This window comes from Dromiciops gliroides, chromosome 3, assembly GCF_019393635.1.
Source record: "Dromiciops gliroides isolate mDroGli1 chromosome 3, mDroGli1.pri, whole genome shotgun sequence".
Taxonomy (NCBI): domain Eukaryota; kingdom Metazoa; phylum Chordata; class Mammalia; order Microbiotheria; family Microbiotheriidae; genus Dromiciops; species Dromiciops gliroides.
The window spans coordinates 16,544,570-16,688,748 of NC_057863.1; the positions used below are offsets into that span (position 1 = coordinate 16,544,570).

Below are 144,179 nucleotides of genomic sequence, written 5' to 3' on the forward strand. Positions count from 1 at the left end.
CTTGTTTGTACATAGTCGTTTTCATGTCTCCTCCATTAAACTATGAGCTCTTTGAAAACAAGGACTGCGTTTTTCTTTCTTTTTGCTTGTTTTTGTTTCCCTAGTGCTCAGCTCACTACCTGGCAAAAAGTATATGCTTAATAAATGATTATTGATTTAACACCACAAGCCCCCATAACTCTTGATGCTTTTGGTATTTAAAGATTATGCCTATGGTATATGTCCCTTTAAATCTATGTGGGCTAGCCAGAAGGGTCTATTTGCAGGAATTTTTATTGATCATTTCAAGTAGTCTATAGCCTAGCTTCTTAAGCTATGGGTCAAGACCCCTTATAGGGTCATGTGTCAGAATATGGGGGTTGTGAAAAATGTGGCAACAGTAAAAGGTTATTAAGTATACCTGTTTTATATCCCTAAATACCTGGGGTAGTGTAAAAATTTCTCTGGTGAAAAGGAGTCTACAGTGCCAAAAGTTTAAGAAGCCCTGATCTATAGAAACCACCCATCCATGAACAAATGCAGGCTATTCTCCGGGTCTTATTAAACTTATTCTCTAACATACCTTCCCTATCCAGCAAATTTATGTTCTTTTTTGTAACTGCCTATTATGTTCTAATGGTGTGCAAGAAGTCATGTTACCCCTTTAAGTTGAGGGAGAATATAAAAGACTGATTACCATTTTTGAAGGAAAAAAATTAATATTATGTCCTGTGTTGTAGGCACAAGTCTTTCACTAACACATTTTTTATTAATTTATCGTTAATCCAAGCATTGTTCTACTCAGAGAAATGTCTAAACTCACAGTCCCCTTTTGCCCTTGGATATCTCTTCACAAAAGTCTCTTAAAAATACTTTTATATTTTTGTTCTGAACTTAACAATTTTTTTTTTTTTGGCAGGGCAGTGAAGGTTAAGTGACTTGCTCAGGTTCACACAGCTAGTAAGTGTCAAGTGTCTGAGGTTGGATTTAAACTCAGGTCCTCCTGAATCCAGGGCTGGTGCTTTATCCACTGCACCACCTACCTGCCTCTCAACCTAACAAATGTTAAGCAAAGTAGAAATTTACATTTACATAGTGGGCAGAAAAAGAGAATTGTACAGGAAACTGCAGATCTTGATTGTATGCAGCTTGCTTTTCTTTTAAGTACATGGTTTCCCAAAAGTCTTAGTGCAGTTTTAAGCTTTAGAAACTAAGTCTTTTGGGCCTCTCTGTATATAATAAGTTTAACTTATGGCTTTCCACATTAATGTTTGTTCACCTTCTGTTTTCTTCTTTGCATTTTAAAGACAGATGCCTCCATGATCTCTCCTTTTTTTTTTTTTTTTTTGCTACTCCATCACCACTCAACCATCTTTTCACCCCAACATTGGAAAGAAAAGAAAAATCACTGCCTTGCCCTGGGCCAAGGCAATCATAGTCAAGCAAAACAAATTCTCATATTAGCTGTGTTCAAAAGCGTATTTCTCATTCTGGGTTTTGAGGCTATCACCTCTCTGTCAAGAGCTAGGTATAGTGCATCATTATCAGGTGGGAGGTCTGGGCTCCAGAACCGGGCCACCCCTTCCCCCTCAGCGTCTAGGGATACCCCTCAGGAGTTGGGGGAATTCTTCAATGCCATCATTAGAATAACCACATATGTGCTTCCCCACTAAGATAATCAGTTAAGAATGCTTAGCCAGCCACCCATAAGCAGCTTTTAGAAAGGGTATTTAGGAAGTGGAATCGATGTGGCTCAGCAGCTAGAAGTAGGGCCTAGCTCTCCCACCACATCTTCATAAACATATTGTGTATGATTGTGATGGAATACTACTCTGCAGTAAGCAATGATGGTGACATTGATTTTAGAAAAACATGGAAATAATTACATGAAACAATGAAGAAATGGTCAAAACCAAGAGAACATTGTATACAGTGACAACAACCTTGTTCAAAGAATAACTCTGAAGGACTAAGCTATTCTGAATATTATAAATATTCAAATCAACTACAGAGGATCTATTAAGGTAGATGCTATCTACCTCCAGAGAAAGAACTGATAAATAAAAGTATGCGTGGTATGGTTTTACACACACACACACACACACACATATACATTTGACCAGGTAGATAGATACATACATATATATATAAATAAACACATATCTACCTGGTCAAATGTTGGCCTTCCCTAATGGAGGGGGCAGGGAGGGAGGAAGGGAAGAAGACAGCTTGGAACTTAAAATGTTTTTGCAATAAATTTTCAAAAAAGTAAAGAGATCCTGCTCTCCCATTTACTATTAATGTTTGTTCAATTGAATTGAATGACTTCCTCTGCTTCTTAAAGCAATGGGAAATCCTGGTGAAAAAATCTATCTGCAGCTAGGTGGCACAGTGGCCAGGCCTGGAGTCAGGAAGGCTGCCACAGACACTAGCTGTAACCCTGGGTAAGTCACTTCACCCTGCTTGCCTCAATTTCTTCATCTATAAAATGAGCTGGAGAAGGAAATGGCAAACCACTCTAGTATCTTTGCCAAAAAAAAAACCCAAATGGGGTCACGGAGTTGGACACCACTGAAACAACCAAACAATAACAGTAACAACGGGACGTTGCTTTGTATCAACCATAGCTGCGCAGAATTGTCTAAATGCTCAGGAAAAGGAAACTTTTTATCTATTAAGAGAACTTTGCAACAGCAGGAAAAGATCACTCGGAGAGCTGTATACCAGGAAAATAACAATTTAATTTTGTTTTGTCTTTTTCTTAATGAGATGTAAAACTTTCAGCTCATCTGCTGTCACATCCCTGTCCCTGGAGTGTAGCAATTGTTGTAACATAGTAGGCAACAGAGTAGTACACTTATCCTCTCTTCAGTCCCTTTTGTTGTACGCTAGCAGAGTTGAATGGGGAAGTGAACATGAAGAACATGCTAAGATTCATCTGAGGTGTTCAGCAGAAGCTTGTGGTTAAAACACATTATTGGCTATATTTTGAGACTTACACTTATATAAATTTTATGATGCCTATTATCATAATACCTAATTCACAGACATGGTGTGAAGATAAATGATGTAATGCATAGGAAACAGCTTGAGGTCCTAAGAATAAATGTACCATGTAATTTCAAGGTGTTATCATTATTGGTACAAGAATAGAAAGGCAAACCCCATCTCATAAACAGGCATGCTTCATTTCCTTCACATTCATTAGCTCTATGAGTCGTCATATTCTTTTTTTTCCTTGTCCCCTCTTTTTTTACTATATGAACAAAAGTTGAATTTGCTTAATGAATTTGATTAAAGCATTGCAATCAAAATCAGTTCACGCTGATCAACATGGCAACTTGGAGACAAATAGCAGTGTTGATAGAAGCTATTTCCTTGACGCTAATTGCATCTGTAAAGTTTTGAAAATCTAGGGCAAGAGTTTTGGATAGCTCAGTTTTCTGTCTTTGGATCCATCATTACTTAATTAATTACTGGGATGTATTGAATACTGTCATTAGTTATTTTTTTCCTTATATTTTCATTTCTACCCATACAGAAACTATTGACTCATTCAAACATATGATGAAACTATTGACTCTTAAGTTCTTGGCCTCCTATCCAACTTATTGTAGTCTAATGAGATCTAGTCTATAAGTAGAATGGTGCTTTTGTTGATTATTGCATCATTTGCATCTTTTGTACATTACCAGTTCAATTTTTTTTTTTTTTTTTTGCGGAGCAGTGGGGTTAAGTGACTTGCCCACAGTCACACAGCTAGTAAGTGTCAACTGTCTGAGGCCGGATTTGAACTCAGGTACTCCTGAATCCAGGGCCGGTGCTTTATCCACTGCGCCACCTAGCTGCCCCTATTACCAGTTCAACTTAACATTTATTAAGCACCCAGTACCCAACACCTTAAATTACTGAAGTAACCTGTCACCCCAATATCTTGATTTTTTTTTTGTGGGGCAGTGAGGGTTAAGTGACTTGCCCAGGGTCACACAGCTAGTAAGTGTCAAGTGTCTGAGGTCGGAATTGAACTCAGGTCCTTCTGAATCTGGGCTGGTGATTTATCCATTGCGCCACCTAGCTGCCCCCGATCCCAATATCTTATGTATAATTCTTCATTATCCAGCCCTTGATTCAGGAGGACCTGAGTTAAAATCTGGCCTCAGACACTTGACACTAGCTGTGTGACCCTGGGCAAGTCACTTAACCCGCATTGCCCCCCCCCCAAAAAAAGAATTCATTATGTGACAAATATGAGAGATATAATTCTGGTCATTTAATCATCTTATTAATAGGCTGGCAGGTTATTAATAAAAGGAGGCCTATTGGCCATCTCTATCAGGCCAAAGACCCCTAAAGCCAGTGGGGTTTCAGTTCATATACCCTTACAACTGTAGGAAATCCATCACATGGCAATCATATATAATTGGTTATCAACAATCAAATCTAAGTGGTTAACATGATTGGAGGTGGGTTATATTAAAATGAAGTCGGGGCAGCTAGGTGGCACAGTAGATTGAGCACCGGCCCTGGATTCAGGAGGACTTGAGTTCAAATCCAGCCTCAGACACTTAACACTTACTAGCTGTGTGACCCTGGGCAAGTCACTTAACCCCAATTGCCCAGCAAAAACAAAAAAAAAAAAAAAAGAAGAAGAAATCTAGGGATAGTGACTTAGGTCACTCATATCTTGATACCAGAGAAGAAATGTGGACCCCTCACCCCAAATAATTTCCATCTAGGTGTGGTTATGCAGCCCAAAGTCCTTCAACTATTTGGACACAATTTGTCTTCACCAAAGGCTCCTTTGACCCAAATGAATCTTCCTTTTTTTTTCTTTTGTTTTGTTCTGTTTTATGAATCTTACTTTCAAGGAGAACTTAGACCTTGGAGTGGGGAAGGAAAAAAGGACTAAGAAAGAAAAGGAAATCACTAGGTCCTCCAATATATCAATGATTAATAATTATTTTTCATAATTATGCAAGCATACATGAAGATTCTATATATCTTCTTCCATGAAAGATTGAGAGACTTGCTAGCTTCTGCTGTTCATTGTGGACCAATATTTGGATATATAGATCACTGAGAGTAACACTGTAGAGTTTCTGTCCCAATTTTCATGGGCCTTTCCTCATTGCTCAACTCTTTGTTTATGCAGATAATTCTGATCTAGGTCATGGCCTGCCAGAGTTGGTGACCAAATTAAATGTATTCCACAACCTCCCAGACTTCCAGGTCATCTCTGTGCACTGTGCATCTTGAAGACTGCTTAATCTTAATCTTGAAGACTGTTCAATCTGGAAAATTCAAGTTGCATTTCTGTGGAAGCTTTTTATCTTAGGTAGGCAGATGCATTTTTTTTTAGTTTTTTTTTTATTTTTTATTTTTTAGTGAGGCAGTTGGGGCTAAGTGACTTGCCCAGGGTCACACAGCTAGTAATTGTTAAGTGTCTGAGGCCGGATTTGAACTCAGGTCCTCCTGACTCCAGGGCCGGTGCTCTATCCACTGCGCCACCTAGCTGCCCCCAGATGCATATTTTTAAAAGTGATCTAATATTCAAATATCTTACATTTCACTAGAGGCTATTTACCTTTCAAAAGTTGGGTGATGAGGGCAGCTAGGTGGCACAGTGGATGAAGTACTGGCCCTGGATTCAGGAGGACCTGAGTTCAAATCCGACCTCAGACACTTGACACTAGCTGTGTGACCCTGGGGAAGTCATTTAACCCTCATTGCCAGGCAAAAAAAAAAAAAAGTTGGGTAGGGAGGTTCCTGTTTCTGTTTTTCAATATTTCTTGGACAAATGGATATACCACATAAACGTCACAATTTGCTGTCACTTGCCAAAGCAGTGGGAAAAGGGATGCCAGGCAGTAGCCACTGAAGATTACCTTCATGGTGAGATGTCTTCATTGTCCCCAGTGCAGAAGCTAATGGGGTCATTGTCTTATAGCCATGATGTACAGGTATAGTCTGCTTTAAGAAAACCTGATGATATTCAGAAATTGGAACTTGTAATGTTGGAAATTACATAATGGGAGTTCACATTATAAAATGTTGCTTAGCAAAATGATTCATCATTTACTTACATAGCCATTCTTTATTGAATTGGAAAAGATTCAATTTGTCAATTGTAGTGCATCATAATATAAAGCATAAACTATCTTTATTCATATCAAACTTATTTTTTCTGATGCTTATCACTATAAAAATGTACAAATAATATTATCAAGTGGGTTAATACATGATGACTGAAAACTCAAATATTACAATTTTAACATCATATCGATTTCTGTAGAAATTTTTATTTTCCATTTTAAAATTTCATTGCATTTTATTGGGGAAAACTCCATAAAGATCAGCAGCCACCCCTAGTGGAAATAATTGAAATTACATGAAAGCTTGAATCCTGTATCTGTTAGTATTTTTCTTCATTAATATACATTGGACAAATTATAAAATCATCTATTGTGAGAGTAATTATATTTTAATAATATGATTATAAATACTATTATTAATTATTCTTGAACATGATTAACCAGAAAAGTATTGTGTGTGTGTGTGTTGTTCTTGTTCAGTTGTTTTCATTTGTGTCTGACTCTTTGTGACCCAATTTGGGGTTTTCTTGAAAGAGATAGTGAAGTGGTTTGCTATTTCTTTTTCCCTCTCATTTGACAGATGAGGAAACTGAGGCAAACAAGGTCAAGTGACTTGCCCAGGGTCATACAACTAGTAAGTGTCTGAGGCCAGAGTTGAACTCAGGAAGGTGAGTCTTCCAGATTCCAGGCCTGGTACTCTATCCGCTATGCCAGTAAAGAATGATTTTGAGATTGATTAACTAAATGGCACTTAACTAGATTTAATAAGTTAATTTAGTTAACATGGAATGTGAGTGTGAGACCAGGGAATGTGCAAAGGAGTAGCATTAGATGTAGTCACTCTTATAAAGTGAGACTGCTTTTTAGCAGTTCCAAATGTTTCCCTAATCTTCAGTCTCTCCCGATCTCCTGGTCCAGGTCTTCCCCATCCATAAAAAATCCTCACTTGGCCCTCCCAGCCTTTTCCTTTTCAGAGCCAAACTCCTAGAAAACACTGCTTCCACTTCTACGCTTGCTCCCTTCCTAACCTAACTGCTCTTTACAAAGTTACCAGTGTTCCCATTAATTGCTAGCACTAATAGCCTTTTCTCAATCTTTATCCTGGACCTCTCTGCATAATTGACACAGTTAACTGCCCTATTCTCCTGGATATTTCTGTCTGGGTTTTTTTAAACACTGATTTATCTTCATACTACCTGGCTTTTTGATTGTTTCTTGTAATTGTTATTCATTCATTTCAGTCATGTCTGACTCTTCATGGCCTTATTTGGGTTTTTCTTGGCAGAGACACTGGAATTGTTTGCCATTTCTTTCTCCAGTTCATTTTACAGGTTAGGAAACTTAGGCAAACTGGGTTAAGTGACTTGCCCAGGGTCATACAGCTAGTAAGTGTTGATGATCAGACTTGAACTCAGGTCTTCTTGATTACAGACCCTGTGCTCTATGAGTTGTACCACCTAGCTTCCCTAAGGGCCTTCCCCCTTACCACTTGGTATAAGTCAAGGAATCAGTTTTCCCCTCAAACTCAAATGCTTCAAAAAGCCCCAGCTGATGCCCAGTCAGACCATCTTGAAGGTGCTTGCAGTTCCTCTTCCTCAGTCAATGGAAAAAGGTTCTTCCCAAACATGTGCTCGACCAGTGCAAAGAATCCATGCATGTTCCATTCTTTCAGGCGACTGAGGATTCTGATTGCTACATTATGAGGAAGAATGATAACTTCTGGGGACTGGGGGGGCCAGAGAGGGAGGTTTTGATTTGGACAGTTACAGGAGAAGTAGAAAGGCTGGGGATTGATACAGAGGCATCTCAAGGTTTGGGATGAGGGAGGAGGCTCACTTTGGTTGACCCTTCTTTTCTCCATAAAGAAGAGAGTTCTCCTTAAAAGGAGAAGGTAGAGAGGTAATCTGGAGGCTGGAGAAGAGAAGATTTTGAATGGCTCATGTGGGGAATGTTAGTTGGGAAAGAATTAGAGACCTGCCACAAAGCAATGAGAGCCCATCTGGGATTAGATAAATCTGGAGTGAAGCCAGTTGGTCCTTAGGTGTTAATGGGCCCAGGAACTTCAAGGGTAAAGAATAAGGAAGAGTTACATTGATCAGTCATTGAATCAGCACTGAAAAGGGAGGCCAGAGCAGGGGGGTTCCATTTAAAGTTGTTGTTGTTTGTCCTGCATTCTTTTTTTTTTTAATAGTTTATTTCTGTCAAAGAAACTACCATCCTTCCACCATCCTCCAGGTGCATTGCCTTGGAGTCATCTTCCTTCCTCCTTCTCATCTCCCATATCAAATCAGTATCATCTTCTCAATTATATCTTTTTTGTTTGTTTTCATTTTTTTTGCAGGGCAATGAGGGTTAAGTGACTTGCCCAGGGTCACACAGCTAGTAAGTATCAAGTATCTGAGGTCAGATTTGAACTCAGGTACTCCTGAATCCAGGGCCAGTGCTTTATCCACTGTACCACCTAGCTGCCCCCATTTGTCCTGAATTCTTGAAGAAGACCATGACAGATGTCATGACTTGCGCTGGATTGAATTCAAGTGAGGGAGGGCTGTACAAGGTCACCAGCCTCACTCTCTCCTCCAGAGCCATCTGGGTCCATTTGCTAGATATATATCAAGAGGACTGGAGATGGCCCCTTATGTTTAAGGCAATCAGGGTTAAGTGACTTGCCTAGGGTCACACAGCCAGTGTCTGAGGTGAGATTGAACTGAGGTCCTCCTGACTCCAGGGCCAGTGCTCTATCCCACTGCGCCACCTAGCTGCCCAGACTCTCTGATAAACGATAAAATCCAATGGCCAGGAGACTATGACAAGACCTTAGATGGGACAAAATGACGGACTTAGAAGCAGAGGGCATCAATGGCTCTGCTGCTCCTTAGCACGGGTTCTTAACCTGAAATCTGTGAAGGTTTTTGGGGTTTTTCTTAAGTAGTTAGGCAACTATTTCAGTATAATTGGTTTCCTTTGTAATCCTGTTGTTTCATTTTATGCTTTTAGAACCATTCTGAAATCAATTAGGCTTCACCAGATTGCCAAAGGCATCCAGGACCCCCCAAAAGGTTAAGAGCTCATGCTTTAGACTGTACGTGGTGTACAATATCTTCTATCTCTACAATATCTTGTCACTCCACCTTTCTAACAGTCTCTGATGAGGTGGCCCCCTCCTACCCAAGGAGAACACCTCTACATGTGCTCTTCACCCCATCTCTTCCTGTCTTCTCCAACAGATTGCCTCCTTAAGCATAGCCTTCTCTTTCTCTAATCTTCAGCCTCTTCCTATCTATTGGTTTCTTCTCTACTTCCTTCAAACATGCTTAGGTCTCCCCATTATTATGGGAGAAATATGTCTTCTCTGTATGATGGGTGACTGTTGCCTACCACAATACAGAAATTCTGGAAGTAAAAAGCTGGGTTTTATTATTATGCTTAATATAAGTTTATGCCTCAGAGAAAACCTGCGCAATCCTGAGGATTCTAACAAGGCTTCTTTTAGACAAAATTATGTCAAAGTGACAGAAAATAATTTTTATAGATTGCAATCTTGTACATTCCTCTTAGACCATAAAAAGTTACAGAAGATAGATCCATACATAATCCCATACTTTCTTCAGTTTCATAAAAGTTGAACAAACTTAATTATACAGAGTAATAATCTCACACGTTCCCATAGGAAATAAATTTTGTCAAACAAACTCTATAGGTAAACTAAATCAGATTACAGATTAAAATAGAGAATTCATAAATGTTGCTTGTCCTTCATTGTCTAAAAGGACCAGTGACATCATGGGGTGATGCCTTGCCTCTGATTCAGTGAGGCAAAGTTGCATAGTCATCAGCCTCATTCTCTCTTCCAGTCACTGAAGTCCAGTGGCAAGACAAAAGTCAGGACCACTGGTGATGGCCTGGGATGCTGTGTCTTTAATGTCTGACCAAGGTCCACAGCACCTCCCTCAACCTCCTTCATAGCTGTTAGAACAAATTGTTCTCATCCTCCCATTCTGCCAGGAGAAATCTTCACATGCTTGGAGTAGACATCCCCGTGACTCACCAATGGGTTTGAGGCCTGTGGCCACCGTGGCGGCTCCAGTTTCTTGGAGCCACAGGCAAGAGTTGGGTGAGAGGTGGACCCTAAAGGTGGATTAGCAGCCCTCCCTCCAGAGGGGCTTGGCCTCAGGAACTCCCTCCATACCTCACAAATAGGCTAATTGAGGAAGTCTGGTATAGTTGAGTCTTCCTCTAGCTTCTTATCTAAGAGTGCGCAAGGCTATGAAATCAGTTCTTAGATCCTGTGTTTTCATAGGGTGAGGTAAATGTTAACCAGAAGTAGCAGGAGGAATAAAAGAAAATCAAAGATTTCCATAATACCATCCTTAAAAATCCCAAACAAGCCTCACTGGACCCTTCACCACCTTTATCTCCTCTTGTTCATTATCTTCCCCTCTAAACTTTCCCTCCCCTCCTACGATCCTTCCGGCAAATACCTGAGCCTCCTGGGGGTGGGGGTGGACGTCATCTGGGACTCCTCATTATCTGGCCTCCACCCCCACCGCACCCCAGCTCCAAGCTATTGCCAAGGCCATTTACAGCCTCTTTTCTCTGGTCCCTGCACTCAGCCTGCAGGCTCTCATTAACTCTCCAATCCTTCCTCCACTCAAAGTGATTTTCCTCTTGTCATCTCCCTACTCAGTAGACTCCAGTGGTTCCCTTTTGCCTCTAGGAGCAAATACAAAATGCTCAGGCATTCAAAGGCCCTCATGACCAGGGCCCAGCATCCCTTTCCTGTTTTCTTATACCTGACTAGCCACCACGCACTCTTCTATCCAGTGACACTGACTTCCTGGCTCTTCCATGAACCACACCCTCCATCTCTCAGCTCAGAGAATTCTCTCTGGCTGCATCCTCAGCTCCTTGGCTTACTTCAGGTTTCAGCTAAAATCCCATTTTTTACTGGAAGCTTTTCCCAATTCCTCTTAATTCCAGTGCTTTAGGAAATATCACTTTGCCCTCAAAGCAAGGGATGGAGTGGAGAGAGACTTGGGGCAGGCTGACCCACCAGCCGCTATTGCATTAGTCCAGGTGTGAAGTCAGGGTCAGTACCAGGCTTGGGGCAATGTCAGAGAAGAGAGAGGGGTGTGTTTGCAGAGGTGAAATTGACCTGACCAGAGATGCTAAGGAAGTGGAAGCAACTAGAGGTGTTGCCAGAAGTGAAATTGACAAGCCTTGGCAACAGCTTGGATATTGATGTGGGTGTGGGGGGGGGGAGGGGAGGGTGAGAAAGAGTGAACAACCCAGGACGATATCTAGGGTGGGAGCCTGAGGGACTGGGAGGATGGCACTGCCTTCCACAGAAGTTGGGGTCAGGATAGGTGGATTTAAGAATCACCAGCAATAGAGACAGTAATTAAATCCTTGGGAGCTGAAGAGATAACCAAGTAGAGGGAGAAGAGGACCCAGGACATCCCTAGGACACCAACTGTTGTTTGTACTTTGTTTTCAAAGAGGGCCAGTCCTGCTTCTAGCATCAATTGGATTGTAGAGACGCACAAAATTGTGGGTTTTTTCCACACCATACACATATTTTTTTATCGATTTTTAAAATTAATGTTTTACTTTTTGCTTGCAGTAGTCTCAAAAATTATTTTATATTTACACTTGACAGAAACTCGATCTTCAAACTCTATATTCATGCTGATTCATCTTTGCTTAACTGCAGCCATTCTTATTCTCAGAGTGATCTTTCCAATTTCTTCAGTTATTGCAGCATTTGTTCCTTAGCTACATTTTTTAAAAAGTTCAGACGTTTTTGGGGGCTAGAAGCATTTATCTCTATGCAGATTCAAATCAAGATTTCATTGGGGACCTGTTATGTGTATAGTACTCTGCTTGGTGCTTGGGTAATTAAGAGTTTAGATAAGATGGGGTTCCCATCCTCAAAATGTATTATACTTCTAGGGTTAGGACACAAACAGATACTTCTTTATAAGATTACATCATGTCCTTGCATTGAGCTGGGCCTGGAGTCAGGAAGGCCTGAGTTCAAATGTAACTTCTGATGGTCTAGCTGTGTGACCCTGGGCAAGTCACTTTACCCTGTTGGCCTCAGTTTCCTCATCTGTCAAACGAGCCAGAGAAGGACATGGCAAACCACTCCAGTATCTTTGTGAAGAAAACCCCCAAGGGGGTCACGGAAGAGTTGGGCACAAGTGAACAACAGCCTTGCATTGAGATGTCTCATGAAAGGGCGCTGGATTCTGGGGTCTTACTTAGAATTGGAAGGAACCTTCCAGGTCAGGAGGACTTTGCTTTAAATCTTACCTCTAATACGGAAGCAGCATGTGACTGTGGGGTCTGTCGTATAATTGCATGTCTAAAACGAGGTAATACATCTAAAAATGCACCGGAAATGTCAAATAGCTGTCCTTAATTAGAGTTGCAAAACAAGGGGCTATGTCAGCTAGTCAGCGAGTGATTAGAAAGCCTGTACCACGGGCTGAAAACGAGGCTGAGCCGGGTAGATACAAAGAAAAGCAGCCCCTGCCCTCAAGAAGCTCGCATTTTAATGGAGGAGCCCACACAAGAGAAAACGAATAGACGAGATTATAGAGACTGTATACGGTGGGACTGGAAGGTCATTTTCGAGGGAAGGCATGGGGGGGGCGGTGAGCTTTGAGAGCCCCAGGATCACGAAAACGAATAACCCGCAGTCATTGTCCGCGTGGGCAGGCTCCCGCGTCCGAACCGGGCTTCCCAAGCTCCGAGGAGATGTCCTTCCCTAGGGTGAGGATTTAGAACATGTGTCCGTTAGCAGCAGGTGGTCGACCCCCTCCCCCACCGAACCCCCACCCCCGGCTCTTTCGCAGGAGCCTTGGGGTCCCGCATGCCCAATTTGGGGCTCAGGAAAGGTCTCCCCTCAGTATCAGGGGGCCAGAACATGGGGGGGGGAGGCGGCCCCGGGCCGAGCTCGGGCTCCTCCCAGCGGCGGCCCCGGGAGGCGGCGGCTGCGTGCAGGAAGCTCCGCCCCGCCCCCACTCCTCCTTCCCCTCCCCTTGCCCCTCCCCCTCCTCTTCCTCCAGCCCGCCCCCTCCCGCCAGGGCCCAGAGAGACGCGGACGGAGCGCCGCCGCCGCCCGCCCCCCGCCGCCTCTGCCGCCCGCGCCCGAGCCCGCACTCATGGCTCTGTGCAACGGAGACTCCAAGGTCAGTCAGTGGAGCCGCGGCCGCCCGGGGCGTGCGGCCCCGGCCCGGGCTTCTCGGGCAGCCGCACCGGGAGAGTCCCCGGTCGGGGCCTGCCGCACTTCCCGCCGCCGCCGCTTTGTTGGGGCGCGAGTGTGCGCGCGTGTGTGTGAGAGTGTGTGAGTGTGCGTGTGTGTATGTCTGGACGTGTGTGGGGAGGGTCGTGCCTGGCGCGCGCGCCCTGGGCCCGCGGGGGCAGCACTCGGTGCCCGCGGGTGCCCGGGAGCGAGCGCGCGGCGGGGGGCACGGGGCGGACAGACTAGGGGGAGGGGGCAAGGCTGCCGCCGGGGCCCCCTTCCCCCTTGGTCCGCTTTGTCCGACCGGTCGGGGGATGAAGGGCCCCAGCGGCTCGTCCCGGCCCACGTGCGGAGCGCCGCCCTACCCGCGGCCCCACGTGTCTGCCCAGCTTTGGCCTGGGCACGTGGGTGGGGGCCGGAACCCGGACCCATCGGGGGAGAGGAGAGGAGAGGGGGCCACAAAACTTCCCTACTTGATACGATACGCCTAGAGTGCAGAAAGGATCAGCCTCCCCCCCCCCCCCCCTCCCCAGCCCCTCCATCAGATCCCACATCCTCCAGGGCTATCACCTGCTCACCGTGGGATCGGGTCCTCCTTCCCCCATCACATTCCCTCCACTCCCACCCCCGCTTTCTGGGGTTTACTTGCTCTCCGTGGTATCACATCCTCTCCCCCACCCCGTGGGATCAGATCATTTGTCCTCCCTCGATTCCTCCCCCGAGGGATCGCACCCTCCCCCTCTTCTCCCCGAGATCGGGTTACCCCTGTCATCGGATTCCCCCACACCCCAGGGGCGGACTCTCCTTCCCCTTGGCCCCCTTTGCCCTCGAGCTTTCTGTGCGTTGTGGGCACCCCGGCCCCTTCCTCTCCGAAGCAGGGCCTTTCCTTCTTTCCTGCGTTTTCTCCTCCGTGGGCCAGAATTTGAACCCTAGCCTGAGAGTTAGTGTTGTGTCCAGTCTGGGCTTCTTGGCCAAGAGGATCCCTCCCTTCACCCTTGAAACTGCTTTGAAAAGCGGCTCCAGCCTCCAGTTCTGCCACTCCCGGTGCCAAGGCTTCTCACACAGTCATAGCCCACCAGGCACTTAACGAGAAAGGAAATTTAATTCGTATACTGAAAAAATATTTGAGAAGGCAAAGCAGTGTGGGGGACTGGGTAGGTAGCACCGTGAAGCTTAGATATGTCTGCTCTCTCACTAACCTGGAAAATGGAAAATAAATGTCTGCTCAGTCATCGGAAAAGATGTGGGGTCCAGTCCCACCTTGTGTCTTTGCTGTCCGATAAGCTTGGCCAGTCATCACTTCTTTGACCTCAGTTTGCTCATCTGTAATGTGGGGATCATGGTAGTGTGTGGTACATACTTCCCAAGGTTACAACATAGGATCATAGATCTGAGGTCATAGAGGCCAAACCTTTCATTATTTTACAGAATTGTAATCTGGGGCCCTGGAAAGTTAAGTTACCACCCACAGCTTTAGGGGCAGCATTCAAACAGAAGTCCTGCCTCTAGGGTGAGTTCAGAAAATGTACATAACTTGCTTTGAAAATCTTAAACAAAACATTATTTCCATAGGTTTAAAGAAAAACTTTAATGTCCAATTTATATTCCAAGTCATTTCAGTAAGAATTTTAGGTGCATCTATACTTAAAGATGGATCTTTTTGCTCCAAGCATCAGGTTCACCCCCTTCCCTCCAACAGCAGAATGATATTATTGGTTTAATCTAACTTCTAAAACTCCCCCTCAATGCAAACGCTTGTAGCGTTTTTCCTTCCTGTTTTGGGATGTTCCTGCTTCTTAGGGGCTCCCTCTGGAGATTCATGGGGTCTGAGGGTGGCAGGGACAAGGCTTGATCAGGTTGAGGTGTGCATGGCTTACAGTTATTATTGATGTGCCTTGGAAGGTTTGCAAAGTGTTAGAAGTGAGCAGTACAGGCAGTTTTGCCCTAAATTTTTTTTGGGGGGTAGGGCATTGAGGGTTAAGTGACTTGTCCAAGGTCACAAAGCTGGTAAGTGTCCAGTGTCTGAGGCTGGATTTGAGCTCAGGTCCTCCTGAATCCAGGGCTGGTGCTTTATCCACTGCGCCACCTAGCTGCCCCCAGTTTTGCCTTACTTTTTTTTTTTTTTTTGTGAGGCAATTGGGGTTAAGTGACTTGCCCAGGGTCACACAGCTAGTAAGTGTCAAGTGTCTGAGGCTGGATTTGAATTCAGGTCCTCCTGAATCCAGGACCATTGCTCTATCCACTGCGCCACTTAGCTGCCCCTTTGCCTTAATTTTTACAGATAAACCAACTGGGAATCTGAGAGCTTAAATGATTAGGGCCTATAGATTTACAGTGGGAAGGAATTTTAGTGGTCATCTAGTTCAGCCCTTTCATTTTACAAATGAGGAAGTCAAAGCTCAGAGGTATAGTGACTTCTAGAATCATGTAGTTAGTGTCAGGAGGCAGAATTTGAACCCAAGTCCTCTGACTTATGCTCGGTCCACTGTGTGATTAATGTGCTGATCATACAGCTAGGAAATCCTAATTTAGGGGGGATTCCAGCAGAGCCCTCCTCCCTCCAAATGCTGCTCTGTTCACTCTTTCCTATCTGCTGAGTAAGGGAAATGAGTTTTAAACACTGGAGACCCCAATTCAATCATTTTGAAATAGTTGTGTCTCAGTGGAATTGTTCATTTCTCTCTATATTCTCTCCTTTGTTACATCATACATAGTATTAAAGCCTGGCTTTACTGCCGGATAGGACGTGAACTTCTTTGGGACTAGTTCTCTGATGCTTATTACTAAATAAGTCTTAGATGTCAGAATGGGAACACGTGTCCCGCCATTGCCCCCCACCCCCAAAAATGAACTATCATTACTAACTCATTTTACCTTTGTGCTCCTAAAGTTGGTTCTCACTTAACTCATATTTAAAATGCCTATTTAAAAAATTATTTAAAAGGAAGTTGGTGGTGAATTGTTTAGTAAAATGACCCATAGTGGGTTTTTAGTCATTATTTATTGAATAGATTCCATAGAGCTTTCAGAGATGTGAAAACATGTTTTAGAAGTTCACCTTTTTCTGTTCATTTCAATAAACTAGCACTATAAATACAACACTTCCGTGTTTACTCTGTGCTGGTCCGTTGGGGGTGGTGGCACAGTACTAAGTAAGTAATCCTTTCTTCTGGGGAGGCTGAGGCTGGTGGATCGCTGGAGCTCAGCAGTGCTAGAGTGGGGTGGCCACTAAGCCCAGGAACTAGTGTGATGAACCCCCTGCCGGAGTGGGGGGCCCCCAGGCTGCCTAAAACCCCAGTCAGAAACGGCAGGTGAAGGCTTCTCCATCGGTTTACAGTGTGATGGACTGACATGAGTTGGTGGTGGTTTTTCTCTGTGGGCAAGACGGGAATTTCCAGTCTCAGATTAAACCAAGATAAAACACTTGTGTTCCAGGTACTGACAGAAACGACAGTGCCATGTAGTTCATACAGAGGAGGAAACTGAGTCCTGGGTCTCTCACCACAGAGGTGAGGCCTCCACCATTTAGATGAAGGGGAGTGGTGGGGCCCTTTCAAGCCAGAGAGGTTCTGAGATGGTGGGAGCTCAGGCAAGTCTCTGTTGTAGGCCCCTGTACTTTCTCCCAGTCACATGCAAGTAGTGAATGCTCTTAAGGGGCTACTGTAATTCAGTGACATTTCTGTCAGGTCTTCCTTTGAATTACCATGCAACTTTGTTCTTTGTAATTTCCACAAAATGGTTGTTTTAGTAGAAAGGCCAGGAGTTAAGTGGCCTGGATTTCTTACTTAGTTTGGGTAAACAGACAGTTAGGCCATTGTGCGGGCCTTCTGGAGATGACTTACTTCTGCTAGCATTTTGGTATGTAGTGTAAAGATTCTTGTAGCTTTGGGGATGAAAGGCTTTAGAAATATGCACTGATGAATTGCGTGTGTGTGTGTGTGTGTGTGTGTGTGTGTGTGTGTGTGTGTGTGTGTGTAGTCCAAGGGCCTTTTAAAATTAGATATTTAAATTAAGTATTCCTTGAATAGAGAGCTTATAGGTGAGTGATGGCCTGTAAGAGTTTTGAGCTGCTTAATCTCAAAATGAAAGGCCAGTGTGACCTGTGAGTTAGGAAGAGGTAGGTTCACGGAGGGCCTCTAAGACATACTCCACTAATGCCTCAGTGTGGAAGTTCTTCACCAGGGGCTTCTGTCTATACTATCACAGGTCTGGTGGGGGAAAAAAACTTCTGCAAGTAATAGAAACTTTACATTCTGCCCAGTACCAGAAAGTGTAACACATACAAACTCTTATTCTGGTGACATAATCCATGTAGTCACGTGTATGTCAGAGGTAGGAAGTCTAAATATTATCAAATACATCTTTATAGAGAGAAAACTGCCATTTGGAGGTTAAGCAGTATTTATTTCGTGCCTGCTATGTTCCAAGCACTCTGCTGATTGCAGAGTATTGGCTCATCTGAGCCTCACAACAGCCCTGGGAGGTAGGTGCTATTGTGACCCTCATTTGAGGAAACTCAGGCAGACAGAGGTTAGTATGACCCAGGGTCACACAGCTGGTAAGCATCCGAGGCTGTATTTGAGCTTGGTTCTTGACTAAGCCCACAGTTCTGTTTATTGCGCTGCCCCTTAGGTGCCCAAAGTGAGTTGCCCACGATGGAGGTAGGATTGTGCTGAGATTCCAAGTCATGTCCCAAAGATTTGCTGCTTTAGTCTTGCCTTAGACTTCGTTTTCAAAGATTCCCAGCTGGTGTGATGCTTGGGAGTAGGTATGTAATAAAGATTTATTGAATCCAGCACCTGTTGAAAAGACACAAGGAATATGCTGCTGTTGGTTTTTCAGTTGCCTTATGTTTGGAAACTGAAAATTCTCCAGGTAAGAGGGTATTATTGAATGACAAAGACAAACTTCTTACTGAAGAAGCATTCTCTCTTCCTCTCTCCCCCCCTTTCCCCCCTCCCTCCACCCCTCCCTCTCCCTCTCTTTTTCTTCCAAAGGACAAATGTTTCCTTTTAGGTATTGAAGACTTTTGAGGGTCCTACTTAATAAAATACAAAGTAATTCATAACAAAGAGTTGTGGGAAACCACGATGAAATCTTCCCGCCCTCTAATGGTGTAAGGAGTAAATTGTTAGAACGATCCCTTGATGTGAATCATGATGAATGACTTGAAGGCACTGTAGACTACCTCCCCATGGGCCTTCTGAATCTCCCTCTTCCTCCCTTTTCTCCACAAGAAAAGCTTGGTCAGTTTGGTTCTGACAGACTGGGAAGAGGGCTTCTTGGCTCTCAGCTCTGATCTCACTACCCTTCTCTGTGGAAAAGTCATTTGACTTCTGGTTCTTAGTTTCCTTATCTGTAAAAAATGAGAATAGTAATTCTCACCTTTCCTACCTTGGGTACTGTGAGGAAAGACCTTTGTAAAGAAAGTACTCTAAAAATGGGAGCCATGATCAAGTCCAAGAGGCACTTATTAAATGCCTCCTGTGTACCATGCTGGCCAGCAATACCAAGAAAGGCAAAATCCGTCCCTACCTTCATGCTCTTTGCCAGTTCCCAGTCAAATGAAATACTCTGTTCTTCAAGCATGATATTTAATGAAATCTAATTTGATTAAAATTCAGAACGGTGAGATTATTTGAATGTAATGACAGTGAACCAGTCACTTACACTTGGCAACACTTAGTGTCTATTCTGAACCCCCTGCAGAATCAGCCTCCAGGGTTCATCCCCTTGGTTGCAGACAATTCTACCATATGTAGTTCTGGTCAACTTCATTTGTTTTTATATCTGAATGTATGTTGTGGCACTGAGCTCCTTAAAATGGCACCAAGAAGTTTAACCCAGGTTTGTTTGAGCTTTATTTTTGTTTTTAAAAATCAGGCTAGTGGTGTTGAACTGCCTTACTCTCTATTTCCTAATTGTTAGCATTTCCTACCTATTTTAAACTCTATAGCATTTAAAATGCTCTGTGTCATCTCTTGGGAAGTGAAGTCTCCAAAAGCCATGGAAGATTTCTCTTTATGCATATACGGTCTCAGTTTTGAAGGTTAGAGAAATGAATTCAAAATCTTGGCACCCATACCTGAATCTCTGTTGTCTGCCAACCTCCAAGACACTCCTCTTCTTTCTTAATGAGTTTAGTGCCTGCTTCACAGTCTTTTTGTCTTCCAGAGTTCTTGACCTTATAATGGATATAATAATACTCCCTTAAACACTAATTTCACAGTTCAACGAAATCATTTCCCATGATCTCTTCCTCTACTCCATCTCAGCTTCGTACAACGATGGTCATACCCACCCTTCATCCATCACCCTCAAATGCACTGCTTCCATGTTCATGAGCCAGTTGGCATCCTATCTCTCCCTCTGCCTTGCAACCCCAAACCTTCTTCCCTGGGTCACCCTTGCACTAGGTACATTCTATCCCTTCTCCATCATGACTTTTTGGTGAACCAGTTCAGTCTTATATTGTCCTCTGGGGTCCCTTCTTACTTATATTGCTGATCTCGCCCTGCTAAATCTCAGCCTTGGATCACTCCCACCCTACACAAGTGCTGCTGAATGAAGCTGGAGAAAAGTCACTGAACCATGTTGATTGGGTCCTCTAGAAATTTGTTCCATGACCTCAGCTGGGCCCTCACTGTGGCAAGGCAGTCCTTATCCACCTTATCCCAGTGCTTTTGCCAAACGTTTCCATCCTTCCAAAAACCTGCTATGGCTCCCTGTTCTCACCCTCTCCTTGGAGAACCTTCATGGTTTATAGGGGAGAAAAATGAGGCCAGCTCACTATGAGCTCCCTCTTCATTTCTTCATTTCATCTCATTCCTAAGCCTCTGCTGAAGTCTCCCCTTCATCCCTGTCTCCCAAGGTGAGCTGGCCTTTTTCTTTGCCCAAGGCAAAACCTTCTGTAGCCATGAGGAATGCCATTCTGTCTCATTTTCCCCAGTATTTACTTTGTAAAGCACTTGGGAGGCACAAGCACTTATCCTAGTAGAGCTTGTTACTTTGGGTAGAATGTAAACCCTTGGGTTTTGGTAATTCCGCTGGCTGTCCACAGAGTGGGGGATTGTTGATGGATTATTTGGATATGTGCTTTCTGATAGGCTTCTGTGAGAAAAGAATTATTAGTGACCAATAGCATGGGAAACTTTGGATTCCCCCTTTGTGTTTATTAAATGCTGTCAGCCAGACTTGCTTCCCCCTCAAGACCACTCCCAGATAGAGGCAAGCTTGCTGGCTGAATCTGGGTAGGGGCTGATTTCTTTGGATTGCTTACCATGTATAGAGATATTGTCCCTAATCTAAAGGAAGCTCAGTTCTTTTGATCTGTAAATTTAATTACGTGAACCAACTAGATTTGGTTGGTGTATAATGATCGACCTCCTATCAAAAGCGATAAAAACCTGAAAAAGTGACCACTTAGACTCTTTGGACCAGGAGAGGCTAGGGAGCCCTTTTGTTCATCCCTAGGAGATTGATAAATTGATAACAAGCTTGCCCCAAACTTGTTTCTCTCACAATTATTTTAATCATCACAATTGCCATAAAGTTTTAGGCCCACGCTCTTATGATTCAAATGAAATAGCCTGAAAGCTAGACTGATTTTGTTGTATTTTTACTTCTTGCTTCCTAGTACAATAACTCATTCATTTGGATTGGGGTTGCAAGTCTGTTGCTACAGAATAATTTTAAAGAAATGCAGTTTTATCCTTTCAGGTAGTTTGTATAATGAAAACTACTGTATAAGTGGGTAAATGAAAAATTAATAAGAACTTGAATTCCCAACAGGACTCTCTCTCTCTTTTTTTTTTAATATATTTGTCTCTCTATGTATATATCTCCTTAGTCTGAGACCTTTTCTTCATAGCAGTTAAACGCTGGACCTGGACACATTGAAAAAATTCTTAGTTTCTTTTTTTTTAAATCATAAAAATATTTTATTAAATTTCCCAGTTACAGGTAAAAATAGTTTTCAACATCTGCCTTCATAAGTGTATGGGACTATTTCCTGTTTACTTAAATAATTCGAGGAGACCTCCGAGTCAGGCAGAGACAGATTTATTTCATTCTCATGAGAATGGGCGACCCCAGTCAAGGAATAAGGAGCCAGCCCAATAACCTCCTGAGGTGGGTTTTTATAGAAGTTTGAGGGGGCATTCCCTTTGTGTACCAGGTAAGCTTGCTATCTAACATCCAATCCTGTCCCAACCTGGTACTTGTGTTGAGCTTGTGATCAGGGTATGGGAGACATGTTTAGTTAGGTCTGGGGGAAGGGGAGGGGGAAAGGGCAGGTGGTTATGAAAGGATCCCACCCGTATGAGGAGGGGGAAGGTGTTTTCGAAACCACTGAAGAGAAAGGGCTGGTACCAGGAGCTAGGGGGCTTTGGAATGCAAGAAGGGAGGGGTGGTACCAGTGTGGGGTTACACTAACAGGAGACAGCAAGGAGGAGGGGTCTGGGGTACATATACCATGTTCAATAAGACACAAAACATGTGTCTCTCAGGGAGATTGCTACAACACCCTGTTTGGCCAAAGAACAAGGGGGTGTGGGGGGTGGGAGAGGTGTGTTTTAGCAACGGGATGAAATATGGTCAGACTGGTCTAGCAATAACAGGAACTGGGTGTTGGGGGTACTTTCCAGACCCCAGCCTCAGAGTCTGAGCTGACTCAAGTCCACTATATCCCACTCAATAAGATTTTTAGTTCCGAATTTTTCTCCCACCCTTCCCACCCTCCCTTCCCCCTCCCCAAGACATAAAACAATCTGATATAGGTCATATATGCACAATCACATTAAACACATTTCTGCATTAGTCATGTTGTGAAAGAAGAATCAGAAGAAAAGGGAAAGACCTCAAAATGAGAGAAAAACAACTACCAAAAAGTAGAAAACAGTATGGTTCAATCTGCATTCAGAATCACAGTTCTTTTTTCTGGACGTGGAGAACATTTTCCATCATGAGTTCTTTGGAATTGTCTTGGGTCATTGCACTGCTGAGAAGATCCAGCTGAGAAGTCTGTCACAGTTGATAATCACACGGTGTTGCTGTTAGGTACAGTGTTCTCTCGGTTCTGCACATTTCACTCAGCATCAGTGCACTTAAGTCTTTACAGGTTTTTCTGAAATCTTCCTGCTCATCATTTCTTATAGCACAATAGTATTCCATTACATTCATATACCGCAAGTTGTTCAGCCATTCTCCAATTGATGGGCATTCCCTCAATTTCCAATTCTTCGCCATCACAAGGAGAGCTGCTATAAATATTTTAGAACATCTAGAAATCCTTAATTTCTTAAAGCCTATTTGAAAAAATATACTTTCCTCCCTTAGAGAGCTTTTTAAAATCAGGCAACTAACTTCTCTGGGGGAAAGTGGTTTGATTTTTTTTTTTAAATAAGAACTTGATGTGGATCTTCTCTGACAATTTCATGATTTTGAAAAGTGACTGGCTCCGGTGGGCTTTGAGGTCCTTATTGTGGTGGCCCTCATGTAGCGAGTGGTAGAAGGGAGAACTTAATGCAGTTAGTGCTGCAATGGACTTGAAAAAAATACTGCATCATGCTGCTGCCTTAACAGCATTGAGGATATGTTAAGCAAATATTGGCTTTTCAGCTTTAATAGGAATAACACATAGGTTATTGCTAGGGTAAGAAAGTTCATATTTTTATAAGCTTATGATAGTTACACGATCATAAAACCTCTTAATCAGCAGACCACCCTGAAAGGGAAGGGAGGAAAGCTTTAGTTGAGTGATACAATCTGGAGGAATGGTGTCAAACCCCAGTAGAAATGGGCATCGGGAAAGTATGCATAAGGATCTATGCAGGCCATAGATTAACTTAGAAACACAATCTTGTTGCTGCTTTAATGTATTTTTCATAATTTAAATAAATATTTCCCAGAAAAATTGGAACACTAATGCATTGTTGGTGGAGCTGTGAACTGATCCAACCATTCTGGAGAGCAGTTTGGAACTATCCCTAAAGGGCTATGGGACTGTTCATACCCTTTGACCCAGTGGTACCCCTATTAGGTCTGTAACCCAAAGAGATCATAAAAAAGGGAAAAGGACCCACATGTACAAAAATATTTATAGCTGCTCTTATTGTGGTGGCAAAGAATTGGAAATTGAGGGGCTGCCCATCAATTGGGGAATGGCTGAACAAGTTGCGGTATATGAATGCAATGAAATTGTGCTGTGAGAAACAATGAGCAGGTGGATTTCAGAGAAACCTTACATGAACTGATGCTGAGTGAGATGAGCAGAACCAGGAGAACATTGTACATAGTAACAGCAGCATTGTGTGATGATCAGCTGTGATAGACTTGACTCTTCTCAGCAATACAATGGTACAAGATAGTGCCAAGGGACTCATGATGGAAAATGCACCAGAAAAAAAGAACTGTGGCATCTAGATGCAGATCGAACCATACTATTTCTGCTTTTGTTTTTCTTTCTTGAGGTTTTTTTCTTTTGCTCTGATTCTTCTCTTATAACATGACTAATGCAGAAATGTTTAATGTGATGGTACATATATAACCTATACCAGATTACTTTCTGTCTTGGGGAGGGGGGAGGGATGGGAGGGAGGGAGAAAAAATTGAAACTAGAAATCTTATAAAAAGAAATGTTGAAAACTGTTTCTACATGTAACTAGAAAATAATGAAATACTTTTATGATCAAAAAATAAGTTAAAAATATATTTCCCAGGTACATTTCAGTGTAATTCAGGTGCCCTTGGCAGTGTTGTGGGCTTCACTTCAGGTCTGGCACCTCTGGGCTAGGTGTGCATCCACTGGTGTGGATGCCACTCACTAACTAAGTGGGCCAAGAAAGTCCTGCTGCTGCTTTCTGGAGTCTGAGTTCTAACTAGTAGGGTCTGAGAAGTGATTTTGAATTCAGGATGAGGATGTCAGCTCATTTTTGGCGGTGTGTGTGTGTGTGTGTGTGTGTGTGTGTGTGTGTGTGTGTGTGTGTGTGAGGCAATTGGGGTTAAGGGACTTGCCTAGGGTCACACAGCTAGTAAGTGTTAAGTGTCCGAGGCCGGATTTGAACTCAGGTCCTCCTAAATCCAGGGAGTTCATTTTTTAAGATGAGGCAGCTCACCATGTAGTGGGAAAGCGCCTTCAGAAAGCCACAAGCTGTATGGAGTTATTGCATTTTTCAGCACATGATCCCTCTTGGACTGTCTCACTCTCAGCAGAATGGTGGTGATTTATAGAATCTAATAGTATCGCTTGTAAAAATGGACTCAAAAGTTTATCATCTTTGTGAAAACTTGCAAGTTTCACTCCTGCTTTAACTTGTAAGCTAAGTTTTTTCCTTTCTTTCAAGAGAAATTCCTCAGTCATTTCTCAGCTTGAGTAATGTATGAAAGTATTTTCTTTTTTTTTCTTTTCTTTCTTTCTTTCTTTTTTTTCTGAGGCAATTGGGGTTAAGTGACTTGCTCAGGGTCACACAGCCAGTAAGTGTTAAGTGTCTGAGACCCGACCTGAACTCAGGTCCTCCTGAATCCAGGGCTGGTACTCCATCCACTGTGCCATCTAGCTGCCCCCTGTATGAAAGTATTTTCAGGAACACTGGCTTCCTTCAGACCTGAGACAAGTACAACAAAAGTATGTCACACGTTCAGCAGGTTTGGGACAAAAAGAAGAGCCTAGACCTACATTTTGTCTCTCTACGTTGTTCCTTTCTATCTAATAGCACCCAGATGTACAGCTGTATAATGAATAAGAATCAGAGCAATGGCTGACATTGATATCATGCCTACTATGTGCCCAGCACTTTGTAAGTGTTGTCTCAATGGATCCTTACAACAACCCTGGGAGGAAGATGCTCTTGTTATTTCCACTTTACAGATGAGGAAAGTGAGGTTATATGACTTGCACAGGGTCACACAGCTACTAAGAGATGTAGGATTTGAACTCAGGTCTTCCTGACTCTAGGCCCAGTACTCTGTGCACTGTAGTGTCATGTAGCTGCCTGTATTTTACTTTTCGGTATAAATATCCTTCTAATTTTAAGGTGAGTTTATTTATTTCAAATCATGGCTTTCTATTGATCTGAAACTGTATGTTTCAAAGGACATTCTTCTCTTTAAAAGAACTGTCTTCTCAGATGTAATAGAAATGCCTGGCACAAAACTATAGAAAGTCAGTTTTGAAGAAGCGTTGATTTTTAATAGAAAGCAAGTATTCAGAATGTCATAATGTGAATGCAAAGCAACCATGATTGTTTTTTATATTTGGCAAACTCAAAAGTCTAAAGAAAAAGCCAGTGCCCGCTGCTTAACTTAACAGAACCCAGTGACTGAGTGAGCTCTGGCCAAGCCTCCTCCCTGACAGGCTCTGCTCTCCTTGCACTGTGCGCTTCCCAGTGGGTTGCTCCCACCCTTTTCTCAGCACTTAATGGAAGGTTGAATGGGCCAAGTTGTGCTAAGAGAATAAAATGAACATTCAACAGAGGCAGCAACTCAGATTGTCCTGGGAATGATCAGATGGGGACAGGGCATCTACTGAAACCTGAGCCCCAGACATATTGAAAAGAAGCTAAAAGAGGTCTTTAAAGTATTATATAACAATTACCTGACTTTAATCTAAGAAGGCTAAATTTTTACATATAGTAAAATCTTAATTACTTGTAATCTGTAATTAATGGATTTTTTTCCCATTTAGCTTTTTTTGAGAGATAAGAAACAAAAGGCTAAAACCAAAAACATTTTCTAATTAATCTTCAGTTAACTTAAAAAATTAATTTAATCAAAATACTCTTTTCCTTGAACATTCTAGTTGATAATTGTATTTAGGTTTTTAAATTTATTATTGCGTTATCTTGTTATATATTTCTTGAAGAAATGTGCAGATTTTTTCAAGGTTGCATTTTTAAGCACACAAAAAGATAAATGGAATGAATTAATAATTTTGAATTTGAATGTATTCAGAGAAAAACTTTTCGTGCTCTGTCCCATTAAACTTGGCTGGTTACTTGACTGGTAATTTTAGATGCTTCCCACAGTAGGTTGATACATTGAATGGGAATAGTCTGCTTTGCATGCCACCTAGTTGCACATTTGTGGGTAGCAGGGACTTATACAAGGTCTCATAGGTAGGTAAGTAGCTGAACTGCAGTTAAATTTTTGTCTTTTGTCTTCTATTATAGATGTTCTAGCTATGTTCTCCCAATAAATGATTATTGGTGAAGTGATAAATAAGAATATACCTTGAAGTGGTAAGGAACCATTCATTTAAAAAATTTATTTAATATTTTATTTTCCCCCAATTAGATATAAAAACAATTTACAACATTTTTCTTGAAACTTTGAATTCTAAATTTTCTTCTTCCCTCTCACAGCAGTCTGACATAGGCTGAACATGTGCAATCATGCAAAACATATTTCCACATTAGTCACATTGTGAAAGAAAACACAGACCAGAAAAGCCCCAAGAAAAATAAAGAAAGCAAAAAAAAGTGTGCTTTGATTTGTACTTTCTTTGGAGATGGATAGCATTTTACATTATAAAATTATAAATCCTTAGGAATTATCTCAGATGATTATATTGCTGAGAATAGCTAAATCATTTGCAGCTGATTATCATACAATATTGCTGTTACTGTTTATAATGTTCTCCTGGTTCTGCTCACTTCACTTCGGTTCATGTAAATCTTTCATGGTTTTTCTGAGAGGATCCTGCTCATGGTTTCTTATAGTACAATAGTATTCCATTACAATTATATACTGCAGTTTTGTTAGCCATTTCTCAATTGATAGTGCGCCCTCAATTTCTAATTCTTTTCCACTAAAAGATATGCCATAAATATTTTTTTACATATAGTTGCTTTTCTTTTTTGTTTTTTTATTTCTTTCATTCACAGTATTATAATCCTTTGGACATAGTTCCAAATTGCTCTCCAGATTGGTTGAATCAGTTCACAACTCCATTGACAATGCATTAGTGTCTCAATTTCCTTACATCACTTCCCACATTTTTCATTTTCTTTTTCTCTGATATCCAGTCTGATAAGTGGGAGGTGCTACCTCAGACTTGTTTTAATTTGCATTTCTGTAATTAATAATGATTTAGAGCATTTTTTAATATGACATAGATTTTATCACTTTGAAAACTACCTGCTCATATCCTTTGACCATTTATCAGTTGGGGAATGGCTCTTATTTTTATAAATTTGACTCAGTTTTCTATGTACTTGAGAAATGAGGACTTTATCAGGGATGCTTGTAGTTATGATTATTATTTATTTCTATCCATACTATCCCCACACCCCAGTTTCTCCTCCTTTCACCCTGTCCAACCTCAGAAGTGTTTTGCTTCTGACTAAAGCCTCCTCCACTTTGCCCCCCCAGTGCCCTCCCCTACCCAATCTCTTTCCCCATCTACTTTCCTGTAGGGTAAGATAGATTTCTATACCCAACTGAATGTATATGTTATTTTCTCTTTGAGTCATTTCCAATGAGAGTAAGGTTCAAATGCTCCTGCCTATGTCCCCCATCTTCCACTGTAAAAGCTCTTTCATGAAGATTATGAGATAATTTATCCCATTTTACCTCTCTTTCCCCCTTCTCCTGGTGCATTCGTCTTTCTCACCCCTTTATTTTTTAGATATCATTTCATCATATTCAGCTCACACCCGTGCCATTTGTTTGTGTATACTCCTAACTGCTCCAGTAATAAGAAAGGTCTTAGGAGTTAGAAGTATCATCTGCCCCTGTAGGAATATAAATGGTTTAACTTTATTTAATTCCTTATGATTTATTTCTCTTTCTTGTTTACCTTTTTATACTTCTCTTGAGTCTTATATTTGAAAGTCAGATTTTCTATTCAGCTTTGATCTTTTTATCAGGGAGGCTTGAAAGTCTTTTTCATTAAATGTCCATTTTTTTCCCCTGAAAGATTATATTCAGTTTTGCTGGTGTCAAATTTAGTATATGAAGAGTATTTCATTGACTCATTTGGGAGGGGCCACACCTGGCTCCTCCCAAATGAGTCAGTGAAATTCTAATAATTTTACCACACTGGGTAGGTGATTCTTGGTTGTATGCTAGCTCCTTTGCCCTCTGGAATATCATATTCCAAGTCCTCTGATCCTTTAATATAAAACTTGCTAAAGCTTAGGTCATCCTGACTATGGCTCCATGATATTTGAGTCGTTTCTTTCTGGCTACTGGCAGTATTTTCTCCTTGACCTGGTAGCTCTGCAATTTGACTATAATACTCCTAAGTGTTTTCATTTTAATTCGAATGTCAGGTTAGTTTTCCTTGGTAATTTCTTGAAATTTTTTGCTCATGGCTTTCAAGTATTCCAGCAAGTTTCTCCTGGATTTTTTTTATAGGTCATTTTTTTAAACCAGTCACTTTTTTCTTTTTTTTCATTCTTTTGATTTTGTTTTATTGTCATTAGCTCCAACTTGCCCAGTTCTAATTTTTAAGGAATTATTTTGCTCAGTGTGTGTTTGTACCTCCTTTTCCATTTGGCTCATTCTTTTTTTTTTTTTTTTTTAGTGAGGCAATTGGGGTTAAGTGACTTGCCTAGGGTCACACAGCTAGTAAGTGTTAAGTGTCTGAGGCCGGATTTGAACTCAGGTACTAGGTACTCCTGACTCCAGAGCCAGTGCTCTATCCACTGCGCCACCTAGCCACCCCTCATTCTGCTTTTTAAGAAGTTCTTTTCTTCACTGAATTTTTGTACATAGTTTTCCATTTGGCCCATTCTGCTGCTTCTTTGGGGGGGGGGCAATGAGGGTTAAGTGACTTGCCCAGGATCACACAGCTAGTAAGTGTCTCCATTCTGCTTTTTAAGGAGTTCTCATCAGTGGATTTTTATGTCTCATTTTACCATTTGGTCTATTCTGTTTTTAAGGTGTTATTTTCTTCAGTATTTTTTTTTTTGTGCCTCCTTTTCCAAGCTATTGATTCTTTTTTCATGATTTTCTTGCATCACTGTCGTTTCTTTTCCCAATTTTTCTTCTACTTCTCTCATTTGATTTTTTTTTTTTTGCGGGACAATTGGGGTTAAGTGACTTGCCCAGGGTCACATAGCTAGTGTCAAGTGTCTGAGGTCGGATTTGAACTCAGGTACTCCTGAATCCAGGGCCAGTGCTTTATCCACTGCGCCACCTAGCTGCCCCTCATTTGATTTTTAAAATACTTTTTGAGCTCTTTCAGGGCCTAAGATAATTCACATTTTTCTTTGAGGCCTTGAATGTAGTAGTTTTGATTTGGTTGCCTTCTTGCGAATTTGTGTTTTGAGCTTCCTTCTCACCACAGCAACTTGTTGTTCGGGATCTTTTTTTATTGTCTGCTTATTTTTCCAGCCTTTTTCTTGACTTTTACCTTCAAGTCAGACTCTGCTCCTGGGGTGGAGAGGGCACTGTCCCAAGCTTCAGATTTTTTGTGCAACTGTTTTCAGAGCTAGTTCTTCCAAGATAGTATGAACTAAGGAGAGGTGTGGTCACTGCTCTTCTGGCTTGTGCTGTGGTCTGTGAGCAAACACAAGCTCTTTTTTACCCTGGTACTGTGACCAGGGTTTCAACTCCCCTGAAGCTGTGAGTATTCGTATGCTAGTATTCCTCTTTGGCCTGGCACTGTGACCGTGACCTGAATATAGGTAATGCAGCGTTGTCCTGCCCCCGGTGCCAGCAAAGGGACCCCTGCAATCTTCAGAACAGTTGCCTGTCTGTCCCCCTTACTGTCTGTAGGCTGAGAGTCCAGAAGCAGCTGCTGCCCCCAAGGCCTGCTTCTGGTCTTCTGTGATGCAGCCTGGACTGGAGCAGCCTTTGATGGACTGAGCCCCACTCTCAGCCCAGTGTGACGGAGCTTCACTGCAGACCATCAGAATTGTCTTGGGCTAGAAAACTGTTCTACCCCGTTCTTTCGTGCTTCTGGCTGCCCAGAAGTTGTTTGGAGGGGAACTGGGGAGAGCTCAGGAGAGTCCCTGCCTTTTCTCCTCCATCTTGGCTCTCCCGCTGATGGTTCTGGAGGGATGTCAGGGATGTGGCTAAGTTGTTCCTAGGTAGACTGTTTTCTCTACTGTAAAATGAGGGGTTGGGCCAGCTGATCTCTCAAGTCTCTTCCAGCTCCCGGTCTGTGATCCCATAAATGCTGGGTCAGAGTTGGGCTTCTTGGCAAAGTCAGGTGACTGCTTTGGGAGCCAAGTTTTCTTATCTGAATGAGAAGGCTTAGGAGAGACTTTCTAAGGTCTCTTCCGGCTCTCAGTTCAATTAGAGTTAAAAATCTTTCCTCTCTGCTTTCCTCATGAGAAGCCAAGAGGCAGCCTCAGGCAGCCCCCACCCCTGGCACTCCTAAATGCCTTAGTTAACATGGAAATTCACATTGTACTATCCTGTAATTTCTATTGCAAATGCCTTTCGTATCATGAGGAGATTTCTGGGTACTGCCATGGTGCCATGGTGCCTTGGTGCTAGGATTTGTAGAATTTTCTTTTAAGGTAGCTTCTGTCTGAAAGATTGCTGAGGCTCTAGAATCAGCATGGACCCAGTAAGGTACCATTTGGATATTAGTTTAAAGTTTCCTGAACCATAAGCTGCGACAGTCTTATCAAATATACTGATCTTAAAGTTTTATTGTGCTTACTTTTTTTTTTTGTTAATTTGTTTTCAGTAAGTAAAAGTTTTATCAAGAGATGCTTCTGCAAAAGAATCAAAGTAGGTTGATGTGAGTGTCTGGGGATGGCTCCTGACCAGTGGGGCCTCCTTCACTTTCTCCCCCTGTTCTGACTCCTGGCAGTCTGACACTGGCTTCTTCTCCCACCAGGGAGGCAGGGCCAAAGGAAAAGGAATCCACCCAATTCTGCACCTTAATAGTGATAGGCCTTTCCTGTGAGAGAATGGAGACTGAGCTTACTCTGGCTTTTGAATTTTCTGGAGGTTTGGCCCAGATAAATTTGAGTATCTCCTATTCCCCTGAATGCAGTTGCCCATAGCCTGTGCAGGTCACACCTCCTGCACCGAAACCTCAGTGGATTTGAAGACTAGGCTGCCTGGTTAAAAATAAATGCAGTTTTATTATATATACACAAGGTAACAAAATGAATAAAAAGATAAGCTTCTGTCATGATTGAACAACAGTGCTTTCTCTAGTGCTTCCTTTAAATCAGGATTTTTCAGACCCAACTGTGCATTGTATCAAGATGACCCAGGAGAATGTGTCAATACTAGTGACATATTCTCCCTTCTAAAATAATGTATAAAAGTGGCTGAATGTCAAGTTTTCAGGATGAAAATCAGCTTTATTTCTCCTGAGGTCCTTTCCAACTCACAGAGTGCACGTGTGTGTGTGTGTGTGTGTGTGTGTGAGAGAGAGAGAAAGAGAGAGAGAGAGAGAGAGAGAGAGAGAGAGAGAGAGAGAGAGAGAGATTGATGATTGATGATTGATTCCTTTTTCCCCAGAGAATTTCCTCTACACTGTATCTACCTTGTCCCCCCCCCCCCCATCCTGGGAGTAGTGCATAGGCTTCTCCCTGGCTTTAGGATTCAAAGGTTCTAGCTGTATATTTGAAACTGCAAACTATTGTGTAGCCAGAACACCATCTTAAATACACTCATCATGTTGTTGTTTTTTAGTGAGGCAATTGGGGTTAAGTGACTTGCCCAGGGTCATACAGCTAGTAAGTGTCAAGTGTCTGAGGCTGCATTTGTTTTTGCTTTGTTTTTTGCGAGGCTATGGGGGAAGTGACTTGCCCAGGGTCACACAGCTAGTAAGTGTCAAGTGTCTGAGGCCGCATTTGAACTCAGGTCCTCCTGACTCCAGGGCCAGTGCTCTATCCACCGTGCCACCTAGCTGCCCCAAATACATTCATCATGGCCCTGAAGTCCTGTTTGTATCGTGCTTAGAAAACGGTTATTCCACAGGCAACAGGAGGTCAGTTGTGTTCAGGTTATTAAGAATTCTAAATTGGACTTGCTCTGTGTAACTGAAAAGGTTTCTGAGCCCTCTCGGTGGCTCACTTCTCTCAAAAACCCAGCTGAGCAACTAGGACTTGTTCTCTCCCGTCTTCCTTCCCTTCCTCCTCTCTGCAGCAAGGTGGCTCAGTGGGTGGAGCACTGACCCTGGAGTCAGAAGGACCTGTGTTCAAATCTCACCTCAGACACGTACTAGCTATGTGACCCTGGACAAGTCACTCAACACTAGTTGCCTTCAGCATCTGAGGCCATCTCCAATTGTCCTGATGTCTATCTTGCCACTGGACCCAGATGGCTTTGGAGGAGAGAGTGAGGTTCGTGACCTTGCACACCTCTCCCTCATTTGAATCCAGTTCAGTGGAAATCCTGACATCACCTCGAAAACAGCAGCAGCCTCTGACACTGTTCTTCACCCTCTTTTCCTGGTTACTTTCTTTGCTAAGGTCTCCTGGCGTTCCTCACTCCTGGCTCTGCCCCTTTGCTGGATCCTCAGCCAGGTTGTACTCACTAAAAATGGGCCTCAAGGCTCTTTCAGAGAACTCGATCTGGCTTAAACGATCTCCTGAGCTTCTGGTCTCCCATCTCTGGCCTCTTATTGGGCATCTCTAGTGGGATCTCTCACAGGAGCAAGACCGTGAGGAGAGCCTGTTTGATTCCCAAACCTTTTCTGGTTTAGCCTTGAAGCTCAGCTCCAGGCTTTGTTGGCTCAGGGCTCAGCAATTTTCATCAGCCCAGAGCTGCCTTTGACTGAACCAGGTCCAGATCTCTCTGTTCTTGTTTGGTGATTGACACATCTGATAGAACTCTATAAAAAGCTTAGTTATATTGTATGTCTTCGTAATCCATAGTAACAGTAGCTAACATTTATATAGCACCTACTGCATGCCAGCCACTGTGCAAAAGCACCTTACAAGTATGGCTTTCTTTGACCCTCACAACAGCTCTGGGAGTTAGGTGCTATTACTATTCCCAATTTATAGTTGAGGAAATTGAGGCAAAAAGAAGTTAACTGATTAGCCATAGTCACATAGCCAGTAAGTGTCTGAAGCCAGATTTGAACTTGGGTCTTTCTGACTCGAGGCCTCTATCTACTGTACCAGCTAGCAGGCGTATAATTCATATGGCAGCTCTGGTTTTTTAATTGTTCCTGAGCAGAGATTAAGCAATTAAGTAATAAATATAAGACTTACAGGGGGAATGATCATAGAATATTAATGTGTCTACCGGGAGTTTAATAAATATTTTTAAAAATTTTGATGTCTCTGGTTTAACAGGCATGTTTTCAATGTCTACTGAGTGGATTGTGCCAATATGCTGTGTTGGTGGTTAATAATTGAGTTTTCTATTCCATAACATACTCTTATACTTTTATGTCTGGGGATTCTAGTCTGAATTGCGTGACCTGGATTGTTGTCGTGTACATGAAAGCAGTTGTTAACATGTCAAACAAAGGAAATGATTATTTACATTTAGTTTATTTGCATAATTTCCTTCCTTTCCCCATAGTAATGTTCTAAAATAGAATGAAACCTTAGGATTATGTGAACTTCTGAGTCCTGCTTTTGACCATAACCCTCAACTCAGAGAAAACATCCTTTAAGTGATGAATTTAAACATTTAAATGAAGAATTCCTTTAGAGACTTGGCTTTTGTGTATGATAGCATGCACATGAGAGGATCAGGAAAGGTCCTGGCAGGAGTGATCCAGGACAAGCACTTGGATGTGATCAGTTAGTAAGCATTTATGAAGCACTTGCTGTATGCCAGGCCATGTGCTAGGCTCTGCGTATACTAGGAGAAAGCATGAAGCAGCCCCTGCTGTCTGGCCAGAAGCCTGTCTGGTAGTGCCCTAGTCCTGGGCCAGCAGCTGCCTGCATTCTGAGGGGAGACACCACAGGGACGGGGAGGAGTACAAAGAGAACAAATGCAAGTAGATACAAGATAATTTGAGGGTGAAAACCTGAGCAATTGAGGAGATCGGGATTTCAGGGCCAGAGCTTCCTTTCTTCTTGTTTTTCTGCTTTGGTTGAAGGGGAAAGTGACCAGGTTGGCCTCCTGCCCATCTTCTTTCTTCCTTCTCTTCCTCTGGGGTTAGAGATGTTAAGATAGCTCAGGGAAGGTAGAGAGAAGAGAAGCAGATAAAGTGACAAAGGAGAAAGACCTTGGGCCCTTAACAGAGTGATATGGTGGGAAATGGGGTACGGGGTTAGGGTTCTTAGGAATTCCTCTTTAAAGAATTACACCCTCTTGCACACAAAACGTAGTTAGAATAAGGTGGCAGTTTATTTAGGAGCAAGGGAAAGGAAGAGTGGGGGGAGGGAAACCATGAAAGAAATCCTTGGACTTTTCATGGGGAGATTTGGCATAAAGTACATGGCTCAGAGGTACCAAATCTCCTCCAACAGGAGACTGGAAGGTACTTTTATAGAGGACTGATGGGGGTGGACCATCTGCCCGTGAAAAGTTCCTTTAGTGAGAGAGGACTATCCCCCACTGGTGGTAGCTGGGGGAATTGGGTGAGGAGTGGAGGACCATCCCCCACTGGTAGTGACTAAAGGAATTGGGTGAGGGGTGGCTACAGATCCCTCTTCAGAACACAAAGGCGGCAATCACACCCAAATTTATCTCCCCAGGGTAAGGGAGACCAGAATGAAGAGTAGGAATCCGAAGCTAGCTCAGTCCGATTTGGTTCAGCTTATCTAGGCGTTATCTGTCCTCTGGTTTAGTTTCTCAAGAAGATTCCTTGGTGTGCCCCAGAGAACTTCTGGGGTGCTCTGCACCCCATGACAAGAGGGAGTGCTAGCTGGCTTGCTTAGGCCTCCTTTCCTCTTCATGGCTTGTGTCAAGCATCCACGTGCTGTGCCTCTATGGTGCCAAGGTTCAAAGTTCTGCCTCCTTAATGGAAGAGTTGCCTGGGAAACTTGGGCATCTCAGTCAGTGACTCCCTCAGGTGTGAAGGTGGCTGTGGATGTGCATGTGAGGGCTAGATGGGCTAAGAGGATTTTAGGGGACATTCTTTGAATAGGACACAGGCAGGATACAGTGGGGTCTTAGCCATCTACATCCTTCAGGGAGGAGTGTTCTGGATCAATGAGGTTTTAGGGAACAGTGCCGTTGTAGCACAGAGACTGGAAGGAACCCATCTCAAAGATTGGCTGCATTATCCGGCCTTTTCCAAAAGAGTGTGTGCTGATCACCACGAACTATTTTAGTTATCATTGGAATCGCCAATTACTGTTTGTCCTTTCAGTGAGGGAGGGCTGTGAAGTCACCAGCCTCACTCTCTCCTCCAGAGCCATCTGGGTCCAGTGGTAAGATAAACATCAGGACAACTGGAGATGGCCCCGGGTGTTTGTAGTGATAGGCCTTCCTCCAATGGTCTCCATAGTTTGGCTTTTTTGGGGTACCTATTTGAATGGTATCTTTGATTACTGGAATGTTTGTGTTGTGTCTGCTTTTAATTGTTTTCTTTGTTTATTTGCCTTCAGGCTTTGGGCTTTGCTGTCTGGATGCTTGGTCCCCTTGTCTTTCAGTTTTGCTGCTTGTTATCTGCTGTTTATCTAACCCAACTTGGTTGAACAGAACAAGAATAAGTCAGCTCTGTAGGAGGGCCTGAGGATAACCCAGGCTCTGTGTGGGGCAAGGATTTTGTGCCAGCTGCTGATTTTGAGGGGCTCAATGGTGTTCTTGCATAGATAATTAAGTGACAGGGTAATAAAACTTAAGACAGCAATGTGGCACTTTGTAAAAGTGCCAGATCTCTACCTTAAGTTTTATTATTTAATTTTTTTTAAATTGTGGACATTTGTAATTTTTTTTCCAGTTATTTAGATCTGATTTTATTTGTGTGAAAAGTGTTTTGCAATTGTTTTCATAGAGTTCCTGGATTTGTCTTGGCAGGTAGACTCCCAAATATTTTATATTGTCTAGTTACTTTAAATGGAATTTCCCTTTCTATCTCTTGCTGCTGAGCTTTGTTGGTCATGTATAGAAATGCTGATGATTTATATGGATTTATTTTATATCCTGCAACTTTGCTAAAGTTGTTAATTGTTTCAAGTAGTTTTTTAGTTGATTCCCTAGGGTTCTCTAAGTATACCATCATAGGGGCAGCTAGGTGGTGCAGTGGATAGAGCACCGGCCCTGGAGTCAGGAGTACCTGGGTTCAAATCCGGCCTCAGACACTTATCACTTACTAGTTGTGTCACCCTGGGCAAGTCACTTAACCCTAATTGCCTCACTAAAAAAATAATAATAATAATAAAAAACAAGTATACCATCATATCATCTGCAAAGAGTGACAGTTTTGTTCCCTCCTTGCCTATTCTAATTCCTTTAATTCCTTTTTCTTCTCTTATTGTTAAAGCTAACATTTCTAGTACAATATTAAATAATAGAGGTGATAATGGATGTCCCTATTTCATCCTGATCTTTTTTGGGGGGGGTTAAGTGACTTGCCCAGGGTCACACAGCTAGTGTCAAGTGTCTGAGGCCGGATTTGAACTCAGGTCCTCCTGAATCCAGGGTCAGTGCTTTATCACTGTGCCACCTACCTGCCCCATCTAGTGTTTTTAATAGAAATGAGTGCCGTATTGTGTCAAAAATTTTTCTCTACATCTATTGAGATAATCATATGATTTGGGTTAGTTTTGTTATTAATGTGGTTGATTATATTGATAGTTTTCCTAATGTTGAACCAGTCCTGCATTCCTGGTATAAATTCCATCTGGTCATAGTGCATTATCCTGGTGATTAATTGCTGTAATTTCGTTGCTGATATGTTATTTAAGATTTTTTGCATTGATATTAATTAGGGAAATTTGTCTATAATTTTCTTTCTCTATTTTGGTTCTGCCTGGTTTAGGTATCAACACCACATTTGTGTCATAAAAAGAATTTTGTAGAACTCCTTCACCTATTTTTCCAAGTAATTTGTATAGTATTGGAATTAATTGTTCTTTAAACGTTTGGTAGAATTCACTCGTAAACCCATTTGGCCCTGGAGATTTTTTAGGGAGTTCATTGATGGCATGTTCAATTTCTTTTTCTAAAATGGACTTATTTAAGGATTCTATTTCCTTTTCTGTTCATTTGTGCAGTTTATATTTTTGTAAATATTCATCCATTTCATTTATTGTAGAAAATTAAGTATTTTTTATTTTCCTGTCTCCTACAAAAAACCCCCCAATAAACAAGATCAGAGAAATTAATTTTCTAATATCTCCTACAAAAGAAAAAAACATATCAGAGAACATGTGTCCTGCAGGACAAAACCAGATCAGAGACAGACAGGAAAAACATAATACCAATTTATTTTGTCCCAAGAAGAAACATGATCATGTGGAGACCCCCTTCTAAGAAGGGAGCTTGGGGACTCCCTCTTTCTGAGTGTATGTAATGTGTTTTTTTTTTTTTTGTCCACTGGTTACAGTGTTATCAGTTTCAATAGTATGAATCAACCCAGAAACAAAAGCAGTTTAACAATTTCAGTTATAACAAGTATGGAGGAAATACAGAAGCATCATGATAAGATTACAGGATTCCAAAAAAGGGTTTGGCAAGGATGAGGGCACCCAGATTTCTCCATAAGATAGGAACTTAATATCTTGAGGAAAGAAGTCACCAGGTAGGGACTTGTATCTGCTAGCTATCTGGGTTCAGTTTGGAATTCAGTTGAAGGATATTTGGCTCCTATTAACCCAGAGTTTCATAAAAAATACTTTTAAATAACAAGGCACCTCCATCAAATCCAGGTGATCCATATATTTATATTAACGCAGTTGAGTAAAATAGCTCCTAATGATTGCTTTATTTTCCCCTTCATTGGTGGTAAATTCACCCCTTTCATTTTTGATAACTGGTAATTTGGTTTTCTTCTTTCTTTTTAAAATCAAATTAACCAAAGGTTTATCTATTTTATTGATTTTTTTCATAAAACCAGCGTTTAGTTAACTGATTAAAATTCTATAGTTATCTTACTTTCAATTTTATTAATCTCTCCTTTGATTTTCAGGATTTCTAATTTAGTATTTAATTGGAAATTCTGGATATGTTCTTTTTCTAGCTTTTTTAGTTGCATGCCCAGTTCATTGATCTTCTCTTTCTCTATTTTATTCATGTAAGCATTTAAAGATACAAAATTTCCTCTTAAGAACTGCTTTGGCTGCATCCCATAAGTTTTGGTATGTTGTGTCTTTGTCATTCTCTTAGATGAAGTTACTGATTGTTTCTATGATTTGTTGTTTGACCCACTCATTCTTTAGGATGAGATTGTTTAGTTTCCAATTAATTTTCAGTTTATCTTTCCATGGCAATTATTATTGCATCACGATCTGAGAAGGATGAATTCACCATTTCTGCCTTTCTACATTTGACTGTGAGGTTTTTGTGCCCTAATACATGGTCAGTTTTTGTGTATGTATCATGTACTACTGAGAAAAAGGTATATTCCTTTCTATCCCTCTAGTCTACCATCTTTTGTTTTTTGTGTGTTATAATACTCAGGATAACTTAGTCATTCACAGTTATTCTACGAACAATATTGCTATTACTATATACAACACTTAGTTCTGCTCATTTTGTTCTTTATTATTTCATGCAAGTCTTTCCCTATCTTTAAATTTACATTTATTTACTTATTTATCTGAATCCAGGCACAGTGCTTTATCCACTGTGCGACCTAGCTGCCATTTCCCTGTTTTTTAAAAAATCAGCCTGCTTGGACCAGGAGAACATTATACATAGTGAATGCAACATTGTATGATGATCAACTGTGATAGATTTGCCCGGGGGGGGGGGGGGGGCAGTGAGGGTTAAGTGACTTGCCCAGGGTCACACAGTTAGTAAGTGTCAAGTGTCTGAGGCTGGATTTAAACTGAAGTCCTCCTCCAGGACTAGTGCTTTATCCTCTGCGCCACCTAGCTGCCCTCAACTGTGATAGACTTAACTCCTCTCAGCAATACAATGATCCAAGACAATTCCAAAGGACTCAAGATAGGAAATGTTCTCCACATCCAGAAAAAAGAACTATGGAATCTGGATGTAGATTGAACCATATTGTTTTTATTTATTTATTTTTTAATTTTATATTTTTTCTCCTTTTGTTCTAATTCTTCCTTCACAACATGACAAATACTGAAATATGTTTATTGTTACTGTACATATATAACCTATATCAGATTGCTTCCTGTCTTGGGGAGGGGGGAGAGAAAAATTTGGAACTAGAGATCTTACAAAAACAAATGTTGAAAACTATTTCTACATATCACTGGAAAATAATAAAATACTTGTATGATGAAAAAAGCTACACCATATAAGCATTTAAAAAAAAATCAATCTGCTCATCATTTCTTTTTTCTTTTTTGCAGGGCAGTGAGGGTTAAGTGACTTGCTCAGGGTCACACAGCTAGTAAGTGTCAAGTGTCTTAGGCTGGATTTGAACTCAGGACCTCTTGAATCCAGGACTGGTGCTTTATCCACTGTGCCACCTAGCTTCCCCCTGCTCATCATTTTCTTATAGCAAAGTAGTAATCTATCACAATCATATACCACAACTTGTTCAGCCATTCCGCTATTGATGGGCATCCCTTCAATTTCCAGTTCTTTACAACCACAAAGAGAGCTGCTGTGAATATTTTAGAACTTACAGGTTCTTTTCCTTTTTCCCTTATCACCTTGGGAAACAAACAATAGTGGTATTGCTGAGTCAAAGGGTGTACACAGTTTATAACTCTTTGGGGCGTAATTCTACATTGCTCTCCAGAATGGTTGGCTCAAAAAAACCCCCAAACCAAAAACCAAAACAAAAGGAGGCAGCTAGGTGGTGCAGTGGATAAAGCACCGGTCCTGTATTCAGGAGGACCTGAGTTCAAATCCGACCTCAGACACTTGACATGTACTACCTGTGTGACCCTGGGCAAGTCACTTAACCCCCATTGCCCTGTCCAAAAACAAAAACAAAACAGAATGGTTGACAGTTCACAGTTCCACAAATAGTGTAGGTGTCCCAATTTTTCCACATCCCTTCCAATATTTGCCATTTTCCTCTTACTATCATTTTAGCCAATCTAATAGGTGTGAGATGATTTCTCAAAGTAGTTTTAATTTGCATTTCTATAATCAATAATGATTTAGTACATTTTTTCATATGTGTATATATATATATCACTTTGATTTCTTCATCCCCAAAATGCCTGTTCATATTTTTGACTGTTTATCAATTGGGAAATGATTCATTATAAATTTGACAAAGTTCACTTTTTTTTTAACAGTAAAGAAATGTTTTATAATCTGCCTTCAGGGACCATGATTGGCCATAGCATTTAATCTGTGTCATCAAGTTTTTTCAGTGTTTTTTTTTTTAATCAGTGTTGTTATCATTGTGTATATTTTTTTTGTGGTCTGCTCTCTTTGCTCTGTGTCAGTTCATACAAATGTTCCCAGGAATCTGAATTCCTCATGCTCATTGTTTCTTACAGTACAATAATATTTCATTATATTCATAAACCAGTTTATCTAGAAATTCCAATAGAGAGGGACTCACTTCCTTTGATTTTATTCTGTTTTGTTTTGTTTGCTAGTACAAAAATTGTTGTTATGACTATTGCTCTCCCCCCCTCCCCACCCCCCCCACACAAGTCTTTTCTGTTATTGACCTCCGTGGAGTGTATGCCTAATAAGTGGGTCAACCCATGTGAACATTTTAGTTAATTTTTCCCATAATTATATTATACAGTAGTTGGATGTACTCACATACCAAGGGTGTATTAGTGTGCCTGACTTCCTATCACTCCTTCAACATTGATTAATGCTATTTTGGGGGGGGGGCAGGGCAATGAGGGTTAAGTGACTTGCCTCGGGTGACACAGCTAGTGTCAAGTGTCTGAGGTCAGATTTGAACTCAGGTCCTCCTGAGTCCAAGGTCAGTGCTTTATCCACTGCACCACCTAGCTGCCGTGATTAATGCTATCTTTTGTCATCTGTCAGTTTGTTGGGTGTCAGTTGAAACTAGAATTTACATTTCTCTCAAGTTAGTGATTTGAACCATTTAAAAAAATGTTTTTTGAGGGGCAGCTAGATGGCACAGTGGATAAAGCACCGGCCCTGGATTCAGGAGGACCTGAGTTCAAATCCAGCCTCAGACACTTGACACTTACTAGCTGTGTCACCCTGGGCAAGTCACTTAACCCTCATTGCCCCCCCCCAAAAAATGGTTTTTGATCATTTTTTAAAAAATGTCCTTTTGTAACATCTATTGGAGAACTGTTCTTAGTCTTATATATTTGTATTCCTTTTATGTCTTTGATTTCAGGGGTTTCTTCTTGGAAGAGTTTGATGCAAATATTTTTCCTATTTACTTGGCAAGCTCTTATTTTAGGTGCATTGATTTTGTTCCTGGAAAAAACAATTTTAATTTTATGTAATTAAGGTTGTCTTTTGCCTTTACTCCATTTTTGCTTTTGAATTCTTATCAACAATTGTGAAAAACACTGCCTTTTTAATTTCTAAGATGTTGTGACTATTTACATTTTGGGCAGCTAGGTGGTACAGTAGATGGAGCCACCAGGCCTGGAGTCAGGAAGACCTGAGTTCAAATATGACCTCAGACACTTAATAGCTGTGTGATCCTGGGCAAGTCACTGTGTGCCATAGTTTGTTCATCTGTAAAATGATCTGAAAAAGGAAGTGGCAAACCACTCCAGTATCTTTGCCCTTTGTGGGATCAGAAAGAGTTGGACACAACTAAAATGACTGAACAACAACAAAATTTACACTTAGGTTGCAACAAGTATTTTTATTCCATGTTGACACATCTTGTAAGTCAACAAAAGAGGCAGAGGCAGGAGAGATTCCAGCCCTAATTTCTCCTCACTCTTCAGTCCACTTCTCTATTCACAACACCAGGCTCTTTAGTTAGTGTGTGTGTGTGTGTGTGTCTCATTTGTTTAGAACTTGGACCAAGTGTAAGGGGTGGAGGTTTAATGCTTGTACTTGTTGAGAGAGGGGAGGTGATGTATGTAGTACTACTGTCATGGCTTTACCTCTAGGCTCCTGAGTTCTTATTTGCTCTTGTGGAAGCTTCAGGTAAGGAAACTGAAGAACTTGCATTGTGATTGGGCAGCTTCTGTCCCTGCTACATGTTTTGGTCCTTCTTAGAAAGTCACACCATCTGTCTCCTTCAGCTGTAACTGTTGGTGGAATCTCACCATGACTTTCTTCTTCGATATTATCTTACTTAGATCAGCAGTTTGCCTTAAGCAAACAAAGTTGTATTTGAAGTTCATTTGCATTTCTCCTCTAGAATCCTAAACTGTGATAGGGTGTTGAGATAGGATGAGAACCCCTTACTATCACCTTTTGTGAACCCCTGTTAGTTTTACACAGGACTTTTTTTCACAAAATCCCTGAATGCGTAGTTGGGGAGAAGTTGTATTCCTTCTCTCTCTCTCTCTCTCTTTCTCTCTCTCTCTGCCCCCTCCCCACAATAGTATTACATCACATTGATAAGCATAATTTTGGCCATCCCCTTAATCTTCCACTTCTTTGTTACAGTCACAAGAGCTACTATACAAATATGTTTGTGTGTATGAATCCTCTCTCTTTTTTTGTTCTGTCTGGGGCATAGGCCTGATCTGGTATGGCAGGGTCAGAGTATGCATTGTTTAGTAACGTTGGGTATAGTTCCAAATTATTTTTCAGATGTCTGGGCCAATTCATAGCTCTACCAACAACAGTCTGTTACTGTGTCTGCTTTCCCAATATTTGTCATTTTCTTCTATTAGTTAACTTTCCTAACCAACCTAATGGGTCTTAGAAACTCAGAGCTGCTTTAATTTGCTTTTCTCTAATTATTAGTTATTTGAAACATTTTATCATGATTATTTTTAGCTAGGATTTCTTCCCTTAAGAACTAACTTGTTCATATTTTTTCTCTCTCTCCCTTTTTTTTTTTTTTAGTGAGGCAATTGGGGTTAAGTGACTTGCCCAGGGTCACACAGCTAGTAAGTGTTAAGTGTCTGAGGCTGGATTTGAACTCAGGTACTCCTGACTCCAGGGCTGGTGCTCTATCCACTGCGCCACCTAGCCGCCCCTTCTCTCTCCCTTTTTTACGGAGCAATGAGGGTTAACACAGCTAGGAAGTGTCAAACTCAGGTCCTCCTGAATCCAGGGCCTGTGCTTTATCCACTGCACCACTTAGCTGCCCCCTCATCTGTTCTATTGATAGATATCTCTGTTTTCTTAACTGGTACCAGATCATTTTGATGATACTGCTCTGTGTAAGAGTGTGGAATCTAATACTGCAAATTCAGTTTCATGGAATCCTTAGAGATACTTCTTAGAATTGCGTGTTTTAGTGTGAAAGTATGTATCTTTCAGTGTGATGAAACACATTTGATAGAGGTTGATGTGGTGTTACCAATAGGAAGACCTAACTCTGGTTTGTTGTTAGACCTACAAATGGCCTTCACAGCCCAGAAAAGGCTAAGGTCTTCGTTTTCACCCGGCATGTTGTGGGGGGGAGGTCTTTGTTTTCTATGCAGCAGAGAACCTGAGTTAGAAAGTTCTTCAAAGGACCATCCAGGTGTAAGCCAGTGGGGAGCAGGCACCTGGCTGAGGGCAGAGAGCTGGAGCCCAGGCCATTGTTTGAATCTTGCCTCCCATTGTTGCTGAGTGAACTATGATCATGTCAACCTACTTGCTGGAGCCTTGTTCTCTTCATCTATAATAAGGCCCAGTACTTGCACCTTCCAATCTCATAAGGTGGTTGTCAGGAAATTGCTTCGTAAACCTTAAAGTTATACCTAAATGTGTTACTATTTTTTTCTTGCTCCTGTTAAAGCAGTTGACTAAAATAGATTTTATTTTCAGATTTTGTAGATGATATATGTATTCTTCACTGTTCAGCACCAATAGCAACTCTGCTTTAGATTTTTCATAGACGTTATCTTTGTTCCTATGAAATGGAGAAGTAAAGGCTTTTAAAGGAAGTTTATAAGTTTGATATTTTAGAATTAAAAGTCATTTAAATGTCTAATGGATAATCCTGAGACCAGAGGGAGATTTCCTCAGAAAGCACAGATAGTAATTAATTTTTTCCTCTTTAAAAATTGCCTGGTTTGGTGGTTCACAAATCAAGAGGGTAAAAATGGTGAGGGTTTTAGTTGTTGGGGATTGCTCTGAAATGAGAGATATCAACAAGTGTGGTCAAAGGGCTGACTTGGACTTTTTAGTTGGAGATATTTGTAAAAACTGGATTTATATCAAATGGCATAGGTCAGGCTTACAAGCAAGCTCTGAATCCATTTTCCTTGCAATACACAGGGAAAGTTTTTCATTTTCAGTTGTTAACACCCCCTCTGTGTGGATAGTTATTGTTAACTATCCTTTTATGAAATATTTTGTCCTGGTGACTCACTAGGTCCCAATTACCAATTTTCCCTTCTATATTTGTTGGTATAGACGCCATGACTCCTCTCTTCTTAGCAGTACTCATTTTCATAATTAAAAATCTTTTTGTAAATTATCTTCACAGTTGGAGAATGCTGGAGGAGACCTCAAGGATGGCCGCCACCACTATGAAGGGGCCGTTGTCATTTTGGATGCTGGGGCTCAGTATGGAAAAGTCATCGACAGAAGAGTGAGGGAGCTGTTTGTGCAGTCTGAGATCTTCCCTCTGGAAACACCAGCGTTTGCCATCAAAGAGCAAGGATTTCGGTAGGCTTTGCTGCTGCTTTGTGCAGCGAGGTTTCATGACTGACTTTGATACTAATAGATGTCTCCATGCCATATTCTGAGAGGCTTTTTTCTGTATTTGGGCACCAAGATCCTCAAAGAAAACAAGACATTTACCAGAAATGGCCCAGAGTCACTCTCATCTATTCATTCATTCATCCATCCTTTTATCTATGTATTTATCTATCTATTCATTCATTGATTTATTATCTATTTATCCAATCATCTGATTATTCGTTTATTTATCTATCTATCTAATTAATTTTTGGAAGTGTCCTCAGTTGTTATAGTTATACCTCTTCCATGGGCAAGCTAAGGGCAGTTGGTGACCCAGTCAATAGCCCTGGGCCTGGAGTCAGGAGGACCTGAGTTTAAATATGGCCTCACAGACTCAGCTGGGTGATCCCGGGCAAGTCAGTTAACCTTTATTTCCCTCGTTTCCAAATCTGCAAAAGGGTGATAATAACAGTCCCTCTCTCCTAGGGTTGTTGTGAGGATCAAGGGAGATAATAATTATCCATTGCACAGCACATGATGCCCGGAATATAGCAGGTGCTCTATAAATGCTTATTCCCTTCTCCTGTGCTCTTATGATAAAGACAGAGCATTTCATCTGTTTTCTTATGTGACAAAGTTTAGAGGCCAATATTGAAGTGTTAAGCAATTGCCAGTGAAGGAAAGTAGGGGCTCTCCTCGTATCCTTTTCCTTAAAGAGAGAACTTGTAAAATGGGTCTATTCTGACCTCATACAGAGGAGATTTAGTTCCAAAATACCGAAAGGGGCTCTTAAATCTAACCCAGAAGGTAACCTGATGAGCCCTGAGCACATCGTAGCAAGATTCTCAAGTATTCTGTTTTTGAGGCTGATTTTTAAAAAGTTTTTATTGATACTTTATATCACCCCAGTATCTTATGTATCGCTTCAGTGCCCTCTGCCTCCACTCCCAGAGAACCATTCCAGAAACGGGCAGTGGGTGACCCCGTGTGCACCTCCCACCTCCACCAGAGGGCAGATGGGGTCTTTCTTCATCTTTTTCTTTTCATGTCCGTGTGAGCTTTGTAATTTTGTTGTTTCCATTCCCATGATAGTTTACTGTGTATGTTGTTTTCTTGGCTCTACTGACTTCACTTCGAATCAGATCATACCAAGGTCATTTTATGTTTCTCTGAAGTCATCATACATCCTTTCTTACAGCTTGGTCATCTTCCATTCCATTCATGTACTATAGCTTGTTTAACCATTCCCCAATCAATGCTTATCCACTTTGCTACTGTTAGTTATCACAAAAAGGGCTGCAATAAATATTTTGGAGGATACAGGGACCTTTTTCTTATTGACAGCTTCATTAACGGAATCTTCGGTTCAAGAGGTACGGACATTTTGGTCACTCTTTCCATAATTCCAAATGCTTTCCAAAACAGTCGTACTGTTTCCCAGCTCCACCAACAATGTGTTAGCATGTTTATCCTGCAACCTCCAACTTTGAGTATTGCCACTTTTTGTCATTTTTGCTAGTTTGCAGGGTGAGTTAAGCCTCAGGGTTGTTTTGATTTGTATTTCTCTTATTAATGTTTTAGACTTTATATTATTAATGTTTTCGTGTGTTTGTGAATATTTTGCCATTCTTTTTTGGGGAAATGTTTGTTTATATCCTATTGAATATCTATTGGGAAATGATTATTAGATTATTATATGCACATATACACATAGATGTTGTTCAGTCCTGTCTGACTCTTAGTGACTCAGCATGGGGTTTTCTTGGCAAAGATCCTGTAGTTGTAGTTTGCCATTTCCTTCTCTAGCTCATTTTACAGATGAGGAAACTGATTAAGTGACTTGCCCAGAGTCATAGAGATGGTCAATATCTGAGGCCAGATTTGAACTCAGGTCTTCCTGACTCCAGGCCTGGAATTCCATCCACAGAGCCACCTAGCTCTGTGTGTGTGTGTGTGTGTGTGTGTGTGTGTGTGTGTGTGTGTGTGTTTGGCTTATATATTTTAAAATACCAAACCATTAAAAGAATTTTTAAAAAATAAACATTTTTATTTATACTTTTTGAGTGCCAAATTTTATCTCTCCTTCCTTCCCTCCCCTCCCCCTCCCTGAAGCAGTAAGCAATTAAATATAAGTTATGCATGTGCAGTTATATAAAACATTACCATATTAATCATTTTATACAAGAAAAATTAAATGAAAGTGAAAAATAGCATACTTAGGTCTGTGTTCAGTCAATATCAATTCCTTCTTTGGAGGTGGATAGTATGCTTTGTAGAAATATTTGGACTTACTAGGGCTAATTTGGAGGGACTAATCTGACTGGAGGACTAATCTGGGGACTTTTGACTCACTGGCTATCCGACTGCCTTTAATTTAATATGGGCCATTTATAAAGTTCCACCCACTGCTCCCAAATTGATAAGCAAAAGATTAAGAAGCCTCTTCCATTTTAACAGCAGAGGGTTTATTTATGAGATACAATTTAAAATTAAGAATACAGGGAAATAAAATGTACAACCTGACTGCGTTCTGGCGCGTCTCTTTTCACCTGCTGTGCCTGGACATTTTTTAGCCTTCTTCATACCAACGGACCTTCTTCTAGCATTCCCCTCACTGAAAAGCCCCCCTGCTTCGTATCAGCCTCCGTCCCTTCTTGCTCTTTACTTTTTCTCCTTCCCCCATCTCTTAGTGCTCTAGCCTTTCTGTTTTCTTAATCTTCGCTTTCTCTAACCTGTATCCTGTGCTGAACACTTCTGTGCTCTCTGCCATTCCCCTTACTTTCTCCAACCTCCTGTACCGTCTCCTGTTCTGTCTGCTCAGTCAGTCCGCTGCCCCCCTTACTGTCTAACTCCCCTATATATATATATCTTCCTTCTAACCCCTCAAATCTTGGGCTCCCTGTGCCCCCACACCAAGCTAATCCGCCAGCCGCACTAGGACTTCGGCTGGGGGGGGATACTCTCGCATCCTGTGCGTACCACACCCAGTGCTCCAGGGGCCCGTGCCCCTTGCTGTGCGCCCAGGGACCTCTGCACGGGCTATGCCAGAGGCCAGCCTGGACGAGCCCAGGATCTCTTGAATAGATCCGCTCAGGGCGAATGGAGCTGGGGCTTTTTCTCCCAGCCGTCTGACCAGGCGTCTTATACAGCTCACGTGGCTTTTTTGGCTCAGCTGAAGCAGAGGGGGAGGGGCACCAGCCCTTCTCACACAGAGAAGAAAAACCTGAGGGCCTAAGGCTTTCTAATCTCTTTTTTTTTTTAAGTGAGGCATTTGGGGTTAAGTGACTTGCCCAGGGTCACACAGCTAGTATGTGTCTGAGGCCAGATTTGAACTCAGGTACTCCCTGACTCCAGGGCCGGTGCTCTATCCCACTGCACCATCTAGCTGCCCCTAGGCTTTCTAATCTCAACCCCAAGGTAGGGTCCCCAAATCAAAATAAATTTCCACAGCTTCATCATTAGTCCTTTAGGATTGTCTTGGATCACTATATTGTTGAGAATAGTTAGGTCATTCACAGTTCTTCATCCAACAATATTGCTGTCTCTGCACAATGTTCTCCTGGTTTTGCTCTCTTCACTATACATCACTTCATACAAGTCTTTCCAGGCCTTTCTGAAGAAATCTGCTTGTCATTTCTTATAACACAATAATATTCCATCACCATCATATACCACAGCTCGTTTAGCCATTCCCCAATGGATGGGCGTTTCTTTGATGTCCAGTTAAAACATTTGTTTCCTAAGATAATTAGTCTTGGAAATGCTGTCCTCTCGAAAAGGTAAAGAAAGAAACTGACTCCAAATTAAAGTGAAAACATGGGTGAGGGAGAGTAAAACCTTCATTGAAAATGCACGCATGTTGGGGCAGCTAGGTGGCACAGGGGATAAAGCACTGGCCCTGGATTCAGGAGGACCTGAGTTCAAATCCAGCCTCAGACATTGACACTTACTAGCTGTGTGACCCTGGGCAAGTCACTTAATCCTCATTGCCCCTCCAAAAGAAAAAAAAGAAAATGCACACATGTGATCTTGGTAAGATCTTAATTCTGGAAATAGAATAGAACTTCAGAAATGCAGATTAGACTTCCGATCTCTATCCTGATCCAGGTGTATAAAGAGAGTGGGCTTTGACCTGTAATAGAATTTTATAGTGTTAAGGGGCCTGGGCAGTCAGTCTTCTTGTCAAGTCACTGATGAGAATACTGGGCTGCAGATGGGGGAAGCATCTTGCTGGTATCCTAGGCGGAGCTAGCAGATCAAAACCGTGTTATCCCAGTGTTCTCTCAGGATAGGCCTGTCCTGTCCCCCATCCCCCATCATGCATCTCTGAAAGGTGATAGAGTTTTCTGAGTCATATGTGTTATGATCAAGCAGCACTTTCCTTTGTCCATACCTAGTCAAGTTTTTGCCCTTATCAGGAAGTTGTGACTGAAGAGTCATAAAAAAGACACAACTGTCGTTTTCTCCTGCCCTTAGTCACTAAAAAGTACCAGTTATGAGATCTGGCATTCTTTATTTATTTTTTGGCATGGTAGCACTATTGTACATTTTTACTAAATTTCTTCTCCATTATGGTCAGGGAAACATAGTAAGTAGCAGGTTGTTTCTTATTTCTTATTCATTTATTCATATTTATTTATTTTTTGTGGGGCAATGAGGGCTAAGCAACCTGCCCAGGGTCACACAGCTAGTAAGTGTCAAGTGTCTGAGGCTGGATTTGAGCTTAGGTCCTCCTGCATCCAGTGTTTTATGCACTGTGCCACCCACCTGCCCCTTATCTTTTTATTTTGAAAGTAAAAAATTTATTGATGTTGAGCTTTTAGGAAATCACCCAAAAGTTTCAGGAGGGATTAAATTTATTTTCATTTTATTATTTTTCCCCTAATTTTTGTTTATAGAATAAAGGAATTCTAGGTCCAGGACATGAGATATTGAGTCAAGACTTCCTTTATAGAACCGGAAAGTGTGAAGCAGAGAAAATGGGAAGAGCTCACTTAGAGTAAACACTTTGTAGGAGTTAACAATGGTGTCCTGATGACTATTGTAGCAATTAAATTTACTGACAGGCAATACATCTGCCTTCTGCTGCAGTCACTTGTTTTATACAACTTTGTCTTGACTTCAAGACTTTGACACACATTCTTTAATTCTTTCTCGTCAGATTATAGTTTATTGCTTTGGATATTAAACATATCTTTGACAAATTAAATTGTCTTTTTCTAAATCGAGCCTTGGTTACAGTCCATTGATTTTTCAGTAGGATCCAAGTGAGGTTTACCACCGTCTCCTGTGTGAATTTCTTTCACCCTGCATGATGCTCTGTGGCAGGCGTGGCTACATCTTCAGTTTTGGAATTTCTTTCATTCTTGGACAGTTCTGCTTCTCAGTAGGCTGGAGTCAGGAAGCTGGATTGAATTCGAGTCTAACCTCAGCTCATGGCTGTGTGACCCTGGGCCAGTCACTTCACTCTACTTACCTCAGAATGAATTCTTCAAAAGCCCAATAGTAATCGAATCACTTTATAGATAGATTGGCTAAGTTCTAGGTACATTTGTTCTTTGCCAGTTCTGGGAATGCAAAGCTCTGCTGAGTCATGAAACTTTCAAGAAGATATTGCTGCTAGGGGCAGCTAGGTAGCGCAGTGGATAGAGCACCAGCCCTGGAGTCAGGAGTACCTGAGTTCAAATCCGGCCTCAGCCACTTAACACTTACTAGCTGTGTGACCCTGGGCAAGTCACTTAACCCCAATTGCCTCACTAAAAAAAAAAAAAAAGAAGAAGATACTGCTGCTGATGGCTGTTTTCCAACAGTTTCCATATCTTTTTTTTTTTTTAATGAGGCAATTGGGGTTAAGTGACTTGCCCAGGGTCACACAGCTAGTAAGTGTTAAGTGGCTGAGGCCGGATTTGAACTCAGGTCCTCCTGACTCCAGGGCCGGTGCTCTATCCACTGTGCCACCTAGCTGCCCCCAGTTTCCATATCTTAAAAATGTCTCCTGCTGCCACGAAGGGAAAAAGAAATGCTCTTCCCTTCTACTCCCAGGACCCTCCCCTGTCCCTCTTCCTCTCTCCCCCTGCCCCCACCCCTCCTTAAAACAGTTGCATTGCCAGTAGACCCAGGCTCCTCATTTATGGAGAGGGCTTAGCCAAGTCTTGTGCCATGACTTCATTCCACTGGGGCCTGTCACCTGCCTAGATGTGGGCCCAGGAGAGGCTGCTGCTGCTGCCTTTTCCATCCAGCTCAGACCCAGAGTGTAATAGGGACAGTAACAGGAATTAGGGATGGAGGTATTACATTATGTTCCTTTCTCCTAGACCTGACAGGGCTTTTAAGTCTCTTTCAGCCATGTTCTTTTCAAACAGGTGTCCATTTTAAGACATCAGCACCATCTAAATAAACATTTGGTTAACTCTGAGGTGCCTTGGACCAAATGTCAGGACCTGCATGATCAGTGGCTTGCCCAGGAGCATTGTAATGAGATGCTGAGTCTAAAACAGTAGCATTCAGGGTGTAAGGAAAACTCAGGAAGAATGATTAGCTCTTTGTGATTTGTTGAGGTAAGGATTTTCATAATTGGTTTAAGTACTGCTTACATCTAATGCTTCTAAGTTCATTATACTTCTGAATCGTATTAAGGGTCTTAGAGCACTGGGCAGCACTGGGATGTCCAACCTCTGTTAAGCCACTAGAACAGTATGTAGAGAAGGGGCTGAGGCCTCCCTTTGTCTCTGCTGCTTCTCCACCATCCTCACATTCTTTAGAGTCATTCTCCTCCTGTCACATGCCTTTAGGCAGCATGATGTAGTATAGGAAGACTACCGGAAGACTACCAGACTTGGAGTCAGGGCATCCCTGAATCCAGAATCTTTCTCCCGCATGGTGGACAAGTGACTTAATCCCCCTCCCCCGAGCCATACAGGCATGTTTGTAAAGCACTTAGCTCACTGTATGGCACAGACAGAGGCCAGACAGTTGTGCTCTGGAGAGTCGAGACCGCAGAGGGGATGGGCAGTGCTGGACGAGCTGTGGGAGAAAACCTGGCTTCAGACCCCGGCTCTCTCCATCTTGTGTGTGGGGGTGGGTGGGGGTGGTTTGGGAATCTGAGGTTTGCTGAAATCTGGACATCCTGTGTCTGTGGCATTTCCCTGAGTTACTATTACTAGTCTTGTAATTCTTTCAGAGGACAGTCAGTTTGGCATGACCTGTCCTTGATGAAGCAGGGCTAACGCTAAGGGATGAGCACTTCGTTTTTCTAAGTGTGTGCAGACCAGTGCTTTGTCAGGAATTGAAGCCATGCTCAGTGACCCATGCTTTTAGGAATCTACCTTCTTTATTATTTGTACTCTGTGTAAATAGATATCTGAGGCCAGGAATTTTATTACTGCCCCACTTGCTGCAATTTTTTTCTCTGAATTACTACACCTCTGCACTGATTCCTTTTCCTGTATTGCATCAGTTTCTCTCTTTGTTGCCTAGCTTGACAGTCAAACATGTGGTCAGTTTCTCCTCCCCCATCCCACCTTTTTAGTTTTTAATTTGAAGTTCTCTCGATCGTATTTGTTAGTCTCCAGGGAAATGGATATTTGATAGACCCTTATCAGATGAACTCTATTCCTGGCCAAGAGTCAGTCATTCCTTAAGGTGGGATTCAAAACTCCAAAGCCCCTTCTCAAGTACTGTCTTTTTAATCAGATATTTATTTTTTAAATTAGACTTGTTCTTTATTTTGCATGAGTGATGAAATTCCTCTCAGCACCACTAAGGTCTTCATTTTTTCCCCCAAAGACTTCAAGGCCTTTAACAGTGTTTTCTAGGTTCCTTTTATGTTGGGATCATTTGCCTCCACATGACAAGTAGAAATGGAAGGGTCTTTTCAGGTTTGCAAAGTTTGGAGAAACTTTGTGCCCTGGCTTGGATGGGGGTCGGGGGGCATCCTAACTCCATAGTTGGCGGACCATGGTACCCGGCTGCCCCTTACAAGGCCTAGTCAGCCATCATGGATGGTGGAAGGTTCTGGGTTTTAGAAGGTTGGCCAGGAAAGCCCAATCTTGTCTGGGAGAGCTTTGAGTGGAGGCTTGGTGACGGGCTATACTGCTGGGATGGTAGGAACAGCCTTGCCAAACTCAGAGACTCTTCACAAGGTTGCCCTGGGGGTTGGGGGGTGCACTGCTGAGTCCTTATAGTTCATGAAAACCATCTCCCAAGTTGGAGACAGGCTGCAAATGCACTGGGAGAAGAGGACACTCATACTGGCAAGGTCACAGATAGTAAAACGTTGAAATCTTCGTGAGACCCTGTAACTGGGGCAAGGGATTTAAATGAAAAATCTCAAAGTCCCTGCCCTGACAGGCACTCCCAGTCTTAATTGTAATGAGAAATATTCACAAATAGGATTCTGTGGATGAGATGAAGCCAGGAGGCTGGCTTAAACAAGAAGCCATAAGAAATCTAATGTGAGAAAGACCACACATCTCTCTGTGGGGATCGGGAAAGTTTGGGGCAAGATTGGTACAAAGTTTGACAGTTGCTGTTTGTTCTTTCATTCACAGCGCCATCATAATCTCTGGCGGACCAAATTCTGTGTATGCAGAAGATGCCCCCTGGTTTGACCCGGCGATCTTCACCATTGGCAAGCCAGTCCTTGGAATTTGCTACGGCATGCAGGTAACCTCTGTGCAACTGCCGGCTTGTTTGGAGGGGCGACTTACGCTCTAGTCTGGAGTCCAGCCACGCTGCTCTTTATTTTTGGTGCTTGGGATAAAATAGAATTTGAGGTCATTAAAAATAGCACTTCACCTAAGGAAGCAACCACAGATGACGGTGGTATAAATAAAAGATCTCTACAACGCAGGAGAGCTTGTATCAAGCAGAACTTCAGGGCCAGTGGACCAGATTTTGTTCTTTGTTCTCCACTTTGGAAGAGGCAGATTACAAGGCAAACAAGCCCATGGGGGAATTGGCTTATACAACACAGTCCCTGACGCCAGCTCCTGGGTTAGTTAAGTATGGATGCAGCCCCGTCTCTCTCCCCTTCTACTACTGTAATCCGGGCCTCAGGGTCCCAGCTTCTTTGGAGACTTAGATGTTTGGTGTCAGTGAGTTTCCCACAGATCGGACACTGGCACTTTTAATTCTTTCACAGTTTAAGTTCTGATTGTTAGGCTGGTTCTTTCCTTCCATTTCCTACTATTGCTTTTCCTTTATCCCCTTCCTCTTTTACATCATACTTTGTCCTTGGGATTAGTTTTGTTTGATATCTTTTGCTATGAGTCTTTTTCTGCAGGTACTTTCTTCCCCTTACCCACTGCTCTACCTTCTCCTAAGTTCTTGGATTTTAAATAAGTTTCTAAACTCCTCTTTCTTTATTTATCTCTTTTGTCCCTTCTCTTTCCCTTCTTAATTGAGCTATTATTGCAAAATCTCTTCCTTCCTCTCTTCCAGCATCTTTTAAATAATTTTCTTTTACTGCACCTTTTCTAAGAAGTTTCTTTGTCCTCTTCATTCTTTTCCTTCTAGTCTTCTCTTATTTTTTTTTTTTTAGTGAGGCAATTGGTGTTAAGTGACTTGCCCAGGGTCACACAACTAGTAAGTGTTAAGTGTCTGAGGCCAGATTTGAACTCAGGTAGTCCTGACTCCAGGGCCGGTGCTCTATCCCCTGTGTCACCTAGCTGCCCCTTCTCTTATTTTTTGATGTGTTAGTAATACACTCATTTGTTCCATCTTTACTCTCTGTGTCCTTCCACATAGGGTCAAAGCTTCAGAGTGGTTGGTTGTTGTTCTTTGTTCTCAGAGAGGACCAAAATGACATCAGTATGTCAGGGTCAAGGTAGAGCATGTCTGACTGTAGCTGATCTGACCCATATGAGTTCCAAGGGTTCCACCAAAGCTGTAGTACCAATATTCTGCGTGAACATTTGGAGTGGACATGTCTCTAAATTTGTGCTCCATAAATTTCTTTTGAGCTACTGTGAATCTGCTCTGCTCATAGAGCTCAGAGTCATCTTTGATGTGGGCACACCATGCTAGGTGGTCCTGTGCCAGTGTCTCCCATGTCTTACAATCTATTCCAGAGTTCTTCAGAGAGACCTTGAGAGTGTCCTTGGAGCCCTTGCCTTGTGAGTTCTCTAGGCCAGTTGTGTGGCACAGTAGATAGAGGACTGGGCTTACAATGAGGAAGACCTGAGTTCCAATCCAGCCTCAGATACTGTGTGACCCTGGGCAAGTCATTTCTCCCTGTTTAACTCAGTTTCCTCATCTATAAAATGAGTTGGAGAAGGAAGTGGCAAACCACCAGCATCTCTGCCAAGAAAACCCCAGACGCGGTCATGAAGAATCAGACATGACTGAACAACAGTGACAGCTTCGGAGGACGCTGAGTTGGAGCTCTGGCTTCTAATTAATTTGCATATGGTTGCCTTTGGAGGTGCTGCTCCATCCCCCTTTTTTCCGACTGTGCCTCAGTGTAGAAATGTCAGTTTGTGAGGGAAGCAGGATTGGCCAGAGGTGCGCCTGGGGTGGTTGTGTTACCCAGGGTCAGCTGGTCAAGAGTCAGCCAGCATGGACCAAGCATGGTCTGGGTGCCAGGCTGATCTCAGGAGATACAGAGAGACAAAAGACACTCCTTGCCCCCAGGGAGCTCGGAAGGTAACAACCAGCATGCAGACCTGTACAGAGCACGCTCCCTGCAGGGTCACTGGGAGGTCTTTAAAGAGGGAAGGCACTGAAATGAAGAAGAGATGAGGAAGGATTCCTTAGAGGGGGGAGGTCAGTGGAGAGAGCCGAGCATCCTGGGTGTGAAATGATGACTAATCGTTATTGTTAATCACGTGGCTGCTGGGTTTTATGCATGTTAAGAAACAGCCACCTTTTGATTTGATTCCATCCTTTGTGAATGATGCCAACCCTGCTCCTCTTTTTTCTGCTGCTGCCCTTTGACTGTTCTGCTGGTTGCTAGCATCTACGAGAGATGATGATGGAGTAGAAATTTGTGGGGATGGGTGGGTGGGGAATCCCCACTAATGAGGCAGAAACTTAATGCGCCAAATGAGTAATGTAAAATTTTCTGTTTCACATCAGATTTAATCATATAGTAGTCATGTTGTGTTGATTGATTTCCCCCCCCCCTTCAATTGAGCTGTTTTAAATCCTTCTGAGGAAGGGGGTAATTTTGCAATTTCTGTAAATGGCCAAAACCAGTTTGTTTGATCAAAATATGACCTATGTGTGTTGATAGTGAAAATTTCAGAAAGGAAAGTTGTTAGAAATCAGGAAGTAGAGAGATTGATCTCTCTCAGCTGGCTCACAAGCTTCGAAAACCAAAGGGGGAAATAGAAATCAATGCTTCACCCACGTGCAAGGAATACAAATGTATTCCTTATTCCTCTTGTTGATACAGGTTCATGATAGCGGAGAGCACTAACCTGTGAAACATCTAAATCCAATTTTTGCCAGGCCAATTGCAGATTTTACTTGGATTAATTCTTAGGAAAGGAATACAGAAAGAAATAAGCAATGATGCAGTGACATGCAATCTCAATGATCCATATACTTCCTTTAAGGCAACACCTCCAATGAAAAAGTTTTCATATGCTATTCACTGTTCTTTGGCATACCATAGAAAATGGATCTTGATCTAATTTAGCATTGGAACCATACAAGCAAGAATTTAATAAATGTACCATCGTTGCTACATTGATCTTTTTCCTGGAATGTTGGGGGCTTTAGCCAAATATATTCCACTTTGTGTCAACTGATGGAATATTTGTTAGGGTCTCTTCTCTCGCCCCTGGGTCTTACAGAGAGGTATAAATTTCCCATCTTATTTAAACTAGCTTTTACAATTGAACATTTACAGAGTTCACTGATGGTCGCTTGTTCCTTTAATAAGTTTATGATCAAGCTCAGAGTCTTGCAGTAGAGGAGGGTGGCTTGACCCTATTTCACGGGGAATTTTTTGGGATCTCTATTCAGGACTTTATTAAAAAATAGGACAGGACATCGTATCTATTTTTGTCACAGTAGAGGCATCTGGAGAGGTCTCTTCATGCTTTCAGCCTTCTATATAATCGTTTGAGACCAATTTTTGTTTCAAAATAGTTTCATGGGGTGCTTCAGGAGAGCAAAAGCATGGACTATATTATCTGTTGCTTATTACTTGAAGTTTTGTGAAAGGGAGGAATTAAGATGGGCTGAAAACTTCTCTATTGGCCTAGTCTTAGACACTGTTCAGATGTCTCTAAGGTGTCTTCATATATTCAGGCTTGCACATTAATAATTTGTGGGAGCAGATCATTAATTAGACTCTCATTCATGGCTCCAGTTAGTAGCTGTGATCATCCCAAACAAATACTTTCTAAGCACCTGCTGTTCTAGATGAACAAGCTGCCTTTCATGTTGGGCCGGAGAGGCACCGGTGGGTGACAATCCAAACTGGAATCTGATGGGAGGATTGATGGAAATTTGAGTGTGTTGGTAAATGAATACACACTCGTTTTTGGTAAGAAGGGCTCAGTACCGTGGGATGGGCAGGGTAGGGAGACCGAATTGAGATGAGTGTGTGTAATATTGATGATAATAAGAGCTAGGATTTATGTCGCCCATTAAGGTTGACAGTGTTTTACAAATATTATCTTATTCACCCTGGGGAGGGGGGTGCTAGCGTTAGTTTATAGATGAGGAGGAGGTGTGGAGAGAGCGCCAGGCCTGGAGTGAGGAAGACTTGAATTCAAAGCTGTGTCACCCTGGCAAGTCAGTTAGCCTTTGTTGCCTTAATCCAGTGGAGAATGAAATGGAAACTCCATGGATAGTATGGTCAATGGGGTCACAAAGAGTTGGATACGACTGAATAACTGAACAACAATTATAGACGAGGAAACGGAGGCAGGCAGAAGTTAGGTGATTTGTCTAGGGTCACACAGCCAAAAAGATCTGAGGGAGGATTGGAACTCAGGGGTTCCCAAGGCCAGGCCCAGGGCCCTCTCCCCTGTGCTACCTGGCTGCCCTATAGAGCAGTGGGTCTGGAACAAGCAGCCCAAGGGGCTCCCATTTGCTGCTTTTCAGCTGATGTTTGGGACCCAGACCAAACAGAGCTGTCCTGGCACTGAGCCTCCTGGGCAGAGCCCTGAGGGCTTGGTCTTCTCTCGAAAGAAGTCCGCTCTTGAGTGTTTTCCTTTGGACAGCTCTGCGGCTGTAAAATGCCCTGCTCTTGAAATGATGCTCTAGGGACTGCTGTGGGGAGCCGGTAACCTGTGTTCTATGCTCATCTCTCCCGAGGATGTGCGTGTCAGCCCGTGACTGCTGGGTCTTGATCCTGTGGGCCGGGGCAGAGTCTCAGAGCTTGCTAGGTTATAATCCCATAGGAGGGAAGGGGAAGGCACCAGACCTGGGCCGGAACCCCGTCTGTGCCACCAGTCTTGGGTCTGACGGCTCAAGGAGACACCAAGGAAGCCAAGGTACAGGGGGACGTGGTCGTCACCGTTCCCACCATGGGTGGAGAAGCCAGCATGCCATTAGTCCCGGCACTTTGACACATTTGGGAACTGGTACTTTGCCCGGTGTCATCGTGGTGCCCATTTGTTTTGACAGATGATGAATAAAGTGTTTGGAGGTACTGTGCACAAAAAAAACGTGAGAGAAGATGGAGTCTTCAATATCAGCGTGGACAACACCTGCTCCTTATTCAGGTATTTCACAGGGTTTTGAAGGATGGGAATGGATGGAGGACCAACAGGTGTGTAGGGCTGAGGGTTAGGATAATGGCGCTAGAATCGATATCCAGAAGGATTTCGGGGCTTGTCATCAGCCAAGGTGGGGAGGGGGGCGGGCAGGAATGCTGGGTCGATTCAGGAGAAAGTCTGTACCTCATTTAGAAATACTGGGTTTTTAACCCTTTCTATGGGTGAAGTACATTCAGCAGAGGGCTGGTGGAGAGCTTTAGAGATCGGCCCGGGAGCTTTGGCCTGGGGCCTGCTTCGCCACCTTTTTGTTTTGCCTGCTCTGGCCTGGCTTCATGTCCAGGCTCTAACGTTCCCTCCCTGCCAGGCTTGTCCCGTGGGTGTGTCTGCAGTGAAGCTTCTCTTTGTCGGGCACCACCTGTTGTATTTGTTGTTTCATCATCAGGTGTCACAGCCTCCGGAGCCCTGCCCCTTTCACAGACCATGGCTGAGCTGTTCAGTAGCTTGTGCTGCATGGCTCCAGGAGTGTACTTCCCTCTGAAACCCCAGAGCCTCTTGCTTCTGTTCTTGGCTTTGCTTTAGCTGCATTTGTCCATCTCCATTTTGGTGGGCTATTTAGGAGAGGGGCTGCCTTGTATCCCTTCCCTTTTCCCCACCTGCATAAAGCCAGCATGCTGCTTGCCAGTCAGTGCCAGTCACTGCATGGAGGGCATCGCTGCTGAGCACCCTCTGTTGCATCTTCGGTTTCCTTTCATCTGTGAAGCTCTGCTCGTGCCCTGCAGCCTCCAGCACTTTGTGCCTGTTGAGTTGGCCTCCTAGTAGATTTGAGTCCTGGAATCATTGTCTTAGACCTTGTCCCGATGGCAAACTCGGGTACATCCAGGAAAGGGGAATGAAAGATTTTTCTTTAAAAATCTTCATTTTGAGGAAGAAGTGAAACCCTTCCTTCCAGGCTGAGCTTGGGAAGGCTGCATGTTATGACAGAGCAAATCTAGTGGTTTGGGAGGCAGGCTGGCCTGGGCCTGGTGTCCCAGGGGCCATCTGGCCACAGAGTCCTGCTCCCTGAGCCTCGGTCTCTTCATTTGTACAGTCAGGCTGATGCCGTTGCGGAGCTCACAGGTCACTGTCAGGAAAGGTTCTGTAAAATTCCAAGTTCTTTTGTAAACAGGTGACTTCACTCCAAGGAGGCTTCTTGGCAGCTGTCAGTTACTCTGTCAATCAATTTGAAGTCCAAAGGACGTGCTCTTCTCTCCCCCCCCCCCCCCCCCCCCCCCCCCCCCCCCCCCCCCCCGATTTTGCGAACGTCTCCTAAAGCTGGAGAGCTCAGATGCCCGACATGGGGAGCAGGCAGCCTTGGCTCCCGGGCCTGGCTCTGTCACCAAGAGCATTTAGGGTCATCACACTGTTCCTTTGGCTTCTGTGGCCTCCGTGAACTCTGAGATTGGTGGGCCGAAGTTCGATGGTTCATTCTGGTCTGAATATTCTCTGGTTGTATGTCGCTTGTACTTTTTATTAGAGGAACAATGCAAACTATGGCATCAGAAGGTTTTGGAAGTCAGGACTCTAACTAACCGGAGTCTTTCAAATGTGAGCTTGCTGCTTTTCTTTTGAGCCGGAAGGCCCTTTTATTATCATGCTGCTCAGTTTGGGGAATGGTGACAGTTAACAGCCACATTGTGGGTGTGTCATCGTTTTATCACCTATTCTCCACCATAAACTCAGCCTCAAGATGCTGTTCAGGGGCTCCCTTATCTTAAGGTTACTCTTTGAAGACAAGTTGAAAGCTTATGTGTGTTTCAATGTTGTGTGTGTGCAGTTTTTGCACGTGACTCTAATCGAGATTTTATTTTCAGGGGTCTTCAGAAGGAAGAGATCGTGCTACTCACACATGGAGACAGCGTGGACAAAGTCGCTGATGGATTCAAGGTTGTGGCCCAGTCTGGGAACATCGTGGCAGGTGTGACTTCTTAAAGCACTTGCCTTTGGCGCATCTTCATTTGCTCATCGAGTATTGATGTAGCTAAGACTTGGGAACACTGGATTTTGTTGCTCGTTTTCAGGAGTCAAACCAACCCTTTAAGAGAGAGAAACCCCTCTTGCTTTCGCTTCCTTGACCCTGGGGCACCTTCTGTCCTTTGTTGCCAGTGGAAAGAAAAGGGGTTGGGGAGTCAGAGACTTGGGGCTTGACCCCTTCCCCCCCCCTTTGCCCATCAGTATTCATGTGACCATAGACAAGTCGCTGAACCTTTCTGTGCCTCAGTTTCCTCATCTGGGCTTGCCCTCTTGTAGCCTCAGATGTAAGATGCTCCGACTTCAGCTCCATGCTGTAATGAGAGAATCAGAGAGGTGGGCAGCTCCACGGGAAGGAGCCGCTCTGACTGACGCTGCTCGTGATGCACAGAGGGGCCATTGTGGGGGGTGATCAGAGTGCTGTTGTGCACGCAGTGGCTTTCTAGGCTTCTCTGCATAGTTGCCCTTCCAGATCAAGTGGCTAGTGGTGGTTGTCTCCCACCTCTCATCTTTGCAAGGCAACTCTACCTGTTTTCAAATTTTGGAAGGAATTGCAAGGAAACAAACCAGTTTTTTTAAACATGAGCCATTATTTAATAGCTTGTAATGTTATTTCTATGAAGGTATAGCAAACGAATCTAAAAAACTGTACGGAGTGCAGTTCCACCCGGAGGTTGGCCTTACGGAAAATGGGAGAGTGATCCTGAAGAATTTCCTGTACGACATTGCCGGGTGTAGCGGGACCTTCACAGTTCAGAACCGAGAGCTCGAGTGCATTCGTGAGATCAAGGAGCGAGTGGGGACATCCAAGGTTCTGGTGAGCCATGGGAAGGAGATGGGACTGGAAGCCAGTCTGCCTGACTGACTTCTCTTTTTCATCAGATTAAACAATTATCCCTGCTTAATCTTGTTTGGTTCAGTGCTTTCAAAAGGTTTTCATCTTGTGCTTTCTATCAGTAAAAATTTTTGAGCACACACTGTCTAAATTTGTATGCTTACTTCTATCCAAATTAAATCTACCTATGACCATACTAATTGTTATACAAGTTACTCAAAAAATAGACATTTTAGGGGGCATCTAGGTGGTGCAGTGGATAGAGCACTGGCCCTGGAGTCAGGAGTACCTGGGTTCAAATCCGGCCTCAGACACTTAACACTAGCTGTGTGACCCTGGGCAAGTCACTTAACCCCAATTGCCTCACTAAAACAAAACAAAACAAAAAAAATAGACATTTTAGAAAGAAAGATGAGATAAAAATGCAGCGCTTTGTAAGTCTAGAGGCAGTCGGGAAGCAGTGGCGTTTACTGAAAAGATGAGGACATTTGTTCATTTGGGTGGCTGTGCAGGATAGGTGATGGGTTGGAGAGCTGGGAGCCTTGGGGCAGGGAGCCCAGACTGCAGGAGTCCGGGCGAGAGGTCTGTGTGAGGAGGGGGTGAGTGAGAGCAAGAGGTGGCGCGATGGTACAAACGGGGTTTGGTGATCCAGTGGGACACAGGCTGAGGCAAAGAGTGAGGAGAGTGCCAGATGGCAAACAGAGGTGGCTGAAGGATGGCGGTGCCCTCCATAGCAACAGGGAAATTTGGGAGCGATGGGTTTGGGGAGGAAGGGAGTGTAGCTACAACCCTTCCATACCTGCTCATCCGGTACCATCCAGAAATGGAAAGTGGGGGAGGCAGCTCATTCACTGACTTCTGCCTGAGGCACGTGGGAAGTCACCCGTGGGAGGGATGGGAGATTGCCTTTGCACGAGAGGTGACCCTTCTTCCCATCCTGAGGATGTTCTCCCTGTGGGTCGAGCCTGGGCTCCACCTTTAGAGAGCTCTGGTCGACAGGCACAAATCCTTGATTGCACGTCTTGGAGTTATTGATTATCTTGGAGCATTATCATCAGGCTGCTTGAAACTGCTCAGTGGTTATGGTTGGAAGACGAGGGAATCGGGCAGGCTGCTTGCCTCGATGAAGTGCCTGCCTGCAGCCTCTCCATCGTTTTCCCACTTCCGTGTCCTTCCTCCGTAGGTTTTACTTAGTGGTGGCGTCGACTCAACAGTCTGTACGGCTCTGCTGAATCGGGCTTTGGACCGAGATCAGGTCATCGCTGTGCATATAGATAATGGCTTTATGAGGAAGAGGGAGAGCCAGTCTGTGGAAGAGGCCCTCAGGAAACTGGGAATTCAGGTCAAAGGTACGGCTACAAACTGTTCTTCAACAAAGGAATGTCCTTTCATGCCACACCTGTTGAGCATATTCTTGGGCTTCCTTTAAGCCTCTCTTGTTTTAGTGCCTTCTTGGTTCAGTATTTCCTGTTTATCTTGTAGGTAGCTTGTTTGTACCTGGTTGTTTGCATGTTGTCTCCCCCATTAGACTGGGGGCTCCTTGAGGACAGCGACTGTCTTTTGCCTCTTTTGGTGTCTCCTGCACTTAGCACAGTGCCCCGCCCAAGGAAGGTCTTAACATTCATTTCTTGTTTCTTAATATAGCATCTTAAATAAAACTCATCATTACATAGGAGATTGCCATATTATTGATGATCTTTGAGCTCCTCTTAACATCAGCCCTAGGGATCATCTTCAGAAACATCGGTTGTACAAGAATTACTATTGACGCCAACAAATTTGTATTTACCCAGTTCTCATTGAACAGCATCCCCTTTCCTGCCTTCTTACTTAGGTTCATCATTTGTCAAGTTGTCATTTCTCTTAGGTTGTTTTCCCTTCTTTCGTACCTTTCTGCTGCCATATTTGGGCTGGAGAACCCAGGAATCAGATTCCTCTGAATCACAAAGGTGGTGAAGGAAGACAAGCCGTGCTTTCTGCCTTTGTTAGCAGTAGATCCCATCGGTAGGCATTTTTAGGGGCGTGGCAGGGAGACACTTAACTTTCATCTTTAGTTAATTATACTCCATAGTTAATGACAAACCAGGGTGATCAGACTGGATCTGGGTTTAAGTGCTTATTAAGCTCTGGTTGTGACGCCAGGTACAGGAGATAAAAATACCAGAAATGCAAGTTGCACCTGCCCTCAAGGGGCTTGGCATTCTCTCATGGGTGACAGAGCACCTTCCTCTCAGGACTTTGTGAGGGAATGAATGGGAGGAATGAGTGAATAAATTCAGTGTAAAGCAGACAGTCCCTGCCCCCTGGAGCTCCCACTTCAAAGGGGGCAATAACACACAGGGAAGCTTTTGTGGCAAGTCTGAGGGTTACTAATGATAGGATGGGGCCAACTGTAACCTTGGCTCACCCCCCCCCCCCCTCCCCCCCATCCTTCCCCCTTCTCTGTGCCTGTGCTGTGCTGCTGAGCAGTGCCGAAGCAATCAGGCCGGTGACTGGCTCCATCACAGAATTCAGTTCTGTCCTCCTGGAGTGGTTCTCCATTCCTCCTCCTCCCGACCCTCTCAGCTGAGGACCTCAGTGGGTACAAGCTCCTCCACACCACACAGCCCCTTGCCATCAGACTGAGTTCTCTCCGGTCACTGATGAAGACATGACCCTTCTCATCAAGGCCAACCCCTCTCTGTGTCCTTGGGGTCCCTTCCCATGGTCTGGCAGATGTCCCCATGAGCTTGTACCTTCTGCAGTCTTCAGTCTTTCCCTGTCTGCTGCCTGCAGACATGCCCAAGTGTCCCTGATTTTTGAAAATAATACCACCCCCCACCCCCCCCCCACCCCCTTCTTTACCATCTCCTTCAGCTCCCTCCCTGTTTCCCTCTCCTCTCGCTGGTCTCTGCTGCATTCTGATGGCATGGCTCAATCACGAGTGTTCTTTCCAGCATGACCACTGACCTCCCAATCGCTCCCTTTGCTGCTCCTTTCTCACCTCATCCTTCTCGACTTTATAGACTTGCTGTGACCTCAGGCAAGCCATTGAAGCCCTTCGGACCCCATTTCCCTATTTTTCCAACAACCAGAAGTGATCTGCCTTCCCTAGCTCACAGGCTGATTTGGAGAACCTCAGGGGGGTGGATTGCAGTTCACTCACTCATACGTCTTTATTCTTAGTGACTTTTTAAATTCATCTCTTCCCAGGATGCAAGGTTGCTTTCTTCACTGGGTTCTGAAGGGTGTGGTGGTGCTTTTGTGAGAACGTGGCCTTGTCAGATGGGGTTTAAGGCCTGAAACCTGATCACGCTGAGGAGATTTTTGTTTATGCTTGTGTCTAAATGCTCTTTTATCTGAAGAGTGCCTTTCAGAAACTGTTTCGTGTTTAGCAGCATCAGTTCTTAACAGCAGACCATGATCTCTTTAACCGATAATTGTCTGTCTGCTTATATGTATGCTTTGTATACACGTGTGTACGTGTATGTCTACACACATATCATTCTTCCATATGGAAGCTTATTTTAAGCGTTGATCCTCCTTCTTGGGAGTGGAATTATGACACAAAATAATGTTACTTTTAGAAATTTTTATGAGATTTGATATTTTTTATCAAAAAGATAAGTATGAGTGTTTCTTGCTTTCCTGAGAAAAGACCAGTATATGTTATAATGGGTAAGTAAGTGATAATATATCTTGAGGGGAGCAAACACCACTAGCAAAGATATGTTTCAGGGGCAGCTAGGTGGGGCAGTGGATAAAGCACCGGCCCTGGATTCAGGAGGACCTGAGTTCAAATCCAGTCTCAGACACTTGACACTTACTAGCTGTGTGACCCTAGGCAAGCACTTAACCCTCATTGTGCCACCAAAAAAAAGAGAGAGAGAGAGAGATGTTTCAATTGTAGAATGAAAGGTTGTAGGCTTAGGCCTTCGACCTCATCAAGAGCCTGTGTTCTCTCTTATTATCAGCTCTTTGGCTTCAGAAAAGCTGGTCTGGCTGTTTTAAAAGAGGAGTTATCTGTGGATTCCAAGCTTTGATAATATTTAGAGAATATACTTAAGGCAAGTGACCCTGTAGAGACACTGCCTCTCATCTCTGACCACAAGCACACCTGGTACCTTGCCCCACACCGTGGGGTTGTCTTGGGAAAACCCTTGCTTCTATTTATACCAGTTGGACCCCTCCTTGGTGGCCTAGCTTAAGTTCCCCAGATGTGAGACCTTCTCCACCCGGCAGAGCCGCCAGTGCGTCTGGCAACACTGTGTCTCGTTTTCCCATCTTAGCGGCCCTTGCCTTTTTCTGCTCCCCCTAGATTAGGAGCCTTGGAGAGAGCAGGGCTGGTTCCCAAAACTTGTTTTTGGACTCCCCTCCACTCCCGGCACAGAGTTTTGTACATAGAGGCACAGTCAAGGAATCTTTCTTGACAGAATAATGAAATGTCATAGTGATGATAATAGCTGACATTTATATAGAGTGCTTACTATGTGCCAGGCACTGGGCTAAGCACTTTCTGGTTATTTTCTCATTTGATCCTCACAACACTCCTGGGAGGTAGGTGCTATTGTTAGCCTCATTTTACACAGGAGGAAACTGAGGCAGAAAATATTAAGTGATTTGTCCAGGACTTTACAGCTAGTAAGTGTCTAGGGCTAGGTTTGAACTCAAATCGTGCTTAACTTCAGGCCTAACACTCACTTGAGGATCAAGGGTCAGTTCATGAAAATCGGTTTTTCAGGTGTAAGTGGTTAGCCTGGAGGAAGGGTTCTGTGGATTGATTAGTGATGTTCTCTGAGCACCCCGACCCTGGGTAGTTCTGGTGGCTGCACGCGTACATCTAAACAGAGAGCCGAGGTGGAATCTTGCTTTTCTGGGCCTGGCCTAAGGGAGATGCCCGGCATCCTTACAGAAAGTCCCAGCGTCCTTCGTTCTTGAGAGCAAATGTGACTTGATTCATGAATTGTCTTAACATACTAGTAGTTCTGGGAAATGTGAAAGACTCTGGGGGTTTTAGAGGAAGCTTGTTTGGGCTTTGATCACTCTTTAAAAAGAGCCTATGTTTGTCACACAGTGGTAAATGCTGCGCATTCTTTCTACAATGGCACAACAACTTTACCGATATCTGAGGAAGACAGAACACCCCGAAAAAGAATCAGCAAGACGTTAAACATGACCACAAATCCTGAGGAAAAAAGAAAAATCATTGGAGACACCTTTGTTAAGGTACGAATTGTCCAATTATGTCTAGCTTTTGTTAAGGTTCCGATTATGTCTCAAGTGACCGTTGTCCATGGATTGTAGTGCTGGAGAACCGACATCTGTAGTGCTTTTCTTTTCTTTTCTTTCTTTCTTTCTTTTTCTTTTTTTTTTTGGTGAGGCAGTTGGGGTTAAGTGACTTGCCCAGGGTCACACAGCTAGTAAGTGTCAAGTGTCTGAGGCTGGATTTGAACTCAGGTCCTCCTGACTCCAGGGCCGGTGCTTTATCCACTGTACCACCTAGCCGCCCCTCCATGATTTTTTAATGTTAACACTTTTCTTCCTGGCAGATGGGGTTGGGAATTTGTGAGGTGAGTGGTCGAATCCCCTCTGTCTGAAGGGGAAGACTTGTAGCTGGGCTCCCAAGACCAAGGCCTGCCGGCCATGCTTGAAAACCATGGTCTTCTTGCCCGACTGGTGGGTTCCGATGGCTTCAGTGAATGGGTGTATTTTCCTCTTTGGATGGGAATATAAGGAAGCACCTGTGGGGTTTGGAGAGCTGCTTCTGAGAACAGGGAGAGAAATGAATATTGTACGAGTGCTCAATGTGATGCAGTGAGAGGCTGAGCCAAGCCTGGCATCGGTGGGTGGGACAGCTACAAGGCAATAAGAGAGGAAAGAGGCAGGCTCTTGGGGTGTGGCCACTGCTCCAAGGCCCCCCACCTCCCGCTATGATAAGGGATAGAAAAGCTCACTAGTTTGTGTAAGGAGGATCAGCCTTCTCAGATGAGAGCTACCGCCTTTGCCCAGGCTGCAGGCAATCAAATCAATCAGCAAACATTGATTAAGTGCCTACTATGGGCTAGGCACTGTGCTAAGCATTTTTCAGTTTTAATTCTGAATTAGGAGGTAGTTCTTCCTTCTGTGCTGACTAGAGAACTCCTACCTGTGCCTGCAGGACTGAGGGAACAAGCCCATCTCCTGTTCACATACCCTGCTTTCCTGCCTGACCTGCATGTGCTAGTGGAGGGAGGAAGAAGAGGGATGATGGGGAGGCTAGATGGAGGAGGAAGGATGATAGAGAAGGAGAGATTGAGGAGGGGGGATGATGGAGTAGGAGGCCTCTTGCTTTTTTTTTTATAATAAACATTTTTATTTAAAGTTTTGAGTTCCAAATTTTATCCCATCCTTTCTCCCTCCCCTTCCCCTTTCCTCAGGTGTTATGCAATCAGATATAGGTTAAACACTTGCAATTATATAAAACATTATCATATTAATCATTTTATATAAGAAAATGAGTAAAAGAAAAAATGAAAGAAAATCAAAAATAACATGCTTTAGTCTGTTCAGTCAACATCACTTCTTTGGAGGTGGATAGTATATTTCATCATTGGTCCTTTGGGATTGTCTTGGTCTTTGTATTGCTGTGAATAGTTAAGTCATTCACAGTTCTTCATTAAGCAGTATTGCTCTAACTGTGCACAATGTTCTCCTAGATCTGATCACTTCACAAGACATCAGTTCACACAAGTCTTTCCAGGCCTTTCTGAAATCATCCTGTTTGTCATTTCTTATAGCACAATGACATCCCATCACCATCATATATCACACCTTGTTTAGCCATTCCCCAATGGATAGGCATTCCCTTGATTTCTAATTCTTAGTCACCACAAAAAGAGCTGCTAGAAATATTTTTGTACAAATAAGTCTTTTTCTCTTTTGGGGGATGTCTTTGTGATATAAACCTAGCAGTGGTATTGCTGGGTCAGAGGGTATGCAGAGTTTTCTAGCCCTTTGGGCATAGTTCCAAATTGCTCTCCAGAATGGTTGGATCCATTCACAACTCCACCAACAGTGGATTAGCGTCCCAGCTTTCCCACATCCCCTCCAGCATCCAAGTTTCCTTTTTTGTTGTATTTGCAACTCTGATAGGTGTGAGATGATAGATACCTCAGAGTTGTTTTAATTTCCATTTCTCTGATCAATAGTGATTTAGAGCATTTTTTCATGTGACTATAGATATTATTTGTCAGCATTCTTAATTGTGTGGGGTTCCATTTCTTGGTGTGATAGTGGGAAGAAGAATTGTTTACAATCACACAGGACAGATGGGCATAGCCGTGTGCTGCTCTTCCATGGGGAGCCAGATCAACTGGGCTACTCGGCCACAAAAAGATCCTCTCCCTGCTTGAACCTTGTGTCCGTTCTCTTGGTTACAGATCGCCAACGAAGTCATTGGAGAGATGAACCTGAAACCAGAGGAGGTGTTCCTTGCCCAGGGAACGCTAAGGCCTGATCTGATTGAAAGCGCCTCCCTCGTGGCGAGTGGCAAAGCTGAAGTCATCAAAACGCATCACAATGATACGGAGCTCATCAGAAAGCTGAGAGAGGAGGTGAGCAGGCGAGAGCAGGCACCCTTGGGAAAAGCTCAGGGGCGTGCCCTGCATGTGAGGGTGTCAGCAGTGCCATCTTTCTCTGGGAGATGCCGGGCTGTCATACACCGGGTACCACAGGGTAGGAGAGAGAGCCCTGGAGTGAGAGGCAGGAGGCCGAGGCTCCGGTCTCAGCTCTGCTTCTTGCTGTAGTAACTGTGACTTTTAAATCATTTTGACATCCATGAGCCTCATTTTTCCAGGCGGTCGAACCTTTCAGGGTGGGAGGCAGCTCTAGTCTGTAGGTGGCTTGGTAGTTGCTGATTTGCATGGGTAGGGTAATTAATTTCATGAATCATATTTAAACCCCTCCTCTTCCAAAAAAGGAGAGAGAATCTTTTTGCATGAATCTCCTAATAGCATCCTGCTTAGGTCACTCCAGGGGCTCTTATTCCCTTGGAATAAAGTCCAGAGTCCTTCCCTTGGTATTCAAAGCCCTCCATGACCTGGTACCTCCGGACCTTGCCCAGCTGATCTTCTGCTCCCCACCAGACACCTCTAGCTCAGGGGCTCCAGGGCTGCCGCTTCCTTCCTGTTGCCTTTGCAAATGCTGTCCCTGCATCCAGAAAACCCTCTTCCTTCCACACCTTCCCTGACAAAAGTGGGGGGTGATGTTCTTACGTCCTCCTATTTTATCCACTTCCCGTGTAAGAAAATAATGTGGTTTGGGGGCTCCCCAGAGGCCTCACTGATCCTGGCATGACCTTTCTTAAGGTCACCCCAGAGTCAGGAAGTTACCTCATTCAAAACCACACCTACCTGAAAGCTTTGTTCCCACCAGAGGATCTGAACTCTGACCTCAGCACGTTCTGCTCATGGACCGCCCTCAAATCCAGTGAACCAATGGATTTGGGTGATGCTGGCCAATTAGCTTGGAGCGGCGTGTAGGGACCACCTCTCTTTGGGATCCGCAGGTAGCTTCCGCTCTCAGAGGGGCAGGAACTTCTGCTTTTTGGCCTAAGACTCGTAGGTGAAGGCACCTTTTTCTCTTCTCTCTCCCTTAGATCCTAGCTAGGCTTGCCTGTCTTTCAGAGACATGTGCGCTCTCTTTACTAATATTTAATACTTTAAAAAATGCTTAATGCCCAAACTGGTACAGTGGCCTCTAATTTCTAAGTAACAAATATGTGATAAACCCCAGCTAATTTTACCTACACTTGGGACAGAAATAGGGCCACCCCATTAAATTTTACCCCCCACACCTGCCATCTCTGTGTCACCCTGCACATGTCATTGATCCCCTCGATTTTCTCTTGTAAAATGGGGATAATAATGTCACCCCGCTCACTGACTTATGAGGACCCAGTGAGGGCTTGTACGGGAGGTGTTTTGTAATGTGTAAAGGGATTGGGAGTGTAAGCCTGGATGACTTGTCCTTGCCCCTCCTGTTGGACTCTGCCCTGAGGTTATTAGGCAGCATGTCATTGGGGTGGCTTCTATTCCCTCTGCTCATTTAAACTTCAAGATCACCTTCCTATCTCCCCCAGCGCCTTGAAGAGCTCAGGGCTTGGGGAAGAAGCTCTGGCAGTCGCTGGTCTTTGGTGGGTGGATGCTTGTTGTGTCCATACTGGGCAGGTACTTCAGACCATTCTTCTTCCTTTAAAATCAACCCCAAACCCCAAACGTGTGCCCTGGAAGCAGAGATGGGTGGGGAATGGCGCCCTCGGATCTGCTTCGGGCACATTGAATCAGTCTCCTTAGTTCCCAGGCACGCCAGGCTCCTCGCATGACCCGGAGCCTCCACAGATCTGGGTTATGCTGCTGAACAGCTGTGTTTTCTTTTTAGGGAAAAGTCATAGAGCCTCTGAAAGACTTCCATAAAGACGAAGTGAGAATTTTAGGCAGAGAGCTCGGTCTCCCCGAAGAGCTGGTCTCTAGACATCCATTCCCAGGTAAAGAATGTTTTCGGGCCTGGCCTCTTCCGTCATGGGAAGATGTTTGTGTTCCATAACAAGGGGTCCTGGGAGTGGGTCCTTTTTCCATTGGCCCAAGGCTTCAGTGCAAGCCAGGGGCAGAGCTGGAGGGTCAGGGCCCCCCGTGCCTGGGGCCTAGAGTCTGGCCGGGCCTGGGTCGCATGCAGCCCAAGGATCCTGGCAGAGCTGGCGCCGCAGTAAAATCATTGTGTGTTTTCTTTTTGTGCGCCCCGATCCACTGCCTTTCAGTGTTCACATGCCAGATTTAGTGTATTTCCCTTCTGCTTGTTTGTGTCCAGGCTGTGAAGAATAACCAACTTCTTAGGCAGGTGACCTGATAGAAATGCCCTTTTAATGTCGATACTTGAGTTTTATCGCTGATGTCTACGCCGTTACAAAAAGATTGCATTCCATCCAGATGCTTCCTTTAATACACCAGTAGTGGTGTAGACTGGATTTGAAGTCGGAACACCTGCTTTGGAATTCCCGAAGCATTACTGGTTGTGTGTGAAGTCAGCCGGCCTCAGTTTCCTTATTTGTAAAATGGAATGACAATGCTTGTGCTCCAGGTACAGCGCAAACAGCCCTGAGTCTTGGATATAAGAGAGCGCCGAGGTTTGAATCCCGGCCCTGCCACCAGCCATCACATTTTGGGGAAGGGGGAAGTGTTGCTGAGTCATGTCAGCAGGGGTAGCTCAGCCTCTGCTGGACCTCTGGGAATGAAGGTGCCTCTAATGTGGTGCAGGGAAGATAGCAGGACCCCTTTGTGACCTGAGTGGGGCTTCCAGACGTCCCTGGAACTGAGGGAGAGGAGACCCTGGCACTCCTTCCAGCCCCACGTGGCCCACTGAGTCTCGCACCTGCTCAGCCGCTGTGACCCAGTGCACGTCACTTCCCTGCCTGGACTTCAGGCTGCTTATCTCTAGGGGGAGGCAGCGGAGGGCTCTGAGGCCCCTTCGGGTCCAGTTCTGTTCCATTCCACCATCCCACAGCAACATGGCCAGTGTTTCCTTTCTTTTTTTTTTGTTTTTTTTTTGGGTTTTTTTGTTTTTTTGTTTTTTTTTTGCGGGGCAATGAGGGTTAAGTGACTTGCCCAGGGTCACACAGCTAGTAAATGTCAAGTGTCTGAGGCCAGATTTGAACTCAGGTACTCCTGACTCCAGGGCCGGTGCTCTATCCACTGCGCCACCTAGCTGCCCCAGCGTTTCCTTTCAACACGAAATCAAGAAAAGCTTTTGGGTGAACCTTCACAAGCTCGATCAATGTACCAGGGCGTTGTTACTGTCGTCGTTGTCGCTGAAGTTCACGCCTTCCTCTTCCATCTGTATTTCTCACCACACTGAGAAATTCCATCTAGTTGAACCCCTCCATTTTACAGTGAGGGAGCTGAGGCTGCGGGTGAGATGTTCAGTGACAAGTCGGGGGGGTGCAGGTCATCAGGGGCCGGCTCTCTGGGCACCACCGATCTGCAGACTCACTGCAGAAAAGCAGCCAGAAGAATCACCTGTGGTTCTGTAGCAGACCCTTCACTTGGCGGCAGTGGTCGAAGGCCCGGCTGTGTCGTGAACAGGCTGAGGCACGTTTTCAGGGGCCACTTCAGGTGCAGAGTCCAGGAGTTCTGGCTTTCACAATTTCCAAGAAGCTTCATCCTTTAGAGCATCTGTACATTCTTTCCCTTCTCTCCTGTGGACGAGTAGGCCTTTGGAATGGTCTTTAAAGTCCAGGGATTTGTGACTTGGCCTCTCCTATACCGTCTGGTTTTGAGGGAGCTGAAGTTGCCGCTGGGATGTAAGCTGGAGCTTGGATACTGAGGTTGGGTGATGATCCAATAATCTGAGACTGAAATGGTTCCTTTTGCCCTGCTCTTTAGGTCCAGGCCTGGCAATAAGAGTGATATGTGCTGAAGAGCCTTATGTATGTAAAGACTTTCCTGAAACCAACAACATTTTGAAAATAGTAGCTGATTTTTCTGCAAGTGTTAAAAAGGTAATAACATTTGTGCCCAATTTATATGTGTTAGGGGTTTTAAGGAAGAAACTGTGAGATTTAAAATTGGATATTAGATCATAAATCTCCCCTACTTAACCTTTCCCTTAATTTATCTCCCAGACTAGTAAATGGAAGAAGCTTTTGGTTTTCTAGATAGACCTTTTATTGTTATGGTAGTCACAAGGTGATGTTGATTAGAAGGATAGGAAAGTAGAAACACAATACAAATCGTCTTAAGTCTAAGCTTAGTCTATATTCCTTATAAAAACTGACCAAAACCTTTGGAGAGAGAGAGAGAGAGAGAGAGAGGGAGAGAGAGAGAGAGAGAGAGAGAGAGAGAGACCGTCTGTGCAGCACAGTCAGGAGACCAGCAGAGCAGGAAAAAGCTCCCACTTCCGTTCTCTCCTTGTCTTTTAAGCTCACACCCCGGAAGTCGAGTGCGTAGCAGGCAGTCTGACATGCGCAGCAGGCACACTGGCGTGCGTAGCTCATGCCATTGGTCTCCTCCCCGAAAGGGTGGTCCTTCAAAAAACTGGCGTCTTTCAGTTATCCTAACTGACTGTTAAAAAACTTTCATTTTTTTTTTTACCACATTTCCCCCCTTTGCTTCCTCAAGAAACGGAATGTTTCCTTGATGGAACAGTAAAAAGAATATAATAACTATCGCTAACTAATAACATGTGAATAACGATATAGAAAAGGAAGAGAGGAAAGTTTTGTCCAGGGGGCGATTTTTTTTTTTGTCCTCATGAACCGACGCTTTGACATTAGTCTTGCAAAAGGAGAGCCTCTGCAGAGAGTACATGTTACAGATAGTATATATTATAACAGAAAGGAGATAGTAAAAGGTAATAAAGCAAAACAGTTCATATAAAGTCTCTGAGTTCTCTTGTCTTCTTGAAGTGGTAAGATGTCATCAGGAGGAAACTGGATTCTGGTCTGCAAAACTGGATTCTGGATTCTGGACTCTGGTCTGGAAAGCTGGATTATCTTCTTTAACTGTTTGAATTGCTGTATTTTTTACTAAAGCTTAGCATAGCATTATCAATGATCAAATTAATAAATTCCATTACAAAACTAATGACATAAATAACAGAATTCTTGGTTTGATCTTTTTTAAATTAGGCGTAACTACGTAAAGATTTGAAGGCCATTAATTTAGAATTTGTAATAACTTTAAGTGTTCCAAGACATCTTTTTAACTCTTATTGGGGGAACAAAAGTTTGTTTTGGAAAATAGCATTGGACGTGGATAGGAAACTGTTCAGGGAGTTGGAGAGTCAAATATGTGCGGGTTTCCCCTGGAGGGTTAAGTGTCAGGAGGAGGCCAGAGGCCGCCTTCACCGCCCAGAGGCATGAGTCTGGTTGGTGTGGCCTCCTGGCGTCAGGTTCTGCCTCCCCACACCTTCAAGTCATTGCATCTCTCTCCAGGCATGGTTCATTTTCTTTTGTAAAATGAAGGACTACACTATCATCTCTTAGCCTTTTTCCACTCTGAAATGTTAGGATAAATTCTGTTTCTTTATCATTGAATTCATAATTTTAATGAGTTCAAATTCATGTTTATCTCTAAGCCTTCTTAGCCAAGGCCTGAAGTCCAGAAGGCAGTTTTTCAGAATGGGGAAACCCCTGAGATCCATCACAAAGTGGGGGGGGCATGCCCGGCACATAGGAGTTGTGTGATCAGTCTGAAGGGCTGATTTGGCCCCATGTTGGGCTTTCAGTGCCTTGTGCCCATTGCAGAAATGCCTCTGGGTGGGTGCAAGTGGAGGCTCTCACGCCTCTCAGATCCTAGTGTGAACTACTCGTTAGATGGCAGTTATTTCATTCCTGAGACCTCAGCGTGACTTGTGTGGTTTGTGCCCAGATTCCCAGAATGAGGAGAGGGTCTTCTTTCTGACCCTCTGAACTCTCCTTCTAGACTTGTCAGCATCTATTTAAGGGTAACGTGGGCCCCGGCCCCTCCCTGCTGTGTCTGCAGGACCCTCCATCACCATCTCCATCTGGGGGAGGGACCTACCTGCCTGCCTGCCCGCCCAGCATTCCCTACCTGCTGCCTCCTCTCTTAGAACCCTTGCCCAGGCCTCTCCCACCCTGGGGCCAGCAGCCAACACCTTCTCGTCAAGCTGACCTGGGAGCAGTTCGTTCCTCATTAGGTGGGGCGGTGGCATCAGCTCCCCATTTCAGCCTTTGCATTCCCAGCCCCTGACACCTAGCAGGGTGGTGTAGATAAACACTTATTGATTAGGGGAATTACAGTTGGAAATCTATGGAATCCATTTAGGTCTGTGGAATCCATCTGGCTTGGAAGGACAAATACGATGTAGTTTTTTTGTTTTGTTTTGTTTTGCGGGGCAGTGAGGGTTAAGTGACTTGCCCAGGGTCACCCAGCTAGTTAGTGTCAAGTATCTGAGGCCAGATTTGAACTCAGGTCCTCCTGAATCCAGGGCCGGGGCTTTATCCACTTAAGATGTAGTCTTTTATTGCAAATAGTGAGCTCCTCATTTCAAGCAGGCTGCCAGAACTCAAGTCTTGTGTCTTTCTCCCTGTGCCCAGCCTCATACCCTGTTACAGAGAGTAAAGGCTTGTACAACAGAGGAAGACCAGGAGAAGCTCACGCAGATCACCAGCCTGCATCCGATCAGCGCCTTCCTGCTGCCGATCAAAACTGTGGGGGTGCAGGTGAGTGCCTTCAGGCTGACGTCCGCCCGCCGCGTCCTCGCCCTGGCCACGGGGCCACTCTGGCTGAGCTTGGCTGGGAGAAGTATGTCAGGTCCTTGGGCGGAGATCTCCTTCACCTGGTACTTGTGCCATCTGGAGAGGCCAGGTAGGAGGGCGGATCTTCTCCACACCCAGCACCTCGCCAGCTCCGATCCCAGCTGTGAATGGGGTGCTAGGCCTTCTCTTTGGAAACAGCTGTGCCCGGGTCCTTGGAGCAGGGAGGAGACTCAGCGTCTTAACCCAGAAGAATTCCCCCTGCAATGTTTGTGCAGACCTCGAGATTCCCTGAGACTAAAAAGATGCCAAGTCAACATCTTTTTTACCCTAAGTGGATTGGGGGGGGGGTTGAAAAATGGTTGTGTCCCATTCTCCTCCCCACCCAATACGTGTGAAGCCTGCTGATTAGCATGGATGGGTGACCCTTATAATTGGGGAATACTTGATATTGAAAAAAGCAGGTCTTGGACTGTGCCAATGACATCACTTTAAACAGAGAACCCTGATTGAGCCCTGACTTTCTTAAGAGACCCTGCGCCTGTAGTGTTCCCCTGCACAGAAGTCTCTTTCCTCCTCCCCTGCCTAGAGATGAGCTGAGCTAGCCGGCAGGGCCCTGGATTTAATGCACTCCTTGACAGGCCGAGCCAGTAGGAGCACATTCATTCCTGATAGGATTTGGGAGTGGGGCCTGGCGATCCCTCTGTAGCCGGTGGAGGCTTTGTCATTGTGAGGGAGAATCCTCTTGGACCCCTGAGGGGAGTTTTTTAGAGTTAGAGGGTACTTCTGTCCTATCCTGGGAGGGACGGGTTGGGTCTAATGACAGAAAAAGAAAGCTCGACCGCTGGTCACCAGTATTTCAGGCCAGAATCTTCTATTCTCATGCTTCCTGTATGTTCCACATTCAGCCACTGGTGACCCATTTATTGACTGAGGGGATTTGAGAAGAGGGGGCTGCTGAGGAGGGGTTGGGGGCAGGGCAGGGCAGTCTCTGAGCCAAGCCAAACATTCCTGTGAAAAGGAATTGGAATATCCTCGTGTGGTGGGAGAGCAGCGAGAGAAACATGGTATTTCGGACCCTTGGACTCTGAGCTACAGTGGAAGTCTAGAAGATAGGAAACCTAGGAAAGGAAGGTGCGAGTGAATGACTTTTGGGTGGGAGGGCAGGCCCAAGAGTCCAAATGAAATCTAGAAATGTTGCTTTGGGTCCTGGAAATCAGAGTGTTTTTGTTGTACAAAGAAGCTGGTGACGCTTCCCAGATAAGCACGTGTTCTCCTAAAAATCCTGAAATTTCAGGCAGCTGTCCCTCCGTGGTACAAAGAGGGAAATAAAGGTGTAGGGCAGTTGTCTTGTTTGCAGAAGGTGAGAGAAGCAGATGGATCCCTTGTTCTGTGGCTCGTCTCTGTGTGCGCCTTAGAATTCTTTAACACTGGAGAGTGTTGTGGCTGCGTGTTCAGCACCTCTGGCCTAGACAGGGGAAGGCTCCCCCCCACGCACACTCGCAGCCCTTTGTGTCCTGATGTGAGCACTCACTGATGGCTTGTCTTGCTGTGTGTTTTCAGGGGGACTGCCGCTCCTACAGTTACGTCTGTGGCATCTCCAGTAAAGACGAGCCTGACTGGGAATCCTTGTTTTTTCTCGCGCGGCTGATCCCACGCATGTGTCACAACATTAACAGGTATGTGTCTGGCATGTTGGAGAGTTTGCTGGCCAGGTTCCTTCTGCAGGAAGATAGGCCTGATTCAGCAATGCCATTCATTTGAAGAGGTGGCAAAGGACACTGGCAACACTGGGTACAAGGTGATGCTAAGATACCAACTTAGTGGTATCCTTGTTCTGTTTGACCAAAGCCTTATTCCTTGGCATTTTGTTTAAGAATATCTTTTGTAGGGCAGTTAGGTAGCACAGTGTATAGAGCACTGGCTCTGGAGTTGGGAGGACCTGAATTCAAATCCAGCCTCAGACACTTGACACTTACTAGCTGTGTGACCCTGGGCAAGTCACTCAACCCCAATTGCCTCACTAAAAAAAAAAAAGAAAAGAAAAGGTTATTTGAGGAAAATGTTTTAAAATTGTGTTAGTTGCTCAAACATTTGCTCATCCACTATTGCTATAATCCAGTAGTCTTTTTAACTGTGCCTGTACTCATAATTCTTTCCTAGAACTCTTCCTGTCTTAGCTGACCATTTTATCTGCTGCTTGATTGCCAGTTTCTCAATTCTTCAATATATTTGACCTGGAAGTAGACTAGGAACTGCTCGTTTTAAGTCATAATTGGGACGAGTGTGGAAGACAAAACAGTGGATGCCAGATCTTATCAATATAATGCTGTGTACCTTCGTTCGTATTGAATGACCGTTCAGTCCAGGTTTTGGCCTGGAGTCACCCCATTTTTGAGTTTGTTCTTCTTCTCTTGGCATGTTCTCAGTCGAGCCACCACCTGATTTCATAATGTGTTTAGATGACTCACAGCAAAGAAGAAAAAGGGCATGTCGTGGCCCAGTTTGCACGGATTTGTCACTGAAATTCCAAATCAACCTTTTAACCCTAAGCGAACAGTCCCTGGTAGGGTCATAGCATTTGTGGGTGTCACTTGGTACCCAAGGAATTAATTAGGCAATTCAGGAACTGGAACACAGTCATCAGGATTTGTCTCTCAGAGCCACACAACTTAGAAAATGGCACAGTAACGGTATATTCTGCAGACGTGCCACTTGATGGTCGGAGTATTGGCAAACGTGGGACAGTTCTGTTAGTTCAAATGATGCTTCTGAGTATCATCCAGAGAAATCTGGGGGCAGCCTGCTGCCTTGTGGCCATCTTCCATGAAGTTCCCTTGTCCTGCCCTTTCTCTGGTTTTCACTCCACGGTTCATATTTTCAGCCTCTCTGGGCCTCCTTTCTCACGTGGGAGTAAAATGGAAATGATGCTTCTGCCTCGGAGGATGGTAATGAAGAAGACTTCAAAATCAAGTGTAGAAATGGGGTTTTTGGAGCTAAGTTTGGGTGGCTGCTTTGGGCTCCCTCTGAACCATGGTGATGTGGGTCCCAAACCAGGAATTCTAGCTAGGAAAGAAAGCGGGGAACGTAAGCCAGGGCATGGTCTCTGACACGAGCACCTGTTGCCAAGAGGAATTGCTTGTAAAAAGGGAGAAATGAGGCTGTTGAGACTTGCGCGCTTGTGTCTGCTCTTGACGCTCACTCCTCAGCCTCGTTTACCACCTCTGACCGCAGCAGGTTGTTGTGAGGCTCAGATGAGAAAAGACGCGTGTGTTCATTGTCAGAGTCATCGCACGGAGTCCGGGGTTCCTGATGCTGCCATGTGTCCTCCCTTTTTCATTAGAACCTTCAGCCCGGCTTCCAGATGCCGGCCACGAGACATGCTTGGTGGGCCTGGCCGGCCTCACACTTGAGTGTTTGTGTCACTGCCCCCGGCTGGGCCACAAGCTCTCAGCTAGTGCCTGTTGATTGAATAGAAGTACGGCAGAGGCCTTGGTTCAAACCCTACCACCATTAAGTCTCATAACAAAAGCGTCGGTGGAAATGTTAGTAAGGAACCTGTGAAGCCTTCCTCCCTCTTTACACCAAATGCTTGGCCCTTAGTGGGCACGTGTAGCAAAGGGCAGTTTTCTTGACGTGAAGGCCAGAGCCCCGGCTTCAAGTCTCGTCTCTGCTATGTCATGGCTGGGACCTTCCCCAGTTCTCACTCTCTCTGGGGCTGTTTTCTCCCCTGTGAAGCGGGCACATGATCGTCCTCGTGCTACCTCGTACTGTCATCGTCGTTGTCATGCCTGGGAAGGGTCTGCGTCCTCTTGGGAGCGTTGTGGTCACAGAAGCTGTAACTGTTGTCCAGTGTTTGATGACCACATATTCATGGGAGATTTGGGGCAGACTCTCCCCAGAAGCCTGTGAGCAAGGGCTGCTTGTCTCCTTGTGCTGAAAGAGGGGCTGTTTCTCTTTTTGTCCTCTAGGGTGGTCTATGTCTTCGGTCCCCCTGTCAAGGAGCCTCCCACGGACGTCACGCCCACCTTCCTGACCACCGGTGTGCTCAGCACGCTGCGGCAAGCTGACTTTGAGGCACACAACATCCTCAGGGAGTCTGGTAAGGTTCCCAACAGCCTCATCCTGTGGGAGGCCAGGGGTCTGTGGTGAAGACCAGTTACCACGTGCAGCTGTTGGGTTTTTAAATGGTCTATGCAACAGGCACCTAGGAATGGACCATAGTCATTTCCTTGATAAACTGTATTGGTGCAGATAGCTTTAGATACAGCATCTGCCCAGAGGGCGGGCTCGGGCTGGGTGGATCCTGTGAATACGGAGGGCACGGAGGGCACGACCTCTCCCCTCTCCTCCTTCCTGTCTGTCTGATTCTCACCAGCATTCCCATAAACTGTCCCCCTGCAGAGCCCCCGAGGTGGAGCTCTTGGTGCTTTCTTTGCCCATTGCCAGTTGAAGGGGAGCGGGGCTGTCTGGGTAAAAGCATAACTTCTGGTTTGGGGGCCCCTATGCTTGCCGGTGGCAGGGCGGGTAGGAGAGCCCCTGGATGAGAGAAGCCGGAAACGTCTCTGGGTTCATTTCAGGGCCTGTCGTTTTCACCGCTTTGAGGGAGACAAGGGACCTTCCTGCCTTGTTTCCCGTCTTGTGAGTGAGCGGAACAGAGTCCTGTGGGGTCGTACCCAGGGTCAAGCTGTGCCCTTGGAAGATCTGGGCTCTGGGCAGAGGGATGCCTGCCTGGTTTAGCCGCCTCCCACCTCTTGGCTGCTCTGCCATGTGGGGGGGGATGAGGGAGGAAGCTGGTACCCCCAGTCTGACTTCCTGACCATTCTCTGGGCCTGAGTAACTTCCTACGAGGCCCCGCCTCAGAGGAGTGCACCCACTCCGTCCATTCCTTCCTTCTTCCTACTCCCCCCAACATGGTAGGGACCATCTGAGGGTCTCCCTCCAGTCCCACCACTGTCCCTCCTCCCTACCCCCAGACTCCTCTTGTTGGCTATTAGTGTCTTCACAGGGCTGGTCTCAGCCCTTTGCACCCAGAACCCGTCAGCACCCACCCACCTGCCACGTGTCCTGAGGCCAGCAGGGATGACAGGAAGGAGCCTCCGTCTAGGACTGCCTGGGAATGGGCAGCAGGGCGGGGTACACAGCTGCAGACTTGGATTGCTCCTGGGGTTGGGTTTTAAAGTGTTTAAGGATAACATTGTGGATTCTTGTTTTGCCTTTTTGGTTTTCACAAACACCTTCTTGGTTGCAGCCCTTTGTATTTGAGGATGCCCCGAATCATTCCCTCTGCCCCAGGATGCGCGTGGTTGGCGGCGGCGTCTTTCTGGACGGCTGCTGTTGGACCCTGCCCAAGGGTCTAGTTGCCGACCAGAGGCGTGGCTCACTGGGGCAGGCAGCTGGGTGTCTCCTGGACGCTCTGCCTGGTGCTTGGCATTACGTGATGTGCCCTGGGTCAGGTCCTGTTTTCTTCTGGATGCTCACGCCACATTAGTCCTGTGCCGTGCTTCCTGGGTATGGGCAGAGGTGACGCCCCCACACCTAGCCTCCCGCTCTCCCTAGGCCTGAAATGGCAGCACTGTCCCTGACCCCTCTGCTGGCCCACGCTGACCCCTCTGCTTGGCCTCCTTGCCTCTGCCTTTCCTTTCGTCTCTCCTGCACAGCCACCATGGGGCTTTGCCTGCCAGGCCCATCCCACCATATCACTTCCCTGCCCGGTGCACTCAGGTGGCTTCTCTTGCCCCAGAAGAGAACGTACCTTTCGCTCTTTGGCATTTGACAGCTGGCCCTAACCTGTCTTGCCAGCCTTCCTGAGCGTTTTCCTTGCCTCCCCCGGCAGTCCAGCCACCTTGGCCTTCTCTTTCCCTAACACCGGGCCCTCAGTCTGTACTGGGCAGGCCTGGGCCCTGCACGCTCTTAATTCCTTCTCACCTCTGCCTCCTCTTCCTGCAAGAGGCAGCCCTGACTCCACCTTCCCTCACCAGTACCTAGAATCACACATTTTCACTTTATTCTGCCATGTTTGTTTTGTATATAGTCGGGTCTGTGCTTGCTCAGCTCCTAGCCCAGTGCCTGGCACAAGGGTGCCGACTTCTGTCGCTTGGTTGACAAGGCTGCATGGGCTCGACCCGGGTGGGCTGTGTGCAGGGCAGCTGTGTACGCCCATTGTGTAGTCTCATCTGTCTGGTTAGAGCTGTTCGTCTACTGAGAAAGCGTCTTGATGACTTTAAAGGTGACGCATCAAAGGTCATTTTTGGCAAGATGGGTTTGTGGCACCTCAGGAAAAAAGTCTTACCTGTCGTTTACATCTGAGTCGTCTCAGAGTGAGATTGACTTTTTCCCTTCCCCTAGGGTATGCTGGGAAGATCAGCCAGATGCCGGTGATTTTGACACCGCTGCATTTTGACCGGGACCCTCTTCAGAAGCAGCCGTCCTGCCAGAGATCAGTGGTTATCCGAACCTTTATCACGAGCGACTTCATGACTGGTATTGCAGCAACACCGGGCAATGAGATTCCTGTAGAGGTAATTTTATTTTAAAAAATACGAAAGGTGCTAATGTCCTCAGACATAGCTGGCTTCTTGGCTCCTGGCTTTCGCCTAAATCAGGTAATTTCTATGGGAGAAATGGCCTTCCCTGAAGTGCTTCCTGCGAGAGAGGGACCCACGGGCCCAGCCACAGACTGAGCCCGGCCAGTTCCCAGTTTATGACTCAGACCTTGCAGGGGAATCAGAAGCCTTGGGCACTGAGTGCTGTGAGTGATTGAAGCCCAGTGTTAGCACCAGTGTTCTCGGCCTTAGTGGGCCTGTCCAAGTCACTGCTTTAGGACATAGGAGAGATGCATTCTGACTTTCTGGGTACCGCTGTGGGGACCCTTCTTTCTCCACGTGGATGGCCGTGTCTGGCCTCAGGGAGGCCGCTCGGCAGCTTGCTCGGAGCCTCTTCTACCGGGGCGCATCCCCCATGACCTCTTTGTTTTGCTGTAGGTGGTGCTGAAGATGGTCACCGAGATTAAGAAGATCCCGGGTATTTCTCGAGTTATGTATGACTTAACATCAAAACCCCCAGGAACTACTGAGTGGGAGTAGTCAGCCTCCTCGGACCGAGTGCTGTGTGCCGTTTGATGACCAGAGACATTCCCAGTGTTGACATGCAGTACTGTGAGGAGAGCGACTGGAGCCGCTCCTTCCCACCTGGGCGCTCCCGGAGCGGCCGTCGCCAGGGAAGGGCTGTGTGGGAAGCCTGCCTGAGTGGGGCCGAGGATTTGTACGGGTAACTAGCCAAGGCGCCACGGCCTGCGCTCAGACACTCATCTGACTCTTGCCTTTGTGTTCACGCATTTGTTCTGTTCTGGGTCTTACTGTTACAGTCACCAGGCTGCCTCTTTGTTCTCTAAAGGCATACACCCCTCCTTCTGGGGGCTCGGGGCTGGGTGGGAGCACCTGTGGGTGATTGGTCAATCAACTGATTCATCCGCATCTTTGGGGAAACTAAGGTCACAGGTAAATCACCTTCCTCCCTCCCCCACCCTGGGGATTCACATATCAGACCATCACTGGCATGGGAGGATTTGGGAGCTGTAGAAGTTAGGACTCTTTGGAATGGGGGGAACCTTTGCAGATGCCTAGGAATGTGGTGCCCCAGTCCGGCCCTCTGGGGCGAGGACACGCCAACAGCCTTGGGAACTTTGTTGTCACTAGTAAGAGCCTTGAGTTGTCTCAGTTTCACTTGTGCTAGAATCACACAGCTTTTTAATGCTAACGTTGTTCCTAAGAATAAAAGGAGAAAGTAACGTGTCTGCAGCTGTTCTTGTCTTGAGACAGGGATACCTTCCTGGGATGGCTCTTCCTCTGCCCAGGTAGGTCTTGTCCTCTTAGGCCCGAGGCACCGGCCCGGACAGCCCGGCAGTGATAAGACAGGCCCTGTCTTCTCCAGAACAGACGCTCTCGGGTGACAGAGAGCGGCAGGGCAGCACGGTATCGCGTGTGACAAGGGCTGCATGTGGAGGGAGGGCTGGGGACTCATAGGTCTTGATGGAAGGGCGGGCCCCCCACTGAGCCACGCTGGTGGGTGATGGAAGGTGAAGAGCTGACGGCCGGCCAGGAAAACTTCTCTTGCACTTCCCTTAATAATGGAGCCTGAGCACCCCAAGGGCCTTGTCCTTCTGTTATGGGGTAACCAGGGCCCTTCGCAAACAGGCCACCTGGCTACCCTCAGTCCTAGCTGTTCGCCTCTTCAGGTAGAAGTACTGACCTCCACTTAGGGTCTGGGGGACGAGCGAGCATCCCAAAGCCTGCCTCCCTCCCAGCTAGCCCAGAGGACAGGGAGACCTGAGGCCCTGGGCTGCTGAAGGAAGAATTGGTCTCTGCCCTACATGGAGAGATGGGAGTAATTGGCCTGTGCACAGCCTCACGGAGCTCAGCTTCTCCTGGTCAAAATGATGCTGTCTTTTTGACTCTGATGTACTGGACGGTGCCGGCACGTGTATTCAAAGCACCTTAGACTTCTAGTCAGGGCCCTTTTAAGTGAGTTGTGGGACCGGCCCGTCTGGTGTCTCTGAATTGGCCGTGGAGGCCAGGAGTGTCCATTTCTGGAGAGAAGCTGCCCACTTAGGAATTTGGTATCTTAAGCAAAGACCAAGGACTTCATAACAACCTAACGTACCTAAGACAATCCTTGGAACATAAAAATGCCCAATTACCTCATACAACATTGGCAGAACACGTTAAACCATTTTCTCATTGGGTTTTCACAACCACCCTGTGAATTAAGGAGACCCGAGTCTGGTGCAGTGACTGGGCCTCGGTCACACAGCTAAGACGTGAACAGACCTCAAACTCGGCCTCAGACCAGTGCTCTACTGGCTGCACGTTGGGTAGAGTTATAAGCCTTCATTCAGCTGAATTAGGGGGGGTCTTTTGGGAGGACCCCTCTTGACTGAGGCTCTTAGAGATTTAGTATGGAATTGCCTCGGTGAACCAGCACATGAGGTCACACACTGGCTTAACACCCACCTCTGAAGGTGTATCCAAGCTAAGGGGGTAGAATTTGGCACCAGACTCCTTAGTGACCAGAAAGGTGAAGCAAACCGGCAATGGTGCTGCCTCACAGGTGAGCCGAGGTGAAGCCGTTCTAAGCTTCTGCGGCCTTCTCTAGGACCGGAGCCAACTCTTAGGAGCGGCACTCCGCTTTGTGGGGAGCTCTAGTGGTTAGAAAGTTCTTCCTTATGTCAAGCCTGAAGTGGCCCTGCTGGTTGGCAAAATGACTGTCACTACATAATTGCCACAGCTAAAGACACGGTGCAGTGTTGCTGAAAGAAGGAGTGAATGAGTTAGTGAAGAATGCTGGGTTAGAAGGTACAAGGCTTTGAAGCTTGTCTCAGACTTTTATTAGCTGTGTGACCCCGGGCTCTATTGCAGGTTCCTTCCCTCCACATACACTGACTGCCCTGTCTCCAAATGTCAGGAATTTCTGGGATATCAAACTTGATCTTTTTAAAGGAAACTTACAACCTACATTCCCAGCTGCTTCCGTGGACCCTGAGATGAATTCGGGCTGCATTGAGAGGCTTGGTAGACTGGGGAGGAGGGGAGGGATAGTAGTCCCCTCAGGAGTGGCAAGAGCCGGGTCCATCCACGTGAAATGGAGAACCTGGAGCAGGAGAAAGGACATTGGCGGTGAAGGGTTAGGGGAACTGAAATTTCCAGATGGTACTTTCCAGTTCTCAAGCCCCAGGACCTCTGTTTGAGAGCCCACTTTGCTGTGTGACCATGGGCCATTCACTGCTCTGAGCCCGTTCTAGCTTCACGATTCCGTCGTAGTGTTGGCTTTGATGTGCTGAGAGGGGAGATGGTTTGGGGCCACATCAAAGGTCTGGATGATCTCTCTCCCTATCCCTTCTGCACTGAGAGAACTCCTACAGGTCGTCATTCTGCTGTAGGTCATCCTGCCACTGTCCTGAGGTAGGTGAGCTTTGCATCATCTGGCTCCTCAGCAGGCAGCTTGGCGTTAGTCCAGAATGCAAAGCAAGAGAAACCGTCAGCTCCTCCCTTTGTCGTACAGCTGAACAATCAGGCCCGGCCCGGTGAAAGGGCTAGAACCCAAGTCTCCAACTTCCTGGTCATTGGGCCTCATGGCAAGACCTAACCTACTGAGCACTGTCGGTGTCCCCTCTGGGGGGTAGGTCTCGAGAGCCGTAAAACATTGGAGAGTCGGTCTATTCCCTCCTAAGCCCTAAAAGCTACATACAGCTCCAAAGTTCCCCTACAGGTGCCCCCCGTCATAACCCCAATTTGGAGTCCATCTGTGCCTTTAGAGAATAAAGGGTCCATGACAGTAAACTCTCCTTTTTGTGTTTATTTACATTTACTAAGACTATTGTTACAACTTCTTCATGGAAAATGGAAAAAAAAATGTGACCAACTGCTTTTGAACAGATTTGTTACAAATAAATATTTTGCCAAATGGAATAGCGTAGTAGATATTGTTGAATTGTGGAAATATGCCGTGTTTGTGGCTGTGTGCTGTTCGTCTGCTCCTTGCTGTTCAGGCAGCAACGTTGAAACCACAGTAACCTGGCTAAGATTGTGTGAAATGACCTTCATCTTTCTCTTGCTGTCTTTTATCCTTTTGCTTTCCTGGAAAACAACAGAACTGTTTGTTTATAAGACTTCGATCCTCTCGTTCCTTAAGCTTTGGTGTCTGTGATCAAATGGGAGTGAGGAAGCCAGAGAGGACGCTCTGCCGGCGTCTGCAGAGCGAGGCTGGAAACACCGGCATCACATTGTCTGGTAACAGTGACCGGCATCCTTTGGATGGAGTCACTGAAGTTTATGATCTTAGCGCCTGTGTTCTCTCATCAGATCCTTACAATGCTGCTAGGAGGTAGCTGGTGCGGGGCTCACAGCCACTTGACAGGTGGAGAGGACGGAGCTTTAGCCAGGGTCACACCATAAAGAGGGGCTGGGGCCGGGACTGGGCTCCTGGTCCGGTGTGCCCCATCCTACGTTAGAGGATGTTGAACTTTTATCTAGAATGTGAATATCAGACATAAAGTCACCAGCGAAGGGTGCGTATACTCTTCCTTTCATTTTTCTTTTTGAAATTCCATGGACAAGAAGCCTTCGAATACATATGCAAACCTGCCCTGACCTCTTGCACATGCCTTTTTCTATTGGGCCAGATTGGGTTTCACAGTAGCATCTCGAAGATGTCCTTACCTTTATTGATTTGATTTCAAGGCGGGTGTTGATCCATCAGGAATAAGGGTTTCGATGGCGGTTTACTCGTCGCTGTATGATTACTGAAGGCTGTGTGCTCTCCACAAAAGAGAATCGTTAGTCCCACTGGCCACACTCCTCTGGTATGTTTCCTTGAGGCCAAAGGCCCAGTGCCTTCAACTACCCGAGAAGTTTGGGTGTTTGGGTAGAATTGTCTCGGTGTGGCATTCTGGCTTCAGAAGAGTGCTTGGCACCTTTAGTGGGCATTTGTCCAGTCGAACAGAACTTGAAAAAATAAAATGATCTCCACACAGTGGACTCCTACACAGTTAGAACTGTCATTGCCCTCCCCCAAATTCTAGGCCAATTGTATGAAAAGCCATACTTCCCACCACAGTCCTGTCCCGTTTTATTTACCGAAGCTTGTTAGTGGATTTTTAGTTCTGTTGATTTATGTAACAGGTTATAGGAAAAGCAGCTTGGAACCACCACTTACCCTGTATTGGAGGGAGATAGCCAATGTTCCTGTATCTGCCGTGCTCGTTCTAAATGTTGTGACACGCAGTGTTGCTCTCGAGGAGGTGTGTAGTACCTTTGTGATCTCCAGTGGTCCACGTGATAGCGACTGAAACGCTATGATCCTCTGGGTTGTCGTGGAAGCCTACCTTCACAGTACCCCTTCTGGGGCTCCATACACACCCTTGCCTGATTATACTGTAAGTGTTAGTATTGCTTTTAAGTAGGAAAAATGTCACATAGATGTTTAATTTAAGATGAAGAACTTGACAGGATATAAGAAAAATTCCTCCCATGAGTTATTTGATAACCCCCCTTGCCTCTACTGTGGTTGGTTGTGCTTCATCAGAGCCCCAGAATGGAAGGCATTCTATGGTGCTGACCCTTTTTCATTTTTTTGAGCAGATCCCATGTACAATGAATTGTTTATATGCCCTGACCACCAAAGGTTCAAGCGAGCCTCCTCGAGGTGCTTGAGTGGACCTTGTAGCAGATGGGTGGAATCTCATGGCCAGAAGTGATTAGATAAACAAGAGAAAATGTAGGGGGAATTGGAGGCAAATAGACTTGACACCGTTAGCTTCTCTTAGCTCTGGCTGACAAGAAGTGATTAGAGAGAGGCTTAAAGCTTCAGCACTGAAGGAGGGAGCATCCTTTGAAGCTGTCACATGTGTGCTTTTAAAGGCCAGTCTCTTCAAGCGTTTAATCGAAACTGGTATTTCTGATTTGATTACATTAAGTCTTCATTCCCCCTTGGTAGAGTTAAGTTACAGCTTCTCTTAAGGTATCGCTTAGAAAGGCGTGGATGTGATCCCAGCATCGAGAGAATGGGTTTTCCTGGTTTTGTTGGAACGTGTTGCAAAGATTTAGATATTTAAATAACTCGTTATCTTTATAGGAGTGGTGTAATGATCATATCATATATATATATATCTATCTATCAACTTGTACATGTATATGGTATGTGTGTATCCAAGTTTGGTGTATCCATTCGTTCCCTTTTGAGCTACCTGGCAAATGACCTTTGTCAGAACTGTCGTCATTCTTATAGAGGTTTCTAACAACCCTGTGCTTTTGAAAACAATTTCTGCTAGAGAAGTAATGATTTTCATCCGCTGGGTTTAGAATCATCAAAATATCTCATGTACAGAATTGTGACTAGATTTAAGGATTCCCTTGTGTCAAATAATGGGAAATAAATGTGTGTACTGTACGTTTGGGGAAATGCTGGGTGGCTTTTTTAAAATCTTAGAGTAAAGTGGACAGCAGTTATCCCAGCCCGCCTTGAATGTGTTTTATGGAGTTTACACAGTGTAGTGTTTTCTTTGTTGTTTCCCCCCACCCCCCCCCCCCCCCCCCCCCCCCCCCCCCCCCCCCCCCCCCGCAGAGGAAGCCAATGCTTTGCCCATTAATTTTAAAAGGAATTTAGCTTAAAGCCTACTAAAGGAGCGTAGCTGCCCTGTTATGATATGTTCATTTCAAGTCTTCAGTCAAGTCATATGTCATCATTATTTAAAAAAAAATTGTACTGGGGTAATTCTCATTTAAAAACATCCTGCTTGTGAAACAATATAAAGTACTGTGAGCCTTAATTTTTATCCACAAATAAAAAAATTAAATTATGTTAACAGGATAAGTACGTGTGTGGTTTGATTTATTTGTATTATGGACTGGAGCTCCAAATCTCAGAAGAGCTCTTGAAGGAAAAAAAAAGGGGACTTTAGAAAATCTACTTTTAGTTAAACATTTTAAAAGTCTGCTCTGCTCTGCTTCTTAAGGAAAAGTCTCTCCGCATTAATAAACATAAGAATTATTTTAAGAACCTACTTTATTAATAAAATTTGGTCCCAGGATCTGCTAATATTTGGAACTTTTAATAACTAGCATTTATATCATATGGGCAGGTGGACTGAGCAGTGAATGGAGAGCTAGGCCTATGGTCAAACCAAGAGTTCAAATAGGACCTCAGACATGTGCTAGCTGCGTGACCCTGGACAGGTCCCTTAACCAAACTGGAGAAGGAAATGGCAAACTCTACCCCAGTATCTTTTCCAATAAAGCCTCAAAAGAGTTGAACAAACTGAACAACAATTTATGTAGTGATTTAAGTTTGCAAAACACTTGACACATATCTTGTCCTTTGATCTTTGAAACACCTGAGGGGCAGGGCAGGTAGGTGTTGTTATTATCCTTATCTTATAGATAGGAAACCCAGGCAAACATGTTAAATGAGGTGCCCAGGGTTACAATCTAGTAAAGTAGTCCCTGTCTCCATTATGCCAGATGGCAGCCCATACTCACACAGGACACACAGACACCCAGGCACGGAAACTATCATCTAAAGGTTTCTAGTAATTCCAGTGCCAGTTGAGCCTCTGCTCCAGAGGGACCTGGCTATACCATCCCTAACCTCACCCTGTCTAAGGGAGGAGCTGGTGAGCCAGCCAGGGTCCTAGTGCCCTGACCATTGCCCAGCAGTAACACTTCTTGTTTGTCCTGAGTTCTCAAAGAGCACCATGACATCGGGGTGATGTCGTGACTTGCACTGAATTGGATTTAAGTGAGGGAGGGACGTGCGAGGTCACCAGCCTCACTCCTCCAGAGCCATCTGGGTTCAGTGACAACACATACATCAGGACAACTGGAGATGGCCCCGGATGTTAGAGGCAATTGGGGTTGAATGACATGCCCGGGGTCACACCTCTAATAAACAACACCTGAAGACTGAGCATCGCCATCTTCCCTTCTAAGTCCCACCCTCTTGCTCTCCCTATCCCTGTATCGCTATTATCATCAATCCCATAAAAGCAAACCGCCCCTAGCCTCCATCTCTTGCTCTTTCCCATCTTTCCCACCCCTGTCCTGCTCACATCCCTTCTGACTATCCTTCCTCTGCTCCTGCTGCATCCTGTGCCATCCTCTCCAGCAGGAGCTGCAACCTTTGCTTCTCCTCTGTCCCCTCATCCTCTCCACTTCCTACAGCCACTGCCAGCTTGGTCCTTTGGCTCGTCATGCAGCAACCCAAGTGCTTTGAAGCTGAAAGCGTAAAACTATTCTACCTGACTCAGATAATCGTTGTCCATCGTTTCTTCAGAAGTTTGGTACCGGGCTCTTACACTGCTCCTCCCCTTGGATGCTCTCTCAAGCTTCCTAAGCTCCCAGTCCCTCAGTCTCCTTATTCTAGGTCGCTTCCTTCTCTCCCCCTCAGTCACACAAGGCTTAGTCACACCCTGGATCTTGGGTTCCTATTTGTAATGAATAACTCTCACATTCCTCTGACAGGTCCTACGGTGCTACACAACCCCCTTACCCCCAGTCAGTCAACTCCAGGGCCTCCTTATTACCTTCAGGATCAAATACAAAATCACCTATTCTTTGGTATTCAAAGCCCTTCATAACCTCGCCCTCTCCTGCTTTTCTGGCCTTTTTACGCTTGACTCCCTCCTGAATCTTTGATCCAGTGACACTGGCCTCCCGGCTGTTCCGCAACCAAGACCCTTCATCTCAGGGCTCCGGCTGTTTGCCCAAGCTGTTCCCTCCTCCTCTCTGCTTAAAGGCTTCCCTGATTTCCTTTAAGTCCCAGTTAAAATCCCATCTTCTGTGGGATGCCATTTCCAGCCCCATTTAATTTTAGTGCCTTCCTTTAAAAAAGTATTTTCCCTTTATCCTGCGTAGTGCTTGTTTATACGCTTTTATTTGCCTTTTGTCTCCTCCATTAGCTTGTAAGCTCCTTGAGAAGGGACTGTTTTTGTTTTTGTTTTTGTTTTTTTTTAGTATCCTTGGTGCTTAGCAGTGTCTGGCACATAGTAGGCATTAGTGAGTATCTATTGACTTGGCAGACTGTCTGACCATAATTTCCTTTCGTAGCACAGGGGCAAGTCACTCCTAACACTTTGTACTGAAAACACCCCCCCCAATCACATTTGAAACCATACACCTGCCCTCTCTGCGTAGACGCTCCATTTCTCTCTGGTTTTGACCTGTCCTTCCAGTCTGCCTTCTCACTAGCAGACCCAAGGTCCTTGATAGACCTTCACAACATGGTGACATTCAGATTCAGGATCTTAGAACTGAGCCTGTGGGACAGCTAGGTGGCGCAGTGGATAAAGCACCGGCCCTGGATTCAGGAGGACCTGAGTTCAAATCCGGCTTCAGACATTTGACACTAACTAGCTGTGTGACCCTGGGCAAGTCACTTAACCCCCATTGCCCCACAAAAACAAACAAACAAACAAAACTCTGAGCCTATTGAGGCGAAACACTTCCCCTCTCCTAGACACCAGCTCTTGAGCCCCCATTTAATATGATTGTCACACTAAGTGTCTGAGGCCAGATTTGAACTCAGGTCCTCCTGACTCCAGGGCCGGTACTCTATCCACTGTGCCACCTAGCTGCCCCCAGACTTTTAAAAAAATCACATTTTGGTCTCCAAATGTTTATGATTTCTCATTTTTTTGGTTTTACTTTCACTGATATCATGCATACACATATATGCAAATTACCTGACATTCCATCATTGCTCTCTGAAGTTCTCAGTATATTGGTTTCTTTTTTTGGTACCCTTAAAATTGGGTTTCTTCACATTCACATTTCTCTAGTTTTTAATAAGTAGATGATCTTTGCTTCTTTCTAACATAAAATCATTTGCACACAATTTTTTTCCACTCAATTTTCTTAACAGAAGATCCAAGTTCTTAAATCTACAACATAGAGAATTTTTTTCTGCAAAACTGCAAAATCCCATCTGAAAGATGTATTTCTTCATATATATATACATTTGAGCGACTTAGATCAAAAGTCCTTTTCTACTGGTATTTTGATATCAGTATTCATTGATAATAGCAGCAAAATTTTATTTTCTTTGACATTATTTTACATAAATTACATTTGTTCATTTTACACAATGAATGTAAAATAGTCCACACACTCTTTTTTAAACAAATCACTCCTGTTCCTTTCATCATTAACTACTTATGAAATGGACCTTAAAAATGAACATTACAATATCATTTCATCTTTTCCCAAGCTTCACTTCTAAACTTACTCATTACCCTCAACCTTCAATCCATCCACTCCTCAGAACTTTTTTAGGCCATTATTCTTGCTCTTCCCTCTTCCCCTTTCCCAGTGTAGGCCCCAGAGTTAACCAATTCAACTCTACTTTTTGATCGGCACTAGAATCCCTTGCCCCCTTATCTTGTCATCACTGACCTCTTGCCAACCCGTCCTGGATTACTCCACCATTGACCCCCCATCTCTGCTACTCATGTGCTACTGAATAGAGCTGGGGAGATGGCTAACTGGATACACACAATCGATTCATGTTCGACTTCAACTGGACCCTTTACTGCCTCAAGGAAATAATTTTATTCCTCCCTAATTGATTCCCTCCATCATTTTCAAGAAGCTATGATATGTCTCTCCTCAAGCATACCTCTCCCTCTTCTTATTCTCTTTTGGAAAGAATTTAGGAAGAAAATTAGGGCTATTTTCTGTGAGCTCCCTCTTCTCCCATTCTGTTCTCTCAAAACCCCTTGATGTCATCTCCCTTTCTTGCCCCTAGTCTCTGATAATGAAGCGATCCTTCTCCTAGGCAAGGTTAACCCCTCTACACGTCCTCTTGATTCCATCCCTTCCCATTTTAAGATCATCAAGAGAAAACAGTCCAGAGAGAGGAAGGAAGAGGGCCCAGAACAGAACAACTAGTTAGGAGAATATGATGGGGCTAAGACGGCCACCGCTCTCATGACTTTATCTTCTCTTTCTCCCCCTCTCTCTCCCACCTCTCAAGTATCCAACCTCTTTCTATTACATAGTTTCCTTCCCTACTGTCTACAAACATGCCAACATCTCCCCCAACTTTAGAAAACCTTCACCAGACCCTAACAATATCCTCAAGCTATCCTCCTCTATCTTTTCTCCCTTTCTCAAATTCCTTAAAAAAAAAAAAAAAGCTGTCTACCCTCATTACTTCCACTCCCCCTTTCATTTGGCTTCCAACCTTATTCCTTACCAGAAACTTCTCTCTCCAAAGTTACCAGTGATCTCTTTGTTACCAAAACAAATCCTCATCCTTCTTGAGCTCTCTGCAGCCACCCGTTCTTCCTGGTTCTTCTCTCTCCACGCTTTCATGACTGTTGTTTTCCCTCCTAGCTGTCTGACCAGTCCTTGGTCTTCTTTGCTGGCCTCTTCTCCCCATCATGTTCTCCGAACTGTAGTTGTTCTGTCCTGGGCCCTCTTCCTTTCTCTCTGGACTGTTTTCTCTTGATGATCTTAAATATCTCTATGCAAATAACTCCTCAATGTTTAGTCTCTTCAGTCCAGCATCACCACCTGGCATTTCAGATTGGACGGGCCAGAAACTTCTCTGACTTAACAAGACCAAAACAGAGCTGATCATCTTTCCCTGCAAGGCCCCTCTTCTTCCATACTACTTTATTTCTTCAAAGGCACCACCGTTCTTCTGATCTCTCAGGTTTGTAACCTTGATGTCAGTCCTGATCCCTCAATCTTCCTTGACCCCACATATTCAGTCACTTACCCAATCTGTCATTTCTATTTTCTTTTTTTGTGTCATTTCTATTTTTACAAGATGTCTCCCATCCAATCCCTTTTCTATACCGTCACCATTTGTTTATCACCTCAGACCTTAGTTTTTCTGATAATTCAAATTCCTTCCCCCAAACTCTCTCCACTCCAGTCCTTCCCACATACTGCTACTGCCACCAAAAATAATTTTCCTTAAGTACAGATGCACTTCTCTTTCCAAAGTTACCAATGATCTCTTAATTGCCAAATCAACTGGCGTTTTCAAAATGCTATTTTAAGTAACCCCTTAACTGTCCTACTCACTCAACCCCAGTGGTTCCCACTTGACTTTTGGATAAAATATAAAGTTGTCTACTTGACTTTTTTTTGTTTGTTTTGTTTTTGTTTTGCGTGGCAGTGAGTGTTAAGTGACTTGGCTAGGGTCACACAGCTAGTAAGTGTCAAATATCTGAGGCCAGATTTGAACTTGGATCCTCCTGAATCCAGGGCCAGTGCTTTATGCACTGTGCCACCTAGCTGCCCCTGTCTGCTTGCCTTTTAAAGCTGTACACCACCTAGTCCCTACCTATCTTTACCATCTCATTGGACATTATTCCCCCTCCCATACCCTTAAAGGGAGCCAACCAGTCCTCTCTGTTCCTCGTAACAGGGCACTTCATCTCTTGTCTCTAGTCTTTACATTGGTTATTCCCCACACCAAGAATATCCTACCTTTTTGCCTTTGCCTTCTAGAAGCCCTCTTTTCTTTCAGGACACAGGTCAAGCACCATCTTTGTTAGGGTAAGGAAAGAGCACAAACATTTTTAATCACTTACTGTGTGTCAGAACACTGTCCTACAGATATCTTATTTGAACTTTATTGATCCTTCTAATTGTTAGTGTCCCCAACTCCTTTTTTATTCAACAACCTGGTAGTTATTCTGCATATATTTATTCTTTATATAATGACATATGTACTTGTTTCCCTCATAGAGTATGCCTGGCACACAATAGACACTTAATAAATGCTTGGTGATTACTTGTTGACTGACTGACTGAACCTGGAAATGTTTCTAAAGGGGAGAAAGATCTTTTGTTCCCCTAGTAGACCCCAGTAGGGTCAGGCCCTTCCAAGACACATCACTGGTGTTCTCCATGCTTTTATTGGGGCCACTGGTTTGATTGTATTAAGTGATTCAACAATAATGACACATTATTCAGTTTCCTCTCCAGCTAGAAAATGTCCAGGATTTACAGGTTTGAAAAAATCTCTTTAAGACCCCTATAGTTTGTCAAGGTGGAGTGACATCTCCTGGCTGGTCCTCCTCTTTATGAGTTCTATCTTTTCTTAATAATGAATGAAGCTGTTCAAGCAAGAAATGTCAGAAGATTTGCCTGCCAGGCAACGGTTCTCTATGGTTCCTTTTGAAATGAGTTATTAAAGATGAATGACTATTAAAGAATAATGACAATGTTCAGCATAAACGTGTCTCACTTTGTCAGTATCACAGTATATTCCTTTGATTTCTCTGCTTGGATCCTTTCCTTCGTATAAAAATATTATTCCTTGGAAATCATAGATGGGATTCCCATTAAGGCGGGTTGGGTTGTCAGCCTGACATCTTCCTACTGGTATCACAGACAGGAGGCTGAGTGAAGCCTTTTCCTTGTGCCCATAGTAACAGATGCACCACTGCCCAAACCGAGATGGGGAAGCGCTCAGGATGGCCCTGTTGCTGTCCTTGCTTCCAGTGTAACTGATTTCCTCTTTCCTACTTATCTGCTTGCCTCCTCTAATTTTCCCCTTTATAATCCACCTTCCTCGTGGCTGCCAAGCTGATATTCCCGATATTCTGCTCTCACCATGTCCCTCCCCTAATCAAAAACCTTCAGTGGCTCCCTGTCTCTCATAGGATACATTCCCCAGCATTCGACTGAAAGCCCTCTAAAATATGGCTGCCATCCACCTATTTAATTTTATTTCATGTTATTCCCTTTTAAACTTTCTTCATTCCTATCAAACTGGTGTGTAACTGATGTTCCCTATACAGAAAAGCCCATCTGTTTTGTTTTGTTTTGTTTTTGCAGGGCAGTGAGGGTTAAGTGACTTGCCCAGGGTCACACAGCTAGTAAGTGTCAAGTGTCTGAGGCTGGATTTGAACTCGGGTCCTCCTGAATCCAAGGCCAGTGCTTTATCCACTGCGCCACCTAGTTGCCCCCAGCCCATCTGTTTTTGCCCTTGCGCATGTGGTTCCTCATCTCTGGACTGTAACCCCTTCTCACTTTCTGACTTAGAATCCAACCTCCTTCCAGGCTTACTCTGCATGCTTCCTCCTACATGAAGCCTTCCTTGATGTCCCTAGTGATTAGTGTTCTCTCTCCCTCTTGAAATTGCTCTGTATACTTTTGTTTGTACTTTGCACGGGATTAGCTGCGTACCTGTTGTTTTCTCTCCATTCAAATGTATCCTATCATTCAGCATAGCTGCTGATTCTCTTCTTGTCTTTTGTTATCCTCATTGCCTAGCATAGTCCTTTACAGAGGACAGGAACCTAATACATGTTTGTTGACTCACCACGGATAAGAATAGTAATAAATAACTCCTAATTCTGTATAGCATTTTAAGGTTCTCAAGTCACTTTACACATATTATCTCACCTGAGGCTGATAACAGTCTTATAACGTTTTTGATATTGTTCCCATTTTAGGATTTAGGTTAGGAAACTGAGGCTTGGGATGATGAAGTGGCTCGGCCAGAGATGTGCAATAAGGTGCTGTGCTGCGTATCTGTATGAAATTTGCTTAAGGCTTTGGCACTAAGCTGCCAAGTTGTTTGACTATTGGGTAAGGTAGAGAAGAAAAAAAGGGGTTGTTGAGGACAGAAAGAAGGGAAGACCCAGAGAAGAAATGAGTCTGGTGATGGTGACAGATGTGTGTATGTAAAAGGGATTCTTAAAATTACCTTTTTACAAACACTCATCATCTTAGTGCCAGAAAATGCCATGCCTATATGACTTAGAGCCGACAAGGACCACACAGGATGTCAAATCCAACCCCTTCATTTTCTGGATCAGGAAACTGAGGCTAATGGACATTTTTCCACACTCACATGGCTATTAAGTGTCTGAAGCAGGATTTGAAAATCCAGTCCTCTATCAACCATGCCAGATAAAGCATTTATTGTTTTTGTTTTGTTTTGTTTTGTTTTGTGGGGCAATGGGGGTTAAGTGACTTGCCCAGGGTCACACAGCTAGTAAGTGTCAAGTGGCTGAGGTCGGATTTGAACTCAGGTCTTCCTGAATCCAGGGCCGGTGCTTTATCCACTGTGCCACCTAGCTGCCCCAGATAAAGCATTTATTAATCACTTTTACTTCCCATGATCCTTTCTATATCTTGTTTAATCATAAATTCTTCCCTTATCCATATATTTGACAGGTACATTTTCCCCTGGTCCTCCATTTTACTTATTATCACCCTTTATGTCTAAATCAAGCATATATTTTGACCTTATCTTGGTACGTGTGAGAGTTGTTGTTCTACGAGTAGTTTCTACCAAACTGCTTTCCAGTTTTCCCAGCAAGTTTTTTCAAAAATTGTTCTAGCTGGGGGGGGGGGGCAGCTAGGTGGTGCAGTGGATAAAGCACCGGCCCTGGATTCAGGAGGACCTGAATTCAAATCTGGCCTCAGACACTTGACACTAGCTGTGTGACCCTGGGCAAGTCACTTAACCCCCACTGCCTTGCCAAAAACAAAAAATTGTTCTTGTCCCAAAAGTTTAAATACTTAGGTTTATCAAATTCTAGATTCCTATGGTCATTTACTACAGCGTATTGCATACCCAATCTATTCCACTGATCCACCACTCTATTTCTTAGCCAGTACTAATTGTCCTACTAATAAAGTTCTTAGAAGTTCACATATACAAAAATATTTATAGCTGCTCTTTTTGTGGTGGCAAAGAGTTAGAAATTGAGGGGATGCTCATCAGTTGGGGAATGACTAAATGAGTAGTGGTATATGAATGTAATGGAATGCTATTGTGCTATAAGAAATGATGAGCAGGCAGATTTCAGAAAAAACTGGAAAGACTTACATGAACTTATCCTAAGTGAAATGAGCAGAACCAAGAGAACATTGTACATAGTAACAACAATATCGTCTGATGATCAACTGTGATAGACTTAGCTCTTCTCAGCAATACAATGATCCAAGACAATTCCAAAGGACTCATGATGGAAAATGCTCTCCACAGCCAGAAAAAGAACTATGAAGTCTGAATGCAAATTGAAGCATACTATTTTCATTTTTGTTGTTGTTGGGCTTTTTTGTTTGTTTCTCCTTTCTTGTGTCTTTTTCTTTTTGTTCTGATTCTTCTCTCACAACATGACTAATGTGGAAATATGTTTAATATGAGTATTATGTATAACCTATATCAGATTGCTTGCTGGCTTCAGGAGTGGGGAGGGAAGGGAGAAAAGGAGGGGAAAATATTTGGAATTCAAAATATTACAAAAACAAATGTTGAGGAGCAGCTGCTAGGTGGCACAGTGGATAGAGCACTGGCCCTGGAGTCAGGAGTATCTGAGTTCAAATCCAGCCTCAGACACTTAACATTTATTAGCTGTGTGACCTTGGGCAAGTCACTTAACCCCAATTGCTTCACCAAAAAAACAAAACAAAACAAAAAATGTTGAAAACTATCTTTACATGTAATTGAAAAAAAATACTATTTTTAAAAAGTTCACCTAGCTGTCTCCTAAAAAGTTCTTATATCATCTTCATATATAGAGAAGTAAACAGTTTAATTTTATTGAGTCTCTTATGATTTCTCTTTCATGCTTACCTTTTTATGCTTCTGAATCTTGTATTTGAAAGTCAAGTTTTCTATTCAGCTCTGGTCTTTTCATTAGGAATGCTTGAGAGTTCTCTACTTTATTAAATATCCTTTTTTTCCCCTTGAAAGATTATACACAGTTTTGCCATGTAGGTTATTCTTGGTTGTAATCCCTACTCTTTGCTTTCCAGAATATTATATTCCAAACCCTCTGCTCCTTTAATGTGGTGACTGCTAAATTTTGTGTGACTCTGACTGTGGTTCCACAGCATTTGAATAATTCCTTTATGGCTGCTTAAAGTATTATATATCAGACCTGGGGGCTCTGGGATTTGGTTATAATATCCCTAGGAACTTTCATTTGGGGATTTCTTTCAGGTGATGATCAATGGATCCTTTCAATTTCTTTTTTACCCTCTGGCTCTAGGATATCACAGCAATTTTCCTTGATAATTTCTTGAGATGTGGCATTTAGACTCTTTCTTTGATCATGGTTTTCAGGTAGTCTACATAGCCAAAGGATCAACTCCTGTGGGTCACTCTTGTTGGCAAAGGCCTCTGGGATCTTCTGAGAGTGCACTATCTTGATTCCAGTAGCTGGAGGGATGATTATTTGAAGGGTTTCCATCTGGGTAGCTGGCTCTGGAAACCCTCCACCGTGGTAATACCAAAAGAGCATCATGTGTTTTGGGCTTTGCCTATCCCAGAGGAGATGCTAATAGGATGCAGACTGGCCAGCCAGCTCCTCCAGTCTCCTGGGCATCCTGACTGACAACAGTTTCATTAACATGCCTGTGGGATTTCATACCTGTTGAGCTTTCATGGCCAGGCCCAATGACAACAAATTCTTAACAAGGACTATCATGTGTAGAAACCTGTGTTAGATGCTGGGGGAAGAACAAAGTTTAAATAAGTAATGGTCGGGGCAGCTAGGTGGTGCAGTGGATAGAGCACTGGCCCTGGAGTCAGGAGGAACTGAGTTCAAATCTGGCCTCAGACACTTAACACTTACTAGCTGTGTGACCCTGGGCAAGTCACTTAACCCCAACTGCCTCACTAAAAACAAACAAACAAACAAACAAAACAAAAATAAGTAATGGTCTCTGAATTTAAGCATCATATAATCTGGCAGAGGGTGGGTGGAAGGAGACAAAATGCCTACACAGATTTCTATAACATATGTTACTACATAGTATGTACATTAGATTGTGATCTTCTCGAGGGCTGGAATTATCTTTTGACACTTTTTGTATCTCCAGTGCTTATCATAGTGCCTGTCACATAGTAGGTGCTTAATCAGTGTTTGTTGATTGGCTGTAGAGTAATATAAAGGGCTATGTGAAATCTGAGGGGGGGGTCTTCTTGGAGGAGGTGGCATTTGACTTGGGCTTTAAAGGATGGATAGAAATAAAATGGCTAAAGAGAGGGAAGGGGGGCATTATTCTTGGCACAAGGAACAGCCAGAGTGGGGGGCAGGGAAGTCATAGAGATTTAGAGCACAGAACATGGTTAAGAGATGTTCCCATTATTTAAATGAATTAAGGGATTCTGAGAGCAGTAATTGATGTCCATTGAAAATGGTTAATAATGGAACATGTTTTGTTTTATATGAAATATTGTCTAATCTGTTCTTTGTATACAATTTGGGATTGTTAGATTGATGCATCCCATCCCAAGTTTTTTGCTATTTGTTATTAAGCATTTTGAAGCAAATTCATTTGTGTAATGGTGAATTTTGGGATGAAAAAGCATCTACTTAGCAAAATAAGTACTAGTTATATCAAGATAAGATGTGATTTTTCTGTAAGGAATTTCTTACTGTTACCAATGTGAGATTATAGTCAATATATATCTAGGATATGTGATTCTTGAGAGGAAAATTCACCTAAAACACTGATTATTGGAATTTACTATGTAAAACATTATGGGATGGTTCCCTAATATTGTTCAGGATCTGGCTCCAGGTATGATCATCAAGGAATGCTACTGAGCCACTGAGCCATGATGCCAGTAAACTGTAAGTGGTATTGTCATGGGTAAGGCTGGGAGAATGAAGTTTAGCAAGGGCTGAGGTAGGATTCGCTGACTCAGTTTCCCCAATATGATACATGGAATGGAAAAATATCTCACCTGGCCGACTTTGGGCCTGCCTCAATGCAATTGGCTATCTGCACAACTTTTGCCTGGGATTGTCATGAAGTTAGGGAAAATTTATTCCCTTACTGTATAATTATTTCCCTATTCTTTTATGGTAACTTCCTATAATCATGTCAGATGTTATGTGATGAACACAATATTGGATCCTTATCTCTTAGGTTAGTGCTGAACTACATCTGTGTTAATATGGCGAGATGCAGGTATAGGATTTAAGCTGTTTAGCCTGGAATTCTAGTCCTTTCTGTAGGCTAAACAATGAACAATTAAGTATCAAGCCTTGATGTCTATTACTAGCTACATATTTCTGTGTAAGATAAGGTCCTTTCATTTCTCATAATAGTATGAGGATAATTAAGCAATTGATGCAAAGATTTTGAAACCAGGATATGATTTTGTCATTCAGTTAATATCACAATTGTCTCAGTTTTGCATTAAGGAAAGGGACATAAGCATACCTTGTCAACTATTTTGTAAATCCCTTTAAGAGACATCTGCTTTTGTTAGGGGTTATTCAGGTGAACATGGTCAGAAGTTTTCTATAGCTTACTTGATATGCACTATTGTAAAATTAATTACTTGGATATATTTTTGTATATCATCCCTGAACCTTTTGTTACAACTGAAGTTAATCTGGCAACTTTTATGGGAATTCATTTTTGTATTGGGAGTCCATCTTACAAAAAGGATTCTGAGATTCCTTAATAGAATCCCATCTTCCTAATGGGGGATTGAATAATGCCAAGTATAAAAATTGGGCTCAGGGCAGCTAGGTGGTGCAGTGCATAAAGCACTGGCCTTGGATTCAGGAGGCCTGAGTTCAAATCCAGCCTCAGACACTTGACACTTACTAGCTGTGTGACCTGAGCAAGTCACTTAACCCTCATTGCCCCACCAAAAAAAAAATATTAGAGTGGTTTGCCATTTTCTTCTCCAGTTCATTTTATAGAAGAGGAAATTGAGCCAAACAGGATGAAGTGACTTGCCCAAGGTCACACAGCTAATAACTATATGAGACTGGATTTGTGTATATATACATATAGTATGCATATATTATGTATATATACACATACACACATGCACAGACACTACTTTTCCCACTGAGTATATGTGTATATTTGTGAGAAGGTGAGTATATATTTTCTTTTTCTCTTTCTTTTTTTTTGTGGGGCAATGAGGGTTAAGTGACTTGCCCAAGGTCACACAGCTAGTGTCAAGTGTCTGAGGCTGGGTTTGAACTCAGGTCCTCCCTAATCCAGGGCTGGTGCTTTATCCACTGTGCCACCTAGCTGCCCCCTAAGTTATTTCCAATGTGGAAAATACCAAGGAGGAGACAGCCTCTCTGGCAGGGAGGACAGAAATTCTCACACTTCTACATGAGAGTGATGTGCATGAAGAAAAAAAAAAAAACACCATGTATCTTGAAAGCATTTCAAGAAATTGGAAATATGTAGAAGATAACCAGTATCCGAGAATGGCTATTATTATTTGAAGTAACTCAGTAACTGAAGGAAACTTGGAGACTACATCAATGGAGCATGTTGATCGTGTGCCCAAGGACTGGGCTTAACTACTTTCAGTTGTGATTATATATTAAAAAATAAAGTAGTTACTTCCTTCCAGGGTTCCTAGTATTTCTATCCCAACAAGCAGCTCTTCTTCCTTGATGAGATTCTGATCAGAATAAAATTTCTCCCTGTTGGTTCCTCTACCTTTTGAAGAATGAAGGCAAAGAGAGTTGGGAAAATGTTAGCTCCTCTGCTTTGGGCAGTGAGAAGTCCAGAAGATGCTGCCCTAGGCTTGTGGTCTGTTTCCTAAATTTCTCTCTTTTCTGGTATTTTTTCTTTTCTTTTCTTTTTTCTTTCTTTCTTTTTTTTGGTGGGGCAGTGAGGGTTAAGTGACTTGCCCAGGGTCACACAGCTAGTAAGTGTCAAGTGTCTGAGGCTGGATTTGAACTCAGGTCCTCCTGAATCCAGGGCCAATGCTTTATCCACTCTTCCACCCAGCTGCCCCGATTTTTTTCTTTTCTTTTCTTTTTTTCTGGCATTTTTTAAGCCTACTATAATGACAGCATAGTTACCATGTTTTTGCCTTAATCAACCTTCACCCAATTGCTCTCTGCCATGCTTCCCAACTCTAGTTTTATGATTCTTTACATGATTATATTTCTTTAAAATACAATGATTCTCTACCCATCCTGTTTCTTTTGAATGTCCCCCCTGAACTATATTCCAGTACCGGAACTCATCCTATAAAGCATCAGTTGGGCAGTACACAGGACCTGGAGTCAGGAAGACCCGAGTTCAGATCTTGTATCAGACACTTTCTAGATGTGTGGCCCTGGGCAAGTCACTTAACCTCCATTGCCTTGCTCCCCTTCTTAAAAACACTAGAGAATTTAGTTCATTAACGTTTAGCTATCAGAATGGTTAAGCTTGTTTTTACTTCTATGCCTCTTTGCTAAATTGCTCATTTTGTCAGAAGGTAAAAACACACTATATTTTACTACTTCTGTTATTAAATGAGCACTGATGACAATAAATACAGTTTCTATATTTCATGCTACTATAACATGTTTCCTTAATTCTGGACCCCTCTTTTTTCCAAGACTTTCCTTGATAAAAGTTTTACATTGACAGTACCAAATCCAGAGCCAGGGCTATAAATTCTGACTCCTGGAGCAAGCTGCATGGTAGCTGCCCTCAATTTAAAAAAACAAAAAACAAATTCAAGTTGGGGAGAGGGAGCTTAAGGTAAGACCTCCGATCTTGTGACACAGAACCCCATGGAGGCAGAGAGTCTGGGGTTCAATCAATCTGTTTTTGAGGAGCCTACCCTATTGGAAAGATGAGATACAGTCCAACCAGAGTCATTTGGGAGCTTCCTATTTTAACCCATTCTTCTTTTTTTTTTTTTCTCCAGGGCAATGAGGGTTAAGTGACTTGCCCAGGATCACACAGTTAGTAAGTGTCAAGCATCTGAGGTCAGATTTGAACTCAGGTCCTCATGAATCCAGGGCCAGTGCTTTATTCACTGCACCACCTAGCTGCCCCCCTTAACCCATTATTCTTACAGGCGAGGTGCAAAGCTCAGGTGTTCCTACCTAGTGGAGGAGAGCAGGTGCTCTGAGCACACTCTCAAGCTTGCCACCCTGGAGAAAAGCTCCAGTTTTCTAACCTCATTGTGATGCTGGTCCTGTCTCCTCTCTCTTCCATCTTCCTGGGTGTTTTCATTATCTGAAGTGCCTTCTATATTGATTTAGCCCAATACGGTCTTCTCAAAGCTCTTACATTTAGTTAACAAATGATTTATCTCAGTTTAAAAGTGCATATTATCCCAAGTACTTATCCCTTCAGTTCGAAGTCCTCCTTCCTTTTATTTTTTTTTATTCTAATTCTTTCAATTTATTTTTTCTTCTCTTATTTTTTTTTACATATAAGGTATTTTATTTTTTCCGTTACATGTAAAGATAGTTCTCAACTTTTGTTTATACAAGCTTTACAATTTCAGATTTTTCTCCCTCCTCCCCTCCCTCCCCCCTCCCCCCTCCCCTAAAGAGCAGGTAATCTGATATAGGTTATATCTATATATCTATATACATATACATATATATATCTATACACACACACATATATATATATCCATAATAACATTAATCCTATTTCTGCATTAATCCTGTTATAAGAGAAAAAATCAGGGCAGTAATGCAAAACCTCAGAATAGAAAAAAAAACAACAGCACCCAAAACAAAAGAAATAGTATGGTTCAATCAGCATCTATACTCCACAGTTCTTTTTTTTTTTTCTTGGATTTGGAGATCCTCTTCTATCATGAGTTCCCTGGAACTCTTCTGTACCATTGCATTGGTAAGAAGAATATAGTCCATCACAGTAGGTCAACACTCAATGTTGATGATACTGTGTACAATGTTCTTCTGGTTCGGCTCATCTCACTCATCATCAGCTCACATAAGACCCTCCAGGTTTCTCTGAACTCCTCCTGCTCATCATTTCTTACAGCACAATCCTCCTTCCTTTTAAAAGGTAGATTTGAAGCATATTTTCCCTTTGTAAAGTCTTTAGAGTAATTTTGTTTCTTAAAATTAGTTTGCAGTACCTGCACTGAGGGTGAATGTGGAAGGAGTGAGGGAGGGAGAGAGACAGAGAAAGAGACACACACACACAAACAGAGACAGAGACAGAGGGAGGGAGGAAGAGACAGAGGCAAAGACAGAGAGAGATAGAGACAGACAGAGAGAAACAGAGGGAGACAGGGAGGGAGAGACAGACAGACAGACAGAGACCCATTCCAGCAGTTTTAAATATGTAGCTTGCTTCAGCTATGCAACCAATTGAAGGACTCTACTCTTATCCATATGGAAAAAAGGATGTGTTCTCTCTCCAAGAAGCAGAGTGCCTTCAGATTAGGTGATCTGGGCGCATACCAAAGCCTCCATTAAATTTCTGTGTTTTATTTCAATTTCTTTTGGTTGTATCTCCCAAGAGGGGTTAGTCTGTTGTTATTCTTATTGATATTACTTCAGGTCATATTTTTTTTTCAGTCAATAAACATTCATTAAAATGGGATTAATGACCATGGGATAGGCCAGCACTAGGGATATAAAGAAGACTCTACTCTCTTTTTTAGTAATTATTTTCTTTTACATGTGAAGTCATGCAAAATATATTTCCATATTAGTCATGTTGCAAAAGAAAACACATACACACACACAAAAAAACTCCAAGAAAAATAAAGTGAAAATAGTCTGCTTCAATCCACACCTCCCAGTTCATCAGTTCTGTCTAGGGGGTAGAGAGCATTTTTTTATCATGGGTCCTTTGGAATGGTCTTGAGTCTCTGAACAGACCCTAGCCTCAAAGAGCTCACAGCATGCTAGCAACAACATACAAGCAAGTTGTATACTACATAAAGCCAGAAATAACCCATAGAGGGAAGGCATGAATATTAAGAGGTTCAGAAGATGGGATTTTAGTGTTCTTTCATCTCAAAGAATTTTTTTTTTTGTCTCTTTAAGGAGTTATAAGAATATGTTTGGAAGAAACATATTTTAAGCTCCTTGGTATTGAGTCCAACAGGATGTTTTCATTTCTGGAGTATCACTTTTTTTGGGGGGGGGCTAATTCTAGAAATTTGTTTTTTTGGGGGAAATTTAGTTGGTAGCTTCTTGCCTATTTCTAAATTTTCCAGAATCCCAGTGATCCGGAAAGTGTGATCGATTTGGAGTCAGAGAATCTGGATCCAAATTTTGACTCTGACACATATTACATGGCTGATGCCAGCTCCCTGGTCTCATCATCAGTGAAGAGCAAATCCCAGTCCCCACTATAGAATCCCAATGTGTGGAAAGGACCACACTCTTTCAGTCAACCATCAAGCAAATGACCCGTGATTATTTAACTACATGGTAGGTTGCTTTCACGATATTCTAAGCTTTTCAGCTGTTATTACATGGGTCATGCAGATAGAAACTTAGAATTCTTTGATTTTCATTCAATTAGAATTTTGATTTAACATTTTCTTATTCCCTTTACCCCACCCCCACTTATTGAGAGGGTAAGAATTATGATACTTATTATATATATGCAATTATATATACATATTTCCATTACTAGAGTCCTTTGAAATGCCAGCTCCACACACTTGGACATGGTCATCTTTCCTTGGAGTACATATACTAGATTTTCTAAACACTCACTGCAGCCATAGGAAGCCCAGAGGATTCTCCTCCTCCTCCTCCTCCTTAAACATGTAGGGAAAGAGACCTGAAGGTTTGGCTTAAATAAAAGCCAATAGTTTTCTGTCAGTACTGCATGGAGAATTAGACGGCTTGCTTTTGAATTTCTCTGGTGTCCTGTTCTCTGGTGTCTCACCTCATTATGCCAGTGAGTCTAAGAGAATTCCAGTGTTCAGATCAGTCTAGCATAGCTCACTACACCCTTCTCAAATGTAACTCTACAGGATCCATTGATAGGAAGGAAGCGACCAGTGTTACACATGGAAAAGATCCAAAGATACAGGTGCTCAGTAGCCCTGACAACTATCTAACTTCTCAGCTCTTCTGGTTCCTGAGAGACCAGGCAGATCAGATGGTAATTATAGGAAAATGACCTTTTTCTAGATTCTGGGCTGAGTTGCCATGGTAGTTAAGGGTGGCATTGTCTCATATACAGGAGGGTGAAGGGAGCTGGATTCTTTTGCAAATGCACCAATTGAGGCCAAGCAAAGCTCAGGCACTCTTCAAACACACCAATCATGAATAATCTACATAAGGAAGCACCCAAGGGCTTATTTATTTTTAGAATTCCTTTGGGCTGTCTATCTATCAACCATTCTGACCCAGTCTGGCATGCCTATATCGATGTTTATTTTACTTTATTAAAGCCTTTTTCCTTTTGCCTTTTACCATCACAATCACCTTCCCTAGTCACAGAACCCTCTCTTCTAATAAAGAAAAACCATTGCAAAACATCCATGTCTGCTTAGCCAACATTTGGCATTCCACATTCGCTCCCCACCCATCCAAAGGAGTGCTTCATTATTTCCTCTCTGGAATCAATATTGGTCATCTCGTTCAACTTGAATGCTGGGGCCCTTTCATAATATTTTCTTTCTTCTTTTTTTCAGGGCAATGAGGGTCAAGTGACTTGCCCAGGGTCACACAGCTAAGTGTCAAGTGTCCTGAACCTGGATTTGAACTCAGGTCCTCCTGAATCCAGGGCTGGTGCTTTATCCACTGCGCCACCTAGCTGCCCCTCATATTATTTTTCACTTACAGTATGGTAGTCCCTGTGTATGTTCTGATTTTTTTTTTAAGTGCTCAGCATCCGTTTATAGGTTCATAGGCTTTTTTTTTTTTAGTGAGGCAATTGGGGTTAAGTGACTTGCCCAGGGTCACACAGCTAGTAAGTGTTAAGTGTCTGAGGCTGCATTTGAATTCAGGTCCTCCTGACTCCAGGGCCGGTGCTCTATCCACTGTGCCACCTAGCTGCCCCGATTCATAGGCTTTTAGATCTAAAGCTTCAAGGGATTCCAGAGGTCATCTAGCTCAATCTCTTTATTTGACAGATGGGGAAACAGAGACCCAGGGAGTCCAGGATGGTAAGCATCAGAGGCAGGGTTGAAGCCAGGTCCTCTGACTTCAGAATCTTTGCTCTTTCTACTATAGCCTTTTGCCTCCCAGTCTTCCCACATTCCTCAGATTTTTCCCATTGATCATTTCTTACAGCATAATTAAGAACACAAAATATTTTGTTCCATACCAAAATTGGTTTAAATAATTCCTCAATCAACAGGCACCCATTTGTGCTTAATACAAAAATGTTACTGACTATTCTAGTAACTAGTAACTAGAAAGAATTCTTTGTCTCTTTGATTCTCCTTGGAATACATGATGAAAAGTGAGATTGTCGGATCAAATGGTATGAAGTTTCCTGAATCATGACAGTGTTTTTCAGAATGACTGCTCTACACTGCTCTGGCAGCAGTGTATAGTGCACCTATCTTCCTAGAGCCCCTGTAGGAATGCCTAGTTTCATCTTTTGTCATTATTGCCAATTTGATGAATGGGAGGTGAAATATCAGAGTTTATAGCTGTGTTAAAACCAGAGGTGCTTATATTTCAGTGGGGCTGGGGGGAATCTGTGAACTTGGATGGGGAAAAATTACATTTTTGTTTTCACTAATCTCTTACTAGACTTTAGCATTGCCTTAGTTATTTAGATATACTATTCTGTCAAAGGGGTTCATAGCATCACCAAATTGCCAGAGGGGTCCATGACAAGCAGAGAGGTTGAGAATCCCTAGTTTAAACAGCCATATAATCCATGCATACACCAAAAACACCTACCTTATTTGTTGGCTCTAATTCAGTCCTGAGCCCTGGGACCAAAGACATATTGACAAAAAGCAGTATGTGTAAGCATCTTTTTACTAGCACATTTTCATCTCTTGGAGGATTATGGGAATTAACCATGCTGGGTACTTGGTCTCTGAGTGGCCACCATAAGGCAAGGGCAAATAGAGGAGATGATGGTTTTCTGTCAACGGAAAACAGTGTTTGAATGTATGTGTTTAGAATGAGTGTTATCCTTTATGGCTCCACTTCCTTCTCATCATCTGGAGAGGCTGAATCATCCAGCGGAATCAAGGATGACCCTGAAGAACTGAAATAAGTCAACACATGGTTTCTTGGTAGAAGTGCTTCTCTACAAACCCTCCAGTGTAAAAATGAACTTTCTGGAGGAGGGACAGATTCTTGTAACCTTGGCAAGTAAAGACAGAATTAACCCAACTTTTGAACTCCACCAACCATTTTAGGGTACTGAGAAACCTTCTAGTGAAGACTGTGATATGTCTGTCTTGTGCCTTGGCTACATATCCCCTTCCTTGCTTTTTGCATTCCTGCCCATCTCTCTTTTTTTTTGTTAGGCAATTGGGGTTAAGTGACTTGTCCAGGGTCACACAGCTAGTAAGTGTCAAGTGTCTGAGGCCGGATTTGAACTCAGGTCCTCCTGAATCCAGGGCTGGTGCTCTATCCATTGCCCCCTGCCCAGATTATCTTTTAAAGTCCACATCAAATGCCACTTTTTCCATGAAGCCTTCTCTGATTCCTTCTGCCCTCATACATAACAGTAAAACCTTCAGATCTCACATGTAACCTCGGTTTGCAACTCTCTGATGTGCTTATCCTATAACAAGGAATAATAGTTGTGTGATGGTCACATGAGCCTAGCTGTATAACTGGAAAGGATACTCAAGGCAATCCAGTGCAGTCTTCCCATCTTATAGGGGAGGAAACTGATCTTCTTACTGGACTAGCTCAAGGAAGGGAGAGTGAGGTATTGTTGAAATTTTGTACCCCCCTGTCTCCTAGCACAAAGCTCTGTGTGCAGAAGTCCCTTAATAAATATTGAATGAATGAATGGGGTCTGGTTAGCAACTACTAGTTGCCTACAAGATGATTTTTCTTTATCTCTCTGCCTTCATGTGAGAGGGTACAATGCCTCTGAGCTACCTCTCTCCCTCAGAATTATAGGAGTCATTGTACTCCTGAGGATTGTGGGGTTTTCTTTAAGGTTATGGAACCCCTTGCTCTGAACTAGGGGTGTACTCTCATCGCATCTCTACCCCTTTGTTCCCTGGGCAGAGTGGGCTCAAACTTACAAGTTTCCTCCCTAATGTCCCAGAGCCAAAAGATGGAGTAATGCACCTGCAGCAGCAGGACACTTTGTCCTGGAATCAATCTGATGTTGGTTTGTGTCCAGCAGGTGATCCTCAGGGTCTTACTGGCACAGTGGCATCAGTTGTCAGCACACTCTGGCATGGACTCCTGATTTTTTGGAAGCTTACAGGTTACGTTCATTTACTTACCCTAAGAGCAGGAAAGAATAGACACCACAGAGATGGAAGGCATGGCAGGGCCACCTATGTTCATGGATTTATTTTGGCTTGGGTGGGGAGAGCAGGCCACTGGCACTCTCCCTGCCTGGAGGGTTACAGCAGTGATTTCCCCTTCACTTGAAGGGGAAGAGAGGGAAGGAGGGAGGGAGGGAGGGAGGAAGGGAGGAAGGGAGAGAGAGAGAGAGAGAGAGAGAGAGAGAGAGAGAGAGAGGGAAAGAGAGAGAGAATGAGAGAGAGAGCGGGAGGGAGGGAGTAAGAGAGAGAGAGAGAGTGAGAGGGGGGTAGGGAGGGAGTAAGAGAGAGAGAGAGGAGAGAGAGAGGGGGGAGGGAGAGAGAGAGAGAGAGAGAGAGAGAGAGAGAGGTGGAGGGAGAGGGAGAGGGAGGGAGGGAGGGAGGGAGAGAGAGAGAGAGAGAGAGAGAGAGAGAGAGAGAGAGAGAGAGAGAGAGAGAGAGAGAGAGAGAGAGAGAGAGAGGGAGGGAGGGAGAGAGAGAGAGAGAGAAATGGATTTTTCTCTGCAGGATTGAGTTTTGTGTGTTTTGTGGTTGTTTGGTTGGTTTGTATTCATGCTTGTTGACTTAGCAGCCAATTAAAGAGGACCCTTCCCTGACATCTCATAAATGGACAGGAAACAGCTAAAGATCTCCTCCACTTGCTGTGAAATAGAGATCTGGGGCCCTCCATGGTCCATCATCCCATCCTTCTGTAAGTAGACAACTGTAGTAATCAGGTCTGTGAAAACCAACTAATTCCAACAGGTCAACCTGAGGCCAAATTGTATAATAGCAGAAATTTTTCTTCCTTATCTACCCATCTGCTTATTAACTTCTTCCTCTTCCCTAGCAGCATGAGGTGCTCCCCAAATGGGTCACAGGACCAGGGCGCACATTTCTAGGGTAGATAGAGTGAATGCCCTTTGAGTTGGAACTGTGAATCCCATCTAAGCATGTGGACTGGACTGAGGAAATAGCTTTCTGTTTTTTTAATGGGGCCAAGTCCCCTAGTAGGCACTAGTATGGTGCAGTGGATAGAGTACCAGGCTTGGATTCAGGAAGACTTGTGTTTAAATCTGGCCTCAGACACTTACCAGCTGTGTGATCCTGGACAAGTCGCTTCACCCAGTTTGCTTCAGTTTCCCCATCTGTAAAATGAGCTGGAGAAGGAAATGGCAAAGCACTTCATCTCTGCCAAGAAAACTCCAATGGCGTCATGAAGAGTTGGACATGAATGAAAACAAACTAAACAACAAAAAGCCTCCTGGCAGAGCTAATAATAATAATGATGATGATGATAAGAAGATAATAATAATAAATATCACTTATATGGTGTTTTATGGTTTACAGAGTACTTTACCTATGTTTTTTCATTTATTTTATTCTTAATTTATGAAATAAAACAAGCATTATGTTATTTTGTACCTATGTTACTTCATTTGGTTTGGTTACCTATAAGGGCTGGAGCTACGGTACAGCCTTGGGTCTCTGCAGGAGGGTACATGAGGGTACATGAATAAGAGCTAATGTGTTCAGAAGCAGTGGGGATGGCTTTGGCCAGGTCCTTTGGAGTCTTTGGTTTTGTCCTCATGCTCACGGTCTCTCTCCTTGTCTCATATTATGAGTCAGCAGCCAGCTAAACTGGCTCTCTGTCCTCAGTTCCTTCTGTGCTGAAGGGTGGAGCACTAGGGAAGCTTGGAAGGCTCTCCAACTTCTCTGTGGGCAGAAGGACACATAAAGCTTTTCTTTATTGGAGCAAATGAGGAATAGAAATCTTCCCTTTGACCTTCCCTCCCCCTCCCTTTCCTCCTCCTCTCTCTTTGACAGGAATTGAAAAATCCATGAAGATTTTTGTATACATCAGCAGGTCCTTTTTGGTCAAGGAAACATACTGATCTAATGATAATTATGCATCTTGCCTACCTTCACATCATCTCTCACATCAGATGCCTTCTCCCCACTTGCACAATCACCTCCTTGCTTTAGTCCCTCCTTACCTCTCCTCTAGATGATTCTAACAGCTTCAAGTCTCTCCCCATTCCAATCCACCATTTCTGCAGGAAGCGTTTCTTGGACCCTGCCCTCTCAATACTCCTTTCCCCCTCCCAAACTACCTTATATATAGCTTCTTTGCATAACATGTACATATACACACATGTGTATATATATATATGTGTATGTATAATTATGTATTTCAATTTTATTATACTGTCTATATTCTCATATGTAATATAAGTTCCTTGTGAGTAGGGACTATTTCATTCATCATAGTTGTATCCATAGGGCCTAACATGAGTATTCAATAAATACCTGACAAGTCGTGGGCCTTAGGAAGTATTTTTGGAAGACTCAGCAGTGGCCACTGGATTGGAAAAGAATAGTTTATGTCCTAATCCTAAAGAAGGGCAGTGCTAAAATTATGCTCAAATTAGCAGACAATTGTACTTATTCCACATACCAGCAAGGTTATGCTTAAGATTCTGAAATCTATGTGTCAGAAATATGTGAACTGAAAATGACCAGAAGAGCAGGTTGGTTTTCATAGAGGCAGGGGAAGTAGAGACCAAATTGCCAACATTCACTGGAAAATGGAGAAAGCAAGGAAATTCCAGAAAAAAAAAATTTACTCTTTCACTGACTACACTAAAGCCTTTGTGTGGATCCACAACAAAATGTGGCACAGATGGAAGTACCAGATAATCTTACTTGTCTCCTGAGCAACCCGTATGTGGGCCAAGAAGCAACAGTTAGAACTGAACATGGAGCAACTGATTGGTTTAAGATTGGAAAAGGAGTACAACAAGGCAGTATAGTGTCACCTTATTTATTTAACTTATATGCAGAGCACATCTTGTGAAATACCAGGCTGAAGGAATCAAAAGTTCAGGTTAAGGTTGCTGGGAAAATATCAACCGTCTCAGATATGCAGATGATATTATTCTAATGACAGAAAGTGAAAAGGAATTAAGAAAAATACAGTACAAAAATACTGTGATTGATTGATTAGCTCTTATGTTCGGGATTATTCTTAAGTATTCTTTTTTTTTCTTTTGACAAGAGTAATTTTTGATGAATCATTACATTTGTTACTAAGCTAAGAATTCCCCTTTAGGATATAAAATGATAATTACTATTAAAATTCTCTCGACCAAATTATGGAATTATTTTGTGGAATTCAGCTATGTAAGTATAGTTTGACCTACATCTAGAAAGGACTTAGGAGTCCTAGTTGGCCAGAGCCGTCAACAGAATGTGGAAGTGGGGGAGTTGCCCTCTTGTAGCAGAATGAATAACCTCCTTACCCATGCTATAAAAGTAGGAAGGACTCCAAAGGAAAAGATGATGCAACTCTGACTTCCATCTTGTGGTCTGCTTTCATACATGTATTATCTATAAGTGATGTGAGAAATACCTGTTGTCATAGCTCTGTCCCTAGAAATACCTATTTTTGTCAACTCTGACCCTTGTTTAATGTTGATCCTACATGGCCTTGAGCTCTATACATATATGGGTCTGGCATTATATGACCAGTCCCAAATATTTTGTACCAAATGATTTGCGGAAAATGCTTCCCCCAACCCAAAGGAACTATTCAAATGAAGGGAATATTAGACATGCTGGCAAGCCAAGGGGGAAAGAGTGAACCAAAGAGAATTTGTAATTTCACCGACGATGGTGATTCTTTTCTGTCCAGCACCTTAGCTGGGTGATGTTTGTATCTAGAGCTCTTGAAACTTCTCCATACTGGCCAAAGGTGACAAGAAGAAAGAAGCCAGCATGCTATTCAAAAGAACAAAAACCTCATGTACAAGTCTGAGGAGAAATCAGAAAAGAAGCAGACCAAGGGAGAAGTTTGAGACAAGGTCAACAAGTGGTGCTGTTTGACTCCACAACATTTGACAGACTCTGCAAGGACGTTCCCAACTCCATGCTGATCACTTCTGCAGCAGACTCAGGACGATTTGAGGATCTGGGTTCTCAAGCCTAGGCAGCTCTCAGAGCCTGTGTGGGCCAAGTCTGATCGAGCTAATTTACAAACACAGAACACAAGTGAGCTCGACCAGGAACATCAACGTTGTAGATTTTCCAGTTGTGATGAAGACGTAGGAAATGGATCAGTGATTTTTTATGTGTATGTTAACAAAATACAAAACAAACAACTGCCCCAAACATTGGTCATAAGAAGGGGTGGGGATGAATTCAGAAAGATGACTCATGGTGGTGTGATGGAAAGAGGACTCGGTTCAGAATCGGAGGAGCCAGACTGGATTTCCACCAGCTGCTAGCTTCCCTCCCAACCACCCACATTTAGTCTGAATATACTTTTATAGGCCCACATTGCCTCTCATTGATAGAATGTAAATCCTTTAATAGTAGAAATTGTGCCATTCTTTTCTTTTATCTCTTCAGCACCTAGCATGGTACCTGGCATACATGCTTGCTAAGTGAGTGATTAAATCCTAATTCTGTTATTTACTATTCGTATGACTGTGGCTTAGTCATTTTCCTTATAGGGGCCTCTGTTTCTTCCTTTACAAAAATGAAGGGGTTGGACTAGATGTGCTAATGTCTCTCCCAGCACTGCAGCCCATGAGCCTATGAAATGGAATCCAGGCAACTTCACGATGCCCCCCAAATCCAGTGAGTTGTTTTTTGTTTTTGTTTTTTTTACTGAGGCAATTGGGGTTAAGTGACTTGCCAGGGTCACACAGCTAGTAAGTGTTATGTGTCTGAGACCAGATTTGAACTCAGGTGCTCCTGACTCCAGGGCCGGTGCTCTATCTACTGCGCCACCTAACTGCCCCTCCAGTGAGTTTTTAACTTGTCTTGATTTGGCTTGACTAAATTTAGTGACTGTTGACAAGGAAAAGGAAAACAGAGACAGAAAGACATGAAGTCCACCTTTCTCAGCCTCAGTTTTCTCATGCACAAAGTGGTATTAGTGCTTTCCTCATAGTGTTAGTATGATCATATAAGATGATACATATATAGTGCTTTATGAACTATAAATCGCTGTATAAATGTTTGTTTTTCATTGTTGTTGTTAAAGCTTCATGGGACGTTGTGACTGATGATATGGTGACATGAATTTAGGAGACAGCATAGTATAGGTGAGATGGTACTGGGCTTGGAGTCAGGAAGACCTGTGTTCAAATCCTACCCAGACCCTTACTAGGGGTAGGACCCTGTGAATAGAATCTTTGGCTCAGAGTCCAGAGGATCTGAGCTCAATCCCTGTTTCCAGTCTCTTACTAGCTGTGTGATCCAGGGCTAGTCACTTAAACTCTCTGCCTCATTTTCCCCATCAGTACAATAAGGAGATTAGACTTGATGGCGTCTCAAGTCTGTCTGCCCCTTCCAGCTTTGGAACTCTGGTCCTTTGGTTTCTTAGATGAGAGGGAAATAAAAAGAACATCCAAGGTTGGGAACTGGACCGGGAGAGTGGAGGTGTTCGTCATCGAGGATGGAAATATTGGAAAGGAGGCTGGCTGGGTGGGGGTGGGGGGGTGAGGATATTAAAAGCCTCTATTGATAAAGACATCTCTTTAGCAGAGCCAGCGTGACTCTCAAGAATGAGGAACCTTTTACATTGGGGCTATAGTGGAGCCTTTTCAGGATTACTTTTTTAATCATGAGGAGGGAATCAATTCTGTGCCAGCTGCTACATCGTAGAAGGCTCCTTTGTGTGCAGCAGTGTCCCCGTAGCCAGCATCTGCTTGTGGGCTTTCGAATTGGTTTTTTTCATGCACTGATTTATCCCTGCATTTAGCAAAGTTCCTCCTGCCAGCGGCTTTCCCCCTGTGCATTCTGACGCCAGGACTTTCAGGGAACTGGAGGAAAACAGTCCCTGGCATGGTAGGTTTGGGGGGGCAGAGGGAGATGGGACACAAAATGTCTTTGGTTCCTTATTCCCTCCTGTGCTTATGTTAAACCGCCTGCTCCTGTGTCTGCCTGGGTGTGTGCAGCAGTGCTCACAGGACTGTGGAATGAGAACCCCGGGGAGGTCGGCCTCCTGGGAGAGCCTGGCCCTCCTTTCCTTTGAAGGGGGCTGGGAAGGCCTTCCCAGCCTTGGCCGGCTTAGATTCTTGTGATTCTGACATTTCTCTGGCCTGTGATGGACTGTGCCTCGCTGAGGGGGCCCCTCCGGCCCACTGGCTGGCTGGTGTGGCTGGTGTTGTTCTCCCCTTCCCCTCCTGGATTTCCAACCTCTCTTTTCTTTCTTGGCCTTTAAAGCAGAGAAGCTCAGCCAAGTGGTGACAAACCACTTCAGCCCCAGCCACCAGAGAACAATTGTTACTATAACAACGTGGAACCACATGGGCATCTGGAGAGGTTGGCTGTCTAGCTGGAATCCAGAGTAATCAGGCACGAACATGCATACACATACACACACACACACACACTCATACATGCACACATACACACACTCACACACACCACACACACACACAGCCTAGCCAGCACATGTGAGCACAAAGTCACAGCTGATATATTTATTTTAATCTAAAAATACTAACTTAACTAGTTGCTGGAAGTTGCCTCTTGCTAGCACCATCTCCTTTGTCTTGCTGTTTCCAGTTTAGCACAGTGGAGGCCATGCTCAGGGCCCGTTAATAGAGCTCTATGATATTTGTTCATCTGGCAAAGGTTTATTGAACACCTACCCTTGGGTTTGTCTATCTTTTAGAAAGTTAACTCTTGGAGGACAAAGACTATTTTACTTCTGTTAAGTCAAGCCCATAAGTATTAAATAAACCATCTATTATGTGGCAGCCACTCTTCTCAGCTGCTGGGGATCCAAAGAAAAGACAAAGGCAGTCCCTGCTCTCAAGGAGCTCACAGTCAAATGGGGCAGACACCATGTAAATACCTATGTACAAACAAGCTATGGCAGGACAACCTGGACATGATAAAAAAAGGGAAGGCATCAGCATGAAGAGGCAATCCACAAAGTTCCTGCATTTGCATTCCCAGAGTCTAGCACAGTTCCTGGCAATAGGCAACTAATAAATTATTATTAAACAATTAATTTGATGTCTTCTGTTTATGATCAGAACTTGTTTTGTATTTTCTTTCAGAAATGGCATTGAATTAATAAGCTCTGACCTAAACACCAACACAGTATCTGGGAAGAATTTAGAAAAAAAATACCCATGGGAGAAAATGTCATTCATTCATTCATTCATTCATTCACTCTATCATCTATCTATCTATCTATCTATCTATCTATCTATCTATCTATCTATCTATCTATCTATCTATCTATCTATCTATCTATCATCTTTTCAGGGCAATGAGGGTTAAGTGACTTGCCCAGGGTCACACAGCTAGTAAGTGTCAAGTGTTTGAATCCAGATTTGAACTTGGGTTCTCCTGACTCCAGGGCCGATGCCTTATCCACTGCACCACCTAACTGCCCCTGACTTCCCTGATTTCTCAGATGGAAATGTTCTCTCCTTCCAGTAACTTTCCTGTTTTGAAGTTATTTATCTATTCTTCTTATGCTCTTTAATAGACTACAAGCTTGGGGCAGCTAGGTGGTGCAGTGCATAGAAACACAACCCTGGAGTCAGGAGGACTGAGTTCAAATCCGGCCCCAGACACTTTACATACTTACTAGCAGTGTGACCTGGGCAAGTCACTTAACCTCAATTGCCTCACCAAAAAAAAAAAAAAATAGACTGCAAGCTTCTTGAGGACCAAGCCTTCCTTTCATTTATCTTTGTATCTTCCCAGTGCCCAAGACAATCCCTTGTATAATTGAATCTCACACAATACGTGCCTGGGAAATGTTTGTGGAAGGGAAAGAGCTCTGCTCTTACTGAAAGATGAGTGCCCTCTGTGAATTCTATCAGAATCTGGAAGGCTGCCTACAATCCACGCTTTCATTTCCCAACCCTTCACATCCATCACATGTTCCCTTGGTGGCGGGTGGTGGGGAACTTAAGTTATACTCCCAAGCAAGCACATCTTCCACAGTGACATTCCAGCTCTGTTGGGAGGCTTGGCTGGAAGTTCTTCAAACGTTTGCTCCATTGGTGATGACTCGGAGGAGGTGTTTGCAAATAATGATCAGAACCAGGATCTGCCTGAGGAGCCTTTGTTGACAGCACCTTATATACTTGGAAACCAATTTCCAGTGGAACACTGTATAGGACAAAAGTTAGAATGGTGCACCATTCCTGAATTCTTACAAAAGGTGTTTATCCTGTTTGAGGCACCAGCAGGACAATTAATTGGGTGCCCCACTTGGCTAAGCTAGATGGACTGCCTAGAATGAGCAAGAAAGTTGTTTGGGGTCTCAAGGACTCTCTGCTAGAGTTTCAGAGTTCCCTATATATCGTCCTTGCCAAATGGTCCTCAGCTGGTTTCCCGATCAATCCACATAGGGGCAAAGTTAATTCAAACTTTCTTAAGGTCGGCTTCATAACTGTTTTTGCTCACAATGGTTCTACCTGGTGTTGTGAAATACTAGCGGTTAAACTAAAACCTCTCCAGTTCTACCAGTGTCCTGGTTACAATAAGTAGACTGTATCTTTTTTTTTTTTTTTTTGTGAGGCAATTGGGGTTAAGTGACTTGCCAGGGTCACACAGCTAGTAAGTGTTAAGTGTCTGAGGCTGGATTTGAACTCAGGTCCTCCGACTCGGGGCCGGTGCTCTATCCACTGCGCCACCTAGCTGCCCCTGACTATCTCTTCATAATCACACAACTGATAGAGAAGTTTAGTGCTTTTTAAAATTATTTAACTTGGTAAAACAAATTACAACTTGGAATTTCAGTCTCCTCAAATGAGATGCCTCCCACAAAATTCATTAAAACTATGGAAAGCAGGTAGGATTCTGGAGATAATTTTATTGAAACATCTTTTGAATATTAACATCAAGTGAAACATAAAAAACTCAGTTGTTTTCTCACCTGGGGAGCTTAACAGTGTCATGGAGGATACGTGTCTTCCTAAGAGTCTCAAAGAGATGGACTCCTTATGATGGCAAGGTATTATAAATATTTCTACTCACATATGACATTGAATTAGTTGCATAAATTCCACAAAGCCCTCAGAATCCATAGCAACATACAAGACATTGGTCTAAGCATCCGTAATGGAAAAAGTGGATGAAAATGCATATTGTCCAGAATATAATTAAAGTGGCAGCCCATCAAACTAGTCTGTACCCAACTGTCTTGTAAAGGCACTGCAGATGAACCATGAGCTGGGTGCCGATAGAGTAGGAGAAGGAAGTTGGGCTAGATCAAATTAGGGAAACAGTGCAATGTGTTCATGAACCAAAATTATTTATAACCAAAAAAGAACACTTCTTTAAACCTTGGCATCCTCTCAGTCATATTATATGTCTATGAGTCATGGAACAGTGCAATCCCAGAAGAACCAAGGTTATAAGTTACCCAAAGTACAATGGAAAAAGATGTGGACAAATCAAGTAGGCCTGCAGCACTTTCTAAGCAGTATAAAAGGCACTTGTGAGGACATCCAGGACTGAAAAGGGAGGTGGGCCAACCCCATAGTGAAAGTGAGAGAAAACAGATGGGTACTTTAAGTGCTACTTGGGCATGTTTAAGATATTAAAAGACTGAAGGAATACTCCAGCCCATCGGGTGGGTTCTCTTTGTGGTATATATGGGAAGTCAAGGATAAGATGAACACAGGATGAGAAGGCATGTTACTGGCGAGGGAGTACTCGTATTGACAAATCATGGGCCCAGCAGCATCAACAGTGATTTTTAAAGTAAGTGCTCTCTATGTGCCAGGCACAGAGCCCAGGTGCTGAGAAACATAGGAAAGTTACAAAGAAAGATCTTTCTTCTTGAAGAGCTCATCTTTTAATGGGGAAAACTTCATGCCAACAACTATGTATGTACAAGATATACGTGCATCTACATATCCAATGTGTGTGTATGTGTATACATTCTATCCCTATATTATAGATATAGTATATATACATACACATGCATAGACACATCTACAAGATAGTAGATACACAGATACACAGATATGTATATGTGTGTGTATGTGTACACACAGTATATATACACACAACAGCAGGGGGAAGGGGAGAAGAAACATAGAAAGGGCTCTTTCAGAAAGTGGGTTTTAAGCTGCATTTTGAACTAGGAGACAGAGGAGAAGACATCAAAGGAAGTAATCCCATAGAGACCTGCTCATACTCTCACACCTTCACAAAAATAATCAATGCAGGGGGTCCAGGCTGTTGAGGAAGAAAGAAAGAACCAGATTAAACAGGAGGTTTTTCCATTTCTTTTTTTTTTTTTTGTGGGCAATGGGGGTTAAGTGCCAGGGTCACACAGCTAGCAAGTGTCAAGTGTCTGAGGTCGGGAATTTGAACTCAGGTACTCCTGAATCTAGGGCTGGTGCTTTATCCACTGCACCACCTACCTGCCCCAAGTTTTTCATTTCTGAGATGGTTTCTGGTCTGCACTGCTTTTGAGAGTGTCTTACCAGAGTCATTATCTGCCTAGCTGCAGGTAGGTACAAGGAGGAAGACAAGGGCCGGGGCAGATGAAGGAAGAATGGCGCTAACTGTCGATCTGATCGGTAAGAATTTATGAAACAGGGAGCAGCTAGGTGGTGCAGTGGATAAAACACTGGCTTGAATTCAGGAGGACCTGAGTTCAAATCCAGCCTCAGACACTCGGACACTTGCTAGCTGTGTGACCCTGGGCAGTCACTTAACCCCTCATTGCCCTGCAAAAACAAACAAACAGACAAACAAACAAAAGAATTTATGAAACAACTCTAGCTGATCACTTCTGGCTTCACTTCTTTGCTCATGGCTCCCTGGAAAGCTCGGGACTTATTCTGCCACACAACATTCAGTCTCTTTTCCAAATAGCATTACCCCCTTTCCTTTCTTGCACAAGTTGCCCAGGCTTTGATGTTCCCTACAGTATCCTAGGGGCAGTTAGGTGATTCAGTATATAGAATGCTAGGCCTGGAGTCGGGAAGACCTGAGTTCAAATCCAGCCCCAGCACTTACTAGATGTGTGAACCTGGACAAGCCACTTCACCTGTTTGCCTCAGTTTCCTCATCAGTAAAATGACCTGGAGAAGAAAATGGCAACCATTCCAGTATCTCTGCCAAGAAAACCCCAAATGGGGTCATGAAGAGTCAGACATGACTGACATAACAACAACAGTATCCTTGTTGGCCGTAGCAGACGTCCATTTTCTCTGGGCTGCAGTTTGCCCTATTGCAAAATGAAAGGAAGTCAATGGCCTTAGAAGGTCCCTTCTAAGGGCAGCTAGTGGCGCAGTGGATAGAGCACCGGCCCTGGATTCAGGAAGAGCCTGAGTTCAAATCTGGCCGCAGACACTTAACACTTACTAGCTGTGTGACCCTGGGCAAGTCACTTAACCCCAATTGCCTCACTAAAAAAACAACAAACAAACAAACAAACAAAACAAAAAAGAAGGTCCTTCTAGCTCTGGGTCTATAGTGCAAATCACTTCCACCAGAACAACTATGTCACTAGAAAATTTTCATTCTCCTGCTCCAAAGGCTTATCCTGGATGTACATTCTGAAACCCTCAGTAAAATGGGGGTGACGCCCCCCCTCCTATGACATGACTGAGTGGGAAAATAGGTGTTAAAAGTGCTTTGAAAACGGATGTCCGATCCTTCTGAGCTATCAGGTGGTTAGTTGTTATCAATGAGGACTGCACGGCCAGGAACACCTTCCCATTTGGCCCTATGCAGCAAACGTGGCAAGATGAGCAAAGCCATCTCGTGTTTGGTGCTTCATGAGAACCCAAGTAATTCAGGGCAGTCCTGGAACCAAGGCACATTGCTGTGACCCTTAGGTGGCAGAAGAGAAGGGGTTTTTACCCCTCCAAGCACTCTGGCCTCAATGACCCTCTCTCTGCTTGCCTTTTACAGAGCCTGCAGCAGTTCAATGAGCCGACCTCTCCATTTGGAGAGAAAACAGGGTATGCTCATAGAAAATTGCCGGTAATAGAAACAGAAGGACAGTTTGTCTTTGAAATCAGGTTCTTCCCAAGGTCCTGGTCTCCACGCTGCAGAACAAAATGAAATGTTTATAATAGCTAATGGACACATCAGACACAATCTCGCCTGCCCTCATTCCCCAATTTTGTCTGGTGGAAAATTGCTAATGAGGATCACATGATGTCCACAAAAACAGGGCTGGGGAATTCTTGCTAGGCTGGGTGGGTGGTCTACCCGCCCCCCCCCCCCCAGCTTTCCCGGACTCCCTGTCATCCCCTCTGCCCCCGCCCCATGTAAAAGGCAACCACTGAACCCAACCCACAAATCAAAAACCAAATCATTTAAAACAAACCACACAGTAAGGCCAGGTGCATTTTACACAGCTCATTATTATTGAGCTGTGTGCAGACCAAGGTAACAATCATATCACTGATGCTAGCATTGCAGGGGACATTTTGGAAGCAGGGAGAGGAGGGCCTAACCAGGGCAAAATTGTGAAATGGGTTTTAAATGTAGCTTCCCAGGGCAGCTAGGTGGCGAAGTGGATAGAGGAGTCAGGAGGGACCTGAGTTCAAATCTGGCCTCAGACACTTGACCATTATTACCTGTGTGACCCTGGCAAGTCACTTAACCCTCCCTTGCTCACCAAAATGGAAAAAAAAAGTAGTTTCCCTTCCTGTACTTTTCCTCTTTCCCCTTAGCCGCCCTACCACTGTGGAATCCTCTTTCTTCTCTTCCTCAGGTACCAGGACCTCCTCCTTGTCAAAAGTCGCTTTCAGGGAAGGATCTGACCCTCTGTTTGCACTGAGGTATGTGCTGAGGCTTATCTACCTCTCCCAGGGTTAATTAGGCTTTCACAGCCTTAAGGCCAATGAAGTTTTGAAAGGCACTAGGGCATACTAGAGCACTGGCTTTGGAATCGGGGAGATGGCAGGTTCAATTCTTACCACCCATTATGTACTGGGGGGGGGTCACAATCTGTCAGGACTCCAGGCAGTTCCCTGAGTTGTAGAGCAGGGGTTGATTGACAATGGCGGTGGGTGTTCCTCACTCATAAACTCCTACATAGTCTGGACCCCCCCCCCCCCCCCAAACAAAGCCAATGGGTAGTGTTTATTGTGGTTCTGAGCTATGAATTCCCCAGTGATGGGGGAAGGTAGGGTTATACCTTTAGCGCTGGAGAATCTGCAGAGATCATGTAGCTACCCACCTAAATTTACAGATGGGGAAACTGAGGCAGGGGACCATTAAGCAACCTAGTTCATATAGGGAGCAAGTACAAAAGGGGGGATTTGAACCCCTGTTAGCTGTTGAGGGCACCACCATCCTTCTAGTCACCCAAGCTTGCAACCTGGGTGTCTTTCCCTCTCATTTCACCCACATCCATTTGATCCGTGGCGATTCTACCCTCAAAACATCTCTCCTACATGCCACCTCCTCTCCTCAGACACTGTTTCAGGTTCTCATCAGCTCACACCCAAACTGTTCCGTAGTCTGCTGATTGATCTCTCAGTCCTGAGTGTCTCCCCATTCCAGTCTATTCTCTCTCAAAGTGATCTTCTTAAGCACAGATCTGACCATGCCAACGCTCCCTGCTTCCCATCAATAAAGCCCCAGGGGGCTCTGCAGGGCTTCAGGAATCAAACGTAAAATCCTCTCTTATTAAAGCCCTTTCTTACCTTTCTGTAATTTGTACATAGCGGGTTTTACATGTTACACACCCCTTAGACTGTGAGTTCCTCACAAAACGGGGACTATTTCGGCTTCTGTCCTCGTGTAGTGTATAAGGCATATAGTAAGCATTTAATAAATGCTGTTAACTTGACTCAGAGTGAATGTAACCAAGGGGCTTTCCCAGAGGAAACCATGTATCAGGGCAGGATGCATCTTCCCTGGAGAAATTTCAACTGTTTGCTTTGAGAACAGGATGAGGATGTTAGGAAAACAATAATTCTTTCTGTTTCTCCTCTTATTAGTTGTAGGGATAAATTGTCCAGCCTACAATCAAAGAGACTGAGGTAGAGCTCTGAGACAATGGCACTTTATTAAAAGGGTCCATGGCCCCTCTAATGAAGTGGACTCCAGATCTTCCTTGTGATCTGAGATCTTTTCAGACCTTATTTTTTAGGGTTTGATACCCAATATACAAAAGAAGCATGGTGAAATATAGAATCTCTTTGCTTGATAAAACCTTGCTCTTGAGGGTCAAAATGACATATTAGCAGGGGTGGTCTTCGGTTGGGTTGAAGCATGGGCATCCTCCACTGACTAAGTGGTCTAAAGATGGTCGCCTCTGCTTGTTTTTGACAAGAGAGAATGGTCTGGAGGTACAAAAATAAGTTGGGGGGACTTGCCAAAGAATCAAGATATCCCACCATTTTGGGTTTGGACATGGATTTGAGCAAAACAAGAGGGAGATATCTCTTTCAGCATTCTTGTGGTTGCCCAAGTGAGCCTCATCACTTGGTAAACAATGTGACATTAAACTTTGAGGCCCACTATAAGAACTGATCTATCTAATTATCCCAACATGATTTGTGTAATATATCAAACTGATTAATACTCGACTGGAATTGAGTAGGGGTCCAAATGAATCTTTTTACATGATTGAGCTCTCCCAAACACTGACATATTGAGCATCATATTTATCAGAAGCATAGGAAAGTTAGAGATCACACACCTTGGTCTCTGCCCTTATTAGTCTAACTTTCCAAAGGATTGGTTTTCTAACTGTAAAATTTCAGGCTTATCAAGCTGCATAGGAAAGGTGATGGTAGTGGGTGGTATGTGGGAGGTGAGTGTCAGGGCATCCTGGAGGGTGGAGTCTGCTCTTGTCCACAGCAGAAGCCTGATGTAATTTCATTAGCCTACATAATATATCTTAGTCTTGCCCTCTGACATGGTACTATAAGGAGCGATCCCAAAGTGGAATGGGGGACATAGCAAGTTCTGTTTTCCTGAAGGTCTTCCAGCAAAGTCAAGATGCTCAATACACCAAGATGTCAGATAGATGTTCAGGGGAGATTCTTGTTTAGATGTCCAGTGGATCACATGATTTCTGTGATTGCTTCCAACTCAAATTCTATAAAACAGTGAAACGGAACATCTGGGGCATCCTGGACCCAACTTCCCTGCCTCTTGAGTAGCCAGCAGGCCACGCAACTAGAGAGGCTTGGTGTTAGGATGATGATGACCCAGATCTGAATGACTTTGTGGTGGGTGCTTTTGTACAAGGAGCTCCAAGGGAAAGATGCATCTTGGTGGGTTCCTCAACTTTCCCCCTTTTTTTTTTGTGAGGCAATTGGGGTTAAGTGACTTGCTAGGGTCACAAGCTAGTAAGTGTCAAGCATCTGAGGCCGGATTTGAAACTCAGGTCCTCCTGAATCCAGGGCTGGTGCTATATCCACTGTGCCACCTAGCTGCCCCAGACTCTTGCTATCTTATTGGCTTATTACTCTAGTAACCATTTTTCTTTCAGGTTAGATAGAGAGGGCAGTCACATAAGGCATAATTAATGATGTTACTAAAGGACTCTGGTCTTACAAAGACATCTCATGAGGTAATTAGATATCTGCTGCCCACCATAGTAAGTGCTGAATAAATATTTGTTGAATGACTAACTATAAATGATTGCACTGGGTTTCTAACGGGGACTAGGGAAGGGAGTGAAGAAAGAGAAGCCCAGGGAGTCTTCTCCCCTTCATAATTTTGCTCAGAGCAGGCATGAGTTGGCATGGTGACTATATCCATTGCAGGGCCCCTAGTGTGGCAAAGGGGGGGTGTGGTTTCTCTGTAGTGGAAGAATACTATTCTTTTTAGCAATGGCAGGAAATGAAAGATTTTCTGTTATAGACACTGTAGCGTTATACTTCTAGAAGCAATCAATTATTAAATGAAATTAAGTGACATGAGATATGAATAATTTAAAATCAGATAGGACTTTTGTTCAAAAAGCTTGAAAATTAAAAAAATACTCCCAGAGGATTTGACTTCATAAAGCCTGAATGGCAGAATAGATCATTTTATCATTGATACCAGTGTGAAGTAGGTGTGTAAGTAATAATAGGGAGATATAAAATTCAAGCTCTGATCATTCAGAACTCCAGAAATAGAGCTTTTTAAAAATTTCTCTCTATTCTGTGGGCTGACTTCCTGCTTTTGGTGCTCATAGATAGGTCATTTTCTTGTTTTCAATGCACTAATTTTCATTTCATTTCTTGACCCTCAGCTGCTATCCAGCGTCCTGGCATACTGAAGTAGAACAACAGAGGTCACTGTTTGACCCTTTGATTTTTAGTACCAATGAAGCATAAGAGAAAGATATGTGCACTAGGCCCATGGTATTCACCTGCAGAGTCCGAGTCGCAAAGGGATTCCCTGTGTGGTGCAGCCCTTCAGATGCTGTTGGTGGGCGAAAGTGTCCTGACTACATCAAGCCCCAGGAAATACTGCAGAGCCCCAGCCAGTCAATAAATATTTACTAATCACCTACTATATGCCAGGCCACTGTGCTAAGCTCTGGGAATACAAAAAGAGGCAAGTGATAGCTCTGTCTTCAGGGAGCTTATATCCAATGGGGGAGATGACAAACACAACAACTCTGTACAAAAAAGGTATATAGAGGATATATAGGAAATAAGAGAGGGAAGGTGTTGGATTTAAGAGGAGTTGAGGAAGACTTCCTGTAGAAGGTGGGAGTTTGGATGGGATTTAAAGCAATCCAGGGAATCCAGAAAGCAAAGATGAGGAAGGAGAATGCATCCAAAACCAGGTTCCTCATCATGGTAGAGAATAATCATCTATTAGCTAGGTAGTGCCACAGTGGATAGAACACTGGGCTTCGAGTCAGGAAGATCTGAGTTCAAATCTGGCCTCAGATACTTATTAGCTGTGTGACCCTGAGCAAGTCACTTAATCCCATTTGCCTCAGTTTCCTAAACTGTAAGATGGGGATAATAGTAGCATCTCCCTCTGAGGGTTCTTATTTTTTAAATATTTAAAATATTTTAAAAGTACTTTACAAACCTTAAAATGCTACATAAATGCCAGTTCTTTCTTCTTTTTCTTTTATTCTTTGTCCAAATATTTGAATTTCTCCAATGATATACCAATACATGGATATTATGTCATCTGTTTTGTACTTAGCCATGATGAATTATTGAGAGGCCCAATTTTGAGCTGTGGTTTGTCTTCCTTTCTCCCACACTTACCTTGTTGGTGCTTTTCCTCTGAATATCCATTTCCCTTTACCTTCAGACCCACCTTCTGGGGTACCCCATGCTACCCTCACCATCAGACTTCATGGTTGGTTATCTCTTTCCATCCTCTCCCCTTCCCCATCAGAACTTTCATTCCATTAGTGAAAATGATGTTATTTAGCTATTTGGAAGAAAATAACCCCTGTATGGTGATTAGGTGAATTTCCACTAAGGTATAAATGGGTAAGGGTCTTTAATGTGTTCTCTCTTGCAGATATTTATCCTGGACTGATATCTTAAAGGAGGATCTTTGAGGGCTTGGGCACTTTCTTGGCATCTCTCTAGTTATGCTACCTAACAATGATAATGGAGGGGGAGTTGGAATACTTTCTCTTGCTCTCCACTGTCTCTTTCTTCATTCAGTAACTTTTCTTCTTCCAAGTTTCACTCAGTCAAATCTTTTCATCCAATCCAATTATGGAAAGCTGCTATATATATTGAGCCCTCTCCCTCTCAAAGATTTCATCTTTTCCTGCTCAATTCCTCTGCCCTTATACTGGGAGACTTTAATATCCTTTTTACATACTCCCTCAAAACTCCTTTGGGACAGCTAGGAGGTACAGTGGATAGAGCACCGGCCTGGCAGTCAGGAGTACCTGAGTTCAAATCCGGCCTCGGACACTTTAACACTTACTAGCCTGTGTGACCCCTGGGCAAGTCACTTTACCTGTTTGCCTCAGTTTCCCTCATTTGCAAAATGAATTGGGGAAAGAAATGGCAAGAAAACACCAAATAGGGTCACGAAGAGTGAGAAACTCCCCCCAACTTCCCAGGACCTCAGCCTCCTTAATTCTTATGATCTGCCCATTCCACTTCACCTCAGCCCGCAAATATAGGTTACATGATGGATCTTGTTACCATCCAAGTATGTTCCACTCCCCTGATTAGAAACTATGCCATTCCCCCCTCTCCCCTAATCCTTCCATCTCTTCCTGTGCTTCACCCCTTCACATCTGTTCTTTGACCTAATCAAGACTGCCTCCCTCAGCACATCCTCAACCATTCCCGCTTGCTTGACTTTACTTTCCTCCCTTTCAAATCTCAATCCACTAATTCGAACATTGCAACTCTGCACTGACCTCTACTCAGGAGTCTCTGCCCTTGTCCTGTTGCCCCTGCACTCTTTGCCAAACTCAGCCCTGGATTACTTCATACTGTCTGCATTTTCCACTCCTATGAAAGAGTCCTTGAATGAATCTTGTTAAAACAGGTTCCATTATACACTTCAGGTCATCCACCCTCTACTGGGACCTCATTGCAGCAATGGAGTACTTTTATTCCTCCCTAATTGAGTCTGCATTTCATTTCCCCAGCAGCCTACTATACAGCTTTTCTTCTCCTCAAGTGCAGATGGACACATGTTTATTTATGTGTATATTTTTTATGTTGCTTTAAGATTTGCAAAAGGACTTTACAGATATGATTTCATTTTATCTTTCCAGTAATATTGTGGAGTAGTTTAAATTTTTATCCTCATTTTCCAGATGAGGACACTAAGGAGGCAGAGATTAAACGACTTGACCAAGCTCACCCAACTAGTAACTATCTGATGTAGGATTTGAACTCCCCTCTTTCTGACTCAAGTCCAGAGCTCTATTCTTGTAATGCAGCTCAAACAGCAGACTTTGCGAAGCCTTTCACACCCCCCCCCCACCAACAACACGTGCCCTCTTTTCCAACTACCTAGTCTTAAACTGTTGGGTATGTATTTGTATTTATTCACCCTATATTTTTGCTATCTACATTTTCATCTTTTACAAGGAAATATTTGCTACAAAGATAACAAAGATAAAAATAACTTAGCTTGGTTCCTAAAAAGGACAGTCTGAGCTTCAAGTCCAAATGTACTTTGATGTGTATTCCAGGAAGCCCTGACTTCCTGGATTTCTCTGTTGGCTGTCTGTAAACAATATCCCACTTGGAATTCTGGTTGTCGTAGCTTGTCCTCCTGGACTTGGCGGGGCATCACACACTGGCACCTAAAGTAAGAAGGACAGACATAGCAAAACAGAAACAAACACCCCCAGACCCAGTTCTCGGAGCCAGGGTCTAAGAGAGGAAGGGAAGTCTTCCCCTCCTTGTTCGATGAATGGTGCTTTCCTTTGGATGAACTGTGATCTTCACCCTCTGGACACAGCAGGAAAGACAGTGACTGTCATGGTCTGGCCAATTTTAAAGCTCAGTCCATTCGAGCTATAATTCAAGTACCACTCCTATGTGGCAAGGGTGCTTCCATGTTGGCTGATCTGGACACGTGCAGGGTGAGGGGCACGCCCCTTTACATCTTTAATAATCTCACTTGACACTTTGAGTCGGCTTAATTAATAACATGCTTTTGAACAGGTCTGTGGGATTCTCTTGGCTGCTGAAAAAGGCATGGTGCAAATTGTATTAATGGTTTATCAAGTGCCAACCAATCCTCCCACTGGCTATTCTCAGAGAGTCACAGCAACTTTCTTCAAATGAATCAAATAGACATTATACTGCCTTTTATTAATTATGCCTTTTTATTAGACTCTGTCAGTTTCAATTTACTGCTCTTGCAGGTAATTAATATCTCCTGACTTATGAGATCATTCATTGTTTGGATACTCACATGTTTCCATAACCACAGGGGGTCTCTGCTTACAGCTTTAGCCCAACATTCCAATAAAGTCTTTGATTTTATTAGTTTTTTCTTCTTTTTTTCCAATAAAATCTTAATAAAAGATGGCAATTCCTTATGTGTACATGATGAAAATCATACAATGCATGGGACAAGGACTATGGCAGAGGGTGCAATGTATGTGTTCAGCTGAAGACAAATTAAGATTTCTAAGATAATTATGCCAGACTCTAACACCCCCAGGGCCTTACCACAGAGACTGTGCATATTTAATAAATAGGTGCATAATAAAATGTTAGTTTTTTCATGAATTCATATATTTTTAGAGCTGAAATGACCTCAAGGTAACTGGGTCCAACGCCTTCATTTTCTTTTTTTTCTTTTTTTTTGGGCAGGGCAATGGGGTTAAGTGACTTGCCCAGGGTCACACAGTAGTAAGTGGCAAGGGTCTGAGGCCGGATTTGAACTCGGGTCCTCTGAATCTAAGGGCTGGTGCTCTATCCACTGCGCCACCTAGCTGCCCCTGCGCACCTAGCTGCCCCAACGCCTTCATTTTCTAGAAGAGGGAAACCAAGGCACAGAGTGGCTAATATTTGCTCTGTGGAATACAGCTATTATCTAAGCTAGCATTTTGAACTGGGCTTCTTCTGACACCCAAGTCAATGTCCTCTCGCTGGACCATGCTGCCTAATCAAACTGAACTAACTTAGGTATTCTGGGGCTACTGTGTTATACTATTGAGTTATATGAGCTTGCAATCTTCTTCATACCTTCCCCTTCGCCTCAGGTAATTTTTAATGTGGCTAATATGGTTAGCCACATCTCCTCTATCCATAATATATTGTTATATTTATTTGAGTCAACTTTAGGAACTAAGATTGATTCCTACTTCAATTGTGTCTTAGATTCAATCATTTTTCCTACCCTGTCAAAATATTTTTCGATCATCTACCATCTAATGAGATACAAATTCTACAAATAAGCTTTGTATAAGGGGAAGAGTTTTATACATGGGTAGGTATAATGAGTGTGTGAAGTAAGTTCCAGGACCATTTCACTAAGCCTTCTTTCAGTTCCTCATAATGGCATGGAAGTCACCAGGGGGGCCTTGAAACATGTTCTCTGTGAGGCTGGAGAGGATTCAGGAATTGACCCAGTGATAGATTGTGTTTGTTAATCTAGGTCCAGTCAGCCTAAGTGAGGAGAGACTCGTTGATTAGAAGGTTGACTGCTTTACTTTTTTTGTCTTTGCGCCACATCATCTAGGAAAGCGCCAAAAGGGCTGTGGGCAGCATGAATGCAGTTTCATCACCCAATGAAATCAAGAATCCTTCACATACTGAAGAAAGGCCTTTTGAATGACAAGACTGATTTCTTAGATAATGTTGTCAGCCTAGGCTCTGTCTCAGTGTGGGCCCAGGGAAGCTACTCTGAGGTTCAAGGCATGCTTTGGGTCAGCAATATTCAAAACATTTATCTCAGGAGCAGTCCCCATATTTATAATCAGAACAAACCAGAGAAAATATCAACTCAAACAAATGGTGTGGTTCAAAATATGGGAATTTCCCCTCCCTCCTCAGATTTTCATGCTGCAATGGGAAGAAAACACAGGGGACGGGGACCTATATAAGGAACTAGAATGTAGAAGATACGTGTCCTAGATGGCTCTCACTGGCAACCAGGGCCAGCCCTCTGCTTTCAAATGTGTTGCTTCAGGCTTCCCCACAGTAATGCTGATGTCTTCAGTTGGGTTGTGGCTAACTGTGCTGTTTAATTTGCTGCTCTCACTCCTGCCATCTGCTGTTTCTTACTGGACTGGAAATACTCTCTTTCTTCTGCTATTATGGTGATTATGATGAATTTCTTCCTCCTTCCTCATGACCATATTTGTGTTCCTCTTACACCTTGAGCACTGTTTTATTCCACTGAAACTTGATTTCATTCATTATAAAAATAGTAGAGATGGTATCATGTGTTTTGTTGCTGCTCCTACCTGTTGTAGGACAACATGTTCTTCATGTTTGAAAATCCCAGGCTGATTAAAGTCAAACTGTCAATAAGCATTTAAGTGCCTACTATGTGCCAGGCACTGTGCTAAGAACTGGGGATAATAAGAAAAGCATAAAGATGGCCTGCGCCTTGAGGAACTCACAATCTCTTGGGGGAGACAAAGGGAAGCATCTTAGCTCCAAGAGCCATTGATAAAATTCAGGTGTTCTCTGCTTCGAAGTCCTGATCCTTGAGGGATTCTATTCCCCTAAGGCAGGGATTCTTAACCTGAGGTCTGTGAACTTAAAAAAAAATTTTTTTTTGATAACTGTATTTCAGGATCATTGGTTTCTTTTGAATCCTATATATTTTATTTTATATGTTCAAAGACATCATTCGAAGAAGGGGGTCTATAGACCCTTATCAGACTGCCAAAGAGGTCCATGACCCAAAAGGAGTAAGAGTCCCTGGTAAGGAGAAAAGTGGAAGGATAACATGGTCAATTAATTACAGAATTCAGAGGCTCATGGATTCTAGCTGGAACGGGGCTTAGAGGTCACCTCTAAGTCAAACTCTGGAAAGTTATTCATGAGGTAGGTGAGTTTCAGGGAATCTCCTATGCATTAGGTAATAAGGGGCAGAACACATTCTTTTTTTTTTTTTGATTCTGCTTGCTCCATGCTGCTTTGGTTCATGGGAGCCTTCCCCAAGTTTTTCTAAATTCATTATATTTGTAATGTCTTGCTGCGCAAGATCCAAATCCTAGATTCCATTGCCTCCTTTCCTCCAGTTTTGCTTGCCATGTGTTCTGATGTTTAAAGCCCCTGAACAATAAACATCAACTCAAAAACGGTGCTGTAAGTCTATTTACTGCATTTCAGAACAAATAAATTAATCCACATGAAGGGTAGAAATATCAATGCTTCGTTAGGAGTGGGCTCTTATGCCAAATGCTGGCTATGCAAAGGGAGAGGGAGCCAAGTGTTTGTTAATTGACTTGGAAGATGTTACATGAGAGCCATATTAGACCTCCATTTAAGAAGAAAGGCAAAGGAGATGGAAACTGCAATGGATTATGAAAGTGGAATTTAGTTTGAAAGAAATTGAAGGGGGAAGTGAATAGACATCGTGACTCGACCTCTACCTTCCCTTCCTCTCTCCTATGTTCTCCTTGTTTCTAAGACAGTAACCAGGCACCATCAAGCAAGGGCTTAATCAGTAGTAGGGATTAAAAAAAACATGAACAAAACCCATATATTTTGCTTAAGAAGAAGCCAGAAAATTAGCAACAGAGGTGCAGCAGCTTTTTCCTTATTTTTAATATTTATTTTATATTTGTGAAATAAAAGAAGCATTCTCCATAACTATGTAGAATGATAAAAAGATGCACAGGGAAACTGCAAATCTATTATGTAGAACTTGCTATTCTTTTAAAATATATATTACCGTTTTCATGTAAACTGCTTTCCTCCCCCACATGTGTATCTAATGGTAGCTGTGCGGGGAGGCGGAGAGGGAGGGAGGTAGAGGGGGAAGGAAAAATATTTACATGAAAATTTGAATATAGAATAATTTTACATTTATAGGTAAACATTCTTCTATACATCTACTTTATCAGTTCTCTTTTCTGAATGCAGATTGCATCTTCCTTCACATGAACTTTGCAGTTAATTTGGATATAGTCAAAATGACTAGTCACTCAAAGTTGTTCTATTATTTTTTATTTTAAATTTTTAATTCATTCATTCATTTGTGTGAGGCAATTGGGGTTAAGTGACTTGCCCAGGTCACACAGCTAGTAAGTGTTAAGTGTCTGAGGCTGGATTTGAACTCAGGTACTCCTGACTCCAGGGCCCAGATACTCTATCACTGCGCCACCCTAGCTGCCCTCTCAAAGTTGTTCTTAAAACAATATAGCAATTATTGTATACAAAAATATTTCCCTTCATTTAAATGGAATGATTTTTCCAGGCCCATTAATTGTGGATCAAGGAAGGACAAGGCATTTGCAAAGTTTGAAAATTGTCCTCAATCTTTTTCCTTATTTTCCTTTCCTTTTTTTGAGGGGGGAGGCAATATGGATATTGTGGAAATATAGTTTGCATGACTTTCATATGTATAATGGGGACTGTATTTCTTGCTTTCTCAATGGGCTAAAAATAAAAAAATCTCAAAAAAGAAAAGAAAAAATTCCCCTAGTGGGTTACTATCCACCAAAAGTTCTTAAGTAAGCTTTATTTTTGCCTTTTTAAAAAATAAAAGTATTTCATGTTTTCCCAGTTACATGTAGAGATAGTTTCAACATTTGTTTTCATAAGATTTCCAATTTCAATTTTTCTCCCTCCTACCCCCCTCCCTAGACAGCAGGTAATCTTCACCCACTTCCTTCCTGTTGCCTTTTAAAATATCATTGTAACGTTCAGATATACCCCTGCTCCAGTGAGCCTTCCCTAGTAAAAACCAGCAACACAAAATAACAACAAAGCAAAACGACCTGACAGCAGCAGCTAAGCTGAGAGTGTATGGACTGTTTCACACCTGTGGTCTCTCACTTTTTGGAAGAAGGGAGGGCCTCAAGAGGCTTTGTACCTCTTGTGGTAGTTATAGCGCTGAAGAGCTCAGCTAGACCAATAAGCCCTTCCTTTAGAAATGAGGGGAAACAGAACCAAAGGGATCTTGCAAGGGGACAAGTAATAAACGTCAGAGGTGGGCTTCCAACCAGGTCTTCTGATCCATAAACCCAGGGCTCTCTCCTATGGTTGGTTGTCATCCTTCATTCTCAGAGGGGGCCAAAATGACTACACTATGTTGGGATCAAGGGACAGTGTGTGTCTGACTGGCTGATCAGACAAATAGGAGCTCTGAAGGTTCTACCACAGGTTGGGCGACAAATAGTTCCACGTGAACACTTGGAGTGGAGATGGCTCTACATTGGCACATCTCACATTTCTTTGGAGCTACTGCAGTTCTGCCTTCACTCATGGAGCAGAACACCTTCTTTGACTCGGGCTGCCATGCTGGGCGGTCTGTGCCAGTGTCTCCATGTCTCACGATAGATTCCAGAGTTCTTCAGGTGGACCTCGAGAGTGTCCTTATATCACTCCTTCTGATGCCTGTATGAGTGCTTGCCTTGTGTGAGTTCTCTGTAAAATTGTCGTTTAGGCAAATACACATTGGCATTTGAAACTTAACTCAAAAAAAAACACTAGCATGCTCTTGAAAGCCAAATTCCCTACCATTAAAACCTGGTGTGACTATATTAAAAGGGAATATCAGCTTCACATCCCTTTGATATCTCTCTTCCTGCTCTGCCTTGTGTCCAGTTTAGAGTTTTACCTCGCTTGCTCTTGGTTATCAGAACCAAGGAAGACAGAGAATCACAAAGACATGGAGCCATTAGGGGAAAAAGTCCCTACACCTAATTTTTCAATATAGCAAACCTGATTAGTCCAGTCACAATTCTAATTCCTATAGAGCCTGGCCTGAACTTTTACTTAGCACTGGAAACCCTTTCTTCATTGATAGTGAGCATTAATCCTATAAATAAGGCACTAAGGAGAATGTTCAGCACATCTTGAGAACAAACCATGTTCAAGTAACTTAGAAAGATCCATTTACATATAAATGACCTGCTGCAAATTATAAATCTACTCATTACAATACTTTGCCTAAGAATTGCTCCAAATCTAATCCTGAATGAATGAATGAGCCCACTTTGTTAGCCTTATTGGACATCCTTCACTGGATCTGCATTAAGGTTATTTCTCACTAACTGTGGGTGCCCCCCATGGCTCCTGTCCTGGGATTTCTCTTCTTACTCTATTTTATCTTTCTTGGTGTCTCACTAAGCCCCCATGGATTCAACTATTATCATCATGCAGAGGATTCTCAGATTTACTTCATCAACTCTAACCTCTCTCTTGACTTCTAATCTTACTTACAAATTGGAACATATTGAACTAAATGTCCCATAGATATCTTTAAACTCACCATGCCCAAAACAAACTCACAATCTTCCCCCACTTCCCACCCACTTTGAAACTGTTTCCCCCTTCTCAATTACTCTATTACCCTCACCAGTCATCCAGGCTTATAACCTTAAGGTTATTTCTGTGAGGTGAACAGTCAATAATGAGCTGGAAAATCTGAGTTCTAAAGCAACCTCAGATACCTTACTGTCATTTAACTTCTGTCTGTTTCAGTTTTCTCATCTATAAAACAGGGTTAATATTAATACCTACCCCTGAGGTTGTAAGGATAAAATGAGATATTTGTAGAGTACTTTGCAAACCATAAAGCATCATACAAATTCTAGTGATTATTATTGTTGTTATAATCATGTTGACAATGATGATGCTTACCCTAGATTCTTCACTCAGACTCGATCCTCCACCATGTCCAATCTGTTGTCAAATCTCGTTGCTCCTACCTCCATGACATCTTTCTATATATACCCCTTTCTCTCCACTTACACATCTGCCATACTGCTACAGTACCCCCCTAACCATGTTATCCACCCCTGCCCCCTTCAATAAACTCATCAGCTCACTCCTGGACTATTGCAATCACCTGCTGGTGGATGCGCTTGACAAATCTCTCCCTACTCCAGTTCACCTTCTACTCAGTTGTCAAAGTGATCTTCCCAATTCACTGGTCTGGTTACCCCAGTTCTCCATTTGATAAACCCTAATGGCTCTCCAAAAATCCTTTGCTTGGCTTCCAAAGCCCTCTACAACATGGCTCTTTCTTCCTTTCCAACCTTACTTTTTTTTTTTTTGGTGAGGCAATTGGGGTTAAGTGACTTGCCCAGGGTCACACAGCTAGTAAGTGTTAAGTGTCTGAGGCTGGATTTGAGCTCAGGTACTTCTGACTCCAGGGCTGGTGCTCTATCCACTGCACCACCTAGCTGCCCCCCCCCAACCTTACATTTTATTGCTACCCTATATACTCTATGATTTAGCAACACCGGCCTCCTTGCTGCTCCTTGCACATCACACTCCATGACGCTACTGATTCTGCGGCTTTTCACCGCCTGTCTTCCTATGCCTAGCATGCCATCCCTTCTCCCCTCTGTCTCCTGGTGTTCATGTCCTCCCTCTAGTCTCCTTTTTTTGTTGTTTTTGTTTTTGGTGAGGCAATTGGGGTTAAGTGACTTGCCCAGGGTCACACAGCTAATAAGTGTTAAGTGTCTGAGGCTAGATTTGAACTCAAGTCCTCCTGAATCCAGGGCTGTTCTCTATCTACTGCGCTACCTAGCTGCCCCCCTCCCTCTAGTCTCAACCAAACCTCATCTTCTGTAAGACGCCTTTCTCAGGGCTTTCTCCCCCCACCATACTACTAGTGTCTTTGCTCTGAGATTACTCCTCATTTACCCTGAATATATCTTTGCATACATAATTGTTTGCATGATGTCTCTCCCGTTTGATTGTAAGGTCCTTGAGGACAGGCACTATGCTTTTTGCCTTTCTTTGTCTTACCAGTACTTAGCACGGTGTCTGGCAGATAGCATGTGCTGTCTGACTCATTGATCATCCTATTGCACTGCTTCTCCTTAGGAAGTCAACTCTCCTTCATCACAAAGAAAGTTAGGCAAAAACAATCGATAAAGAGACCACATCTGACCATATACACAACATTATACCCTTTAGTTCTCTCCTTTTCCAACAGGAGGGACTTCTGGGACAAAGACTGATTATTGCAATGCCTCAGACTTCAGTCTTTATTGCAGTCATCATGTACGTTGTTCTGGTTCTGCTTCTCTCTCTGCATCATTTTTCTAGGTCTTCCCAGGGTTCTCCGAATTCCTCATATTTGTCAATGCTTACTTCATTCTGATACCACCATTTTTTTTTGTCAGTCTCTAACAGTCAGACACCCACTTTGTTTCCAGTTCTTGGCAGCTAGAAAAAATGCTTATCTGAGTATTTGATATAAATTGGACATTTTTTTTTGCAGATTTTTCTAAGGTGGTCACTTCTGGTTGGGTTCATCACAAGTCTCAAATTTTTAAAAAATCAAGTATCTTGTGTCCAATGCCTCATTGGTTTTTATCCCCCCCTCCCCAGCCCTCTTAAAATTGGCTTAAAGTTGTAACACATTCGAGGAGTTAAAAACTCTAAGTAAGGATGACCTAATGCAACAGTGCCACCCTGTGTTAGTGAAGACCCTTAACAATCCCTACCAGCTGGGCAAAGTAAAATAGAGACCCAGAAACTGAGAGGAAGCCAAGTCTTGAGAAGTTTTAGAATTATCTTAGAAAAGTAAAGATTCAGAAGCAAACACCCATAGTCCTTGGTTACTTAGTACTGTTGTTTATTAAACAGAATTAAAGCAGGGAATAACTTAACAATCTAGTGGTAAAAGAAAGCATTGGCAGACAAAGACTATAATGTTTAGAGATTCAGATCACTAGAGTTTCTTAGATAAGACTTTTCAGGAAATCTGTATGAAATCATAAATCTAGAGTTGGTAGGGATCTCAGAGATGGTTTAGTATCTCTCTCTCTCTCTCTCTCTCTCTCTCTCTCTCTCTCTCTCTCTAATTGATGAAGAAACTCAACAGGTTCATAGAGCTCGACAGACTAGTAACTTGCTTCAGGTCATACAGGTCACACACAGCACATCTGGGATTTGTCTCCAGGTCTTCTGATTCCAAATTCAATATCATCTTTGATTTTTCTCCTCTCTTTTTGGGGGGGGCTCTCAGATGATTCTCAAAATCATCCTTTTCTCTTCATCATTGGAATCTTATTGCTAGTTATTGCTGCCTTTAATTCACTATCCTCATTGTCTCAAGTGAAATCACTTGGCAATGAATTGTCCTATTCTTTAACATTTCCAAGGGGATATTTTCTGAGAAGACATAGCAAGAGCAGAAGTACAAATTACCCTTTGAACTGAGGCTACGCTCTTCCTATTCTATCCTGGTTCATGAGAAGAATGAGTTCAAACTTCAAGAGGTTGCTATAAAGCATTGGCTCCTCTTCCAGGTTCATCACAAACGATGGATGAAGTCACTCCCTTGCTTGCATAAACCACTGTTGGCCTGGGTCCAGTGGGTGACTTGGTGCTTTGTAACTGCTTGAAAAATGGTGTTGGTTGCAATTCTTGGACCCTTGGTTTTCTCCTGATTTTTCAAAGATCACAAGTCACAGCCTTTTGTCTCCAAAACTCCTTTACTGAAGGCAGGAAAGAAGAGATACAATAGGAACATAAGCAATAACAAAAGTAAAAGCCCAAGGCCTTGGCCTTGGTAAGAGAGGGCCAGGCCCTTCCCCAAGCTGGAAGCCCATAGCAGCTACTTATCCTTACTTGAATATAACCAGGCAGGCAAAATGCAGCCCTAACTTAATCAAGAGGAGGAAGGAAAAGCACCAGCTTCAAACCAAAGGCTGTCACAGGGAATGATGGGAGCAGGTGGAAGCTATTCTGGAAACAAACCATAAGCTGACTTTGGAAGTACAGTCACACCCTTGTTGATAAGATAAAGGGGTGGCCGGTGTGGTGGGTGAGAAGGGACATTTCTAGGGAGGCAGCATGGACTAGTAGGTGGACTGGTGGATGTGGAATCAGGAGAGCCTGTGTGTAACTCCAGAGAAGCCTCCTAACCTCTCTGTCCTTCACTTTGGTCATTTGTGAAATGAAGGGACTTAATTCTCTCTAGAGTTCTTTTCCTTTCTAACTTAAAATGTATGATCCTTTTTTCGTCAGGGAACATGATTAGTTATGAAAATTGAGGAAGAAGAGGGGGCAGCTAGGTGGCACAGTGGATAGAGCACCAGCCCTGGAGTCAGGAGGACCTGAGTTCAAATCCAGCCTCAGACACTTGACACTTACTAGCTGTGTGACCTTGGGCAAGTCATTCATTGCCCAACCAAAAAAAAAGGAAAGAAAATTGAGGAAGAAGACACAGAAGTCACATGCTACAGTGGAAAGAACAATGATGGTTTGGAAGTTTTTGTAGCAAATGTTTTTTACATGAAGAGTTGGGAGTTCAGTCTCTGTGGCTATTTTGATGGTTGATTTTTTTCACATGTCAAAGGAAAATTGAAGTGACCTATAGGTATGGATGTATCTCATGTATGGGAAGAGAGTGATTCCTGGCTGGACACTGACATTCAGAGCAGGGCAAGTAGTTATTAAGAGAAAGGGAGAAATGATGTGACATGAGCAGGGACCTGAGGTGCAGACATTTTGGTAAAGTGAAGAGGGGTCAATGTGGTGAGAACCATTTTAGTTTTGGGTTACCTATCATAAGTGGACTATGTGTCCACTTCTTAGGGGGTCTGCAGTGTATATTAGGGATCTGCTATTGCATTACCCTGATATTTGAGGTAGTGTTTGGGATACTGGCCTAAATTCTTATTTGTGTGGTTTTTTCTTGGTTGGGAGGATAAGGAAAGATAAACTAAAGATAAACCTATATGAGTGGAATAGCTAAAAACTTACTATATTATAAGAAAGCTCTCTGATTGGCTGAAAATTAGCCCGTGATTATAGAAGAGATCAATGAATTCCGTGTAGCACAGCCAGATTAGGGGACCTTAAAATGGACTTGGGGTTGTTCTGAGGTTGAAGGTACTAATCAGGAGTCATGAAATTGTTAGACTTTAGCTCAGAGGATATTAGAATGATAAGGCTATCCCCAAGGAATATTATTATTTTTTAATTTAAAAAAGTATTTTATTATTATTTTACAGTTACATGTATAGATAGTTTTCAACATTTGTTTTTAGATTTCTAGTTTCAAATTTTTCCCCTCTCTCCCCTCCTCCCCCTCCCCAAGACAGCAAGTAATTTGACATAGGTTATATATGTACAATAACATTAACCATATTTCTGTATTAGTCATTTTATAAGAGAAGAATCAGAGCAAAAAGGAAAAACATCAAAAAAGAAAAACAACAGCACCAAAAACAAAAGAAATGGTATGGTTCAATCTGCATCCATATTCCACAGGTTTTTTTTTTTTCTGGATTTGGAGAGCTTTTCCCCTCATGAGTCCTTTGGAACTATCTTGAACCATTGTATTGCTAAGAAGAATCAAGTTTGTCACAGTTGATCAACACATAATGTTGTTGATGCTGTGTACAATGTTCTGCTCATCTCACTCATCATCAGTTCATGCAAGTCCTTCCAGGTTTCTCTGAAATCTGCCTGCTCATCGTTTCTTACAGCACAACAGAATTCCATTACATTCATATACCACAACTTATTCAGCCATTCTGCAATTGATGGGCAACCCCTCAATTTCCAATTCCTTGCCACCACAAAAAGAGCAGCTATAAATATTTTTGTACACATGGGTCCTTTTCCCTTTCCCATTATCTCTTTGGGAAAAAGACCCAATAGTGGTACTGCTGGGTCAAAGGGCATGCACAGCTTTATAGCCCTTTGAGCATAATTCCAAATTGCTCTCCAGAATGGTTGGATCAGTTCATACATAGCTCCCAAGGAATATTATTTAAGGAGTAATTTGAAACAGTATGTATTTTAAAACTACTTCTAATTACCCTGTTGTATTATTTCTGAATTTGAATATTTTGTATGTCCTTATAAATGCCATAACTTATGTTCTAGAACAAGATTTAGCACCACTGTCCCTTCTAGATAAGCCTCCTCTATCTCAGTTCTAGCATTTCTGTGCCCTATAAGTGCCTCCTGTTGCTCAGTTTTGCCATCCTCCAGAAGGTGGCGATCATCACCTTCTCCTGGGGCCCAGCTTTCTAACTTGTTTTGTTAAGATCATCCTACCTCCTCTGCTTTGTCAGTTGTCTCTGTTCATAAACAACTCTGGACCAGAATGTCTTTGTTTTTTCCGTGTCCAGTAGCCACAGCCCTGCCCACCCTTCTCTTTTCTCGCTTCAAATGAGTTGGTTGTCCTTGACTTTTCATGGTGATTAAATTGTCAGCTCTCTTAGGGCAAGGGCTGTTTTTCATTTATGATTTTTGTGTCTCTAGTGTTTAACACAGTTCCAGTCACATTACTGTCATTCAGTTGTTGGGTTGTGTCCATGGGGTTTTCTTGGCAAAGATATTGGAGAAGCTTGCCATTTCTGTCTCTAGTGCGACTCCATTTTACAGATGAGAAACTGAGGCAAATAGATGTTAAATGACTTGTCCAGGGTCATGCAGCTAGTAAGTATTTGAGGCAGGAATTGAACTCATTTTCTTGATTCTCTATCCACTGCATCGCCCAGCTTCCAGGCATATAGAAGGCCCTTAACAAATGCTTACTGACTGATAAATCATTTCTTCTCGCCTCCTCCCTCTGGCACAAAGGCTGGCTTCCCTTTCACATCAGTATGTACCACTGAGTCTTGGGGCTCAAAGTGGTACTTTGAACACTTCATATGTTTTTTTTTCCATCTTCTGTCTTCCTCTGGGGCAACTGAACTGAGTTATTTAAATTTTACTAGAGCCGCTTCTCAAAAGATCTACAAAATTGATGGAGGAGGGATCGAGTTAGCCTTTCTTGGCTCAAGTGTGTGATAGGGAATGAAAGAGAGAGAGAGAGAGAGACAGAGAGACAGAGACAGAGAGAGAGAGAGAGAGAGACAGAGAGACAGAGACAGAGAGAGAGACAGAGAGAGAGACAGAGAGAGAGACAGAAAGACAGAGAGACAGAGAGACAGAGACAGAGAGACAGAGACAGAGAGACAGAGACAGAGAGACAGAGACAGAGACAGAGAGAGACAGAGAGAGAAGGCTGAGGCAGGGGGAGACAGGAACAGAAAGATACTGAGAGAGATAGAGACACAGAGAGACAGAGGAACAAAGAGACAGAGAGAGGAGAGGAAGAGAGAAGAGAGAAGAGAGAGCAAAAGAAGAGAGATGGAGAAAAGAGAAACAAGAAAAAGAAATAAAGGCAAAGGGAGAGAAGAGAGAGAAAAGAGAAAGGAGAGAAAATGGGGAAGGAAGACAGAAGAGGAGAGAAAAGGAAAGAAGGGGGATTTTGTATTCTTAGTTATACTTCACTTATAAGCGATTTGATCAGGGTGGTTACTCCCTTCACTGAAATAGATCATCACCCTACTGTTCTAAAAAGGAGGATCAAAGAAGAGATTCAGGGAGTTTGGGAAGATTGAAAGGGATAGAGAGAAGGGAGAGAGCTGCTCAACTCTTATTTTGTTTGTTTTTCTATGGTGAGGAGAATGATCTTTGGATTGGAAAGAACAGAACGAAATGGCTAATGGGGAATTGATACCTGAGATAAGTTAAGGAGATAGATAGTAAAAGAGCAACTAGATGCCCTTGATGGAATCCAGTCATCTGGCCCAGGTGAATACTATTCTAAGGTTTAGAAAAAAACTGGCTGATGTGATTGCTGAGTGACTCCGTGAGGAAATCATGGTGACTAGGAAAAGTATTGCTATAATGGAGAATGACCAAAAAACCCTTTTTTCTTGGTATAACAATAGCAAAAAATCCTTTTGTTATCTTCAGCTTTGTCTTAATTTTCAAAAGAGGAAAGAGAATGGAGTCTGCCACTGTCAGTGACCTCGACTTTGAGTCCTGGAAAATTCTAGAATGCATTATTAAAGAGATGGGTGGTAAACATCTAGAAAAGGAAGCTGCTTTCTGCCCCAGCTTTAATCCATTTTCTCCTTTCACAGAACCAGGTCACACTTTAAAATTTATTCCCTATTAGCTGTCTTTGTTTCCATACCCAGTATGTGTCTTTTAAAAATCCAAATTGGGGGCAGCTAGGTGGCGCAGTGGATAGAGCACCGGCCCTGGAGTCAGGAGTACCTGAGTTCAGGTCGGGCCTCAGACACTTAACACTTACTAGCTGTGTGACCCTGAGCAAGTCACTTAACCCCAATTGCCTCACTAAAAAAAAAAAAAATCCAAATTGATTATAGAAGAATTGTTGTTGTTATTCAGTCATTTCAGTCACCTTCGACTCTTTATGACCCCATTTGGAATTTTCTTGGCAGAGACACTGG

At 43.5% G+C, this 144,179-nt stretch overlaps 1 protein-coding gene across 1 annotated transcript; it reads left to right on the top strand.

Annotated features, from left to right (window-relative positions):
* The first annotated feature begins 13,152 nt into the window (after positions 1-13,152).
* On the top strand, positions 13,153-88,835 carry GMPS (guanine monophosphate synthase). Its single transcript, XM_043994369.1, has 16 exons — positions 13,153-13,267; positions 44,795-44,976; positions 53,541-53,655; positions 58,576-58,673; positions 60,518-60,621; positions 61,298-61,491; positions 62,693-62,858; positions 66,563-66,714; positions 68,907-69,080; positions 70,906-71,011; positions 72,903-73,018; positions 75,578-75,703; positions 77,300-77,415; positions 79,708-79,838; positions 82,085-82,257; positions 82,720-88,835. Exons 1-16 carry the CDS (start codon positions 13,241-13,243, stop codon positions 82,819-82,821), a joined length of 2,082 nt encoding a protein of 693 aa, XP_043850304.1. The 5' UTR covers positions 13,153-13,240; the 3' UTR covers positions 82,822-88,835.
* Positions 88,836-144,179: the final 55,344 nt, after the last annotated feature.

Excerpts from the sequence above, each read along its gene's own strand:
- GMPS (XM_043994369.1), top strand. The coding sequence starts at position 13,241 with ATGGCTCTGTGCAACGGAGACTCCAAG. Across the intron at positions 61,492-62,692 it reads TGGGGACATCCAAGGTTCTG|GTTTTACTTAGTGGTGGCGT; the intron begins GTGAGCCATGGG and ends CTTCCTCCGTAG. Across the intron at positions 82,258-82,719 it reads GCAATGAGATTCCTGTAGAG|GTGGTGCTGAAGATGGTCAC; the intron begins GTAATTTTATTT and ends GTTTTGCTGTAG.